The sequence below is a fragment of the Phyllostomus hastatus genome, unplaced genomic scaffold (genome assembly GCF_019186645.2).
Source record: "Phyllostomus hastatus isolate PE091 unplaced genomic scaffold, TTU_PhHast_1.1 phas_contig_150, whole genome shotgun sequence".
Classification (NCBI taxonomy): Eukaryota; Metazoa; Chordata; class Mammalia; order Chiroptera; family Phyllostomidae; genus Phyllostomus; species Phyllostomus hastatus.
Genome location: NW_025333611.1, coordinates 25,867,221 through 26,010,968, shown reverse-complemented (window position 1 = coordinate 26,010,968; position 143,748 = coordinate 25,867,221). Strand labels below are relative to the sequence as shown.

Here is a 143,748-nt window from a genome sequence, read left to right as displayed (position 1 = left end):
ATCTAAGGTGATTTGAGCTCACATGTCCCCTCAGCCACAGGGACTGGTCCCAACACACACCATTGTCTTCTGCTTTTGTGTTTCTGGCACTTGGACACTAAAACCAACAAAGTTTCTAAAGGTAGACAAGAGGAATGCCTACCACTTCTTGACACTGGTTTTTATTATAGCAGAAGTTACACATGTAAAAAATTAAAATGGTGCAAAATTGTGTAAGGGAAAATGTGTCCTGTGTCCCTAGTCCCACTCCCTAAAAGTGACTACGTCAGAAGCGTTTGGGATATCCTTCTAGGATAGCACTTTTCCATGTGCACAGAGCCCTTCTTTTTTAAAAAAAGTATAAATGTGTAAATATATAACATAAATAGGAGCATTCTACGCACACTGTTATATGCTTTGTTTTTAAATGTGATAATAATTCTCAATATCTTTACAAACAGCATATACATGTTGACTTATACACAGTATCCCCTTGTACAGGTGATGTGCCAGAATTAATTTAACCAGTCTCCTATTAACAGACATTTGTTTCTAGAGTCCTGCTGTTGTAAATGTTGCTGCAACAGATTCACTTGCATGTGTACCTTTGTGCACATGTATCAATATATCTGTAGGAATAATTCATAGGATGGGAACTGCTAGGTGAAATGGTATGCTGAATATGTCCATAGTCATTGAGATTCCCACCAACAGTATCAAGGTTGCTTTTTTAAACTCAGGTTCCCATCAGGAGCCACAATTTGACATCCGCTTCATTTCCTATTCACTTATTACTTTGGTTATTTAGGTTTCTGTCCAGAGAAAGCACAGCATCTGACTCTTTCAAAAGCAAATGAGAAGCAGGGGAGTGAGTGGTCTGTTTCACTATGATACTGTGTATTGTTTAAACTGCATTCTGAGCAAAGGTTCCATCTTATTGCTGAAAGGATGCCAGTGCTCACTCTTACTTGAGGTATGGGTGTACAGGCACTCAAGAACTGAAGGAGCAAGCTGGGGAGCCCTGGGGGGAAAGGATCAGGGATGCAGCTAGGAGTATAAGGGCCAGTCTTCTAGATCCCAACCTCCAGGGAAGTTATTCCATCACCAAGACCTTGAATGTCACTGGAAACAAACAGACACCTTGTGTAAGGGCTGGGAGAAGGTCCCAATTTCAGGCTTATTCAGCATCCTGTGATCTCTAACTCCCCATCCACCCCTACATTTGGCACTTCCCCTCTTCTCTCAGAATCTTCAAAAAACAATTTTAGAGTACACACCGGTAGTGGGGTGGTGATGGGTTTCTTTTTCACATTATCTCCCGTGCTCAGTGAGTTGGTTGCATAAATCCTTAGAACAAAAGAAGCTTTGCGTCTGTTCTGCTATGTTCATGCTTCCTAGTTTCCTGCCTGTTGTCTGTCAATTTAGGAGGATGGGGAGAGCTGGAATGTGCGCCCTGCACCGGTAAAAGGGCCGCTCAGGAGCTCACACCCCCTCACTCCAGGGACAGGCTCCTTGGCGAGGCTGTCTTGGAAGTAGGTAGCACCCTCTCCTGGGCTAAATCCAAATGTTTTCCATTTGTCCTGAAGTCATCCAGGATAATAACCAGCATTTCCCTTTCTCTGGCAAGCTCTGCCCCACCACTGCCCCCTCCTGGCCCCTTCTATTTTTTATCTGAATGCTACACTGACCCATCTGCCAATCCAAAGCAGTAAAATTGGAGATTTTAAGTAACATTGGTTGGGGAGCAAGAACTTACTCCAGTACTTACTATGTGCAGGACACTAGAACAGGGGGGCAAATGAAAAGAAATAAAGGCTTGTTGTCTAGGTAAAGAATATGGAGAATGAATAACTAAATGCACGTGAAATACTATCTTAAGCAATTACAAGACAACACAGTGCTGAAGGGACTCTAAATATGTCAGAGAATCTAGAGCAGTCAGGTGGTGTTTGTGACCTACTGGTCTCTTCAGGAAATGCAGATACTAAGACAGGAGTTGCCCTGAAGGACGGGGCCAGTCCCCTCCTCTAAGAAGCAGTCTCTGGAAATAGATGCCCTGGAAGGCTCTTTTATTGAACCAGTTAGCATAAAACTGCGAATCCTAAGCCTTTGGGACACTTCTACCACCAACGTCACCAAACAATTGCTTCTCAATGAAATTTCACTCAAGGAAATTTCTCAAGGAAATGAAGAGATGTCTACTCAGCGTTCTATTGCACTTTGTTTCATCCAAACAGTCATTCTCCCTGGCATACAAGTTCTGCTTTATTGAACCCCGTCCACATGATAAAGAGCCTGGGCATTGTTTACTCTTCTTATAAGTTAAAGATTATTTTATGTCTGTTTTGCTTTTCCAATTTCAGTTGCAACAATAACCAAAAAAGTAATGATACTAGTTATTACCCAGTCCTCACCTGAAACCAGGCACATAATAATTTTACACTCTTTCATCCGATGCTTGCTATTTCCTGATGGGATAAAAGCTATCGTTACTATCTCCATTTTTAAGTGAGGAAATAACAGTCCAAAGATGTTTAGTGATTTGCCAAGTGGCTGGCGTGGGACCTGAACCTGAATGACCAGCTCCGGAGACCTTGCTCGTGTCTACGTGCACGTTGTCGGCCTCAATGTTTGCAAGTGATTAATAAATGTGTCACTAAGGAAATAATCATGTTATCAAGCATAGTTTATTTAATAAAGATGGATGTCTTTTGGGCATCATGAAATGGAGCTAGGGAGGAAGCGAAGCATTCCTGGTGCCTTGGGAATGCTTTGTCGCTGGAGGAGGCTGTGAGCTCAGGCTCGGCCACTCCGGCAAAGCGCACAGCCCAGATCTGCAGGGTCAGGGCCAAGGCCTAATGAATGCTTACTGTGCTCAGGAAGTGCGCTCGCTCAAAATGTTCAGGAAGCACACTCGCTCAAAGTCAAACCTCATTGTTTCATTTAATCCCCACGGCAACCTCACCTTACTGATGAGCCTCAGAAAAGTGAAGCCACTTGCTCAGGGTCACACAGCTTGTGACGGGTGGAGTCCATGGGGCACTTGACTGCTGCTCCCCTGGACTCCTCTCAGGTGCCATGCGGAACCACCTGAGAGCCAAATTCTCTCAGGCCAAGAGGGAAGAGTCAGATTGTCCCATGGGCCTCTGACGTCCCAGCACCTCCAGGGGTTCCCCCCTGAATGGGGTGGGGGGCAACAGGAGGGCCAGAATCTTCCTGGGTTCTGCAAATGTGTGTGCTGGGGAAGGCTCTTCCTGTGCTGGAGGGTTTGAAAGTGTGTGTCTGTTCCTGGTGAACCCAGAATGGGCCTAGAAGAATCACACCAAGGCCCAAGAGAAGACTGCAAATATGTCTGTAAAATGTGACCTCTTGTCTTCAGAAGCAGGAATGGGTCTTGTAATTTCAACGTATCTAATTCTGCTGGTGGTGCCATCAGTACTTAATAGATACAAAGGGACAAAAGAACAGCTGAATGATGGACAAGGCAAAGGGAGCCCCTGTGTTTGGATAGAAGTCTGCTCAGAATCCCCTGTCTTCCAGATACATTTATCAAGTAATGGTTCTGGGTGCTCTCATGGAAAATCCCCATAAAATGTTAGCAACTGGATTTTTTGTTTGGGGCTCTGAAGAAAGAACATCTGGGTTCAAGTTCTAGCCACTCCTAGCTCTTTATCTGCACGAAGCCAGTGAACCTCTCCAGATCTCAGCGTCCACTGTAGGGTGCTGTGAGTCAGTGTGGACGGAGCCCTGGGCTGGAGTGAGCGTTTGGTCAACGCCAGGCACCGTAAGAGCAAAGCCAGCGTGCCAGGCCGCCTGGAACCAGGGCAGCCTCCAAGCTTCAGAGCACAACAGCAATCTGTGTCCCCCACACGGGAGTGCAATATTCTCAGTCCCAAACTGAACCCAAACATAGAGGGACAAACACCTGGCCCCAGATATAATTTCCTCTTGCAGCTCATTGCAGCCCTGAGGAAATCGCCAGGGGGCAGGGCCTGGGAGCCCCATAATTTCCAGAGCCCTTCTCCTAGACTGACACATAATTGTCAGATTGTTTTATGAGAGCAGCTTCCTGCCCCCTTCCTGCCTTGCTTCCAAATGTGCTCATTCCCGAGGAAGCCTCACTTCTCCCTCTCGCCCTTAATCGCTCCTTTCCTGCCCGCCCCAGCCCCGGGGCTGGGGCGATTTCCTAAATCACTCAGGATTGGCTTCCAGCACTGGCGCCCAGGGTGGGCTGGAGGAGAGGGCAGCGTTTGTTCTAAGTGGCTTGTGACCTGGAGGTCAGAGATGCTTCCATTCTGTTTGATGTCTTTCCCAGGGGGCCTTCGCTCACCCACCCCTTCTCCCTCCCTCCTGAGCTGGTTTTAATTCTAAAGTCAGGAAGAGATTAGGGAATTGAGTCCTGCTGCTTTTCCTATCCAGTGCGGCGCTGAAGGCCCGAGGTGGCCAGCAGGAGTCCTGCCGCGGTTCCGCAGCCCTTTGGCCCCTTCCACACCAAACGCGGAGACTTTCGCAATATTCCATTTCGAACAGAGCTCTGTCAGATTCACACAAGATTCCTCTCCTTATGGCATTTCCCCTTGTCTCCAAAAGCTCTTAAGAGGAAGTGAGAAGTCCTAACATTTTTAGCTTATTTTCCCCATTTGAGGAATTTCAGAGGAAGCAGCATGGGGCTTTTTGTATTTTAACTGTTTTTTTTTTATTACTAAAGCAATACACAATCACGGTAAAAATTTCAAACAGAATCATTTCCAGACATAACCACAGTTAACAGAATTTTGTATATCCTTTCAGAAATGTTCTGGGCACACACAAGCACACAAATGTATATATATTTTTAATATATATTTTTTTTTACACAAGTAGCATATTGGACATCTTGTTCTACAATTTGTATTTTCACTTAGTACATTTTGGATGTTTTCCATTTCAATAAATCTAGATTTACTCATTAAAAAAATTGCAATTCTGGGAATGTACTTATGTATTTCACCAGCCTGCTATTAATGAATATTTAGGTTGTTTTGCTTTATTGCAAACAATGCTACAACAAATATCCTAAACCTACATCTGTAACTTATATTTTTTAAATTACTTCCACTTAGAGGGGTATTTGGGGGGGGACGTTTCGACAGATGTCAGATTGTCCTTCCAAAAGACGCCGTTTTAAGCACCGGAAGGAAGGTATGAGGGTGCCTGGTTGTGCGACTGTCACTCATGCGTGTGCCATCAAGCCTTTAACTTTGCCACTCTTAAAAGTCAGTGCATTCTCTTATTATTTAAGTTAATATTTCCTGGAGACTGAGTTTCCAATCTTATTCCCAAATAATCACTATTTTTTTTTTCTGTGAACTTTCTGCTCATGTAAATGTAACCATTTCCCCATTGTATTTTTATTTAGGTCTTAATAGATTTGAGAATCTCTTTATACGTAAAGGAAAAGAACCCTTTCCTGTCGTAGGTGTTTTCAGTAGTTCCCCACGTTCTCACTCGTCATTTGGTTTTACGATATTTTTCCCATGTAATGTTTGAAATTTTATTTTAATGGCAAATTTATTCTTTCTTTCTTTGCTTCTGAACGTACTTACAATCTCTTCCATTAACTAAGGTTTTTTTTTTAATGACCCTTTTTTTTTTGCATTTAAATCCTTTCTCCAACAAAAATTTGGCAGAAAGGATCCATCATGTGATAGAGGTCAACTTTATTTCTCACTCCCAATCATTGTTCTTATGCTGTGTATTAACTAGTGCATCTTTTTCTTTTTTTTTTTTTTTTGGCACTTTGAAAAATGAAACTTCTTAATATAAGAGAAGCACTTACTTCATGATGATGGTTTTCCCATTCTGTGAAGCTCTTTAGAGAAGAAAGTAATTTGATCCTCTGCTGACTTTGAAGATGCTGAGACCCATCTTCCAGAAAGAAGCACAAATTAATTGCTGGTCTTTGATAAGTCTTCAGGAAATGCATGAATCATAAGATGGGTTCCTGAGGCTGTGTTTTCCGTTCATTCGGGAAAGAAGCACTCGTGGTCTCTATGTGCAGTGGCCTGTGGGTTGTCAGAAATGCCTGAAAACAGTACTTGCCCTTTGGAAGTTTATAATCTAATAGGGAAGTGCCAGGTCTTCCATTTTGTGGAGGCATGTGTGCCTATGTGCCTGTGTGCCCATGGTATGTGCCCATGTGCCTGTGCACTCATACATGCACATGTGTGTGTGCCTGTGTACCCATGTGCCTGTGCCCATGTGCACGTGTGCTCATGCGTGCACATAGGCGTGTGTCTGTGCACACACATGTCTGTGCACATGTGCTCATGTGTGTACATATGTGTCCCTGTGTGCCCATGCACACACATGTGCATGTGCGCACATGCACACACATTTCATGTGCATGTGTGTCTGCCTATTTACAGCTCTTTAATGTGCCCTGGCTTCTGGGGCCTTGAAAATATGAGAAAGGGGGATTCAAATATATTGAATTGATTCTTTTGAGAAATAAGCTATTGAAAATGGAACAGAACGTCAGCAAATATTTTAAGGTACCTGCACCATAGGAAAGTGTACACCATGTGTATTTCTGTGTGTTTTTATTTGCCTTAGAAACAAAGTCTTTCTGAGGAGAGCACCCCCCTCATGTTCAGAACTTCAGAGTTGGGGGTAGGAAAGAGAAGAACTATTTGGTATTATCCCCATTTTACTGAACTAAAGCTTTGTGTCTTACCCATGCTCACTGCTAAGTAGCAGAGGGAGAATTGTAATCCAGCTCTTTCTACCCAAGAGTTGTGGTGGCTACTGTCAGGTGTCTACCCAGTACCTGCTCCCCCAACCCTTTATATGCTACGAACACTGGTTTTATATGGGGTGAGAATGCCCAGCCTAAGGCCAATGGCCCATCCCACTTCCTTTCCTAAGCCTCCTTTGTATAGACTCTTTTGCAGCTAGTTGACTGCATTAGCCTACTAGGGCTGCCATAACAAAGCCCCATAGAGTGAGTGGCTGAAAACACAGAAATTTATTTCTCACAGCCCAGAGGCAGGAAGTCCAAGATCAAGGTGTCAGCAAGATCATCTTCTCCTGAGGCCTCTCTTTTGGCTAGCAGATGGTCACCTTGCTGTGTCTTTACATGGTCTGTCCTCTGTGTGCATGTACCCCTGGTGTCTCTCTCTGTGTCCAGATTTCCTCATTTAAGGACACCAATCAGGGTGGTTCAGGGCACACCCTCATGGCCTCATTTTAGCTTAATCGCCTCTTTAAAGGCCATGTCTTGAAATGCACTGACATTGTGAGGTACTAGGGTTTAGGACTTCAATGTATGAATTTGGGGAGGGGCCGTGTACCACTCAGTTCATAGCAGAAACCAAACCTAGTTTGGCCACTAGACCTGAGAGCAATTTAAACTGGGTACTACTAGGATGGGTTTTCTTCCCACATCATCCTGCCCCTGTGAAGAGAAAGCTTTTATCCTTTCTTTATCCTCCTGCTTGCCTGTGCAGCTTAGGATGCTGATGCCTGGAGCTGTGGTGGCTAGCTTGTGATCATAAAGTGAAAAAAAATGCATAAAAAGCCTCTGTACTGGGTATGATTAAGCAGAAGGACAGAAAGACTTGCAACCTTCACGAAACTGCTGAGCTGCTGAATGAATCCTGAGATCATTCATTTCCAGACTTCTAGTTACATAAAGAAAAAAATGTCCTTATGGTAATTCTGCCATTGCTCATTAAGTTCTCTGTTATTTGCAGCTGAAAACATCCCTAGGTAATATGGAACTTCATTATTTCTCCACTGAACTATACTGAGTCCCAGGGAAAGCACGGCCAACCTGTCTCATGTTAACTTTAAAGCACTGGGATGCTGCTTAGTCCTCCCCAGCTCCCCTCAGCAGCCTGCTCGTGCTCATCAGCCAAGACTTCATCTTCCACCTCCCTGAGTGCTTTTACCTTTTCTGTGCACTCCAGCTCCCCTGAGAGAGAGTTTGAGGAGTCTGCTTCCTGCTAAATAGAGTATGGCTTTTGTTTATTTTTAAATTCATTCCTATAAAGTTCTAAGGGCTATCGAGGCTCTCACATTCAAGAATTTGATGAACAAATCTATATTCTCTCTGTACATGAACTCTGATTTTTATGGACCTTAATCATAGCCTACCTTACTCTGATCATTGGAATAAGAATTTGGGTGTTTAGGGAGGGTTTTTGATTTTCATTTTAGATCCTTCTTTACAGTTTTACCATGTTCAGTTGCCCCTTGTATTATTTAAAACATGAATGCACATTGTGATTACTGAAAGTGGGGAACATAGCCTTTTTTCTTTCTTTCCCCTTCCTTCCTTCTTTTTAGAGAGAAGGACAAGGAGGGAGAAAGAGAAGGAGAGAAATGTCACTGTGTGTGAGAGAGAAACATAGGTAGGTTGCCTCTCGCCCACCCCCAATGAGGGGGTGGCCAGCAACCCAGGCGTGTGCTCTGATAGGGAACCGAACCAGTGACCTTCCACTTTGCAGGATGACACTCAACCAACTGAGCCATGCCCATCAGGGCTCCATCTCCGTCTTTCTAAATGAGAGCCCTAATATTTTTACTCCTTTGGTAGATGCTCTTTTACCTCTTTGAGTTCAGGTGTTTCCCCATCGTGCAGAGAGAAGAAATGGTGGAACAGTTGGTGCTATAGAATGGCAAGTAAGAACCAATCTTTGCAGTTCTGCTGTCTAGGCCTGAATTCTACCTCTGCCCCTACCAGTTTTGTGACAGGGCTAGTTACCATGCTTCTCTAAGCTTCAGTTTCCTCATCTAAGAAATGGAGGTGAAATTAGGATTCATATCATAGAGCTATTGAGAGAATTTGATATCTACTGTCAGTCAGGTGTTTGGCTCAGTGTCTCACATATCATAAATGCTTGCTCAATGTCTGTTATTCCTGTTGCTAATAGGTTTTTATGCTGTGCCATGGATTTTTTTTTAAGACTTCCATTTTTAAAACATTTTATTTTGATATAATTTTAGGTTTAAAGAACAATTGCAAAAAAGTACAGGGAATTTCTGTATACCCGTTACCCTAGTTTCTTTCATTTTTAAATCTTACATTACCATGATACATTTGTCAAAACTAAGAGACACTGGCACCTTACTGTGAACTAAACTCTCGAGTCCAGTCTGGGCTCTCACATTGCATTCAGCTGTCATGTCTCCGCAGGATCCTCAGGTCTGAGAGTTGCTCAGCCTTTTTTTTCTTCCCATGACCTTAACCATTTTAAGGAGTGAGTCTATGCCACTTCTCCCTTTTCCAGAGTCTTATGAGCCCACAGACAAGAGTAGAGAACATTTGATTAAAGGAGGTGAACTGGGTCCTTCTGCTCTGAAGGTAGACATTTGCCTTTGGAGGAGCTCCTTCTAGAAATTCCCACTTGCAGATGGGCTCTGTATGTCGACGGAGTTCAGAATGAAGATATGTGGGCAACCCAGAGTGTCCTCAGGGGAAAACCTTGATGTATTTGTAGTAAGCTTGGTAACCGGCAAGTCTTTTTGTTTTGTTTTTAATCCTCACCCAAGAACATGCTTATTGATTTTAGATAGAGGGATGGGAAGGGAGAGAAATATCAATGGGTTGCCTTTCATATATCCCTGACTGGGGACCAAACCTGCAACCTAAGAATGTGCCCTGACAGGGAATCGAACCAGCAACCTTTCAGTTTACAGGATGATGCTCCAACCAACTGAACCACATTGGCCAGGGGAGTAACTGGTAGCTCTTGCTTCTTACTTCTATTATGTTCTGGGCAACATCAGAAACTCTGTCAACCATCATGCTGAACCCTCCCTCTTTGCCCCTGTTGGATAGCCCTACAGCTATTCCCTGCAAGTTGTAGATGTTCAGGGGACAGAATTCATGTCAAAAGGAAGGAAAAGGTCTCCAGTTGAGCAGATCACAGCCATGAACACTGCTACCTTCTGGGGCTTAGTATTTTTCCATCCGTGGTCATGTTCAGACAGCCCTGAAGGACATCTGAGGCCCATTAAGTCCAGATTTACATTCTTCTCCAACAAATGGCAGTGATTCAGAAAGTTTGTTTATTTAACATAGAGTGAAGTTTAAAAAAGGGTTAGCCCCTAGGGTACAGGAGTTTATGTGACTTCATGCCCCTCTTTCTGGGGCAGAATAAACAAAACAGGGAAATGGCGAAGTCTAGAGGGTTTTTCCTCCTCCTTTGTGCATGGCTAGTCTTCTTTTGTTTATAATACTTGGGGCAAAACTCCCATGTAGAAAGGAAAAAGAGAGATTGTTTTCTCTGGAGCAGAGTTGTTTGTGCTCATATTTATGGAAGCTGATTAGTTTTGGAAACCCTAATTCCTTCCTTATCACTTTTCAGTTAACTGTATTGTTTCTACTTCAAGTTGGGCAATTTTATTGCCTGTGTTTATGTAAAGTCTTGGGATGAATCTTAGAATTGGTGGAACTGAGCATTTAAAACTGCTCCTTGAGCACTCACACACACGACCGAAGTGTTCTCCGCCTTAGGTTCCAGCAGAGCCTGCAGGGTTGGCCGGTTCCAGTGGAGCCTCTCCGTTCACCAAGCCCAGAGTGAGGAAGTTCCCCCGGAGTTGGGCAGTCCTTCCCAAAGTGAATTGCAGAGATTAAAAAATTGTATTAACAGCTTTAATGAGGAATAATTTATATGCCATAAATTCCCTTTGTAAAGTTGACATATAACATATTAGTGTACCACATAATGATTCCATATTTGTGTCTATTGTGAGGTGATCACCACAATAAATCTAGCTAACATCCATCACCCATATACCTTCTAAGAGTCTTTGAAGCCCTGGCTGGCGTAGCTCAGTGGATTGAGCGTGGGCTTCGAACCAAAGTGTCGCAGATTCGATTCCCAGTCAGGGTACATGCCTGGGTTGCAGGCCGTGACCCCCAGCAACCACACAATGATGTTTCTCTCTCTCTCTCTCTCTCTTTCTCCCTCCTTTCCCTCTCTAACAATAAATAAATAAAATCTTAAAAAAAAAGACTCTTTGAGCCCAGAGATGCTATGTGGGGGTGGTTCCAGTACTGAGATTGAAGGCTGGGAAGATCAGAGTAGGAGGAATGGAGACAGGACATGTGAATAACAAATGATCGTAGTGGTGTTTACCAGAGAAGTAGGTCTTCATAGTGAATGTCTCAAAGTGCTATTCAATTGTCAGCCATCAATGGGAATAATGTGTAAAAAAGTTATTCAATATTTGGCTAGAGAGTTTTTTCCCTCAGTATTAGTAGGTCTAACTTAACGTTTAAATGCTGCAAGGGATTATCAGACTCTTGGGTGGTACTGGAGTTACGTGGTAGTAAATATGGCTAGAAATGAGTGGGTCCTGGTAGGAGTTTGGGATGATTTTTGCTGTGGTGGTTATTACTGCAACGAGATTTGGTCTACGTGGAACCAAAACTTCCTGCCAACACAGCTTTGTTAAAATTCACACATCTGTCACAGTTATTTTTTGGACTAATATGAAGAACTGTCCAGTTCTCATTTCAAAGATACGGTACACAGATTGAGAGGGTTGGCATGAAGTCATGTAGCAAATTGTTGACAGGCACAGTTCCTGGCCACAGTGTCCGTAACAGGCCTCAGAGGAGCAGTGTTCTGAGCTTCTTCCCTGCTCTGGAGCCTGCTGTGCCTCATAAGTAGCAGGAGGAGTGACACTGAGGACCTAAGGGTCCCGAAGGGTGAGCTACGATTGCTCTCGGAATAAACAGTCGGGGGCAGGTGAGGTACGCAGAGGTAAGGCCAGGTCCTAGCATAAAAGCCGCCAGCCAGGAGCCGGGGCCTCACAGCCCCACCCTAAGGTTCCAGGCAAGTGTGTGGAAGAGCCTCCACCCTTTAACTTCCTTCCTGCTGAGATGCAGTCTTGTTTCCACGCTACTTTCTTTCCTGTCTTTCATCGTGATTCTAGTACCATCATGGCAATGCGTTATCTTTGAGAGTCATCAGAAAGGCACCACTTCGGGAGAAGGTTCCACCGGAGCACAAGGGCGGCTCCTTATGCCACCCGGGTCCCAGTGGCTCCTTTCCCTCAATGAGTCTGTTTAATGAGTCAAGAATATTCCATTAACCAAATGGGTGCGGCTGCCAACAGGAATGTTCCAAAGAAAATAAATGAAAACTTGTCTACTTTGTACTGTTTTGATGGGCAGTCCCTTTTTAAAATCATGGTGCCTGAGCTGTTTCTTTTTGGGTTGAAGCATATTAGAACCAACTTACGCCGAAAAGGCTGTCTTGATGCAGTGACAGTTCACAGTTCAAAATTCACAAAGCTTTACTCTCCTCTTTCCTTCATGCCTAGGACTCTGCCCGCTGAGAAACAGAACCTTGAAGGAGGCGCATTAAGTCTTTGGAGCCATTGGCTTGAAAATCTAAACACTGAGTGCAGTTATAACAACAACAACAACAACAACAACAACAACAAAGCACTAACAACAATTATTATTTTAAAATGTAACCTATTGATCAGAACATATATAAATGCTTTCATAGCTCTTCAAATGACAACTCTTCTTTTTAAGTTTCTTCAAGTCTTTTTTTAAAAGATTTTATTTATTTATTTTTAGAGAGAGGGGGAGGGAGAAAGAGAGAGAGAGAAACATCAGTGTGTGGTTGCCTCTCACGTGGCCCCCACTGGGGACATGGCCTGCAACCCAGGCATGTGCCCTGACTGGGAATCGAACCTGCGATGCTTTGGTTCGCAGCCCATGCTCAATCCAATGAGCCACGCCAGCCAGGTAAATGACAACTCTTTACATGTCAAGTAAGTTTGAAGGAGTGGCGAATACTCCATCAAATGACCAATGGCTTCACTCTCTCCACTTTAAAAATATGGAATTCTCTCAGTAGGAACTGATGACTCTGAAGCTGTAATGTTGAAGAGGCTAATGCACCTCTTCAAGCTTGAAGCTCTCCTGCTCAGTATTATCCCTACTTATCAGATGAGGCAGCTGCTTATCTTTAGGTAACGTAACTAGTCAGGAGAGCCCACTAGTCAAGAAGTGAGTAAGAGTCTGAACTTGGTCTCAGGCAGAGCTGAGTTCAAGCCCCAGCTCTGCCACTCACATCTTGTGTGATCTTGAGCAAGTTATTTAACCTCTGAGCATGCCTTTCTCTCCATTCCATGGACTGGTTGGGTAGTTCCTCTGCTGGTTCACTCATGTGGCTGCTTAGTTACTAGCATCTAGGCTGGAAGATACAGGACGGCTGTGCCCACACGTCTCAGGTGGTGAGGGTTCTCGGTTTGGGCATCTTCTTTGTCCTCCAGCAGACATCTCCTTATGCAGTAGCTGAGACTGGCTTCCTTAATAGCGGCCTTAGGGCAGCTTTCTAAGATGCAGCTTGTCTCATTAATGAACCATGATTGACAATTGTAATTAGATCTGGCAACTAACAAGAAGGAGAAAGCAAAACTAAAGACTTGGAAGTTCTACAGGTAATTATCTTATGAAAATCTAGCACAAGAATTCTTTTTAAAAACTTTGAAAGTCTGGGAGCTTTGCAAATAATCCTAGGTGCTGAGGAGTGGATGAAAATCTAGGACATATGAAATCCCTACTTTTGTATTGTGGCATTGTCATCTGAAACTAGGGAACTACAGCATCTTCCCAGCACCTCACTTTTTGGAAGTGATGTTCCTTCTCCTGCAGACTGACAGTGTAACCCTGGCCCGGGCGAGGCCCTGATGCAGTGGTCAGTGGGCATCCTGACACCACAGCCGTCATTTCTCAGAGTTGGATATAAAAGCAGAAGCAAAAACAAAAAACAAAAAAACCTTTTGGACCACTGTATTATAAAAATGGGTAATTCATTAAATTTTTGTTTATAACTCAAGTCGTTTTAAAGGTAACTTTTGGAGTGAGATAAACTCCATTGACTTCCAAAGAGCATCACCTCCCCCTGGGCATTATAACATCACACTTCTAAGCAAAATGTTTTATTCAAAACTTTTAAGGGGAAAAAGTATTGAACAAGTTGCTATCACGTAGTAAAGAGTCAAGGGACAATGTGTTACTGATTACTAAGAAACCATTTTGATAATACCAGGAAAATCCCATCTTTAAAAGTGAAAACTTAGTTTAACTTAAGGACTTTGTTGTATATTTATAAGGTTGTTGTACTGAAAGTCCTGTGTCTGGGTTTTAAGTACAAAATAGTTTTAAAATCAAAGTGAGTTCTGTATGTAGAATAAAATGTTAAGTACGCTTTCCTTCAGAAATCAAAGAAAGTCTGTTAACAAAGTTCAGTTCTACACTGTAATCAAGAAAACCTCAAATCTTTTGACTCAAACAGCAGATCTAATATAAAGATATTATCTTTTCCATGTGAAATTTCACTACTTGCGGTTATTCAGGTAAAACCATAGGGGAACGTTGGCTAGTATGGCTCAGTGGATTGAGCAATGGCCTGTGATCCAAAAGGTTGCCAGTTCAATTCCTGGCTAGGGCACATGCCTGGGTTGCGGGCCAGGTCCCCAGCTGGGGGCGTGTAAGAGGCAACCATTGATGTATCTCACACACATTGATGTTTCTATCCCTTTCTTTCTCCCTCCCTTGCCCTCTCTCTCTAAAAGTAAATAAATAAAATCTAAAAAAATAATAAAACCATAGGGGAAATTGAGAGTTTAATGTTAGTGACATGGACCAAGAGATACACATATTTTTAATTATTTTCATCATGAAATGTGAATGAAAAGAAAAAATAATGAGATTGATTCTTCTGGGTTATTTTTTAGTCTAATAAAGTCTATAGAGTTCCTATATATGGTTACTATTGTTATAACATGCATTACATTTTCTCTTGGTGCTGTAACAAATTACCATAAACTTAGAGGCTTAAAACAGTACAAATTTATTATCTCAGAGATTTTTAGGCCAGAAACCTGGGTGAGTTTAGTCTTCTGTTCTTGGTCTCACAGACCAAAAGCAATCCATGGCTAGGGCTGAGTTCCCTCCTGGAGGCTCAGGGGAGGAATGGAGTTCAAGCTCAGGTTGCTGTCAGGGTTTGGTTCCTTGTGGCTGCAGGACTGAGGCCCCATTTCCTTGCTGCCTGTTGTCTGGGCCCTTCCCTGAGCTCCTAGGGACCTCTCATGAGGAAGCCTTGTCAACAACAACAAAAAAAGGCTTTCAGGAGGACTTCCAGCCAAGATGGAGGCATAGGTAGACACACTGTGCCTCCTCGCACAACCAAAACAAGGACAACAATTTAGAAACAAAAAACAACCAGTACCGACAGAAAATTGAACTGTATGGAAGTCCGACAACCAAGGAGTTAAAGGGAGAAAGAAACAGCTAATCAGAAAAGAATGAAGAAACAAGAATTCAAAAAAATGAGGAGAGGCTTAGGAACCTCCAGGACATCTTTAAACATTCCAACATCCAAATTATAGGGGTACCAGAAGGAGAAGAAGAAGAGCAACAAGAAGAAAAGTTATTTGGACAAATAATAAAGGAGAACTTCCCCATTCTGGCAAAGGAAATAGACTTCCAGGAAGTCCAGGAAGCTCAGAGAGTCCCAAAGAAGTTGGACCCAAGAAGAAACACACCAAGGCACATCATAATTACATTAGCCAAGATGAAAGATAAGGAGAGAATCTTAAAAGCAGCAAGACAAAAGGAGAGAGTTACCTACAAAGGAGTTCCCATCAGACTGTCAGCTGATTTCTCAGAAGAGATCTTACAGGCAAGAAGGGGCTGAAAAGTATTCCAAGTCATGAAAGGCAAGGACCTACATCCAAGACTGCTCTATCCAGCAAAGCTTTCATTTAGAATGGAAGGGCAGATAAAGTGCTTCTCAGATAAGGTCAAGTTGAAGGAGTTCATCATCACCAAGTCCTTTTTATATGAAATGTTAAAGGGACTTACCTAAGAAAAAGAAGATAAAAAACATGTTCAGTAAAATGACAACAAACTCACAGATATTAACAACCACACCTAAAACAAAAACAAAAGCAAACTAAGCAAACAACTGGAACAGGGACAGAACCACAGACATGGAGATCACATGGAGGGTTATCAGCAGGGGAGTGGGAGGGGAAGAGAAGGGGGTAAAGGTACAGAGAATAAGTAGCATAGATGGTAGGTAGAAAGTAGACAGGGGGAGGGTAAGAAAAGTATGGGAAATGTAGAAGCCAAAGAGCTTATATGTGTGACACATGGACATGAACTTAAAGGGGGAGAATGTGGGTGGGAGAGGGTGTGCAGGGTGGAGGGGAGTGAAGGGGGAAAATGGGACAACTGTAATAGCATAATCAATAAAACATATTTTTTAAAAAAGGCTTTCAGGACTTGAAGGACAGGCCTTAACCCTTGTAAGCCTTGAGGTCTCAGGGACTGCCAAAGGACATTAAGCCCATGGCTTTAAAACATAATATCTCTTGTATTTAATGATTGAATGTTCAGGTGTCCTCAGCATTGGTGTTGGGTTTGATTACTGTGTGCTGTTCCCACCATCGCCACCTTTTCCGGGACCACCCCACCACCGCTTCCTTGGTGCTGTGAGTGAGTTTTCACGGTGATAATTATCTTTCTCATGGCCAATCCCACCAGTTCTTGTGGCCTTTAGAAGAATAGGGCCTCTCTTAGACACATTTGCTTTTGCAGATTTTTAAAAAATCAAATTTACTGAGTTACAGTTTACATATCATAAAAAGCACCTGTGTTAAGAGTACATATTGATGTTTTGCGAGAGTTCGACATCTGTGTGACCACCACCACAATTGAGATTTGCATTTCCATCACCCCAGAGTATCCGTGGGCCTCATGCCCATCAATCCTTACCCCTCATCTTCCCCACCCCAGGCAACCACTGGCCTGCTTTCTGTCACCATACAACTGATTTGTTTTTTCTAGGGTCACGCACACACACACACTTGTCTGGCTTCTTTAACTTTGTGTAATGTTTTTGAGATTCATCTATGTCGTCATGTATATCAGTAGTTTTTCCCTTTTTATTGCTGAGTAGATTTCTATTATGTGGATATACCAGAATTATCCTTTTTTTCCTGTATCACTAGATTTGTTAACATCTTCTTAAGCATTTTTATACTTAATGAGAGATGTCAGTTTTCTTAAAAGTCTTTGTCTGGTTTTGGCATCAGAGTAATACGGGCCTCATAAATTGAATTGGGAAGTATTTGGGACATTTATTGCCAGTTCCAGATGGCTTTTCTTGGCCATTTATTGGGCATTGCTTCCCCAAGAGGCCCAGAGTTGTCCTTCCATGAGCTTTTGCACAGAGGAGGGCTCTTGGGGTTTTGGGGCTTGGCAGCAATTCCTGTTCCTGTTTGGGGTATGGGTACATCAGTAGGTGCCCATACACCAACCATCCAAATCCCTGGCCTCCCAAAGAACTTCAGCCTCCCGCTTGAGTCTGGCTGTGCCTGCCTCTCTGGTGCAAGGCAGAGCCCTCCACCCTCCCTCTGCAATGATCTAGTACAACCCTCCTAAATCAAAACGGCAGTCCAGTTGTAAGTGGAAGCATAAGGGAAGGGGCTGGGAAAGGGCTGACGAGAGGGGTAGGAATGCTCATGCCTTTAAGGAACAGATTCAGGCCTCGCCTGAGGGCAGAATGGGGAAAGGAAACGCTCCATGTTCCATTGTAAGTGTCCAGAAGCAGAAATTCAAGAAAAAAGTTAGTCTTCCCCATAAACTTTCTCTATCAAACCAAGGAAAATTTAGAGCCATAGATAAACTTCCAGGAAAGGAATCTCACACATTATATTTCGTCCCTCCTCAGCCATGTATCCTTTGCAAACATGGAGGCTGTCCCTCATTTCCATCCCTCAGACATAGCCAAAGATATTTGAAAACTACTATTTTATGAAGTTTTGCCTGGGTGTCCCCAGGCAAATACAATTCCTGCTGAGCTAGGCTGATTCCTCAGATACCCCGCGTTGGCATGCAGATCAGGCTCAGAGTCCTGGCCGGCAAAGTTGGGACAAGGAACGCATTATGACGATTTCCAGCCCAGGATGGAGTTCACTGCATCATGCCATTAACAAACCATGATCCTCATGTGCCTTTGTTGCTGTTTTTGGCTAAATATTACAGCAAGGATCATCGTCCTCAGTGTATAGGTTCTAATTCTTATTGTGTGAGTTTGTGCATGTATAAACACACGTGTGTGTGCAGTTAATATAATCATCCTGTGAGTATGGCATTGGTATCTTCAGAATGTTGAGAGTGTGTTTCCCTGTATTGTTTGGGAGACTCACTGTAGACTCCTGCAGAGGCTGGAATGAGTTACCTGAACCATGGCCATTTGCAGAGACTCTAGGGTGTCAGTCCCCATCACCAGGTAGTGCCACTGCGAACCACGTATGTAGCTCAGATAGGAAACCAGACTTCATGGGAAGTTTATGGGAAACACTGACTAGTTTATTAGAGGAGGTGGAGTTAAACTGTGAGTATAGCAAGATATTTGGATAAACCAGTTCTCAGGAGCCAAGGAACCAAGATGGTGCTGGGAGGCCATGTAGCAGAAAGCCAGGAGGAGTGAAACTTGGGATGGAGTGAAGGAATCAAGGCCTTGTTTTTATGAGGAGCAGCTTGAGAGAATGAAAAGTACAGAAAGTAGGGAGGTAAGTCACCAAGTTCAGGTTCTGCCTTTGCCACACTACCGTCTTGTGGCCTTGGCCTTTCTTCCCTTACTCTCCCTGGGCCTTGGTTTCCTCATCTCTGAAAACAATGTTAAAGAGGTCAGTGATTAGATTATGTCTAGAGTTCAAGTCCTAAAGCTGTACGTGAGGACATGTGTTTTTTATTATTGTTTGCTTGTTGGTTTTATAATGTTCTTTGTAAAGTTGGTAGCTGGTCTGTGATGCTATCAGCAGGAACAAAGAAAGGAGAGTTTGTCTCTCCCTCCAGTAAAGTCAGGGGTCAGGCCCAGCAAAGGCACTCAAAGAGGGGCCAGGAGCCAGAGGCTGCTCAGCATTCATTCATTCTGGAAGATTTTTCTTCCTTTCTGTAAGAGATTTTGTACTTTATTTAAGTGTACAGCAACTTTGCTGAAGGAAGCTAGAAAAGCCCTAGTATCCTAAGAGTTCGGCAAATTCCACACAAATTTTGTAACTTTCCTTATAACCAATAAGGTAGGTCCCATGCACAATTATACTGAACATAAATATTGACAGCTCTTAGAGTTGTCAGCATACTGTTTTACCAAGCTCCCCAGCTTTCGAGGAACCACATCTGTCTCCTGGGAACCGCACCCCTCACCTGCCCACATCCTCCCACCTAGCCTCAGGGAGAGCACGCCTAGCAATGCAATGAGGTCACCCTCTCAACACCTCCTCCTTTCTGGAAATCTGTTTTGAAACTGAGAAAGCATCACAGGAATAATTTTGGAATAATTTTTGCTTCAGAGCTCAGAATTTTTATGAGAGAAAATAGGAGGAGGAATAGATTTGGGACTGAGGAACAGACATCTAATGACTTTCAGATCATTTGCCTTCATCCACCTGGCCATGTCCAGTGGGCACTTGAACTTACTGACTCACAGCCCCCAACAAAAATAGAGACACAGCTTGGGAGTCATCAAGAGCAGGCTCTCTTCTAAAGTGTGGAAACAGCTGTAGTCACCCAAGGAGAATGGAAGAAGCCAAGAGCAGACCCTTATGCAAGAGAAGAGGAGAAAAAGCCAGCCAAAAGAGATTGCAAAAGAGGGCCGGGGCTGTGGGCCAGGCCTGTGTCACTGTCCTTTACCCTCTGAGGAGTCAGCTTCTGGCTCACTTAGGTGCCCTCTGTCTGTTTTACAGTCACCAGTTTCTGATTTTTTGTGTCCAGTATGTTGGCGTTTCCAGGATATATTAATGTTCTGCTTGTCCAGCAATCTGTCCACATGCACCATTCACTGCTGACCAGGTGAGATAAATATCTGGCCTTGCTGTGTTGGCCACATTTAGCACCTCTTCCGTTCTGTGCAGATTGACAAAACTGCCCATTTGACCTTTTGGAAGAGATCCAGGGGGCTGGGCAGCAGTGCCACAGCCCTAGTAACTTGCTCTAGGCTGAAGAAAATAGAAGCATTAGAAGCTTTCTTTTGGACTCATGATTTCTTATTTTGATGGGGGAAAAATGGGCTCTGTAACTTTCTTCTTGTAGGGAACCAACAAAGGAAGGGACTCTGGTTCTTGTGAACATATGAGAATGCCAGAGATTCAGATACGACCTCAAGTTTTTGGATCCTGCCCTTGGCCTTTGTGTGACAACCCCTTGGGACCATGGCCTTAAGTCTCAGCAGATTCTGCCTGGTTCACCAGGAACAAGATGGAGCTGGATGCCTCGGTCCACTAGAGCCAAGTGTCTTGCCCCTATTTCCATGCTACCCGAGGCAGACTCACACACATAGAAATAGTGGTTTGGTTGGGTGAATATTTTTATGTTTCGGTTCAGCTGTCACAAAAAGTAAATGAACATGGTTTCAGTCTGAATTGTATTCCTATGGTTTATGTATGCATTTAAAACATAAGTTTAGTTTGCCATTGAGTAAAAAAATAAGAGGAATACTTGGACTCAGTTCAAAATTCACAAAATGTGCAGTTTTTGGTACACAGCATGGTTCAAATCCCTAGCTCTCTCCTTCAGAGAGACCTTGGGTAACACCTTCCCGTTTACCAGAAGGGCCTAGGGAAAATAGGTGACTTCTCATTCCCACCATATTCTCCTCTGGGTAGAGGTGAATATGAGTATTCCTCAATTTAGTTCGGGGAAGTAGACCTTCCTCTCCTTGTCATGCCCTTCCTGTTTTGTTCATGATCTAGCACACTCTTGTGGTCAGATGGGGGTTATTCCTCAGGCCAGATGTCGCTCTCTTTGCCGGAGGAGGGTTCGGGACAAAGCCTGTACAGTCATTCCTGAGCCTCCTGCCCTCGAGAGAAGAACAGTGACGAGGTTAATGAGGTGTCGGTGCGATGCTCTCCAACTTTTTAATTAGGAGTCCTGATGGATGGCTTGCTCATAAAACCCTCTTTCCCTGGGTGACACCCTGCCCAGCAAGGAGAGGTGAGGAAGTACATCATGAGATAAAGCAGGACCGTCCATCTCTGTCTGCTTTTTCCCAAGTTTGTCCAGCTCACATCCAGGGCCTGTCACTGCCATAAATAATGTCCCATGGGCTTCCAGAGGCTCTCAAAGGCCACAGCTGCCAGGGTGACATGAATTACCATGGAAACATGAGATAGCTGGGAGCTTATCATTTTTCTCCTGCAGACCATTGGTTTGGATCCAGAGTTTCCCACAGCGCTTTTCTGTGTTTATCAGATGAAGTCTTAGATTTGGACTCGTGTGGGACTGGCTACTTCCAGGTACTACTCATAGTCACGAAACCAGGAGGTTTTCTGGGGCCATTATTATTAAACAACCCAGACTTTCACTGGGAGAACACAAATTTTGCCAAGTTTATTGCTCAGAGGAAGTACTCTGATTGTTCCCTTAATTGTATCGTGATGGATGTGTGTTCCAATAATTCCCAGGACCCTGTGGACGTTATCCCTGGGACACAGCCACATTTCTGGTTCCCAAGTGAATCAAGTGTCCGCCAGGAAGGGCATCAGGGCTCGACAGACAAACAGCATGATTCTGTGTGGATGGATGAGGTGCAGGGAAAAACGTTCCTCCTAGGAATAGAAATATGGACCCTTTGTTATCATTTTACAAGACTGTTTCCCAGACTGTGATCTTTGGACACTTCAACAGCTACAATAATCCATGGGAAGCACAGGGGGCTTGAGAGGGGAAGCAGTGACCAGTGGTTACAGGAGCAGCGATGGCCCTCAGTGCCATTGCTCCTTCTACCCCACTTTTTACATTGAATTTACTGGGGCAACAGTGGTGAATGGTATCCCATGGGTTTTAGGTGTACATTTTTGTGATATGGGACCTGCATATTGCACTGTGTGCCCACCACCCAGAGTCAGATGATCTTCTGTCCCTGCCCCCTCCCCTCTGGTGACTGCTATATGCTGCTCTCTGTGCCCTGAGTTTCACCTTCATATCCCATGTATGAGTTCAATCATATGGTTCTTGGTTTTTCCGACTCACTTATTTTGCTAGGATACTACTGTCAAGGTCCATCCACATTATCTCAAATGGCAGTATTTCATCTCTCCTTATGGCTGAGTAGTATTCCATAGTATGTATGTACCGCATCTTCTTTATCCAGTCCTGTATTGAAAGACATGCTGGTTGTCTCCATGTCTTGGCTGCTGTGAATAATGCTGCAATGAACATAGGTATACCCCACTTTTTAAAAAATTGACTTTCAAATTTTTTTCTTTTTTTTAAGTATATGTTACTGATTATACTATTACAGTTGTCCCATTTTTTCCTCTCCTTTCTCCCCCCTCTGCCCTGCATCCTTCCACCCTCCAGCATTCTCTACCCCCTTAGTTTATGTCCATAGGTTGTACACATAAGTTCTTTGGCTTCTCTATTTCCTATATTATTTTTAACCTCCCCCTGTCTTATTTATGCCTACCTTTTATGCTTCTCATTCCCTCTACCTCTCCCCACTTTCAAAAATGTTGATGAGTAGTTCTGAATTTTAACATATGTGTAGATAAATGTATCCACCACCACAATCAGGGTACAGAGAAGTTCCAGCACCCCCTGCCACCTTCCCCTGTGCTGTCTCTGGACAAGTACACCTTTCCCTGAACCCCCAGCCCCTAGCAACCACTGCCTGTTCTCCATCCCTATAGTTTTGTCTTTTCAAAACTATATATAAATACAATCATACAGTGTGTCACCTTTGGAGCCTGGTTTCTTCCACTCAGCACAATGCCCTTGAGATTAATCTAAGTTGTTATATATATCAATAGTTCGTTCCATTTTATTACAGTGTTTGGATGTACTATTATTTGTTTATCTGGGCACCTGTTGTGGGATGTTTGGGTTATTTCCAGTGATTTCAGTACCTCATTTAAAAAATATTTAATTAATTTATTTTTAGAGAGGGGGAAGTGAGGGAGAAAGTAAGGGAGAAAAACATCAATGTGTATTTGCTTCTCGTGCATCTCCTACCAGGGATCTGGCCTGCAACCCAGGCATGTGCCCTGACTGGGAATCAAACTGGCAACTCTTTGGTTCACAGGCCAACACTTAATCCATGGAGCCACACCAGCCAGGGCTTTAGTACCTCATTTTTTTTCAGTACCTCATTTTTAAATATTGCTGTAAAATATGTATAAAATAAAATTTGCCACATTAACCATTTAAGTGTGTGGTTCTGTGGTATTGGTTACATTCACGATGCTGTGCAGCCCTCACTGTTTCCTGTCCCCAAACCTTCTGTCCCCCATGCAGACACCTCGTAGCCATGACATAGCAACGCTCCAGTCCCTCCGACCCTCAGAAACCTCTAATCTACTTTTTGTCTCTGTGAACTGGGCTATTCTAGAGATCTCCTGTGAATGGAATCATATGGTGTTTGTCTTTCTGAGTCTGGATCATCTTACTCAGAACAATGTTCTTGGGTTCATCTGTGTTGTAGCACTTTGTTCCTTTTTATGGCCGGGTAACAGGTGTCCCTGGTGTGTACATACTGCACTGTGTTTATCCCCTCACTTTGGTTTCTTCCACCTTTTTGCTAATGCAAATAGCACGACTGCGAACGTGGGTGTGCAAGTGTCTGAGTCCCTGCTTTTGATTCTTTTGTCACCTCTACTTTTTAGTTTAAATTGATGGGAGGGGGCATATGTGCCTGGAAACTCTATTTCCTAAGAATCTGGTATTTCATCTGAATCTTGTTATAGTTCTTTGTACTTGCTGCTCCTAAAGATTTGAGTAATTCTACCAATTTCTTTGTTTATCAGTCTCCTCCATGTCCCGGGAGAAGGAGGAAGGCAGTCACACTTGAAGTATGGGGACAGTGGAGCCAGCCTCTGTGTGTGCAGCATTTCCCGGTTTCAGGGTCATGGCTCATTGGGTTGAAGCGGTCTTTGGTAAACACTTCACGTGGTCTACTTTCTCTGGCCTTTGCTGCATTTTTGTTGTTGTTGTTGTTGTTGTTGTTGTTGTTGTTGTTGTTCAGGAGAGCGCATAAGGATAGGGGCAAAAAGTACCAAGTGAGAAGTAGGATCTGCTTCTCACTCTGCAGGATCTGCATCTGTTTGCAGACTATGCCTGAACCTACCTCAGGCAACCCACCTAATTCTTACCCCCAACATAGGGTAACTGAAAATGGGGCAAGTCTGAACTACAAGAAATGTGTGGGCTAGATTATGATTACCTTCAGGGATATACCCTTGGGACCAAGAACTTAATAGACTTTCCTTAATTAAGAGATACCTTTTGACTTCTGGCCAAGATGGAGGGGTAGGTAGACACACTGTGCCTCCTCACACAACCAAAAGAAGGACAACAATGATTTAAAAGCATAAAACAACCAGAACTGACAGATAACCTAATTGTATGGAAGTCTGACAACCAAGGAGTTAAAAGAAGAAACATCCATCCAGACTGGTAGGAGGGGCGAAGACTGGCAGCCAGGCAGAGAGGACTCACGGCAAGGCGGTGACTGGCAGACCCAGTGAGGTGGAAGATTGTGGAGCAGGGTGTGCAAAGCTTCAGCTGGCCAGCAAGGCAGCAGCAGGCAGACTGGCGAGGCGGCAGATTGCGGACTGGGCAGTTCAGGTGGTTATCCCACATTCACATGTAGATAAACTGGGAGTAACAACTGGGGAGCAAGACAGACCACACAACCTGGGGTCCCGGCATGGGGAACTAAAGCCTCAAACCACTGATTGAAAACACCTGTGGGGGTTCAGGTGCAGGGAGAAACTCCCAGCCTCACAGGAGAGTTCGTTGGAGAGACCCACAGGGTCCTAGAACATACACAAACCCATCCTCCTGGGAATCAGTACCAGAAGGGCCCAATTTGCTTGTGGGAAGTGGGGGAAGTGACTAAAAGCTGGCAGAGAGCAGAACAAGCGCCATCGTCCCCTCTCTATCCCTCCCCCACATACAGCGTCACAATGCAGCTACATGGGTTATTCCACCCTGGTGAACACCTAAGACTCCGCCCCTCACTTGGCGAGTCAAGACCAAAAAAAAAAAAATGGCCCAAATGAAGGAACACATCAAAACTCCAGAAAAAATACAACTAAGAGAGAAAGAGATAGCCAACCTATCAGACACACAGTTCAAAACACTGGTAATCAGGATGCTTACAGAATTGGTTGAATTTGGTCACCAATTAGATGAAAAATGAAGGCTACACTAAGTGAAATAAAGGAAAATGTACAGGGAACCAAGAGTGATAGGAAAGAAACTGGGACTCTAATCAATAGTGTGGAGCAGAAGGAAGAAAGAAACATCTAATCAGAAAAGAATGAAGAAACAAGAATTCCAAAAAAAATGAGGAAAGGCTTAGGAGCCTCCAGGACATTTTTAAACATTCCAACATCTGAATCATAGAAGGAGAAGGAGAAGAAGAAGAGCAACAAGTGGAAAAACTATTTGAACAAATGATAAAGGAGAACTTCCCCATTCTGGCAAAGGAAATAGACTTCCAGGAAGTCCAGGAAGCTCAGAGAGTCCCAAAGAAGTTGGACCTAAGGAGGAACACACCAAGGCACATCATAATTACATTATCCAAGATGAAAGAAAAGGAGAGAATCTTAAAAGCAGCAAGACAAAAGGAGACAGTTACCTACAAAGGAGTTCCCATCAGACTGTCAGCTGATTTCTCAGAAGAGACCTTATAGGCAAGAAGGGGCTGAAAAGAAGTATTCCAAGTCATGAAAGGCAAGGACCTACATCCAAGATTGCTCTACCCAGCAAAGCTTTCATTTAGAACAGAAGGGCAGATAAAGTGCTTCTCAGATAAGGTCAAGTTGAAGGAGTTAATCATCACCAAGTCCTTTTTATATGAAATGTTAAAGGAATTTACCTAAGAAAAAGAAGATAAAAAATATGAACAGTAAAAAGACAGCAAACTCACAATTATTAACCACTACACCCAAAACAAAAACAAAAGCAAACTAAGCAAACAGCTAGAACAGGAACAGAACCACAGAAATGGAGATCACATGGAGGGTTATCAACAGGGGAGTGGGAGGAGGAGAGAGGGGGAAAAGGTACAGAGAATAAGTAGCATAAATGGTACCTAGAAAATAGAAAGGGGAGGGTAAGAATAGTATAGGAAATGGAGAAGCCAAAGAACTTATAAGTATGACCCATGGACATGAACTAAAGTGGGGGAATGTGGGTAAGAAGGGGTGTACAGGGCAGGGAGGAGTGAAGGCAGAAAATGGGACAACTGTAGTAGCATAATCAATAAAATATATTTTTAAAAAGAGATACCTTTGATTTATTTTTAAGTGGCTGCATTTGTATACAGTGGCGGCTAAAGCTATTTAACAAGAGAACAATAGTTGTATTTTTAAGCAGTGAAACTTTTTTCTTCAGTGTTGTTAGTTTATGAAATTTCTCTAGATCAATATTGTAGAGATTGTTCAGCCCAGACTTTCTTACCATAAATTTGCCATCCCATAAAAATGAAACTTAAAAGGTTTTATTCTGTATAGACCTGCTTGTCCTCTTAGTAGATAGACTATACAGTGGATTTTTAAAAAATTGTTATAAGCATTCTTTTGCCTCTAAAGGATGACAAACCTCACCCTTCACCAACCTCCTTCCATAGCCTGCCACTACCAAGTCCAGTTCTAACTGCTGGAGTGACCCTGTGGCCTAAAACCCTGTATTTCCAGGAAGGTGTTAAATCTAAGAGTGGTGCACACATGTGTGCATGGGTGTGTATGCATTTGTGTGTTTCTTCTGGAGAAGGACCTTTAAGAGTGACTCAGCCTGGCCACTCTTTTGGTTCCCAGGTTCTCAGGGGAGTCATGGTCAGTCTGGGGCCAGAGAGAGGCCAGCGACATCCCACTCAGGCAGCTTGGAGAGAGCGCATTGTGTGCACGTGGAGTCACCGGGCACTCACACTAACAGAGGCAATCCAAGGCCACAAGCCCAGTGTGGTTGCTGCCTTTTTCTTTGCACTCCAAGGTGCAGCAGAGAGTTAGCTTTATAGCCCCCAAGTTCATTAGGATTTTTTCCTGTAATGGAAATTGTGTGGTATTATATTTGGGGGTACCTCATCAAATTGATTAGCATTTCCAAATAATGGAATAGAAGTTAAGTAGTTTTATTGATCAAAAGGGACAAATTATAACAACAACAATAATAACACATAAAGCTCTTTTTATGTGCTCAAGCACTGGGCTAAGTACTTTCCCTGAATTGTTGCCATTAATCCACACAACCTCCCTGTGCGTAGGTGCTCACTATCTTCATTTAACAGAGGAGAACGGAGACTTAAAAAGGTAAGTCGCTTGCCCAGATCACACAGTGAGATTTCAGCCCTGGGAGTCTGATTCCAGACACACCTGTCTGAGCCTACCTCTGTGAAACAGAAGACACACAGCTACATCCTTCTGCTATTAAACACCATTTCAGTTGTTTAATCTCAGCAAAATAGCATCATCTGTCACATTTATATCAAAATTTTGTATTTTATCGGCACTGTAATTTTGGCTTAATTTCTTATAAATAAATCATTCAAAAATTTGGTTTAATAGTTGTATAATAGCTGTATAAGAACTATAAGCATAGGAGTTTGTACTTAGTTTTACGTATTTGTGCATATTTACATAATATTATAATAAAAATGGCTAGGTCAACACTGGCAGTCCACAGTATTAGGTCATTAACACCTTCAACACATTAACACTGTTTACTTTAAGTAAAATTCCTTAATAGTTTAAGAGTCTGGACATATTTTGATAGACTGGGAATGGCGAGGTGATGTGAAGGCTCAAAACAGAAGGTGCTATTCAGGAGCAGCTCTGCAGCTGGCGGCGAGGTGCCACGGGGGAGGGACTGACATGGATTTTCTGTCACCGCTGGGAAGACCAGATTCTCTCTCGGCCACTATTGTTGAGCTGAAAAGTCTGCTGCCGGAGCCAATGCCACTTTGTCGGTACTTGCTCTTTCCTTCTATTTTATTCCTATCTCCCACTCCACTCCCAGTTGGCAACCATCTTGTTTTCTGTGTCTGTGGGCCTGTTTCTGTTGTGTCTTGTTTTGGTTTTTGCATCCCACATGCGAGTGAAAGCACATGGCATGTGTCTTTTCTGACTTACTTCACTTAGCACAATGCTCTCTAGGTCCATCCATGTTGTCACAAGCAGCAAGATTTCATTCTATTGTATTGCTGAATAATATTTTATTGTATTATATATACCACATCTTCTTTATCCATTCATCTATTGATGGACAACCAGGTTGCTTTTATACCTATATTACTATTACTAGTGATGCTACAATGTATATAGGGGTGTGTATATATTTTTGAATTAATGTTTCGTTGTCTTCTCTTCAGCTGTTTTTAAGACATTCACTATGCCATTCTCCATTCTCACAACTGTATGTCTAGATGTGGATACAGAGTAATTCATACTACATACTACATACATGTGCTTCACAGGCTTTAGGATTCATGTCTTTCATCAAAACTGAAACATTCTCAGTGAAAACCTCTCTCTGCCCCATTGGTCCACATTTACCCTCTTCTCTTATATTACAACTCCTCCTCTCATTCTATTATGTTTATGTGTGCTTCTTGACCTCTCATGGATCTTACCATGTTGCATTCTGGTTCATTCTTTCGGGTAATTTTTCTGTTCACCCATGTTCTCACTTCAGACATGTCCAATACAATATTTAAGCCATCTATTAGGATTTTTTAAGGTAAGGGAAGGGTGTATCTCCTATTTTCCATTTTAATCAACTATGTTGAGCTATAATTGGTGTACCATGAAGCACACCTGATTAAGTCGAGCAATTAGATGAGTTTTGATGAATGTATACCTGCTTGAAACCATCACCACAGTTCAAATACAGAACATTCCCACCGCCACTAAGAGTTTTCTTGTGCCCCTTTAGGAAGTTTTCAGTAATTATTTCTCCAAATATTTTTTCCTGGTCCTTTCTCTTTCTCCTTTGCCTGTGGAATTCCAATTATTGAACATAATTGTATGTTCAAATGTATGTATTGAACATTTGGATTTGTTCCCTCATGTTTCTGAGGTTCTCCTCATTTCCCCCTCAATCTTTATCCTTCCTGTTGTTTGGATTGGACACTTCTATCTTCAGGTTCACTGATTCTTTCTTCTGCCACATACAATATGTAATTAACCCACCTAGGGAACTTTTAAAATTTCAGTTTTTGTACTTCACAGCTCTGGAATTTCCACTTTCAGTTTATTTAGTTTCCATTTAACTACTGGAAGTTCCTGGTTATTCATTCAACATGATATCATATTTTCCCGTACTTCTCTGAATAAATGTATAGTAACTGCTTTAGTGTCTTTAGTCAATCCAACATGTAGAGCCACTCAGAGTCAGTTTTTCCTGGTGGCCCTTTCCCAAGTAGAGAGTGCACTTTAATGTTTCTTTACAGGTCTGGTAATTTCTGGTTGAAAATTGGGCCGTGTGGATAATACCTATGGCAACTCTAGAGTCTGTGATATTCTTGTGAGGTTTATTGTTTTTTTTTTTCTTCTAATAGGCAATTAACTTACCTGGACTCTAATGCAGACTTTATCACCCTTCTGATATGCAGCAGCTCACATCTCTGTCCTATGGTTTCCTATCGCTACTTTTTCTTGCCTGGCCCTCTGGGAGTTTTCCGTGTTTCTGTGTAATTGGGTGGTTACTGAAGGATTTCCACAGAGATGAAAGTCACTGTCTTTTTATTTTCTTGTTTCTAGAGATTCCCTCTCCCCAGTCTCTAGCTGTTTCATTAAGTTTGTGTTCTGCCTCTGACATTTTAAGCTGGTGAGATTCAACTTTCTGGCACCTGACTTGTGCATGGTTGGGAAGTTCATTTAGTTAAAAAAATATAAAAAGGCAGTGAATTTATAGATAGGGCCATGCCTAGCTCTGTTATTCAAAAGCAGATTTCTTCCTGGTTTCTGCCCATTTTTTTCACCGAGCCATTTAAGGCCTCCTCCCACACATGCATAGTTTAGCTCTTGGCCAAGGATTTGGATAGAATTCATACTCAGAGTTTAATACTCCTTCTGTGGCTTTTCTGCTGCCAGTACTTTTCCTGTAGATTTCTAGATACATTTTCAGCCTTAAGCCCTGATAGCTTTACTTCAGCTGGTAAGGCTGTGGTTTTCCACTGCTATTTTTTATAGCTATAGCTATAAGAGTTGGGCATCACCCTCAAGCCAGGAAGACATAAACTCTCAATTCTTACCCCTTCCTGTGGCAGACTTTTGAAATTAAACTTCCCTTCTACTTCTGTCTGATTTTGGAACTTCTCCAGGGTCTTTAAATAGTTACTCTTTTTTTTTTTTAAAGACTTTTTAAATCTTGTTTTTGCCATTGTTTTCTCTGGGAGTGTTTCATGACCACTTCACTCCTCTGACATTTTTGGAAGTAGTCCACCCATTAAATTTTCAATGTAAGTATCTCTATTTTTCTTTTGAACTTCTGTTTGATCGCTTTCTGAGTTAAATGTGCCTTGTGCTCATGATAATCTTTTTATTTCTCAAAGTATAAGTTGCTTTTGAAACACGTGTTTGATTACTTTAAGTATACTTATTTTTTATGGTCTATATCCAGTTGACATCCAGTCATCCCAGTATCTGAAGTTCTCAGGTGTTCAGTGTCGTCATTTGTTGTACCTGCTGACTCTTCTCATTAAACTTTTTATAGGTAATTTTTGGATTATGAGCAGTGATTGGCAATGCATTAAATATGGAAAAACGATACTTCCTAATTTTGGTTTTTGAATCTGCAGAGAGGTTTTTGTTTGCTTTTACCTGGTGTCCAAAGAATATCACAGACCACTGTCTTTTATTAATTTTTAAGGCAAGGGGTTCCTAGGCCAGGAAGATAGTATAAATTTATAGCCCAATTCTACTTGAGGACAGATCCACGATTATAAATTCTTAGAGGGAAACCTTTCCTCTTCATGATACAGAGCTGAGGACAGTCACATCCTAGGCCAATGGTAGACTTTCCCTCTGCTCCATTCCTTTACTGACAGTATAACTCTTTGAAAATCCTGGTTAGTAGGGTTCACGGGAACAAACTTAAAGGACACATGGACAAAAACTAGGGGGAGTGTGGTAATGGGAGGGAAGTGGGGAGGGGTGGGAGGGGGGCTGGATTGGGAATAAAAGGGAGAAAACTGTATTTGAACAATAATTAAAATAAAATTTTTTTTAAAAAGAAAGAAAATCCTGGTTAGTAGTAGTCTCAATTATAGTTCTCCAACTTAAGACTTAGTCTCCTCTGCCACCCACTCCCTTCAGGATCTTTTAAAACCTCATTTACATGGTTAACATGAAAAATGAGATGAACCCCAAATATGCCAGTTCCCACATACTGCTTTGGTTTTTCATTTTCTCATTTAATTCAAATTTTTATTCTGGGAAATTTTGAACATAAAAGTAAAAAGAAGCTACGATGCACACTCATACACCCATAATCTGCATTTACTAGTGCTAACATTTTGCCATATTTGCTTTATCTGAGTGTGTGTGTGTTTGCTGAAGCATTGTACAGCAAATTATATACATCATGACATTTTACCCCTATGTACTTTAACACACATTGTAAAAAAAATGAGGCTTTTCTTTACAAAGCCATTATTATTTTCATACTTAACAAATTGTATTAATCAAGGATCTCCAAAGCAATAGAACCAATAGAATGTGTATCTCCCTCCCTCTCTCTCTCACTCTGTATTGTGTGTGTGTGTGTGTGTGTGTGTGTGTGTGTGTGTGTGTAGGAAATAGGAGAGAAAATGAAATAAGTAAATGGAAAGGAAAGAATTACCTGAGAAATTTTACCAGAAAATTCCCTGGAACCAAAGGTCATACATTTCTAGATTGAAAGAGCCCACCGCAAATCTAAAACAAAGCACATTATTATAATATTTCAAACACTGGAGCCAAAGAAGATATTGAAAACATCCAGCGAGGAGAAGAGGTAACATTCAATTGATCAGGAATCCGAATGGTGTCACATTTCCTCACATCAGTACTGTCAGCTCAGGGGACAAAAGAGCAATGCCTTTGTGCTTCAGAGGAAGAGTGATTTCCTGAGACTTCCACATCCAGCTAGACTGTCAAACAAGTGTAAGGTTAGAATGAAGACATTTTCAGGAATAAAGGCCATATAGAAAGTAAGTTCCCATTGATAAGTGGGGGCAGGGGTTAAATAAAAAAAGAGGATCACATGGGACCCTGGAACAGCACGTTTGAAATGCACATCTGTCCCTGGGACAGAGGGACAAGGCGTCTGAAGAAACCGGTGGTGGGAAGCTCTGTAGGAGGCCATGAGAACAGCCTCACAGAGGGGATGGGTCCAGGAGAGCCATCTAAGTGAGGAACTGAACTGATGAATGATGTGGCTGATTGTATTTAGAGGTTTTTTTAGAGTTTCTCAGAAAGTTTGGAGCTGAATTAGCAATGAATAAGTTGAAAATGGAGGAAACCAAACACAAAAAACTTGTAGAAGAAAAGACGTGCAATCACCCATGTGGCTTATATCTAACTAACTACTAGTTATGTAATTTTACCCTCGTAAACACTGAATCCTGAACTAACCAGTGATGTACTTTATGGCGGTGGGGGAGGGCCCGGGGATGAGCTGGAGGCTATGTACATGCTTGTGTACAGCCGTTAGTGAAGAGGGTAGAAGGCTACATCCCTGTCTTCCATAAATGAAGCCAATAAATATTGTTTAAAAGTGAAGAAAAATCAAGAAATGAAACATCGACACATTGTTGAGAAACACAAAGCGAACTGTCAGGAGAAAGGAGGGCAGTGGCCTCGGTGAGCAGCGCAGGCGTGCGGGCGGGAAGGGGACTGCTGTCTCCTGCGGCACGACCTGCAGTGCTCCGTGCCTCTCCGAGCTCTCTGTCTGCACTCCCTTGATAAAAAGGTTTTACATGTAAAATTAAAAATTCATTCACTTCATCACTTTAGTATCCTTCCTACTTAGTTGACTGAGACACACATCACGATGCTTCAGAAAGTCACTTTGTTGGTCAAGTTCTCAGTCATCCTCACCTTCTGCGAGGGCCACCTATTCCACCTCATACAGGCGCGCTGTCCGGTGCAGTGGTCACGGGCCACATGTGGATCTTTACATTAATTAAAGTGAAATAAAATTCAAACTTTGATTCTTCAGTTGCATTAGTCACATTTCCAAGTGCTCAAGAGCCACGTGGGGCTCGTGGCCACCACACTGGCCAGCAGAGGTGTCATTTCTATTGTTACGGGAAATCCTGTTGGACTGCATTGTCCTGAATCATTCTTAGATCCGCACTGCCTTCCCAGCTCACTGCCGTTCTCTCAGAGGCAGCACGGAGTAGTGATGGAAGGTGTGGGCTCAAGGGTGGGCTTCACCCCTCACCACCTGTGTGACTTCGGACACATCACATAATCTCTCATTGCTTTGGTTTCTCCATCTATAAAGTGGGGGTACTAACAGCACCATCACCTCCTAGGGGTTTAAGAAAAGACTGATAATATATTTAAATGAAATGCCTAGCACCATACTTGGCACATGGTAAGCACTCAGTAAAAGTTACCTACTGCAACTAGAATTGTCGTCATCATCATCATTGTCATCGTGCTGTGCCTTATATCCCTCCAGCCACTTCTGAGCTCACGTGCAGCCCTGATAGACAGTCCCCATACAAACTGACTGCATCCACCTCAGGGGCCTGCCTATTTCTTTTTCTCTGCCCAAGAACTTCCATGGGTGTTGTGGCGGGTTGCTTGGTCTGGAGGCAGAGCAGCCCAGAAGTGCCTCCAGTGGAAGCCCTCCCCTAGAGAAGGATGGCACTAGTGGATGAGAACCCCACTTACCTTGTTGGGGAAATCCTGGGGTGTGTCCTCCACAGCCTGTCAGAGCCCATTTGTCCACAGCAGTAGTCTGCTCAGTGATGTACCCTTTCATTGGCCCTTCTTCTGTCTTACATTTCTCATGTGTGCTTCTTAGCATCGCCCCCCCATCCACACCCATGCCATTGTCTCAGGGTCTGTTTTGGGAGCTAAGAAAATCATCACTATTACCCTCACCACCACCATCATCATCACCATCATCATCATCACCACCACCACTGATTCTGGTTCTTATTATCTCAAAACCAAGCCTTCTGACTGGTTTTCCCATCTTCTTTTCCACTGCAGCCAGAGCTACCTCTGTGCAAGGTAAATGTGGAGTTATGACTTACCTGGATAAAGTCTCCATTGGTTTCTTCTTGCCTGAAGGCAGAGAATTTAAGCTTAGTTCTGCAATCAAGAACTCTCACAGCTTCTCCAGAGCTTACCTTACCAGCCTTGCCCTTGTCTAGTTACACTGCTCACTCTTCTCTCAACTTCTGCTCATTCTTCTCTGCAAGCCGGTGTCCTGACACATGCTCTCTCCTCTGGTTGGGGTTATGCTCAATACCCCTCCCACCTGGGTCTTGTGGGAATTTCTCTTAGCGCTCTCCTGTGTTGCATCCTAATGATCGGTTCATATACCCTGGTCTCCTGCTATTTTGTGGACTCCTCAGTAGGGCCCTTTTCTTTCCTCCTTCCTGGGAGTCGGGTCACACTCCCTCCTCCAAAGCGGGGATTCAGGAGGTTTCTTCTTTTGGGGGGTTGTCAGGAAGGCAGGTGGGTCTCTGGACCTTCTAGAAAAGGGAATGAGATCAATTCAGAGTGGTTGACAGATCGCATCTGTCATGTTTCTTACAGAAACCAGAATGCTAAAAATAATCTATTTCTATCCACTTTCTGTCTCTTTGGTGTCTTTGTTCTTTATAGGAGATCACTTTTTTTGGTTTTTAAATCCTCATCCAAGGGTTTATGGATTTTAGAAAGAGAGAGAAAGAGGAGAGAAAAAAACCATCAATGTGAGTGAGAAACTTGATCACATGCCTCTCGTATGCACCCTGACCAGGAATCAAATCTACAGTTTAGGTATGTGACCTGACAGGGATGGAACCTGCAATGTGTGTGTGTGTGTGTGTGCACGCGCACGTGCATGTGTGCGTGTGCACGCATGCAGGATGATGCTCCCACCACCTGAGCCACATGTCCAGGACTATAGGAGGTCACTTTTTGACCATAGGACTTTAAGAAGCTGGTAATGAGAGGTAATGTGGGCTACTGAGTTTTTTCTCTTAGATTTGTATAAACATGTTTATATTATCTATTTTATGCCCAGATTAAGACATCTCCAGCCAGCCAAATCCCTCCCAAAGCCCTGAGACTGGCACCATCTCTGAAGAATTTCCAAGTTTCCTTTCTGTTTTTCTATCTTGTGAAGGATGTGGTTTTTGGTTGTGTGATTTTTTTTAAGCCGCTTCATTTATTTTTGGACTGATTAATAGCATAGCTAACCAAACTTGGACAGAAATGTCAAAATTCAGAATTTCTGGAAGCATGGAAATAAGAAGCTAATGAGTTCATGTTTTCCATGCGAATGAGACTCCAATACACAATCAGTGCCTCCTTGTTGTATCTCTCACCCTTGGCTATGCTGGCAAGCCTTGCTTTTCTTTTTGGATGTGAAGAATTTGTTGGGAAGAGAAAGCACTTTCCCTTACTCCACCTGCTGGATGGAATGAATGAAAGCCTCAGGGAAAGATGTAAATATTCAGCAAATAGAACCTCAGCCCCAAAGTTCCAAGTCTGGAATACATTTCACAGTCTCAGAACTGAACCCAAGCCAGAAACATGCATGTTGATACTGATTATTTGTGTCCTTTGGCAGAGGGTTTAGAAAAGTTTTATAATTCAGTTGCGTGGGGAGAGAGAGTGATTATGTATATATAGCTTCCACCTGGCTATCTGCAGCTGTTGGAGAGTGGAGTCCGCCTGGATTTCCTTGCCTGTCCCTGGCCTCAGCTCACACCTCGCCCCCTGCCCCTTGATCTCCATTCGTGGGTCTCGCTGGCATTGTGTTTCCTCCGGCTACAGGGCCTTAGCACAAGCTGCTCCCTCTGTCCACAATGCTCTTCACAACCCACGCTCTCCCGCTACACCCAGTCCAGGCTTCCTGTTCTGTGAGAGGCCAGCTCATTTCCTCACAGAAGCCCCTGAGTAAGTCCAGTGTCCCTGTCACACATTCTGAGGACACTGGCCACTTCTCCTCTGTAGAGGCTTGTCACGCCTGTGCCTCCACCCTTCTCTATGGGACCCTCTGCGCAGTTGCTGCCTAAAGGGTAGTGTATGCATGTGACACAAATAGTGTGCGGGCGTTCACTTTTTAACTTTAGAGTCATACATTTATTTTAATATGTACTAGAAAAGAAATATCTGTATAGTTAGTAGCCTGTCCTTTCGTGAGTATTTTTGCTTACAGTCGGCCTAAAGTAGATAAAACTGTGAATCCGCCTTCCATAGCCGTGTGAGTTACAGGCGGCGGGCATACAGGCACAATTTTCAAAGCAGTATGCAAATGACTAAAATTTGGGAGATATGTTCATATAGTTCCCCTCCCTAGATTGTAAGCTCCAGGAAAGAGCTTTTTTTGTGTGCGCCATTCTACCTACTAGCAGTGGTACATATTTAGGCCTCAATAAATATTCGTTGAAAGACTGGACAAGTGACTGAATGAACAGTGTCATGACTCAACAAGGGCCCCTCCCAAGTGACATCAGGCCAGTCACAGATCAGATAACGAGAAAGAAGGGTGAGGTTCCTTTTGAGGCTCATCCGTACGGATGCACGCAGTAGAGACAGGTTGGAACCCTGTAGAGGTAGAACATTCTGGCTCCAAAGCTATCTTCCTCTGTACACGTGCATCATGTTGCTTCGGGTGGATCTGGATTAGGGAATGACGTAACAACATATACTTGAACACACATGGTCCTCTTCAGAGTGCTTAGAAAGATAGTAGCTTTTAAAAAAGGAAAAGCCAGAAAACATTGGTCCCGAATTTCACGTAGAGGCTTTCTTCACAGTGATCATAAGCTTTTCAGTGGAAAGGACCACAGTTACCCATCTGTTAACACTGTGTCAGGCCCAGGGTCTCAGCCATGGTCTGGCCAGTCGTCAGTGTGTCGCCTCTGCTCCAAGTCCACCTCCTCTGTCACATTTGTGACACTGGAGCTGGCCCCTGGAAGCATTTCTCCTTTGCCAGCTGATGCAACTTCAGGTTTGTCAGCAGAGGGCACTGGAGAGACACTGCGAGAGGAAGGGGCTTCTCTTTGGGGTTCATGTGCTTCAATTCTTGCTCCTGTGACAGACACAGCGGCCGGGTGGGCAGCTTCCTGAGGGAGACCCGGTGGTCGGAGACCCCAGCACACTGCTTTCTGAGAGTTCCGCTGGGACCCCAGTGGGAAGCTCCTTGAAGCGCCGCAGCGAGATCCTCCACCGTCCTGGGGGCCACAACCGTCCCTTGTCCCTTGAAGCCTGCACCTCATCCTGGAGAGGAGACCAGCTTTTATGTTTGCCTCTTCCCTCAGTGCTTCCTCAGCCTTGAGGATGACACCTGCTTCCCTACACCTACCGTTCCAATGTCCTTTAGCGATCCCTTTACCCTCTTAGCAGTTAATAATGCTTTCCATGAAAGTTTCCCCGCTCAAATTTCTGGTGTGGTTTCTATCTCCTGATTGGACCCTTACTGACACAATGGTGGACACTCAATAAATGACTGATGAACCGATGAGTCAGTGAGGGAATTGAGAAAAGTGACTTCATTTTCACCTTATTGCTGCTATTAATTCTTTTTTTTAAGATTCTAATACAGATGTTCTATTTTGAGAATGCCATAGATTTTACCATTCATTCTACACAAAACTGCTAGATTCTTAACAGTTAGTTGACATTCCCAGGCTATAAACACTCCTGCTTTTACAATCTGTATGAAACAGGTTAGTGTATAACAATATTCCTACAACTTTTTTTTGAGAAAAAGTTTTGGGCTAAGGCACAACAGTAAAATAGTCTAACATCTTGCTTGCATGTATCTCTTGGTCAAACTAAAATAATTTTTTTTCCTAAGGCAGGAAAACAACACGAGATACGAACACCATAAAGAAGCGTGTTTCTGTGATGATTCGCACACACTGCCTGCCTGCGTCCGCATCCCCACACACAGCGGCCACGGGAGCCAAGCCTGACAGTGAAGACAGCTCCAAACAGGGAAGCCCAACCCCTCATTAAGGCTGATAGAAAAGCACATCAAGGACATGGTGAGGTTTTGCTTGTTTATGTAATAAAATCGACACCCATGTTTAGCTGCAAAGGTGTAAATTTAGCGTGTGTAATGGTGGGAAGCTGAGGGAGAAGGAAGCAATTTGGCAAATGCCTCCTCCCCACATCACAGGCATTCTCAGAGCCATCAGAAGACCCCAAAACTGGGTCCTACAATATGTGCATTTTGTAAAGCACCCCCTTCCCCTCAGCTTCAGGCCTCGGGTGACCTGGTTTCTCTTTTTAATTGTATAACTGGGGCGGAAAGCCCACAGTGTAGCATGTCACGGTCAATACGTCAACCACAAAGCGGGTGCGATGCTACAGAGAGATCCCAATAGTCCTTCAGTAAGTGTCCCTGGTGACTGGAGAGAGTGTCAGTGAATCCCCGGGACAGAGTGCCCGATGTCAGACCCCACGTCTCAGGCTCCAAGGTACCTGGATGTTAGAGTGAATCGTACCTACAGCGGCAAAAGTTTCTTTCTGGGGGTGGAGAACAGGTTTAGGGAGCAGAGTAGGGAGGGGAGATGCTACATTTTATGAGCCATTGTTTCCATGTTAATGGTTGTCAAATCCCTAGTAGTTTTGAAATGGAGAACATGCAAGTCCCACTGCTTGGTTGGGCTTAAGCATTCCCACATTGCACTACTAGTCCCGAAAGTAGTTTTTATTACTTTGTGAAAGTGCAGTTGAAGGCACATCTTTGACCGGTCATCTCTACCACACAAGTTAATATAGCAACCCCAAAGTGCTATGGGTTTAGGGTTCCCCTCCCCCACCCACCCCACGGTGGATAGGACATCCCTCAGATACATGTGAAAAGTGGTGACTCTACTCACATTGTTCTCTTTGCGGTCCAACTCACCCATCAGAGGCCAATTCTCAGCTACCCTAAGCCCCTCAAACACTTAGAACATAGAGCTACTTTTCTTAGTTGACTCCATAAAGATGAGACTTTTTAAATCCCTGTGTAAGATGCGTACCAGTGACAATAGCGTTTATCTTATGTCAGTCATTTTGGGTAGAGACGAGGGTAGAGAATACGGTGATTTCTAGAAAGTGTTGGGGGCTGGGTTTCTAGCTTTTTCCTGGCTCAATCTCCTTGTCATGTCTTGTTTAGAAATGGTTACGAAGTAGGAATTTGGGTGGGGGAGGGGGGCAGAAGAGAGGAATGGAGTGAAGACTGTGGGAGTTGGGAGGGAGCGGCCCACAGCGCTGAGAATCCCAAGGACGGAGGGGGTCCGAGTCCCTGGGGCTCTGGGAGCAGGAATCTGCCAGGACCAGCACTGGAGGGTGGCCCTGGAATCTGCAGCATTTCATTCATTTCACACGATTAGCTGCAAACCAGCTGAAAGAATTCACCAAGCCCTTAGAAATGGTGGTTTCTGGGTAGCAGGACATCCCCTGGTCTTGTTTGTTCAAAAACAAACGTAGGATTGTAACTGAGTCTTGTTTTGGGGAAGGAGAATGTTTACACCATTTTTAAAACTTTGGGTGTGACCCATTAATGTTGTGGCCCAGTAGAAAAATCTGAGTGCATCTCATATACATAGTTTTGTGCCTTTTTTTGTTTCAATTGTATGTGTATGTACAAGAGTATGTATTTGCTGGGTTGATGGAAAATGTCATTCACAGTGTGAACCAGGCTCCAAAAAGTAGAAAAATATTGTTTCAGGCAACTTTAAAAGGAAACAGAGGAATTGGTTTTGGTGTGCAGTTGGCAGAGTGAGCAAACACTGCCCAACTTCTTTTTGAATTGGTGCACATGCATGTGTGAGTATGAGTGTGCACAGGGGTAAGTGTGTGTGTGCATGTGAGTGTGCATGTGTGTGATCTGATTCTGCTGTGATGTGTAGGCAAAGGGTACTTTCACCTGAGAGTAAGAAGTTGTAAGATTCAGAAGTTTAAGGAGATGTTGCTTAGTGTGATAATGTCAGAAAATCTCCTGGAGGAACTATAGTCCCACATTAAAGCTCTTAGAGGTAAGAGATATGCCTTTTATCATAGAGTTATAATCGTAAATCAGTCCTTGAGTTCTTTTTTTTTTTTTTAGATCACATACCTTTGCCTCAGAACAGGCTGGTCAACTCCACAATAGTAGCATAATTTTGTATGATTTATACTATGAACATAAATTGTGGACTGAGTTAGTTATGGTGCTTGGCTCTTGAGGGGGCAAATTTCCTGAAAATGTTTTCCTAGTGGATCCCTAGGAAAGCATCAATATTGCCTTAGGTTTCCAAACAAAACGAAGAGTGTTGCTACCTTACCTTTTCCTATTGGCCTCTAAGGTTTCGAATCTGGCGACAAGCTAAGTGCAGCAAACAAAGCAGCCACCCTCAGGGTGCTGGGGGAAGCCCTTCCACGGGAAGAGGACATACCGTGATGCAAAGAAACTCAGGACATTATATTATGATCTGCTGGAACATTTATTAATATTTGTAAGGTGCAAACAAAGAGAGAGAGAGACAGTGATGTGAAATGACAGGCATCTTCATCAGAGTTCTGCTCTGCAGCCCAGGAGCTTGGCTGGTCTAGGCATCACGTCTATGAGGCTGAGGTCTTGGGGCTCCGTCGCCTCTGACGCAAAGCAAGGACCTGACCTTCAGTGCCACGTGATGCCCCCGCAGTTTCTGTTAAGTACACGCTGTTGGCCACAGGAGGCTTCATCCCCCCTTCGGAGGAAACAAGTCGTCACCGCCTCCACCAGCACACTGAAAACAGTCGAAAGCAAACACACTCCTGATGTTTCCTGCAGAACGTCAGGCAACTTGTACCAGTCGGCCTGAAAATGACCCCCCACGAGAGGCCTGGGACAGGCAGATGGCTGCACGATTGAGTCAAGGAAGAGAGAGAGCCACAGGGATGCTCCACGTTCAAGGAACTGGAGCATGTTCCAAACGGTGCGAGGGGCCGCTGACCGCCCCTTCCTCCCAGACTTGACCGGCTCTCTTCCTGACCGGAAAGTGAGCTGACACAGTTCTGCAGTTGACAAGGCTGGGCTCACCTTGCCGTGTCCTCTGACACCTGGAGAGGGGTTTTTGTTTTATGCCAGGAGTTGCTAATTCTTCCCACACCTGGGTTTCTGGGACCTACTGTTTATTCAGCAGGAGCCTGCAAAAGTCTGTGTTTACTTGACTGAAAGAAATGAATCCACAGCATCTTTCTTCACACGTCGAATGCCCTGGGAGCGAATACAGCAGCAAACCAGACAGACGAGGTTCCCAGGGGCCCCCGTGCCCAGGACAGTGCCGGACACACAGTGGGCACTTCATAAACACTCGGGGGCGCGTCCACGAGTGGGGGCTGGCCCAAGGGTGCTGAGGTCACAACAGTGTTTCTTCCACGAGGCTTGGGGCCTCTGAGCCCACGGGCTCCCGTCTCGTCTGTTAGCATTGGCATTTACGTTTGCTTGGCCAGTGTTATACTTGAATTTGATCCGTGCACTAAAAATTATGGACTATTGTAAATATCTTGGATTTCCTCTCTGGGTACCTTTTTCTGGCCAAATCTTTGTAGTAAAGAGATGTCAAGCCACACTGTACTATCCCTAACTTGCCTGCAAAGATTTATGAATATAAAGTAGAACTGTCTTACCCAAGTTACAAAAAGAAGTTATGACATCATTTGCTGTAGAAACAAATGCAAGATGGTATTATTCACGGTCGTGTTAACTTGGTTCAGTTCCTCAGTCTCGCCACTGCTTCAAACTTTCACCAGTTGTCATTTTTCTCCCGTTCTCAATATGACAGCTCAACTAGGAATTGTTTTTTCAGTGAATAATAACTTCATTTCCTTATAAAACATGAGCTAACACTCGCATCAGTTTTTATCCACAATTATCACATCATTACTTAAGAATCTCCATTTTCAAAGAAAAATTTTCTAACAGCACAGTGGGAAACAAAGGAAAATCTCATTTTACAGGTAACTGTAGTACAGGTCGTAGATAACTGAGTAGCTTCTACATTGTACCCTAGTATCACTCAGTGGCTACATGCTAGTCAGTTTAACTGCCTTTGAGCTATATATTTTTAAATGTGATTCAAACATACAGCCTCACAGTAAATTTAAATGGCTTATTAAACACCTTCATAGGGCAACAGTATCGTATGTCAAAGATGAATGGTGCTTCTAATTTGCTAGCCACTTGGGTCAAGTTTACTTTAAGCAGGAAGCGTATTTATACAAGTGATCGTAACACAAATGGTCTCTTAGGAAAAGCTGTTGGTGAGAGTTTAACATTTTTGAAGTATGCTCTTGTTTATCTTCTCAAGGGGCATTTTATAGGCAATGGGCCGAAGCACCTCAGCACAAGCGTCACGCCGCCGATGCCGCCTGAGTGCTCGTGTTCTTAGGGGTGAGGGAGAGGGGGCCGGTGGGAGGGCTGAGCCACCTTCACCTGGCTACCACCTGTCAGACCTCCACAGAAAGAATGGTGGGGGACGGCAGCAGCATCTGCAGCGCCTGGGAGCTAGAGATGTCACCGCTGCACCCCAGACCCACTGGGCCAGAATCGACATCCAAACTCGCTCCCCCGTGCGGCCTGTCAGCACCGTCCCGGGACCCAGAAGCCTTCGTGTCCTGGTGGCCAGGCTCAGCTTGGGGTATCCCTCTCTCTCTCGTCCTCACCTCTAGACCCATCCTGTGGAGAAGATAACGGTCCCTCAGCCCGCGTTTCCCTTCCTTTCTCATCACTTCCATGGCCACGTCCTGGACCCAGATGAGTTCACCAACATCCAATGTCCTTGATCAAAAACCCACTTTTCCTGCTGTCCCCCTGACATCATCCAGGGGCTTCCTGTTGCCCGATAACTTTCGAAAGGTCAAGGCCTCATAAGGACTTCCATTGCTTGACATTTATTCTGCCTTCTTGTGCCTGAGCCTCCTGTTCCCTCATTGATGCCGCACTGAGATCCCATCCTTCTAAGCCACCCACCGAAGTCTCCCTGTGCCGTTTTAATCCCTTCCGTTCTTGAGGAAGGATTTCTTAGTCCCTGTTTCTACTGTGGAACGCTGCCTTCCACTGACCTAGCCACAAGCTTCTCTGCTAATGTTTGTGGGGCACCTATAGGGCAAAAGGGAGTCACACTGGATATTTGGGAGAATTGTGGGCAGGGTTTACTCAGTAGAGGGAATCGATTGCTGTTACTAATGACCTACTGGGCAGCCAATGAACACACCTCTTTTGGTCCCACCTGTGCGTTGAGAGGCTCAGCCTGCAGCAGATGCCCAGAGGCAACTGCACCTCCAAAGCAGACCCTGACCAACCAGCCAACTGGCCCCTCAAAGCAATTTGGTCCCCTCTGTTCCTAACTGTGCTGGGGTAAAGAGCTCTGCAAGAAAATGAACTGGGTGTTTTAGAAGTGCATTGCATACAAATTCAGGCTCTGTGGGCCAGGGGTTAGCGCAGCCAATGGTCAAGGGAACAACCTGGGGTCAGCTGGTGAGGACCCCTCTGGAGTGGTTGGTGCCCAGAGCAGACTTCTCTAATCAGAGTTGACTGGCAGGGGGAGAAACAAGATTGCTTTCTGGCCGTAGTGAGTCCGGGGGCCACGCTTGCAGCTTCCGTTCTTCTTCAGCCCCACGAACCAATTCTTTTCTGCATGCTTCTTGGACGTGTAGGTGTTGTAATGGTTTTCCTCCAGCCTTTCCAGGAACAAACATTCCTCATTTGGTGTTTGCTGCAAAGTAAAACCAGAAGACAGTGGAACTATCAGTGAGTGGTTTTAAGCCGGGTTCCTCTGCTTAAAGCTATGTGACCCTGGGCAAATGACTGAGGCTTTCTGTGCCTCAGTTCCCTCTTCAGTAACAGTGGGATGCTGACGGAGCCTGGCTCTGGGCCTGGGAACGAGACTTGGAACAGGACCCAGCGTCTAACCAGCCTTCAATATACATTTGCTGTTACTGTAAGCTCCCCTTCCATCGTTGTCCTCAAGACCCTGTAGTGTGCCAATGGGGAGATCCTGAGTGACTCTGAGTACCCTAAGAGCGGGGGGCTTCTGTCACTGTAGAGGCCTGGCATGCCGGCATGACCGTGAAAAACGTTCAGAACAGATAAAAGCAGACTGGTGCAGTGGAAGCTTTTAAGTTTGGACTTGAAGAATGAATGAAAACCTGCTACTATTACTTTCCATTCTGGTGATTTTTACTAACAAGAGCAGGATTTTTACCCTAGCATTGTTAAGCACATACATGCTTGCACAAAATGTGTCCTGAGTTCAAATCATATCCTGGAACTTAAAGTTAAACAAGTAGCTTTCTCTTTTAATATTTATGAAAAAATTGTGCTTTTCAAAAATGACAATTTTACTTTGAAAAAAGAAAGAAAAAAAGTAAAACCACCTGAAGCCCGCCTGCCCAGATCTAGGCAGCTGTGCCCAGGTGGTGAACACCTTCCTTGTGTCCGTGTGCACGCACACACAGAGAAGCAGATAAGACCAGATGGGTATAGACTTATGATGCTATCAAAATGGCATGCTGTGTCTGTTGTTTTAAAAACGGGCAGTAAGCCTATGAAAACATTCAATCTCACTAGCAAGAAAATGCAAATTAAAAAATGACATAACATATGTTGGCAGTGATATCTGCAAAGCAAAAAAAAGATTTGCAAGTTATTATTGGTGAGCGTGTGGGAAACAGGCACTCTCGCGCACTGTTGGTGAGATGCATTGGGGGAAACTTTCTGAGGGTAGTTGGTGAAATGCATCGAAGTTTTAACTATGCACTGCTTGTGACCCAGCAATTTCACTTCTAGGAGTGGACCCTTAGGAGACAGTGGAGCAAGTATAAAACTGTATTTTCAAGGGTAATCTTTAGATATAATGGTAAGAAATTGGGAGCAACCTAAATATCCATGGAAAGGTGATTGGTTAAGTAGATAGTGATACATACATATAGTGGAATCCAATTCAGTTATAAATTTATTAAGCTGGAAAGATAGCTATAACATATTTAATAGGGCAGTTACTTTAAAAAAGTCTACCAAAAATTTTTTTATTTTACTTGGTATGCATTTGTTAGAGAGTAGGAGGAACCCGGGTTAAGTGAACTTCATGTTTGTCAGGATTTTAGAATACATTTATTATATTTGAATATAAACCAGTTAGATGTGTTAAAATACTTATGTTGTATATTGACTTGGCTCCAATTCCAAATCATGTGGTCTCTATAGTATCACTTTACTGACAGTAGTTGGTGAGTCCCTTTCTGGCGGTTTCCAGTCCTGTTAGTCGGTTCTCCTATTGGGAGGTTCTCCTGCAGTAGGATTCTCTATTTGTGGGCACATCTGTCTGTTAGACGGTAAGCCCTCCTGAGGGAAGAGGTGGGGTCCTGTCAGCCTTCTGTCTACCCCAGACATAGAGCCCTGCAAATAACAGGTGCTTGCCAACGAGGCAGTGAACTTGACTGTGGAGCTGGTGTAAAGCCCTCAGTGAAGTCATCCCTGACTGGTGAGGAACTCAGTGTGCTGCTGCTTATTCATTCCCAGTCAAGTGCAGTGACAGCTGGGTGAGACACTGTATCATTTTCAAACGAGGTGGGACACTGCTGTGCTATTTAATTGGGTGACTCTGCTGCCTCTAAAGGAGCTTATCCAGACATCGGTGTTGGAGGCTCCTTGTTGGGGTGAGAGGAGGCTGGCAGCCTTGGACCTGTGGGGGTTGCCCACTCCCCTGTAGGGGGGGCTCGCCCCGTGAGGCCTCTTAGTGGGCCCTGGGACTGTTTACAGTGATGAAGCTGAGGAGGGCCACACCCCCTTCTGACGTCTCTACTACACGACGGCAGCAGACACACAGACACCGACTGACTCAGAGGCTGAGTCAACAGGCCAGATCCGAGGTGCTGCATCCGCCCCCCCCGCCCCCCGCCAGGGTTTGTCAGCCCCTCTTACGCATTTGGAGCAATGCCAAGGGCCTGGGCAGTAACAGCTGATGCACGGCAATTGTTTTCATTTTTATATTTAGCATGCTCTCCCCCTCCCCCGCCCAGTACATAGGTGACATATACCTACTGTAGAAAATTTGGAAAATACAGGAAGGCATTCACATATGATAAAATCAGCCACTGACCACTCACAGAGATAAATTAATGTTTTGGTCTATGGCCTTTCAAACTTATTTAAAAAAATAAATATGCCCTTTCCACACACACACACATACAAGTTCGTATCAGGAGGGACTGATACTTAAAATCGGTTAAGAGTACAAGGCAGAGCTCTGAGATATGTTAGGGCTTGTCTTTATCAATGGGGAAGTATAAAAATTATGAGGCATAGTATATTAAGATCATCTGAAAATTTCAGGTGAGTTTCAGTGACAGCCAGGACTATGGAGGGAGAAGGGGGTGTTTGGAGCCTAGGGGAAAAGTCGGGTTTGGGAGGTTCTCCTCCAGTACTTTTATACAAGTAAAAGAAGCTTATAACAAACATCAAAACTGATTTAAAGGAGGAAAACCCATAAAACTGTATATATAACCTAAGAAATAATGAAGGCAAGGGATGTGTAAGCGGATTGTTTCACAGCTGCTGGTGACAGAGCGCCCCGCCCCCACCGGCTGCAGGTCCTGTTCACTGTCCCTCTGACTCCTCCCAGCCTGCGTGCTGGCTGTGACCGTGCCTTAGCTGCCTCGGTTCAGACGAGGCTCAGAGTAGGGAAGGCACTTGCCCAGGTGGCAGAGGCGTGAGATTGAATTACGAGCCTGAGATTGAATGATTGATCGGTCAATTGATTTTATTGCCAATTAGAAGAACCACCCTAAAAAAAGAACCCACTGCCTATGGAGCTGGGCTCCAAACCCTTTGAAGTTGTCCCACTTGGTCCGTGTTCAGCAAACAGCCTACTAGAAGCTGCAGTACCTACGACTCCAGTGATCCCATCTCCTGACCCCTCGTGGGCAGCATGAGAAGAAACCGAACTGTGTTCACCTCCCAAATCCTGGCCAAGATGAGTATCAAGAAGGGTTTCCTGTGTCCGCTGCCTCCTGACAATTTGGTACAAGTTAAAGGGAGCCCCAGATCAAAATCCCCTCCCGGTCGCCTCTCCGTAGACATCGTAATACAGGGAAGAAAGGCGCTGGGCTTGGGCTATGCCTTACGGCTGAAACCTCATCATCAGTTGTTGGGGTGCAGAGAAAGGTCATTCAAAACCCGGGGCCACTGGCTTCAGCGCTGTCCCCAGTCAAACCTTTTACCAGAGACGCCAGTGAGGGGAGAATCATGTTCTTCCCTGTATTTGTGTTCTTTTCTCACACAGACCAGCATATACACAGTCAAACCTGCGTGAAACACTAACTGTAAGAGGGATGGAGGGGGCAATGCAGAGGATGTTAGCCTGTGGACAAATTCTTTGTGCTTCTCAAGGGCAGGGATGTGGTTCACTCATCTTTACACCCTTGTCGGGGCCTGACTGCACTAAGACACGGGAGGCATTGGGTAAATCTCTGTGGAATTGAGTTATTCAACTTTTTGTTTAGGAGAGCCTTGCACGATAAAAAGGCCATTTTCAAAGTTTTGTGTGTGGCATGCAAACTACCAGAAAAAGCACAGGGGACACACCTGTGACAAGGTGCTGGGTATTCAAGAAGCTTGTTTGGAAGGAATGAATGCAGTGGAACTAGGTATTCTGAAGTGGGTGATGGATGACTTACTGAAATTCCAATCAATGTCCCCTCTGTGTCTGTGGGATAATACGTTTTGAGTATTTTGAGAGAATACCACAAGAAACTTTTTATGTTTGTGCCTAAAATAAGGCAGGGTAGAGGGTGGGAACCCGACTGGAAAAAATAACAAACAGAGACTAATTGTTGCTTTATCGTGTGTATCACCCGACGTAACAAGATTTCTGGAGACCACAGGCCTTGGCCGAGCCTGGAAGCGTGTCAGCCTCATACTTACCGAGCCGTACAAAAGCCCGTCGGAGTCCATGGCCAAGTACTGGCCACTCCCGGTGCTCTTTATGTACACCTCCCCCACGCTTTCCGCACTGAGCTGCAGCTGAACTGAAATAAAAATAACACGAGAAAAAGTAAATAAACACTAGGCCTTTGCCAACAGGGCCCGGCGGCCAGGACAGTTGGCCATGGAAAATTCTGCTCATTCATTTCAGGGCCCTCAAGGATGAGCCTCAGATGAATCAACACAGAGAAATACAGTTCCTTTTTCTTTGCCCTCCCAAGAAAGCTGTCCCTTGGGAACTATGTTTTTCAGAGAAGGAGAGGTGAAGCAGGGGTGCCCACCTCTTCCCCCCACACACACACACCTCCCCCAGCCCACGCTGTTTCCCTGTGCCGCCCTCCTTTCCCCTTGTCCCTGGAGGGAAATAACCAGGGGAGGAAGCTGCATTCACTTCCCCGGACTCCTGTGCCCAGCGATGCTGGGGTGCTGTGGAGTGCGCCCCCGGGCAGCCCAAGTGTGTTCTGCCTCAGTTAGCAACCTGCCTTGAGGTGTGTCTTTGCACAGCCCCAGCCTTCTAGGCGTGGGAGCTTCTCGTGGACAGATCGCATCAACTCCCCACCCTCCGTGGCAGCCCAGCTGGGTAGAGGCAGAGGGGAACCGTGGCTTCTGATTGGGAGAATGATGCATTTACCTGGAATTGCAGGAATATGAAACTGTGGTTCTCACCTGGGGGCGAGTTTGTTATTCAGGGGACACTTGGCCATGTCTGGGGACTTGTTTTGGTTGTCCCACCTGGAGTGGGGTGGTGCTATTAGCATCTAGTAGGCAGAGGTCAGGGATGCTGCTGAACACCCTACAGTGCACAAGGCAGCCCTTCACAATGCGGAGTGGTGAGCCCAGAGAGTCCCCAGCGTGGAGGCCGAGAAGCCTCAAGGTGGAGGGCAAGGCCGTGAGTTCCCCGAGCTATGCTCTCCCAGTTCGCACTGACTGCTGTGCCCGCTGCTGGGTACCACCCAGACTCCAATGCCCATTTGGTAATTATTCATTTGCTTTCTCTTCCCAGGGAGGCTCTAGAGGAAGGTGATTTTTTTCTTTTTTTTAAATCCTCACCAAGGATGTGTTAATCTTTTAGAGAGAGAGGAAGAGAGAGAAAGAGAAACATCGATGTGAGAGAAGCATCCATTGATTGCTTCCCGTACATGCTTCGACCAGGGATTGAACCCACAACCTAGGCATGTGCCCTGACCGGGGATCGAACCCACAACCTTTTGGCGTAGGGGCCAATGTTCCAACCTACCGAGCCACCCAGCCAGGGTATGGAGGGGGGCATTTTGATGGTTTATATTTGGGAATAAAATGAATTTTGGACTCTTCTGGTCCATGTCTTTGGTCACTGACCATCACGGCCATCGTTATGACTAGGAGTGGGATCTGGACTCAGTGTTTCCACAGAAGGCGTGTGGCCCACTCCAAGGGTCCGCTTTGTCTGACGCCGAGGGCCAGGGGGAGCTGGAGAGAACACCGAGCTTTGGTTGGCGCATCGAGACCCCTCATTGCTTTTTCTTCATTTTTCTTTCTTATTTAATGTCTTTGAATAAATTATACCACGTTTCAAATTCAGAAACAATATAAGAGGAGACAGTAAAAATGTCCCCCTACCCCTTTTAGCCTCCCATTTGCAACCAGTGGGGATACAGCAGTAAACAGGACAGATGAGACCCTTGTCCTCCTCCCAGGACACCTTGTCCGGGGGAAGCTCAGACAGACAAGTAAACCCCTCCTAGGTGTGTCTTAGATGGATCTTGCTGGAAAAATTTTATGCCCATATGAGCAAATACATGTTTTCCCTCCTGCCTTTTCATATGCAAGTGGTAAGATCCTTTACGCACAATTCTGCACGCTGGGTTTTGTTTGTTGGGCTTATCAGGTAATTGGAGATCTTTTCATTTCATTACTGAAGAGGGTTGCCTCCCCCTTTTTTTTTTTTTTACCAGCTGAATTGTATTCCATTATGTGGCTACACCATAATCATTTAACCATAATCACTACTTCCCTATGAATATATCTGTATTTTATTTCCTTATCTCCTGTTTTCCTTATCTCCTGATTCATTCCTAGGGGGATACATAGTTACATCACCCCATTGAAGCTGCAGTGTCCTTGTTCTTGGAAGTCTTTGCTGAAGAGACTTGGGGCCTCCTCTAGCTTCCTGCGGGAAGTGGAGTTTATCTAACTCATGGAGAAGGGAAGGGAAGCCACTGACCTCCTCTCCCAGGGGGCTCCTAACTTCGGCTAGCTCTGAGAGAACAGGCTAAAGGTCCTCCACGGTGATTGGGCCCTCCCCGTTCTAGCCTCAGAGCACACCTCTTGCTCAGTCAGTCAGTGCTTTGCCCATCCGACTCCTTCAACACACCAAGCTCTTTGCTACCTCAGGACCTTTGCACATGCTCAACCCTGTGTCTGGCACCTTCTTTGTCCTGATACTCACAAAGCTGATCCTTTTCCTCCTGCAGGCCCCAGCCTAACACCCCCTCCTCAGAGAGGCCTTTCCCACCCCAGCACCCTGTGACAATCTGTATGGTGGGCCCTGTCACCCTTCCCATCGCACCCCCACCTCACTGCTCCGCCACCTTGGTCCCCAGATTGTCATCCTTCTCGCCCCTTGTTTGTTTCCTTCACGGCAATTTATACGAAGTACAATTGTTTTTTATCTCTTAGGGGTTTGCTCATTTATTTCTGCCTCCCCAGGAGAATGCACACTGGGACGAAGGGCAGGGATCTTGTCTGGCCTGCTCCTGATTAGGTCTCCAGCACCTCACGCCATGCCCTGCCCTCTGGGGACAGCTAATTGTTGAATGAATAATGTTTTGCAGATATTTGCAGAGATGACTCTGCTCATCCATTCATCAATAAGCTGTGAGCTTTCAATTATGTTTCCAATATCACCTTGTGAAGTGAAGATGGGACCAAGTTGAGAGTTGTAAGGCTCAAGGCTGGGCTCTGCCACCAGCCCTCTATGAGACCGCCTCGGCCAGCTGAACCTCCGGCCACAGTCTCCTGTCGGTACAACGAGAGGCACCTGGGTTCAGCCTCCCAGGGTTTCTCCAGCTGTAACAGTCTATGAAGCGAGTGAATACAGTTGACAACAATACCAGATACAGTCGCACATATTGTATAAAAAGGAACAAAGGAAATAAAAAGGTGGACGAATTTTGAAAACATGCTAAGTGAAATAAGCCAGTTGCAACAGACCACGTATTTTGTGATTCCACTTAAACGCAGTGTCCAGAGTAAGCAAACCGGCAGAGACAGGAAGGAGAGGAGTGGTGGCCAGGGGCTGAGGAGGGGCCCGGGAGAGAGAAGGGAGGGTTATGGTTAGGGGGTGTGGGGTTTTTTGGGAGGTGACGAAAATGTTCTAAAGTTGATTGTAGAGATGGTCGCCTAACTCTGAATGTAAGAAAAACCACTGAATTGTTCACTTTACATGGGTGAATCTATCTCAGTAAAGCATATTTAAAAATTCTCTGTGTTTTCACGTGTGGTTTTCAGAGAACTTTCACACACATTTCTTCTATCAGTTTCTCAGTGTAGCCCTGTGTGTCTACGAGAGACCGAAGGGGGGCAGCCATTTACTGCACCGGCAGCGAGCCAGGCAGAGGGCACGCTGGTCTCCGCCTTGGCACGCACGGTGCAAACTTGGAGCGCAGGCTCCACATCCGCCTGCACGCGTGCAAGTTCTGCTTGGCCGTGTGTCAGCGGTGCGGCCGTCGGGTGAGTCGTCCCCTGCCTCCTCATCTCTCGTGGTGGTGCCTGCTTCATGCAGCAGTTGTGAGGGGTAAGTCTGGGCACAGCGCCTGGCAAGTGCCCGGTACTGTCACTTCCCGGTGCTGAGGTGACTTCACCGCCCCTCAGAGCATTCCCCGGAGGGCGGTGGCACGGGCTCTGTCCTGCAGGTGAGAAGACTGGAGCTCGGTGAGAGGGTGGTTTACCCCCTGTCGCCGTCAGGGGGGAAACCGTGACCGGAACCCGGGTTTAAGCATTCCAAGTATCCCGCTTTTCCCTCTTTTGTAAAACGCCTTGAGCTCCAATTATGGAAACATCGGGCCAGATCAAGCCATACTCACTCCCCTTCTTGGACTCCCTCATGTTCAAGGTCTGACCGGAGCAAGACGCAGATGGGCATCCAGAATCCCTTCTGTAGCCATAGCATGCAGGGTGATGTTAGCTCCCTGGGATGTTTTTCCAGCTCCTATATTTACTCGTTTATTTATTTTTATTTTTTAATTATATTTTATTGACAATGCTATTACAGTTGTCCTGATTTTTCCTGCTTTGCCCCCCTCTACCCAGCAACCCCCACTCCCTCAGGCAATATGCCCACTCTTGTTCATGTCTATGGGTCAGGGTCCTGTGTGCAAGTTCTTTGGCTGCTCCCTTTCCCATACTGTACTTCACATCCCCATGGCTATTCTGTAACTACCTATTCATAGCTCTTAATCCCCTTACCTCTCACCCGTTCTCCCACACCCCTCCCTTCTCTTTATCTTTAACCTTTGGCATTTTAATTATGGTGTGTCTTGGGGTGCCACCCCTATATTTAGGTATTTGGTCAAACACATCATAGGTGCCACAGAAATCCCAAGGGGCAAACCCTTTCAGGTAATCAAAGAAGTTGCTTCCTTAAAAGTGCCTGTTTTCAGAGCAGCTCCAGGCTCACAGCAAAAGTGGGGGAGGCACAGAGAGTTCCCATGCGCCCCGCCCCCAAACACACAGTCTGCCCATTCTGGGCGCCCCCCACCAGACCTGCCGGCACCTCTGTTGTAACTGATGCACTTGTGGTGACATGTCATCACAGAATACTTTATAGTATTTCCTAGTTCAGTTCTGTTCTTTGCCTTAAACAGTCCCCATTCATGTTGCCGTGGGGGAGAGCGGAGCTGCTTCGCTAGCTGCCGAGCCCCCTTTGGGCTGTGCGAGGCCTCGCGGAGCGCGAGCCAGCGCCGCCCGGCACATGAGTCAGTTCTCGGCCAGAGCCCCAGCACCGGGTTGTTACACTGGTGAGAGTTCGTCTCAAGAGTTTCCTCTGTAAATATTATTTCTCCAGGATGTCCAAGTTTCATAGCTCATTTTCACTGGATTTCCTTCTGGCTAAGTTCCCTAAACATATATCCTTCTGCAAGCAGGGCTGGCAGGAAGGAGTAACACCCAGCCCGAGCAGCCCGTGTAACCGACTAGGTGTCCAACTCCCTAGTGTGACTTCATTCCAGTTTTCCAAGCCCACATCCTCCCGAGCTGCTGCCGAGCGAGAGTGGAAAGGGGAGAGCGAGAGCAAGGGGCTCAGAAAGAGAGGGAGGAGCTGGCCACACAGCCTGGCCGCAGCCCCAGCTCCTCCCTCTGGGAGCCAAGGGCAAAGCCATTCAGTCAACACATACTCATGAACCCCCTTATTGTGTGCTGGGAACTGAGCTCAGGGCCTCACAGGGGCCCTGCCCTCAGGGGCTTACACTCAGTTAGGGCTACAGACGACCTCATGAATGCTAAAGCAACAAACAGAAAAAACTAGCTTGTTTTTGAGCTAAAAGCAAACAAAAGTGCAACAACTACAACAAAAACACTCTCCCTCCTCCCCCCCATATGTGTGTATGTGTGTGTGTGTGTGTGTGTGTATACACACACAGAGAATATATACATATTCTTCCAAGGAGAAGCAGAAAATAATGCATAGTGAAAAGAGCAAATTTCAAAAGAATACAGTAAAATCTTGATGAAAATGTTGCTGAAACAACAACAACACTGCATCGCTCACGAGTCTATAGGGAGTAAAACAGAAAAACGGACCCTCTCCAAGCCATGCAGCTGCTGCTCTGGGGAGGATGGAAAGAAGGACTAAGACGGGGGAGGGGACTCAGGAGAACTTCTCCTCACCCTAACTCTTCATTTCTTTGAAGACACAATTCTGAGCAAGAACTGCCAGCTGGTAACACTGGGCAACTCAGGGCGATGGGGCTGGCGTTGCTGGTAGAATTCTCCTCTGCACTTTTTGGGGGATGGTTGACATATAAAGCCCAGCTCTTGGTCAGTGGGCACATGTTCAGAGCTGACTTGCATCTCTTGCTCCTGATACCCCCTGTGGTGCCCCATGACCCAGCACGGGCTTGACCCCCGGGGACCATGTCGTTCTGGACATGGGCGTCCGTAAAGGAGAACGTTCTCCGAGCCAGGCAGGGGCCCAGGGAAGCTGGTGAGGCGGTCCCAGGGTGGGGGCCACTAAAGCCACAACTTTCTGTTCAGTTTCCTTGTTCAGCACCTTCCACCAGGTTAGTACCAGGCAGGGGGGAGCACCTCCCCTTTATCCTATGGGAGGGCAAGTACTTGCTACGTGTGAGCAGGAAGGTCAGTGGCTCTAAAACACCCAAGCCTGAAGGGGGGAGCGCTTTTTGAAAAATGAGGTAAGTTGCTGATCCATAGCACTCTTTTTGTCCCCCAGTTCTGAACTGTGGACAGCAACTTTTGACCTAGCAGAAGAAACAGAAAGCAGTATTTTTAAAAGTACTTCAGTGTTAGACATAAAGTTCTTAGAGGAATCAGATTTACAAAGCACTATGGAAATGTGCTATGAGAAGGTTGGACATGTTTGCTTGGTGGATTCCTGGGCCCCTGTGCCAGGAATGCATTAGGGCAAGGGTCTCCAACCTCCGGCCACAGACGGATCTGGGCCTGTTAGGAACTGGGCCTCACAGTGTGAGGTGAGCTTGAATGTCACGTGCTGGAGTCATCCGGAAACCACTCCCCCACCTTGGTCCATGGAAAAATTGGCTTCCACGAAAATGGGCCCTGGTGCCCGAAAGGTTGGGGACTGCTGCATTAGGTTGTGCTGATTTGAGAATGGCCTCTTGGTCAAAAAGAAATGTCCAGCTACTGAAAGGTACAAGATCACCTTGCAGATTATGCCCCATCCCTCATCCCCTGCTCTTCCTTTGGACCCCTTCACGGATCTTAGAGGAACCTGCGTAAAGGTGAACCCAGCGCTTTTGAGCGGATATGCCGGCCCCCCCAGCTAGGTGTTCGACCTTTTTTCTGAGCGACGGTAAGTCTGTATCTCTGGTTTTCTCTTCTGCTCCTCAGAGCCTGCTGAGGACTCTCAGCAGCAGTTCATTGGCAGTGAGATGCGTGATTCCTACTTTCCAGGGGTAGAAGGGTGAGGTGTCCCAGTCCCAGATCATCCTCATTCCCATCTTCCTGTCCCGCTCTAGGAGTTTTTAAAAATATGGTTACAACTGGTCGTTTAGGGAGACGCATGTGCAGAGGGAACTTGTGCTTCTGCAGCATCCGTGGCCGTTAAGTGTGAGTTCCACCTCTGCCCTCCAACGAGAGGCCAGAAGAGATTACGTGCCCGGTTTATTCTGGGTCGAGACTTCCCGTCCTTTGCCGTGTTTACCCAGAGTGAGGTCAGCCTCATTCAGAGCTCTATGAGGTTGTTTTATGTCAGTGGCATTTATAATTAAAATGTCGCCGCAAACCGGGCTCCATAAAACATTAGAGAAAGACGGTGAGGAAAAAAAAATTGAGTTTATGGAAAAAAAATTCCAGTGGTTTGGAATACATATATATCTGAAAAAGACTTTTCTTAGAATGTGTAAAGGCGTCTGCTTCCCCTTTCAAGTCTGAAAAAGGTGCCTGGAAAATTTTGTTACAGTCCATAGCCTGTGTGATGTATATATTTTTTCAAGTTTAACTAGAAAAATCCCGTTTGTATAACCAGATAAGGGGTGTGTGGGGAGGAGGGGTGGGGAGCCTTCTGGCATCACCACCGACCAAGGCGAGGACACCCCGCTGGGGGGGCGGGGTGGGGTGGGGGGAGCCTTCCTGCCTGCAGACCTGCTCTGCTCTCGGCCTCTGGCAGGAGGGTCCCGCTTTGCCCACACTGGTCTTGTGAAAAGCTGTTTTGACTTTTGGCCCAAGCTAATGGGAGCAGAGCACCTTTGCCATCAGGCTCCACGTCACGGCAGGCCGGAGAACGGAAGCCTGGATGCCTGGAAACCAGGGGCGGGTGAGGTTTCACTGGGGAGAAGGAGCCTACCCTTTAGGAAGGGCTGCAAAGTAGCGTGCTTTTGACCAGCCAACTCCCCTGGTGCCTTTAGGATGTGGTTTGATTTATAAATATTTGATTGGCACACACTTTGCTCAGAACATTTCCATCTGTGTGGCGAGTGGTGCCAGGAATCCTGCTGCGCATGCAGCCTCTTACGTGCTCGGGGAGGCCAGGGGTGCAGACTGCAGGAGGGGCTGCAGACTGCAGGAGGGGCTGCAGACTGCAGGAGGGGCTGCAGGTGGGGGACTCTCGTGAGCTTATTTTTATTCTCCAGCTACTGTTCCCATTATGAGTCCCATCGAGGAATGAGTTGTGGGCCCCATCGCCAGAAGGGAAGCTCCAGCAGAAGGAGAGGAATCTGACAAGGAGCCTTTCTGTGCTTTACTGGAGACAACAGGTGGGGCAGGCCTGGCCGGGTCCGTGCCTGGGCACACTCGACCTACAGGCCCGGCCTTGAAAATGACAAACCCAGACGGTCCCAGAGACACTGAGGTGTGGAGTCACCCCCAGTTTGGTGAGCAAGGGTTGCAGTTATTTCACTTAACTGACTCTGAAGATCAGATGGCTAGAGGAGGAAGGCCAAGGAAGCTCAGGGATGATGATGAGGATGATGAAACCACTTTCGAGCACTTACTGTGTGCTCAGTAGTGTGTTAACCACTTTTACAAACATCATCACACTTAAAATTCGTACTTTCCTATGAAACAGGTACCCTTGTCATCCTTGTTTTTTATTTAATCCAGATTTGCTTATTTAAGTATAGCTGGTATAATTATTATATTAGTTATATAATTTTCAGGTGTACAATATAGCAATCCAACATTTTTATACCTTGCAATGTGATCATCCCACTAACTCTAGTCATCACCTGTCCCCGTGTGAACTTACCATAGTATCATGATTACATTCCCCTTTACCTCTTCACCCATCCCCCATCCTCCACTCTTCTGCTAACCATCCCTTTGGTCTCTGTTTCAAGGAGTCTGTTTTGTTTGGTTTTGTTTTGTTTTGGTTCCTTTGTTTTCTTTTTAGGTTCCACACATAATGGAAACCATATAGTATTTGCCTTTCTCTATCTGATTTATTTCATTTAGCTCAATACTTTCTAGATCCATCTATGTTGTCACAAATGGCAATATTTCATTCCTTTTTATTGCTGCGTAATATTCTATAGGATATAAGTGCCACATCTTTATCCATTCATCTACCGATGGACACCTGGGTTGCCTTTGCTATTGTAAACAATGCTGTGATGAACAGAGGGGTGCACATATTGTTTTGAAGTAGAGCTTTTTTCCCCCTTTGGATAAGTATCTGGAGGTGGAATTGCTGGTATATCTATTTTTAGTTTTTTGAGGAGTCTCAATACTGTTTCCACAGTGGCTGCACCAATTTGAAGTCCCCCCGACAGCACACAAGGGTTCGTTTTTCTCCACATCCTAATCAACATGTGGTATCTGTTAATTTTTTCATAATAGCCATTCTGGTTGATATGAGATGGTATCTCAGTGTGGTTTTAATTTGCATTTCTCTGATGATTAGTGATGTCGAGCATCTTTCCATATGTCTATTGGCCATCTGTATGTCCTCTTTGGAGAAGTGTCTTTTCATGTCCTCTGCCCATTCTTTTAATCAAATTATTTATTTGTTTGTTTTGGTTCTTGAAGTATATGAGTTTCTTGTATATTTTGGATCTCTACCCTTTATCAGATATATCATTGGTGAATATATTCTCCCATTCAGTGGGTTGTCTTTTTGTTTTGTTGATGGTTTCGTCATCCTTACTTTTAAAACAAGGAAGCTGAGGCACATGGAGGGGAGGTAACTTCCCCACGGTGACTTGGAACAAGTAAGTGGTGATGGGACCTGTGCCCTTGTCCATCTGACCCCCACGACAGGCTCCGTGAACCAGTGTGTTTATTTAATCCCCTTGTGGGGCAAAACCACAGCCACGGTGCTGCTGTCGGGGGCAGTGGTGGGATATGGAGAGAGCTCTGGTCTTGGAAGAAGCAGCCGGGGATTCTGTGCAGGGATTTCCCAGTCACTTGCCGGTCACATGCCCTGTTAGCTCAGTGTTCACAGAGTGACGATCATTTGTAACCGCACGGGGCTGTAGCTAGGCAGAAATGTAAGTGTCCAGTCAGAGCCTGGAGCATCCAGGTGCTCCACTGGTATCTACTTACTATACTGTTGAAGTTGGATTTACCTGCCAGCAATATGATTCATTCACTCATCAAATTAATGTTCATCAGACAGCATACCAACTGCCGGGCACAGTGTTAGCCGCAGCAGTTACAGTGCTGGGCTCTGGGTCCCCATCCACAGGGAGCTCGTGGTGGGAGATAGGCATTAAAGAATCACACAAACAAATGTGGGAGTCCAACTCCAAGGAGAGCCGCCTGGCACACTCCTCAAATGGCCATCTTTCCTGCAGCTGTTCCTCTTCCAGAGTCCTCCCTCTCCCTGTGACATCTCGTTTACCCTTCGCCCAGAGGAAAGGCCCTGGGAGTCGACAGGGATCTTCTCACAACAGGCCCCCAAGCCCCTTCTCACAGCCTGCAGCTCCTGCTCTCTGCCTTGGCCTGGCCTTTTCGAGGCGGCACGGAACAAGCTCCCGGCTGGCAGTGCCGCTGCAGTGGGAGGAGCTGCGAAGGGCAGGAAGTCCCATCAGTGCACACATCTTACTCAGAGCCACACTACAAAGCCTGTGCGCAAGCAGCCCTTGCAGGTGTGCGCCACTCCCCAGAGGCCTCCTGTTAGGTGCTTGGGAACTTGTCCTGGAGGGAGGAGACCAATTTTGAAAACTTCCCAGTTTTGCCCAGGGGACAAAGATAAGCTGTGAAAGAAGTTTTTTGTTTTGTTTTATTTTGTTTTGTTTTGTTTTGTTTGCATTGCAGAGCTGGCAGTCATACAGTTCCATCTTGAATGATTTATGTAGATTTCTGTAAATATTAGATTGGCTTTTAGAAATAATTCTTCCTGAAGGACGTCTTAAGAGTATGGCTCTGTACCTGATCATGCTCAAACCAGTGATCAGGGAATCAGTCAGTCAGGGATCGTCCACTCCATGCCTGTCCAGGTTGATTATGTTTCTGAATCATCCTTGAAATTGAGAAGGGTTGTGGCAGTACCGTCACTGAGCAGAAGAGGGCAACAGAACCACATTCAGTGGGTGCATCCAAGCCAAGGAGTCCCCTTGGCTGCGGGATCTCATGGGTTTTCAGTGTTGTCCAGTACACATGGCAGTGTTCTGACTGCCATTCCACAGGTGGGGTAACTGAGTCTCAATATTTTCCATAAGGACAGACAGTTGGGAGCACTGGAGACACCCACAGTTCCAGATAGGAGAGGATGATCGGAAGGTCACGGGGCTGGAGGCTTGAGGCTGCTTCTGCAGAGCACTTCATGCAAAACGGAGAGGATGGTAACGGTCGGTTGTAGCTCCAGTTAGAAAGCGGCAGCACAGGAATGTGAACTCAGGCTTTCCGACCCCTCATCTCTGGCCCCCGACTCCAGAGGGCGTGGGGCTTATGTAGTCCTCCTGGCACTGGCAGGCACAGGGATGGACTTCTGCTCACTCATTGCACTTACTCTGATTTCTCCCTCCCGGACCCTTGTTTTCAGCCGGTTCTAGAATAAGTACAGAGGCCAACACACTAACTCTGAATGTTGCCCAAGAAGCATTGAATCAAAAGCTGAAGCTAGGCGCCCTGGCCTTCCTGGAAGGCAGTTATCAAAGAGAAAAAACTAGGGAAGGTCCTAAGCACTAACTCTATTCTGTGTGCTGGGTGGAATATGCATTCATCTTTGTGGTGATGACAGTGACAACAGCGATGTCAACAATAGCAATGTTAACCAACATGTGCTTACTCTGGGCCAAGGGACAGTGCCCAGATTTTTCTCTACATTATCTCACTTAGTCTTCTCAAGAAACCTGTGAGGCAGGTAATATTATTGTATAAGTGAGAAGAGTGAGACCAGAAAGTTTCCGTAGCTCTCCCAAGTTCACTTGGCAAATCATTCATCCAGCATCACTTGCACGCAGACCTCCTCGCCCACCCCCCTAAGGCTGCCTGCATTCCAAGGGTCCCTGATATCTTCGGTGAGGCGGCCAAGTCCTCAGCACTACTCAGAAGTCCCAGTATTACCTACCTACCCAGACCACGATTTATATGTTGATGATGGAATGATGACAATGAAGACACATGCCATTTGCACAGAAATTCCATTACTTGGACATTGTCATTGTTACCTCTTGTTACCCCAGAATTCCAAGTTTCCCGAGAGAGCTAGCTTAGCCCCGAGGAGCACATCCCCAAGACTGTCTTTCCCCTGAGATTCCGAGGACCAGAGAGCATTCCTGTCAGTTCAGAAAACTGATGGAACTTATTAGAGATGTTTCAAACCTTGGAGAAATTAAAGCTTGTTCCCTGTGTGGAGTGGGACAGATCACACAAATTGCGTGGCTTGCCTCACACAACAGACTACGATCTAAGGTGATTTATTTGCAGTAAACATTGCTTATGTACAGTTGACGTGCTAAATAGATTATTTTTTGCCTCGCTCTGGTGCCTATTTTTCACAGAGTACCAGGCATTCAGAAGGTCCATTTGAAGACAAGCCATCAAAACGAGGCCCAACACATCTAACCCTGCAGCTGTAAGCCTCACCCTCAGCCCTCCGCAGGAGCCCTGACTGGAGATGAGAGCCACAGCCTTGTGTCTCCTCATTTCATTCCCACTTTCCTTCTCCCCGCTCGTGACAGGCTTGGGTCTTTCATCCTCCTAGCACGGATCAGATATGACTTTTGGCTTCTCTACAACAGCTGACGCTTCAGGGCAACTCAGGGAGCTCCAGACAGCATGGCAGTGGGACCTGGCACCTAACCTCGGCACACACCAACCCCAGAGCACTGAAGCAGAAGGAAGACATTTTTATTCTTTGATAGTCAAGTAGATTCTTTTCTCTGAAGTTTTAACTGAGTCTGCCAACACCGCCATCTGAGAGCTGGGCTGGCAGGAGAGCCCAGAAGTGATATTCAGCTTTCGGCTGGAGTTGCCCCTGCTCTCCAGTTTCTATAAGGTCTAGAGGACCTCACCCCTCACGGCTACCACAGCCACGTCTGCAGGACGTGCGGAGTGGAAGCTACATGAGTTATGACCTGTAAGACTCCAATCTGAACTAGGATGTCACAAATCAAGCCCAGTGGAAAGGTAACCTGGAGAGTCAGGAAACTTGAACCTGAGCCCGCGTATCGGTAGAAGTTTTGTCGCCCCTGTCCCACACAGCTCTGCCCCTCATCGAGCAAACGGGACCCTGACTAGCCTCAGGGGCCAGACCACTCACGTGCAACAGAAATCTGAACAATTAAACACTGGCTGCCACCTCTGGTCTCAAAGCAGTTGTGTAAGTCAACAGAATCCCCTTTAGGTCAGCAGTGGCTCTCACAAGTCTCTTTTCCACACCCAGACCCTTCCCACATTTATAACACCCCACCTCCCAGAGTGTCATGCCTGAATAGGACCCTGGAGAAGAGGGCACCAGGATTCAGACACCCTCCCTTCCCCCACCCTTGACTAAGGAAGGTGCCAAAAAGGTGAGGGGCTCCAAGGAGATGGGTGCTTACTGTGCTGGTCGCTCTTGTCCCTTGTTCCATCCACTGTACCATCTGGAAGGATCCTCAGAAAGTGGCCCCCATTGCTGCAGTAGAGAAGTTTGGGCTTCTTGTAATTCTCCAGAGGCAGATTAAACTTCTCGGTCAGGGCTGTGAACGTGGTGACTTCCCCTTCAGCCATGGCTCAGCGGCTGCTGGTTAGGGTGTTTTCACGGCTGTAAGAAATCAAACAAACCTGTAGAATGTTCTTCTAGCAAAGGTTCAAGGCACGCTTTCAAGAAGGGAAAGAGAGCCTCGGGGTGCAGGGCTCTGGTTGGCCTGGAACCACCGACTGGCCAGGGGATGCCCACAGTGCGGGCCCTGCGTGGTGGCCGGCGGTTAAGGGAGGATGGCCCGGCATGGGAGGGATTGTCGGGCATTTCTCATTTCCCAATTGGACACAGCTTTGGATCAAGCTGTGCGTTTTTTAGAACTTTAAATTTAATCATTTGGCCAAGGGAAAAAAAATAATGTGTTGGTCCCTCCTTCTGATCCACACACATCCTCAAATTAAATACCGAAGTTGCCCTAAAATAACACCCAGGGTCCGGCTGAAACCCACAAAAGGCGAGAGGCCGGCACTGAGGTTTTGCCCTCCCCCCTCCCACTGTTTGGACTGGGCGCTGCCAGGCCCAGGTGCAGAGGCAGCGCAGAGGACCCGGGCCCTCGAGACCTGGCAGACTCGCACGGGGCCCCCCTGGGCCCCCACGACAAGGATAGCTGTGGGCTCGCCTCTGGAGGAAAATTCTGGGTTTGCTGGTGGGAATGCAGCCGGCACTGGGAAACGGCACACGGGGGTGTTCGGCGGGGTTTTTAAAGGGCAGGCACAGAACCACGGGAAGTTTTCTGAGACACCTTGTGAAGGCTGTGTCAGTCATTGCCTGCTTCCACAGCTCACATATCCCATGTCACAGAGAAGGTGTCTCTTGTCCCAAGGCCATCTTCAGCCTAATTATTGTCTAATGAGACATACTTATTATGACTCAGAAACCACTATATTGCATATTATAATCCTCTAATGTTGTTTCTGCCCACTGCATGCAAATTTACAATGTACTAGAGCAAAAAAGTATCGATTATACCTCCAAGCATTAAAAAGCATCTGCATGTCCCCACCGTTTAGGAGAATGATGTGCTGGGTGACCACAACAGTAAGGCAGAGGTCAAGAGACCAGGCCACCAACACGGGACCTTCACAAGGGTGAGTAGATACTGATTGTCGCATTGGTTATCAAGTGGCCTTATACTAATAATGACCATCATCATTAATGTATTCTGGGCTACAAGTTAATTCATGTAATCTTCACTGTACCCCTTTGAGACAGGCATTAATAGTATCCCTGTTTTGTTTTGTTTTTTAATAAAATGAAGCCAAAACTTAGAGATGCGCAGTGGTGTCGAAGGTCAACAGCTAGTAAGTGATGGAGCTGAGCCTCCAGACGCGTCTGTTGAAACAAAGCCCTAACTTGCCCTCAATCACCAGGAAAAGTGCAGCGACCTCACTGATACTGTGGTGTTGCAGCAGTTCTCCACCCCTCCAGCCACGGTTTCCCTTTCTGTGATTTCAGTTACCATGGTCAACCGTGGTCTGAAAATACCAAAAGAAAAATTCCAGAACAACCCCCAAGTTTTAAACTGTGCAGTGCTCTGAGCAGCCCGACAGAACCTCCCAGCGTCCTGCTCCTTCCCGCCTGGGACACGAATGTCCCCTCATCCAGCACATTCACACTGTTTCACCTGTTTGCACTGAGCCGTCTCGGTTATCAGATTGTTGCAGAATCACGGTGCTTGTGTTCAAGGAACCCTTATTTTACTTCATGATGGCCCCAAAGACATTTACCTAACTCTTATTACAGTATATTGTTATACTTGTTCTGTTTTATTATTAGTTATTGTTGTTAATCTCCTACTGTGCCTCATTTATAAATTAAAGTTTATCATAGGTATGTACGTATAGGAAAATGTGGTATGTAGGGTTTGGTACTACCTGTGGTTTCAGCCACAAATTAAGTTATTTATTTGTGACCCAGATGTTGGTAATTACCACCACCAACAACGCTGGCCTTGGCCCACATGCCAGCCTCAGGGTGGGACCCAGCATCTCCTCCTCCCCAGGAGAACCCAGGCCACTAGGCGTTAATGAGCCCTGTGAATGTCATGGAAGGCTAGCCAGCCTGCTGCTTTCTGCACACTCACCATCCACCTGACCCTCCATCCCCAGAACAGCCTCTGGAGCTACTCCACAGAAATTAATTCTGCTCTAAATGAAGGCAACAATTTGCATAATTTGTCCTGGTGACTTTGGAATTAGGATTTGTGTTGTTTCCTCTGCTCCAGGCATGTTAATGTCTCTGGTACATCTCTCCCCTCTGGCAGTCACACAGGCCAGTCACACGGGCCAGTCACACCATCCCCAGTTCCGACTGTCATCTGAGACCCCTCCAAGGACATCCAAAGAGAATTCTGCTTGTGCCATACAAACTATATGTAAAGTCCAACCACCCCAAATGCCCTCTCTCCACATGGCAAACTCTGTCCCACTCTTTTCACACACACACCGACAGGTAGGAACTGTGTTTGCACCCACTTCACACAGCAGACGACAGCATTTGCCTTGCTCAGCACACTGCATTTTCTTCCCAAACCCTTATGCTTTCTTCCAAACCCTCCTCTTTCATCCATAAGCCCCCAAGTCTGTGTGTCCACCTCTCTCTTCCCCTCCCTCTCTCTCTGTCTCTCTCATTTGGTCTCTACTTAGCCCTTTTCCCACCCAGCCTCCCAATCTCCCTCTCACTCCCCTTCTTCAGGATCCCTTCTGATGTAAAGCAATTCAGTTCTTCCAAACATGGATCTCTTCACCCATCACCTCTCCATTAACGTACAAGATCGTCCTTCCTTAAAATACAACTAAAAGATAATCAGTGTCTTTTGTTTGATCAATTTTCTCCAACCACTTATTAAACTACATCCTTAATTTTGTGCAGGAAGTAATAATTATGTACTAGTGGCTGCCATTTAACCGTACAAATAACCGTTCGTAGTGTCAGTCTTCAGTGGGTAGAAATTTGTTTCTTCTTGTCCCTGGGTTTTCTCCAGTGGAGGTCCCATGTGCCCCCGATTGTGCACGTCAGGGACAGCCTCCTTTCTGGATCCAGCATCGGTGGGGAGTCTCCATTAAGACATTTCTAAGTGTCGGGCATGAATTTGGTTCTGTCTGTTGGCATTCTGGCTCCCATCTGTTGGTGTGGAGGGGAACCAATGCACAGGTAGGCTGGATGAGGTTGGAGGCACCAGCTCTGGCCAGGATTGTCCTGATGCTCCCGTTCCTGGACATTGTCCCTGCAGGCTCTCCCCATTTAAACCGCCTTCGCCAGAGGCCACCTGCAGTTACACAAGGCCACGACTCTGCTCTCTGCCTGCTCCCCGCAGTAAAATGGTCAGGGATGGGGTGGTTGTGCTGGCGTCAGATTGCCTCCGTCACCCTCCCGTGCAGACCCATACCGGGACACCTAAAGGGGATGGGTCGACTCCTGAAAATAAGCCTTGAGTCAATGTGAAAGTGGTAGACTGTGGAAGCAGCATTTATGCATCACGTGAGACTTTAAAACTTTCCTTTTGTTGTCAAAGGAAAACCCAGAGGCACGAAAAGCCATTATTATTATTATTATTATTCTTTATTACACAGTTCCTTGCAAATGCCATGTTTATTAGAGGATGGGAATGAAGGAAGTCCGTGACATGATGAACCTATTAGGCAGCAGTCTTAGCAGGCCCTTGGGGATTTACACAAATTGCTCTAATAAATGAATCCATTAACTACATGAAATCAAGCACTAAGCATAGTAGAAATTTATAAGCTGTGCTTCTTGTGATTATTATCTTTTTGTTGGCTGTCAGGGGAGGGGGTTCTCTCTTCCCACTCCCGTGTGTGTGTGTGTGTGTGTGTGTGTGTGTGTGTGTCCAAGCGCACGCGCGCACGCTGGGAGATGGAAGAGATCCAGCCCAGTGACCTTTATGTCATCGTTGAGTACTAAGCCCAACCCTCTGAAATCTTGGGAAAACCTGAAGACTTTCTCGTCTTATCAGTGACACCAAAGTGAGGAGAACACCAAGCCTGTTGGGACACCCGTGTTAAGGCTGACATAGTTTGTCTGCTGCAGCTTGTGGAAGAGAAGGTGAACTCTGACACATGAGCAGGATGTTAAGTGTACACTCTTGTCCAGGATCACAGTCGTCATGGTTCAGTGTGGTGCAGTGGGCGGCGCTGCGCAGCCCCTTGCCCGCACTGACTGGCTCTGAGGCCCTGCGAGTGTCACTCGCTCCTTTGCCACCTGCCTGCCTCAGAGTTGTCTGAAGGGCTAAGCGGGCTCAACAGTCATCACAGCACTTGGAGAGAATAAAAATGGACTTGACCTGGAGGAGACAGGAGTACCTGGTTATATTGAGCTAGTCAAGCCTGATGTGGTCTAGGTCAACTGTGATTGAAGGCTTAATTTAAGATAATTTTTCAATTGGTATGAAAATAGAACTTTTTATTTCCTTTCACATTTGGCAGAAATTAGCTAAGCCTCCCCCTAGCCCCATCATTCAAGCCACCAAGACAGCAGAGAAAAGAAGAAGGCAAAGGTCACCATTTGAGGCTCAGTGCTCAGCTTATTCACAGTTATGAAGTGACATTTGTGAAGCCAGTTATATGTAGGAGACCTCTGTGCTCATTTTGGCCTGGTGATGAGGCCAGAAGGGAAGACTTACAGTTCTAAGAATCAAGGGAAGGCAAACACTGATGTTAATTTTTCTGTTTTGCTTTTAACCTCTGTCACTGCAATACAGAATACTCATGGAAGGAGATATTTTGCAAAGTGTGTAAGGCCACTGAAGGTAGATGTATAGGTATCTGTTAAGGTGAGCATTAGATATGTGTCCTCAAATCCAGCATATGTAAAATAGGCTTCAACTTTGGTTCCAAATATGCTGTAAGTCCTTGCCCCCTGTCTCTTTGAATGCCATCACCTCAAAGCTTAAGTATTCCTTACAGATGTTAATTAACCTAGATCTTGTTAAGTCAGAATGCATGTTAAATATTAAGGGTAAATACTAAAAGCAAACATATAGAATTTTTTAATTCCAACCAGCAACTGGTAGAGATAAGGGAAATGAGACAAAATAAACAAAACTGTATTTACAAGAATCTAGAAAAAGAGAAAAAAAGTTTAAAAATTGTTCAAAATTAGGTGGTAGAAATAAATCCAAAATATTTATAATTACAATAAATGTAAATGGGCTATATTTACTAGCTACTGGGTTTTAAAATTTTCATCTCTACTCTGATTATAAGAGACACGTTTAAAATGCAAGGATGCAGAGGTTAAAAGCAAAAGGGTGAGAAATAGATACCAAATGTTAACAACAAACTAAAAGTTAATGTGGCCATATTAACATCATATAAAGTAGGTCTAAGGCAGAAAGATTGATCAAGGGTAAGAGATCCCTGCATAGTGATAAGTGGAACCATATAAAGATATAACATGTCAAAGCTTATGTAACAATGACATGGCCTCAAAATGCATAAAACAAAAATTGACAAATCCACAATGATAAAGATTTTAATACATTTCTGCCATAAATAGCAGAGCAAACAGACAAAAACATGACAATAGAAGACTGAAATACACATTAACAAGCTCGATGAATGAGCATAGGAGAACTCGGCACCCAACAGTCAACCAGCCCCATTCTTCTCAAGGACACCTGGAGATCCAGAGCACATGAAAAGATGCTCAATATTGCTAGCTATCAGAGAGATGCAAATTAAAACCATAATGAGATACCATTTCACACCAGTCAGAATGGCTATCATAAACAAAGCAACAAACAACAAGTGCTGGAGAGGTTGTGGAGAAAAAGGAACTCTAGTGCACTGTTGGTGGGATTGCAGAATGGTACAACCACTATAGGAAACAGTATGGAATTTCCTCAGAAAACTAAAAATGGATCTGCCTTTTGACCCAGCAATTCCACTGCTGGGATTATATCCTAAGAATCCTGAAACACCAATCCAAAAGAACCTATGCACCCCAATGTCCATAGCAGCACAATTTACAATAGCCAAGTGCTGGAAGCAACCTAGGTGCCCATCAGTAAATGAATGGATCAAAAAACTATGGTATATTTACACAATGGAATTCTATGCAGCAGAAAGAAAGAAGGAGCTCCTACCCTTTGTGACAGCTTGGACGGAACTGGAAAGCATTATGCTAAGCGAAATAAGCCAGGTGGTGAAAGACAAATACCATATGATCTTACCTTTAGCAGGAACCTAAACAATAAGCAAAATAAAGCCAAAGACACTGAAATAGAGAACAGGCTGACAATGACCAGAGGGGAGAGGGGAGAGGGGAGGGAATTTCAGGGGAAAAGGGGAAGGGTTTACAGGAACAAGTATAAAGGCACATGGACAAAAACTAGCGTCGGGGGGGGGGGGATGGGAGGGAGGTGGGGAGGGGTGGGTGGGTGGGCTGGAATGAGAATAAAAGACAGAAAACTGTACTTGAACAATGATTAAAATAAAATTAAAAAAAATTGACCACGTATCAGGTCAAAAGGCAAGACAACACAAATGAAGAATCCATTTTGTTCAGGCTGTTCTTTGGTAGCATAGAAATCACTCCCAGCCATCCCACTGGTGACAAAACCCTTTCGATTGTACCTTTTTAATGCCTCCAGAAATAGTCTTCTGCATTCCTATTGTGGCTGCTCTGGTGCAGGCACAACACCTCTCTCCGGGGCAGCTGCTGCGGCAGCAGTGGTCTCTCTCCTCCAGTGGGGCTCCCTCTTAATCCCCTTTTGACCCTGCCGTGTGTGACCTTTGTAGCTCATGAATTGGATCATCACTCTCTTGCCAAAGCTCTCTGACTGTGTCACTGGGTTTCCTTCTGCCCTCAGGACAAATGGAATCCAGACTCCACAGGGAGCTGGGAGGCCTGGCCCTGCTGCCTTTTCCCTTCCTGACCGGTTTTTCTTGTAGTCCCCCACAGCCTCACACCCAGCAGCATTCTTTCTCTCTCTTTCCCTCCACCCTTCTACCCCAGGCTGGCTAAATCATACTCACCCCTCAAAAATTTATCTCAGGTATTTTCTCCTCCAGAAAGCCTGTTTGGACACATCCCCCAGGCCTCTCCTCCCTCTCTTCTTCCACACCACACATGCTGGCTTAGATGAGTTGATTCCCTAATGCTTCCATGGCCACCCTGTGTCTAGTGCAGCACTGGGAGTCAGCCTGCACAGTCCCTGCTGAAGCCCTCCAAGGTTTCTCGTTGCTCTGGGATGGGACCAAGGCCCTGACAACTGCAGGGCCCTGTGAGGTCCAGCCCTGGCTCCCGATCTGCCTCATCTCCCGCCACACTCTCTCTCCAAACTAGCCTTCCATTTCCTGGAAGCCACTGCCTCTGTCCACCACCCCCCCCACCCCCTCCCCGGACCTTTACCCACACCATTCCCTCTCTCTAGAGTGCTGTTCCTCTTCACCTTCTCCCTACCCACTCACCCAGTTCTTTCTTGCTCTTTCTGCCAGTCTTAGTTCACTTGCCAAATCCTCAAGGAAGCCTTTCCTGACTTCCTCAATTGTGTCAGGTTCCTCCAGTCCTCAAAGGACCATTTAACATTTCCTCAGAGTTCTTACTTCAGTTTTTAATCACACATTCGTTCTTTGGATTATTTAATTAATGTCTCTCTTCATGACTGTGCTATCAGCTTTGTGATGGTATAAATCAATGTCTTGCTCACCATGGTGTCCTGGTGTCTGGAAAAATGCCTGTTACCTAATAGGCACTTGATAAATATTTGTTGAATGAGTGAATGGATATAATTTAACTACGCTTACATAGGTATCTCCTCCATTGGTCTCTGAGACTCTGGGTTATGCCTTTTTCCCCACCTAGGAAACTCTGGACCCAGGACTAGGCAAATTCCTGTACATAATATGTCCTGTTGGTATTCATCGACTGAGTACCAGACTAGTTCTTTCTCAGGATCCCTAGTGGAAACTCTGTCAGGAGACTTAATTCTCGGGTATTAATAGAGAAACTAAGCCATGAGCCTAAATCTATTTTAACTGTGTTAAAATTAGGCTAGAATATTCTACCTTTGGTTAAAAGTAGGTTCAAACCTGGTTTTTATCTTGTAGAAGATGCTTACTTCCTTACTTCTTTGAAAGAAATATTATGGAAATCAAAAATCTAAAGGAAGGTGTCAGATCCTTTGGTCTCAAGTCTAACACCTTCTTATCTGACCAAGACAAAGTTTGTGTGGTCTGGAAAAAATAGTCCAGATTTTGTGATTTCTGCCCAGAGTGTCAGGTTGGGGAGGCCTTCCCCTCTGGGGAAGGAACGCTTGCCTGAAGAAAGGGAGGCAGTGTGTCCTCTCTCTCCCTTCCCTCTGCTCTGCCCTCGGTGATGGGAAACAGATCTGAGGCAGGAATGTAGCCACGGCTGACTGGCCGAGGATGGCATCTTGGCAGGCTGTTCCCCAGCCAGCCCTGTTCCAGCAGCTGAAATCTCACCTCCTAAAGTTGGCAGTAAACTGTGGGTGTGGCCGTGGGGTGCACTTGATAATGATGTGCACAGGAGATGGCCCCTACAGTTTGGGAAAGCCAGTTATGTAAACATGCTGGACTTTTAGGAGCCTGCTCGAGATCAGCCCTAGTGAGACTATTGAACACCACAGAAATTGACAAATAGTATAAATCAGGGCTTTTCCCCCTCTATTTCTACTTTTCCTTTCCCTTTCCCTCCCACCTTCCCCCAACCCTTTTCTTTTCTTTTTTTTCTCTGATAGCTGGTTTACCAACGCACTACTAATCTCAGCTTTGAGCCCCGGCCAGACACTTGCTAGCAAGTTAGTCTTAGAGTCTCAGTTCCCTCATCTGCAGAGGGGGTTCCAGAGCAGTAGCTGCTGTGCAGAATCGCTTTAAGTGTTAAATGACAATATGTATAAAGTGATGACTGAGCCCAGTGCTTGATAACTTAATAAGCATTCAATAGATGTTAGTTTGGTTAACATCCTCTATGTAGCATACTGTTTAGTTTTATCCACCTGTGCTATCAGTTTTGGATTGAGGAAACTTGATTTTAAACATTTAGTAATATGTTGGCAATATTGGAAAAATACCATTTTCTATATGTAGGTTAGAAACGTTCTTTATCACTTATGTGTAATGATGTTCTCGTCTCGTTTGCTTGGGTGCTGACTTTGTTCATTAGTGACCAGTGCTCAGTATACGTCATCGGTTTTCGTGTGTTACTGTCCAGGATGATAGAGAACCTAGGGTTCAATAGTCTTTGTCACCTCTTCTTTCATTCTGAAGCTTTCTAATTCTAAACAATTCCCCAAGTCACTGATAATAAACTGTCCCCTGGCTTCCAGAATCAAATATTATTTGCAGGAGATCAATATGTCATACCCTAGAATACCAACCACCTCTACTCAGTATCTGCAGATGCCCTAGAAATTTAAAAAAGAAAAGGAAAAGGGAAAAGGAAGGCCTGAAATCTCTAACCCACAATTATAAAACACCAAAGGCTTCAAACAGTGGAACTCTCTCATAATTCAAACGGTGGCGAAACCTGACCCAAACTGCCCTGCGACTAAAATCTTGACTTATTCCACTTAGTGTGAACATTTATATAATCTAGTGCAGAATTAGTAATGGGTTCGATTAGAGGATACTACCCCAGACCCCACTGGAGACGTTCCATAACGTACACTATATGTACCATACCGCCTTTCTAAAATCCCCCAAATTCTGGATTCCAGAATACATGGCTCCCCAAGGCTCTTCAGAAAAGGGAATCTGGATCTGTGGCAGAAACCAGTGTCTGCCTTTGAGGAGTTAGCACTCCAGCCACAGCTGGCTCATCGAGCCATGCTTTCTGCTTCCAAAAAGAGGAGCCTAGAAGCCTGGAGCCAGCGCAGCTGGCCGGAAGTGGTCACCCAGAAGCTCCATCCCAGCCTTAGCTGTCATTCTCCTTAACGAAGAGTAGAAAATGTGAGCAGATGACCCTCCTGCCCCTCACTAAGGAGCTCCTCCGGTACCCTTTATTTCTTCCCTTGATTCTGAATCTTTAATTCTCTGCAGTCTGGCTTTTCTACCCTCAGAACACTTCCTCTCATTGAGCATTATTCAATTGGAGGTCAGGAATTCTTTCCCCTCGGGGAAATAATTTCTTGGGGAAATAATTTTCTCCAAGTGTTTAGAGAAAAGAGCCTCCAGTCCTAAAGGAAAAACAGTGTGCTCCCTGGTGCAGTGGCGTGCTCTCTTCTGCCTGAACTTTAATGCTACATCCGGGTCCAGAGCATCCTGCAGGCTCCCAGGCATCCTGAAGCCCTGAGTGCATCTTAGACAGAAATGCCCTTCCTGCAGGCTGATGCTTCAAAGCCCCAGGGCTTCGAGCCAAATGCCAAAGGGATTCTGCAGAGGCTCCAGCAGCACTCACCCTGCCTTCTAACCTTCTCTTACTGATGTGTTGTCTCCACAACCTTTCAACTGTCGTACAGGTTACAGCCTCTAGAACCAGCCCGGCAGGGACTTTTCCTTCTCGGAGTCTGCACACTGTCCGGTTCATAGGGAAGATGGTGTGTTTACTGGGTCTTCCCCCTGCCCCCCTTATTTCCTGATGCAGAAAATTAGGCTTCTTCAAAGTCAGTCTCTTTGGCAAGAGAAGGGCTTGTTCTACTTTCTATTTTGCAATAGCCTACTTTGGGCATACCCATAAATAATAAAATCAGTCCATAAATAATAAAATAGTAACCTTTTCCCAAGCATTTACTATGTACCAGGTATAGTCCTACGTGTTTTCATACATTACTTTACTTAATCCTCAAAGAAATTCTGTTAGGTAGGCATACTTTTCTTTTCTTTGTTTTTAGCCTGGGAGGTAAATGAATAGAATAAAATTTTCTAGTCAATCATTTGCCCTAGCTGGTTTAATGTCCCAAAGTTTAATGGGAGGAATAGGGACACTGTCTTGAACTGAACTTAAGGCATTTGCTTTTTTATTCCCCATTTTCCATCTAAGGACCGGAGGAGGCTCAGGGGAATAATTTCTCTAAGGTCACACAGCTACGGTATTTTTCGGGCTATAAGATGGACCCCTGCCCCCCGCCCCACCGCCGCCAAATTTGGGAGGAAAATGCAGCAGCAACTCTGCTCCTGCTTCCTGTGACCCCACTCCACCACTGCCCCCACAACCCCAGTAAGCCAGGCAAGCTACATTTGGACTATAAGATGCACCCCCCTCCCCTCCCAAATTTTGGGGGAAAGGCGCATCTTTCCAAAAATAGTCCAAAAGTAGGTAAATGAATGTTAGAGCCGAGATCTGAAGAGAGGGTTGTCTGATTCTAGAGTTCATTATTTTAATTGCCCAGAAACATGGGAAAGAGAAGAAAAATCCCACTGGACTGAGTAACCCTTAGATTCTCTGTTCCCTTGGCCCCACCAGCCTCCATACCTTGTGAAGCCCTGCAGACAGTGTTCTGAAGGAGATGCTTGCTTTTGTTGAATAGAGTCTTTGCTGGGTCCTACCTGGGCACAGACCTGTTCTCGTTCACAGCTGTCCAGTGGCTGCTTGATTGCCACTCTGCCGCTTCCCCCGGGACCCAGCCTCGTGTTGTGAGTCCATCCTAACCTTTGTCACAGGTGAGTCACTTGCCATTGCTGGTGAAGGGGCTGGGTCCGGGCCAGAGACCACTGCCCGGGGACTGAGCGAATGGTCCTGCTAGGTTGGAAGCCCCAGGAAAAGGCAAGTTCTCACAGCCTGAGTGTCCTAGCTTCTGCTGGTTCATTAACTACTTATGTGACCAGGCGAATCACTTACTGTTTCCAATCCTCAGCTGCCCCATCTGTAAAATGAAGCTGTTACGGGAACAGATCTGGTCACCGTGTCGTGAGGAAAGAATAGACCAAGGCCTGGAAGGGCCTTGTGCACAGTGAGTGTTTAGGAAACAGAAGGTATTGTTGTTAATAAGAGCCTGTGTTTTAGTGTGTTGGTTGTTTACATTTTTATAGCAATTGGGCCTTTACAAAGCATTTTATGAGTAAACAAGCATCTCCGAGTGCCGTTTGGGTAGACACTACATTAACTACTTCATAATCATTTTTTTATCTGCTCTTCCTTCTGTTATGTGGGTAGATGCACACTTTCCCTTTTTCTCTAGCCCAGAGAACTGTGATGCAGAGGCTGGACAGCTTATCAAAGCAAATCTGTGGTTTAGCCAAGAGTAAAATCCTCAGTCCTGAGACGTCAGTTTATCATGTCATCCCTCTGTAGGGCAGCCTCATGTTTCAAGGGTCCCAGGCTCACTCAAAACATTACATAATAAAAAGGACAAAACTCACATTTCTTCCAGACAGATGCTATCCAGCCGTCTCTGGAAGAATGGTTAGTAGTCCCAGCATGCAGTTTGTGTTTGAGGTGCTTGGATACAAAAGAGGAATGTAAACTCCATGGAGCTCATTCCACAAGTCAGGTCTATTCTGGTCCTTGAAAGTGGGCCACCGAGGCCCCAGCTCTGCCCGGGAGCTACATTCCTGCAGAGATGTCCAGCAGGCGGCGGGAGTCCTGCGTGGGGCAGGGCCTGGGGTTTGCAAAGGGACCCAGTGAAAATCACAGCCAAAGGGCAGGAAGAAAACGGTCACCTGCTCCAGAGCCAGCCTCCCAGTGACTAGTTTTTGCAGAGCCTACTTCAGGATAGTATAAAGCTCGTTTCCTTTTACATTCTTCTTTTTAAGGACTTGGGCTATTTTTGGAGCTTTGTTTTACTTGCCAACTGTCTTCGACCTGATGTGAAAAGTCCAAAAGGGACTGTGCTCCCATTCACACTGTTTGCCCTGTGTCAGCACGCCTGATGGCTCACGCAGCCCTGTGACCCGCTCCTTGGTAGTCCGCATACACGTCTGCACACAGCCCAGCTGTTGGCGCGAGCCAGGTGTGTTTTATGGGAAGGAGATGGAGCAAGAGAACATGACCATGGGGTCTGAGAAAGGACTGCTGTTTGACAAGGGATGAAAGAGCTTGGAAGTGAGTTGAAAGCTTGTGTCCAAGAAGCTAAACTAAGAAATATCTGCCGTGGGTGTCTAGCATGTCCAGGAAGGTGCCCATTGAAGAAAAGAAGGCATTTATCAGAACAGTCACAAGAGTAGGTAGGTACCGATACCTGTGACAGTGCACTCATCCGTCAGCCGTGGCCTCTCTCAGCCATTTTCTTTAACCTTGGCAGGTAGCTCAAAGCTTGGTTTCAACTCCACATGCTTTTCCTCCAACTGACCTTTCAAAGCCATTAACATCCCCCACTGTCCAGTACTCCTCTCTCATGTTTCCCAGATCAAAGCACCCTCGACTGGGTGGGGTGGTTTGAAAAATGGAGAATTCCTTCACTATTGGCTCTTGAAAGCAGATTAGGCAACAAAAGGATGGAGAAATGTTAGAGTGACTTCTAACTTCTCTGGCTGCCATGTTTTTGCACATAATTCCTCTCGTCTTCTAAAGGTCCTGCATTCCTTGGCTCCTCCTTGGGGTTGTCAGGTTCAAGGGGCCCCTCTGGAATTTGATAAATCTGGACGTCTAGATGGGCCCGGGGGCTGGGCAGACAGAACATTTCCCAATGTTTCCAGGATGTATTCTCGAACCCTCGATGGCAAAGAACTTTTCTATAGGTCCGTTCATGTAAAAATAAATGAACAAATTAAATGGGTGCTGCTTTTCAAAAGTGCTCCTCAAAAGGAGTTATAAAATTTCACACACTGTAGGGAGTTTGCTTTGATTTTCAAAGATTTTTAGCACAGCATTTTTTCTTTTGTTTTTATTTTGCATTTTGGAGAGAGGAAGGGAGGGAGAAAAACAGGGAGAGAAACAGACCAGGTGAACCCATAACTGAGGCATGTGCCCTGACTGGGAATTGAACTGGCAACCATTTGGTTTGTGGATGACACCCAACCAACTGCACCACACTGGCAGGGGCTGGCATAGCAGTTTCAGCAGCATGACTATTATGGGCTTCCCTGGGTCTAATCATGTCGGACCCACTGCATCTGGGGTAGTTCTCATCACTTCTCTGTCCTCTATCACAGACCAAAATGTGTTTCTTGTGTAATATTTATGAGAAATGATGATTTCATTTATGGTAATTTGTGACTTCATTTGTGTGTTTGTTTGCTTATTATTGTCAGTCTCACTCCAATACACCACACACACACACACACACACACACACACACACACACACACAGGTTTGTTCTGCTCCTGTCACGGGTCAGCCCCTGGGTCGCCATCTGGCACATAGTAACTGCTCAGCCTGTGTTTGGGGATGAGCAAGCTCGAGAACTGTGCTTAGAAAAGCTGTTGGGTTAAAAAAATAACCAAAAATAATCCTCACAGAAACAGGTGATATTTAAGGTTATTTTCCATCTTCACCAGATCCTTTTGAGTTTGGTGAATGGTGCTTGTTGGAGAACTGCGTTTCCAAAGAAAGGGGCTGGGATGACTGGCTATCCCCATAATGCGGGGCCTGCCACTTTTTTTCTCTTGGTTTCCCTCCTCTTGACCCATCCTCTCTTTCTTCCTTTATTTACTAAATGCTAACTGAGTACATACCAGGCATAGTGAAACAGGGGTAACAGAACACCCACCGCACAGGATTGTTGTAAGGCTCAAATGAGATCATTGTATTTAATAGCTCTTGGCAAAGTACCTGACACAGTAAGAGCCTGATAAATTCTAGCCATTAACATTATCATCAGAAATATTTATGGAGCAACTGTTCTGCAACTTCTGTTTCAGAGTCTCCAGAATAAGGAGAAAAGATTTGTGATAATTTATGTCATCGGCTTCCTTTCCATAGTATCTGCTTTCAGAGCAGAGGGTTACATGGTTGCCTCTGTTTTCTAGGTGGGGAAGGTCAGCTAGCCAGGGCAAGAGTGAGGAAAGGAACGAAATATAAAATTTCTGAATACTGCTTATTTTTTCCTTGTGCTTCAGGCTCCTTATGTGGCTTGGCCCAGCACTGTTACTGATTCTGTCTTTAAAAAAAATTGATATTTTGCTCTGGCTGTTGTGGCTTAGTGGATTGAGTGCCAGCCTGTGAACCAGAGGGTCGCTGGTTCAATTCCCAGTCAGGGCACATGCCTGGGTTGCAGGCAGGTCCCCAGTAGGGGGCATGCAAGAGGCAACCATACATTGATGTTTCTCTCCCTCTCTTCCTCCCTTCCCCTCTCTCTAAAAATAAATACATAAAATCTTTTAAAAATTGATATTTTGTTCTTCACAGATTTTTCTTGCATGAAATTTGACTTTAAAAAAATACTACATTGAAATATTATTCATCCTGATTTCTGAGTAAATTTTGCATCCAAAGCAAGTGCCTCCCTCGTCTCAGCCTGGTCCCAGTGTTTTTAACTCATCCAAGTTTCTCTAACTTCCCAAAACTGAGCCCTTGGACTCTGGTTCCGGGTTTTCAGATTTATGTACTCATCACCCACTGTCAACATCAGTGCAGCCCCCCATCAGTTCCTGGCTTAAATTCTGAACTAGTCCCTCTTTTTATTCTTCCCCCCACCCCCGACTTGGCCACTCATTGCTATACGCAAAGCCAGAGCGATGTTTAAAAACCTTCATCAGATTGGTCACTCCGTTTTTTAAAACCTGTGGCTTTCCATTTCCCATAAACCCTGACCATGGCCTACAAGGCCCCGTGTGGTGTGGTCTGGCCTTACCTCCCCCCACTCCCTCCTGTTGCCCACTGCATTCCAGCCACGCCTGTCTCCTCTCGGATTCGGATCCGGATCCGGATCCGGATCCTCTGTGATCCACACGGCTGCCTCCCTACCAGTTGTCACCGTCCCATCATTGGAAAAGAATTAAAGATCCGCCCCTGTGTGAAGGTGACGTCTGTCTCCCTCACTAGACTGGAAGCGCCTGGAGGGCAGACAGTGTTTAGCCACCATGGGCTCCCCAGCCCCTAAACTGTGCCTGGCACCGGGAATCGATCCGCCCTCTGCTGAGGGTATGAGGGAGGGAAGGGCCGAGGGAATAAATCCGCCTTCAGCTCGTACAATTGCGACCGAGGAGCTCGGCGCACACTGGGAGACTTACTTTCCTGTCCCGTTCTGCTCTCTGTCATCATGACCTTTGCTCTTCTAAAGGACGTGTTTTCCCCTTAGATTATATTTATAGAAAAAAGTAAAGCAAATATAGAGATAATTATTGATTCTCACTCATGAAGTCCCTGTTCCCTATCACCAACATCCTCCTGAGAGCCTGCTGCAGGATTCCTGGGAACCACAGGAAATAAGTCCACTAACCACTTGAAATGCTGTTGCAAAAATAGACCAGACTTGCCTTTCTTCCTGCGGAAGGGCCTCTTTCCACAGGGCGAGCGTCACAACGGAATTTTATCTGCTCGTAGGCGCCTGCGTCTTCAGTCATCCTCGCTCGCAGCAGCATTTGTCTGCACATGCTCAGAATCCTGCTCTGAGATTGTCCCCACTGCTAGGTCAGCCTGAGCAAATGGCTCATTTTACGACATATATTATATACGGCTCAACAGTCTGGTCATTTGTAACCGGACTTTGTTCAATACATTAGGATTTTTTCCTCATTAACAAACATAGGTCTACACCCCCACTTGTAGTGCTGCGTAGGGTTACACTGCATGGACACACAACACTGGGTTGCCTAGCTCCCCCCAACCCCATCATCGCATGTCTAGGTTTGCAGAGTCGTCAGTGCTGTAAACATGGGGTCTGGGTGGGGGCTGCCACCTGCGGCCTCGGGAGGCTCCCTAGGGGACCCTGAGGCACGCCAGAGTGCAAGGGCGCCTGGTCCGGGGTAGCCTTTTCTTTCTATGTCAAGAGAGAGGAGAGGAATTCAGCCTGGAAGGGAAGGGCCAGCTTGATTATTTTTCTCCTTTTAGCAGGGTCGCTGAAATCTCTCCAAATCTACTCTCCTTGTTTTCTTTAAAAGCAGTGGCCCAGGGGACACTGCCCATTTTGATATGTTTATTTTTTTCTCTTTCTTTCCATTACTCATATTTCCTTTACTGAAATATTGTTTGTCCCTGGGGCGGGGGTGGGGGGAGAAAATAAAACAGGTTGAGGCGCAACGGATGAAGGCTCCAGGCCCCTCTCGCCCAGCAAGCGGCTGGGCGGGGGGGGGGCTTCCCGTCTCTGCAGAGAAACACGGGCCTCGGGCAGGCGGGCCGGCAGCGCGCCTTGACTTAATTTGGATGGCTCTGAGGCTCTGGTTTGCGCTTTATGGTGGCGCCTGAGAGAAAGGCCCAGATTTCTCTAAACTAAGCTAGAAAGTAGTTCTGAAGAGTTAACTGGCGCCTAACCACCATATATGAGCCCGTAAGATGAAATCAGGCCTCCAGGGTGAGGAAGGGCATATGGCTCAGAATTTCAGTGAGGTTTGAAATCACTGAATTCAGTGAATAGAAACTGTTATGTTTCTATTTTTCTCTGCCTCTTGTTTTATTGGTAAAGTTGTTCCAAGCTGTTCAGGATCTGAGTACTTATTCGTTCACTGGACACATATTTAATGACCACCTACTATATGCAGACATGAGAAATGTAGTGGAGAACAGGACACACTCGATGAGGCCTCTTTAGTTCACATTCTAGTGGGGAAGACACACCATTGAGTGGATTCCCAGTGAGCTGCATGTTACAGGACCGAAGTCCAAGGCACCATGGGAGCCAGATAACAGCCGGCCTACAGAGTCTGGAAGATGGGAAGACTTCCTGGAGGAAGGGACATTTATACCCCTAAGTGAAGAAGGAGAAGAAGTTATCAGGAAGAGCATGTGCTAAGGTCCTGGGCCCAGGAAGCACATATTTCATTTGAGGAACTGGAAACAACCCACCAGGGACGAGGAGAGAGAGCTACAGTTGGAGATGCCGGAGGGCCGTTCCGTGCAGAGCCCTGCAGGCCCTCATCTACAGGACTGTGGGGAACCACTGAACTGTGTGGGCTGGGGAAAGATGCAATCAGATTTGCATTTTTAAAATGTCCCTCTGGCTGCTGGGTGAAGGGACGAGAGGCAGAAACAGGGAAACGAGATGCACTGGGCCCAGGAAGAGGTAACGGGACCTTATTTAGGATAGTAAACGTGTGTGCAGGCCAAATGTGGTGTCCACTCTTGACAGCATCCTGCCAGGGTATCTCGGACATACTGGCCCATTAGCCTTCCCTGGGAGAGACAGCAGCATCTAGCCAGTGCACGGTACCAGGAGAAGAGCTAGACTTGGATTTAAAAGTCCCGCCCCAAATATGCCAGGAAATAGAACTTCCAGGTGAGACAGTGCTGCTTATTAATCTTCAATAGCAGGTTTGGCAGTGAGGCACCAGGTGATGTAATAGATGACCAGTAATGCTGTGGAGCCAGAGTTACTCTCTGCTGGCCTGCCAGGCTGGGCATTAGGACTCTGGTCCCTGCTCTTGTCCATCCTGTCCTGACTCGCCAGATGGCTGGACAGATCATCCGTCCCTCAGCTGCATGCCTCTGACCTTAAGAACTGAATTTCCGAGTCATGCTACTATACTCTCTGAAACCTACAAGACATGTCCTCTGTGGGAGGCTGGAGGGCAGGCCAGACACCCTGGAGGGTGGGGGGGGTGGGGGCAGAGGCCTCCCTGCTGCCTGCTGGTCTGTGATTGGGTGGGGCTTGGTGACGCCAGAGGAGATGGCTGAGGTCATCTTTGGGGCGCTCCATTCATTCACTCAACAAGTAGTTATTAAGAATCTGTGTTCTGTCCCGGGTCTCCGACTGCGAACAAAGTCTGTAGAGTCTTACTGCGCTGGAGCTGATATCCCAGCCATTTCCTGAAGCGCAACCAGTGCCCTCCCTACCCGCCAGCTCTCCTGGTCTCAGTGTTGAGTTAGAAGCCCCAGTAGTTCCCTGGTGTGGAATCCATCGGTGGCCTCTAGCAAAACTGAACTTCTGGTTTGCAAATGCACCAGGTTTGCTCTCACCTCCTGGCCTTTGCACTTGCTTTTCCCTCGGCCTGGACCTCTCTTTGCCAACATTGCCACCAATCCCCTCTCAACCCCCAGGGTACTCCTATTTCCCCTTCAGACTCCACCTCAGATTTGCTCAGGCAAAACTGCCTTGCCCACTGGCCCCAGGCCCGGCCCAGCACCTCAGGCCGGTGCTCCTTGCCTGTCTGTGTTGTGCTGGAGGTAGCACTGAACTGTTTCTCCCCCTGACTTTGCTCCATAAGGGCAGAGCCCTTGTCCATTTCTTCCTCCAGTGTCCTGCACAGGCCTGGTACATAATATGTGCTTAATAAATATAAGCGGAGGGAAAGAGGGTGGGCAGGGGGAGTGCCTATCTGTGCCAGGCTGTGCGATTTACTGGTTTTGCTGGAAAGACACACTCTACACTTAGAAGTCTCCCCAGGAGCCAAGGTGGGAAAAACTATACAAATTTGCCAGTTGTCATACTGAACCCAAGTATAAGTATTTTTGATCGATTGAATCAACCTGAAATTAATTCTATTTCTAAAGCCATTTATCCCTCCCCACAAAGCCAACAAGTGGACCAGAGATGAAGAAACAGGGGAAGAGATGAGGTTGCATCAGTGTATTATTATTCATTAATTCTTTCAGCAAATAGTTATCAAATACCATTATTTATCAGGCACTGAGGCTACAGAGGCAAACAAAGAAAGCAAAGCCCCTGCTTTCATGGTCGATTTTTAAGTTGTAAGAAAGTGAACACACAGCCGAGTAAGAAAACCTGGAACAGCCAAGCCCTGCATCTCTCTGTTGAAATCAGGTTGTGGTGGCGGGAGGGGAGGGCACCCCAGACCGTGGGGAGCGGTCAGGGGATGTCTCTGAGGAAGTGACACTGAGCTTGGGGAAGGGCAGGAATCCAGCAGGTGGGCTCACGGGTGTGTGCAGGGCCACACACGCCCCCGAGCCCATCTCACCGGTGGGAGGAGGCGGCGGGTCCTCCCCAACAAGGAGCCGGCGTGTTCCAGGGAAAAAAATGTCAGGCCATCAAACCTCCTTCTCATTGTTGGCCCAGAACCAGGCAGGGGACTCGAAATAACCCACCATTTCAGGGCCCACAAAAGTTAATATAATTTATTCAAAGGACAAAAGCTTCTCAGAGAGCCAGTGTTGCGTCCATTGCAAGCCTGTCCCGACCTTTCCAAGCCGAACTCTGTTGTTCCCTCCTGAGATTTCAGACATTGCCCCCTCCGGGTGGCCTCCCCAGCGAATTTTCAGCTCCGCCAGGGCAGGGGCTGGATCTCACGCACGCCCTTCCCCATCCACACACACCCTCACCTGGCACTTAGTAGATGCTCAGGGAGTATTCGTTGACCTTTCTTAAGTTGAATAAGATCCCTGGCTAATACTTTGAAAACATACCTACTTTGAAAATAGTTTGGTCTGGGGGACGGGAACGATAACTTCGGAGCATAGAACTCTTGCAGGAGACCCGTGCACGGCCAGTTCTCCTGGAGCACATTGAATGCCGCAAGGCTTTCCCGTGGTGGGGGCGGGGGTGGTGGGGGCCGGATAAGAGAAGGAAGCTGTGGGGTTCAAAACGGAGGCCAGGCAGTGAGGACTAAGTGGACATCTGGCTATTTGGGTCAGTGGTAGTAAAAGCCATTGAAAATCACCTGCGTGCTCCGCCCAAAACTGTGCCACAGAAGTTCATGTTTGCTCTGAGATTTCTCCTGTCTGTCTGGTTGGTTAGTTTCTTGATTTGGGATTTGGTTGGGATTTCTTGTTTCCTGTTATTTTCTTTGTTTGAGGGGGTTTATTTTCTATAAATACAGAATGTTTCGTCCCAAGTAATCTAGATGTATGCAGCTACAATGTCTTTTTTGTTACTGCTTAATTAGTATTTTAAAATCGAATCAGTATTCAATCCAGAATTCGCAGCAAATGGAAACTAAGTATCACCACTGAGACTATAACACCAGTATCGTTTGCCACAAAGGTAATTGTAGAAAGAAATAGGACTAAATAAACCATATTATGAAATTTTAAAAATAACAAGTCTATAACTAATTAAACCTAATTTATCTGTATGTCTTACTAAGCACTTCTTAGACATCAGCCCCTGATTTCATGCAGCAACACTTCAGCATAAACACTGTTATTCTCATGTTCACAGATGGGAAAAGTGTGAGGCACTGTTATCATCTGAACGATCATTTGCTTTTGTTGTTTGTAAATGGACTATTGGAGCTTAAAAGTAGAATTGAAAGTGAGACTAGAGATCATTAATTTTTAAAATAGGCACAAATGTATTGTTTAACTGTTTACTTTTGTAAGTAAAGATAAACTCTAAAGAAGCAGGAGAAAAACAAAGCGGAAAAGTGAGGGTAGGAAGGAGCCCTGCACTGGGGGAGTTAGGTCCAGCTTCCGCTGTTGCCCCTCGGCTCCCTGGGTCACCAGGTGGACACACTGGGCAGTGACAAACATCTGTTTAGGACGAAGAGTGGCCCAGTAAGAAAAAGGTTCTGTGGAAACACGGAGAGAAAGGAACCAGGTACTTTGCTTTCCTCTTGGCTGTAACTTACTAACTGAATTCAGGTTCATTTCTCTTGTCCCCTTGGGCTGGGAGTAAAGTCCTGCCAGAAGCCTGAGTATAGTTCTTAGGGGCCTTTTCAGGGTCAGGAAACTCACATGCGAGCAACTTTGTTTCGTCAGCAAATCCAGCTGCATTGTGCAAGCACTTGACCGGCCCCTGACTCCCAACGCGAAACAGATGTCTGGGCAGCAGAGAGAGAATACACAGGGCTCCTGAACTGGTAGGAATCTGTTTGGATGAGGCGGGAAAACGACCGGAGATGGGGGTGGCACTGGATGTGCCAAGAGGTGACGGCAGCAGTGACTACAGAGACCTAGCGTTGTGCTGGCCCGAGCCCCATGGGCTCGGGAGGAGATGCTCCGAGGGGACTGTAAAGGCCAGGCCACATTCTCCCTGCAGAAAGCCGCGTCGCTATGCGTGTTGGACTGTGGGGTTTCGCACTGCCTTTGACCGGGCTGTGCAATGAGATGGGGTCCCCCGGGCCAGAGAAGGGGAAGTGGGATCGGAACCAAGACTCCACTTGATGCTCACTCCCAGAAACGGCTCTTCTACTTTTTGCCTGCGTAACGTTGCCGAGTGTCATCTATGTGATAGATTGTGGGGTAAACGCCTCCCAATACATAAACGGTTGCCCAATTAGGTTAATCATTATGTTAAATATGTTTCAGGTAATGTTTACCAGCTAGAAGTATTGATAAATAATGAGAAAGCAAGTCCTCCTTAAAGAACCAGGTGCATGCACCGTATCTAGAGCACACCAGGGGTTGGCACGTCGGCCGCCGTCTTGTTCGGACGCCCTGTCCGGTGCTACCTCACTGATACTCTTTCAGTAAGTTCATGAAATTGGATACTGTGATAGAATTCTCCCTGGAGGCAAGTTAATTCTCCCTTGATGATATTAAGACAACAACTATTTAAGATATTAAAAACCATGATTTTAAAAGATGATACCTACACATATGCATTGAAAAAAATGCTACAGAATACAACTCCTCCCTCAAATGTGGCAACAGCCATCACTGGGAGGTCAGGTTACAAGGGTGTTTTGTTTTCTTCTTTTTTTCCCCACATTTCCCTAATTTTTTATAAGTAGCATGTATTATTTGAATAGTCAGAAATTCTTATTTTAAAAGTCCATTAAAAATACTATGTATACCTCTTGCTACAGTCTAAGGGTCTATACCTTGAATTAATACCTTAACTTTGGCATAATTTCTACAGCTGTTGGTCCCCGAAACCCACTGAGCCTCCATGGCATATCATTAGTTACACTGGTTATAACACTTTATTACGATTGTCCACTTCTCCTCCCCTACACTGTTAGCCCCCTAAAGCTGTCTAGATCACTGCATTACATCCAACACGGAGCAGAGTGCCTGGCACATAGTAGGCCCCCTGCAAATGTTAGATGAATGAATGAACAACCACAGTAGTTCCGCTCGGAGAACCAGTTAACTCGTCAGCTTTTTGATGACAGTTTCTCATGTAAGTTCCCACTAGGGGGATGGGGCTTCTTCCCCTGGGATAAAACTGGGAAGTTTCTGAGTAGGGAGCAACAGCTGACCGTGAGATTCAAAATGGTACCCATGAGGGAGGCGATGGCCAAGGGATTAGACTCCCAATCCTCATTTTGTACGTAGCATAGAAAGAAAAAATTTTCTCTCCTGTGATGACCGTTCTTCTTATCCACTCCTCCCGTTCCTGTCTTCCATCCCCAGACTCTCAGTTACAACGAAGCAGTCTGCATTCGCGTCCAGCTCCACAACTCGCTAACTGACCACGGGCCCTTGGCCAAGTCCTTGCTAACCTTTGTGCCTCCATCTGCTCAACTGCAAACTAGCAGACTTATCATGAGGACTGCATGAGCGAATGCACGCGAGCACAGCAGTAAAGGCTGGCCATCACCACCATCCCACTGACTCTCCCGGCCACCTTTCCCAGCCATCAGGCAGAGAACGCTGCTTCTGACCTGGAGGTTGCTCTGTAATCTCAAGACATATACTGAAAACAATGGCCTTGCAGAAAGGCCTCAGGAACACCTGAATGAAAGGAAAGGCTTCCTCCTTACCTGCTGGCACACAGCGTCTCCTGCACCGAGGCCTGGGTGTCTCTGCTCGAGCAGTGAGCCACACTCACCGAGGACACTCCCGAGAGCCTGGCTGCTGGGCCTAGGGATGCCGGCCTCAGGAAGGCAGGCTCCCTTTAAGCTGTTCCTCCTGGGTTCTCTGACTCAGATCATCTTAGGTCATTCTGAGACAGCCTTCTCCTTCCCACCTTCCCTGCTGCTACCTGGACATTTGTCATCCTTCTGACTGTCCAACATCTGAAGCCCCCCCCCCCCACTTTTGAGGGCTACTCACCCCTGCAACACACACACACACACACACACACACACTCACACTCACACACACACACACAGCTCCGTCTGGCTGGATCGCCCCTGTGGTGTGCTGCTGGGCCACCACACCCTCCCAGTGATTCTGGGGGTGACCCCAGGCTCTCCAAATTCTCTTTCTGCCTGTGTCAGTCAAAGTCAGTTTTGGTTGTTCATCATTACAAAACCTAGCCCGTTCCTCCTTGTCCTTCATACAGACTTTGGCATAATTCCTACAGCTGTTGGTTCCCCAAACCCGCCGAGACTCCATGGTGTATCATTAGTTACACTGGTTATAACATTTTATTACAATTGTCTGCTTCTCCTCCCTAGACTGTTAGCCCCCTAAAGCCGTCTAGATCACTGCATTACATCCATCATGGAGCAGAGTGCCTGGCACATAGTAGGCCCCATGCAAATGTTAGATGAATGAATGAACAACCACAGTAGTTCTGCTCGGAGAACCAGTTAACTCGCCAGCTTTTTGATAACCTGGCACCATTCCTAGTCTGGTTCCAGGGAAAACCAGATTTCCTTTATTCTTTGGCAAGGAATGAGATATTCCAGCAGCGTCTTGCGTGGGAGGGTGTGAGGCTGGCCACGTCTTGAAGTGGGTGAGTAATCCCCCAGGCAGCACTTAGCTTTAACCCCTGGCTTACAGCGTGGTCATCTCCTGGAGCTCCCAGCTTAAAATGGAAAGTGGCATTACTCATGGAGAAAGGCAGACAATAAAACAACATTTAGGTGGGGCCCGACACAATGGAGTGAGTATTTGAGGGCGGTGACGAGAGCATCTCCAGAGAGTGCTCACAGCCGTGCAGACAGCTCATCACCCAGCACCGCACTCTTCGAGGGTGTTGAAAGACATTGTGTTTCTCACCCTACAGCAGGCACGGGGGTAGGAAATGTCCCTGTGTCGCTGTCAGAAGGTGGCATAAAGTGGTGGTGATGGACATACACTTTGGCATCCAATAGCCCTGGGTCTGAATCTTGGCTCTCCTATTTACGAGCTCTGTCACCCTGAGTAAGTTACTTAACCTCTCTGATCCACAAGTTTCTCCTAGGCAACATGGGGTAAATAATAGTACCTACTATTATTTAGGGTAAGTAATAGTACCTACAAGGTTATGGGGAAAGTTAATCACAGTCTTCCTGTGGATAGAGCAACAGGAAGCCGCTAGAAGGGTTTAAGCAAACCAGGGGTGTAATCTGACTTAAGCACTCCGCTGTAGGGGGGCAAAAGGTAACACACGGAGGCAGGTAAGAAATGCTGGTGGTTTGGAACAGAGCGGCGATAACAGAGAAGATAGATTTTGGAAACAGAACAAATAGAACTTGTTGATGAACTGAATGGGTAGTGAAGGAGAGAGAAAGAATGACTTCTCTGTTTGGGGGCTGAGGCACTGGGGACATTTACTAAGTTCTGAAATATTTGAGAAAGAAAAGCTGAGGAATTGCATAGCAGGAACCAACAGTTCTGTCCGGGCCACAGGGGGATGCTGAGCAGGAAGTGTGTTAGGAGATCTGGCCACAGGTTACCGTTCCAGCCTCACGCCCCCTTCCATGGACTCATTATCTGCAAGTCATCCTTAATTCAAAGCGTACTGTTTCCAGTTTTCTCCTTGCGTTTTCCCCGCTCTGTTCCTTGCCCAGGAAGTGTCCTCTGTCCAGTGTAAGTGCTAATCTTGGCCTTTTGAGACCCTAATCATGTCTACAAACCATCTCAAGTAATCCTTCCCTTCCCAATGTCTCCATCTTCAATGGTTTGTGCCTCCTGGGAACCCCCAGTAAAATATGATGCCTTATTTGTAACATTCTTCACACCCCCCTCATCCCTGTGTCCTACCAGCTCGGGCTCCGGCCTCTCCACGGCCTCGCCCCACACCTCTCCCCTTGCACTTTGTGCTCTACGCGCACCGTTGCCTTTCCTTCTCTTCCTTGAACTCGCCACGCACGGGCCTGCGCAGCGTCCACGCATGTGCTGCTCCCCCTGCCTGAAACACCGTCGCCTGGGCCTGAAACGCTTCTCTTCCCTTAGGCTTTTGTGTGTCCACCTCCTCATGGCCCATCTCTCAGCTCAGACGTCACCTCTGTAGAGGGACCTTTCCTGCCCATCCAGACAAAAGTTGCCCCTTCTCAGTTTTTCTCTGTCTCAGGACTCAACATTTTCCTTTGTAGCACTTGCCTGAGGTGCTCTCCCGTATTTGTTTACTTTTCTGTGTTATCACCACCACTTCCAGTAGTATGCAGGCTCCACAAGGGCTTTGTCTTACTTACTGCCATCTCCTCAGCCTTTAGCACCGTCCTAGCCCAGTGGGAACTCAGCAGTTATTTATGGAATGCAGGTGCCCGAGCCACACACCCAGAAATTCTGATTCGTTTATCTGCGTTGGGCCAGGCAAAAAAAGAAGGGAATTTATTTGATTTTTTTTTACCATATGCACATTTTTTTTTTGGTTTGGTCTCCCCCGCCCCAATGCCTGCCAATATTCTATGTTGAATTATGCCAAAAAACACTTTACAGAAAGTCAAAACTATGATCAGTTTATGATCAGTTTAAAAATATGAAGATAACTTTGCTGTATCTGCTGCGAGGATGAAGACCTCTCCACACCAGACTGTCGACATCCCAGAAAATGCCAGCGTCGCTCTGAGGGGACGCACAGGTCTGTGAAGGGTCCCAGAGGCACCCTGCAGAGGGGCCACAAGCACATCACTGCGGAACTCAGACTCCTTGGAGGGAAAAAAAAGAGGCTCCGGCTGACAGATGGTGGGCAAGTAGGAAGGAGCTGGCCACCGCTCTCACCATCTGCAGCCGTGTACGGAACATGCCCGAGGGTGGGACACTGGGCTTCTGTGACCAGATGAGGTCTCTGTGCACTCGCTGCCCCATCAACGTCCTTATTCAGGAGACCCATCCTCTGGTTGAAATCGGAAACTTCTCGGGGTAAAAATACATCCGTAGGGTTCAGACGAGGTCAGGCTTGCTTGTTCAGTAACTCAAGCCCAGAAAGATGAGTTAATTCTTAAAGGAAAGGACATTAAGTTTGTTGTATCAAATTGAGCTGCTTTAATTGAGCGAGCCACAACAGTGAAAAACAAGGCTGTCAGAACATTTTTGGACGGCGTCTATGTTTCTGGAAAAGGGCCAGTCCGGCAGGCTGGAGAATGAGGTCTAAGTCGCAAGGAAACGGCAGGACGCCGGACGACTCCTCAGATTTACCTGTGGTGTCTAATCGTATTGTTTTAGTAAATGCATTGGGTGACCTTGGTTAATAAGATCATTGGTTTCAAGTGTGCTTTTCTGTGACACGCGGTCTGTGTACTGCATTGTGTTCCCACCACCCAAAGTCAGAGATCATCTTCTGTCACCGTGTATTTGGCCTCCTTTGACCTTTCCTAGCCCCACCCCCTTCCCTGGGGTGACCCCACACTGCTGTGTCCATCATGAGTTTCAGTTCTATATGCCACACATGACTGAAGTCATGTGGTTCTTAGCTTTTTCTGACTAATTTATTTTGCTTAGCACAATATTCTCAAGGTTCGTCCATATTGTTGCAAGTAACAGTGTTTCACCTTCTCATACGGCTGAGTAATGTTCCATAGTGTATATATATATCACATCGTCTTTATCTAACCCTCTATTGAAGGACAGTGTGGTTGTCTCCATGTCTTGGCCACCGTGAATAATGCCGCAGTGAACACAGGGGATGCGTATATCTTCGCAAATAAATGTTTGAATTTTTCGTGTAGATACCAAGAAGAGTTGCTGGGTCACATGGTGACTCTATTTTTACTATTTTGAGGAGCCGCCATACTGTTTTTCATAGCCATATGCACATTTTTAAAATCGTGTTATAACTAGTATAGTCCCCAGGTGGTTCCGATTTGTAGACAGAGTTAAGATCCCTTGACCTTGAGAACGGAAATCTCTCTGACATGTTGCTACCCAACGTGGGGCCCTTGCACCAGCAGCACAGACATCGCCCAGGTACTTGTTAGAAATGCAGAATCTCAGGCCCCTCCTCAGACTTACAGAACCTGAACCTGCACTTTAACAAGATGCCCCAAGTGATTCGCATGCGCGTTAGATTTGAGAAGCACTGATGCAGCAGAAACACAGAATTCCTGAAGAATTTGGCAGGTTGAGGTTGCTGTATTGGCAGGACACTGAGGACACGTCCCTCAGACAGTTGGAAATGTGGTTCTGAAGCCACAGAAAGAGAAGCTCAAGAGGAGATGAGCATCTTCACCAAAATGCTCATGAGGTTGGACCAGGGGCTGGTGAGGTCATCTATGGGGGTGTTGGGGAGCCCCATCACGGGTGTGAGAGAAGGGATGCTGAGTTGAAGAAGAAAAGGAGGTTGCCTTGGCTGTTGTGGCTCAGTGGACTGAGTGCCGGCCTGCAAACCAGGGGGTTGCCGGTTCAATTCCCAGTCAGGTCACATGCCTAGGTTGCAGGCCAGGTCCCCAGTAGCAGGCACGCGCAAGACAACCACAAGTTGATGTTTCTCTCCCTTTCTTTCTCCCTCCTTTCCCTTCTAGAAATGAATAAATCAAATCTTTTCTTTTTTAAGAAAAGAAAAGGAGACTGATAAAGAATACTTACAAAAATCAGAACAGGACACAGGGTCTAGAAAGGGGTGACCATGAGTATTAGATTCTGGGGAAAAGTCAAAAAGCCTAAAGATCAAGCCTAATGATGTTTGAGTTCTGCCCCCATAGGTGGGTGGATGGGGAAGCCAGGAGAGAGGACAGACTTGAGTCGGTGACGAAGAATTGAAGGCAGCGACCCACACCACCCTCCCAGGAAGGGCTGGGTCATACCAAGAGAACAATCATGTCTTGAGGAATTAAGAATGGAGAGAATTGGAGAATGGAGGATCGTCTTGAATGAGAGACCTGAGGATGTTTGCACAGGGAAAAGGACTGGCTAGACTGAAGATCGGGAGACAATTTAATTGATAAGAGGCTGTACACGTTCGTTAATGTGGAGACTGACCCAGACGGCACGAGCACAAGGGAAGTGGCAGCCGCCTGCTTTCGGGGAGGGGACTGGGTGACAGGGACGGCAGGGTTGGCGTCCTTATTTGAGAGAAACAGAAGTAGCAGGGCACATCCGTGTGCACTCTACCCCGATTTAACAAGTGTTCACGTTTTCTCAGATTCCGTTCAGACTTTTTTTTGTAGAAAAGAAATAAAACAGTAGAGAGAAAGTTGAAGTCCCCCTTTTTCATAACGTTTCTATCTCCTCTTCCAAGGCAACGGAATACTGTCCTGGATTGTGCGTGTGTCAATACTGTCCTGGATTGTGCGTGTGTGTGCGTGCATGCGTGTGCCGAACAGACATAAACAGTGTACTTTGCATGATAGTTCAGCACTTTGCCTTTAGTCACTCAGCGTCATGTCTGAGATCTGTTCATTTTGATCCATCATCTGCAATGTTGTAAGTAAATTCTGTAAGTAAGCTCTGACTCGACCCGTTGCCTGCATTGCATCTGCCTCTGTTCTCTGGGGACGGGCATTTGTGTTACCATTTGCCTTTCACTATCATGTAGCCAGCCGCCCCGAACACACCCCAGTGCACGGACAGGGGTGCTTTCACTGCCTATGCTTCTGAACTTTGTGCTTTTCTTTACCACATGCATTTTTAACAGGCGTTTTACATAAGAAAAATAGATTTTCTTAAAAAAAAAAACCCACTGATTAGTGTTTCTCAAAGTATGATCCAAGGAACACCAAAATCAGAACTACATGGGACATCTGTTACAAAATGCACGTCGCTGGGCTGTGCCTCAGCCCTGCTGAGTCTACACTGTAGTGACCCTTCCCAGGTGAGTCTAGGCACAGGCGTCCTGCAGGCTGGGAAGCACCAGGCAGACAGATGCTTCCTCTGAGAAGGGCTGAGCAGGGGAGCAGATAGGTGGCAGGGGGAGGGATGGAGAGTGCCACTGATTGACAGCTCCCCTCTGCCACGTACTGTGCTAGGCGTTACATCTAGAGTAGATGGAGAGGGAATCCATGGCATTCATCAAGACAAGGCGTGCAAAGGGTCAGCAAAGTGAGCAGGGCAATTGAAATAGTGTGTGGAATCTACTATCAGTGGCTGTGTGCCCTTGGGAAGTCACGCAACCTCTCTGAGCTTCAGTTTCCTCATCTACAAAATGATGATATAATAGGAGCCCCCTCAGAAAAATTCTGTGAGGATCAAATTCCTCAAGGCAGGTAAACTGCAAAATGTGAAACTCATTACGTGGCCAGTAAATGAAGACGATAGTGGTGAGAATGAGCTTATAGTTGTTACTGTTCAACCCCTTTGTAATCAACACATAAACATGTTATAGTTTGGCTCATAGCCTCGGTATCCGAAACTACGTCAGAGTTTACAGGAACTGGATTTTGCTTTAATATCACATTATTGATAAAGATCTCAACTACGTAGCCTTCAGTCACTCTATTTATTCTTCTCATGGGAAAACACAATCAGCTACAAGACGCAGATTGTGAAATTAATTAAAGGGGAAAATGGGGATTTCCTATGCTGTTGGGGGTGGGCGGGCTGAGTCAGAAGGAGCAACATTTTAAAGTGTAAATATATGTTATAGCTGAACACACACACTCATTCCTAGTGGGCACCTGGCCCAGGTTGTCCCTGCCGGGGAGCGGAGTGTGTGTGAATGGAGGGGCCGTGGTGCATCCCCTCCGCACCTCCTTCCCGAAGACACCTTTAGTCTGGGCAGGGCCAAGCACTCAGGGAGGCCTGGGTGGGGGCGGGGGGGGGGGGGGGGGGGAAGCCCTGATGCAGAAGGGAAGCTGCTGCTAGGGCTGGGCTGCCTGTAGACAGTGAACACGTCGAGATAACCCAGAGGTGCCCAGGGACTTTCCTTCCTGCATCCCTGCGGCCGAGGGGAGCGGGCAAGACCCCTGGCTCTGAGCTCGTACACAGCAAGCTCTGAGTCTCAGCCCTGCCTCTCCGCAGCTGTGTCACTTAACCTTTCAAAAAATTAATAGACTTTTTTTTAGAGCAGTTCTAGGTTCACAGCAAAATGAAGGGGAAGGTACAGAGAGTTCCCATACGCCTCCTGCCCCGCACGTGAACAGCCTCCCCCCATTATCAACACCCCGCCAGGCTGGTACATTTGTTACAATCGATGAACCCACACTGGCACGTCGTCATCAGCCCCCGTCCATACTTCACACCAGGGTTCACTGCTGGCGTCGTTCGTGCAAGGGTTTGGACAAATGCAGGGTGGTGTGCATCTACCGTTGCCTTGTACACTGAGCGTCTTCACTGCCCTGAATGCCTCTGTGCTGCGCCTGGTCACCCACCTCCCCACCCACCCTGCCCCTGGGGAGCCCCGATCTGCTGCTGCCATCATCGTTTCGTCTTTTCCAGAATGTCACACAGGTGGAATCACACAGCGTGTAGCCTTCTCAGATTTTCTTCTTCCACTGAGGCATGTGCATTTTCGTGTCCTCCACGTCTTTTCACGGCTTGAGAGCTCATTGTTCTTTGTCACTGAATGATACTACATTGCTTGGATGTATAGCCTTCCCTTGGCCGCAGCCTCCTGGGCTGTGATGCGGGGGTCCCGGGGAGCATGGACTGGGAGAATTCGTAGTACTGTTCACCATGAAGCTTTAGTAAGTACTCGGGACCAGGCGCTGCACTGAATGCCTCTTTCTGAACCGCCCCATCTGGTTCTCCCTGAACCCTGTGATGGAGGCACTGTGCCCATCCCCATTGTACAGATGAAGGGACCGACGCCCAGGGAGGTTAAGTAATCACTCAAGGGCTCAGATTCAGGAAGGGATCGGTCTGGGATTCGAACCGGACATTCGGACTCCGGGCCTGAGGACTGGTACTGTAACTTCCTGGGAAGGTTCTTAGCCGGGTTTGGCACATAGCAAAAACCTGTCGCCAAACGTTACCCCTTACTATTGTTAATAGTTTTGAAGGAGAGCCATTTAAATGGCAAGGTCACCGTTCTTTTCGAATGAGAAATGTTAGGCACTGAGGTGGGTTGCAGAGCTGGAACCAAAGGCCAAGGGTGATGGCGCCTCAGAGCCTCTCAGAGGAAGGTACTGGCTGCTTGTTTTAAGCTCACATTTACTGAGTGCTTACTAGACGGGGTGTTTCATTCAGTGCTACGACAGCTCATTTGAGGAAACAGAGCTGCCCGGGAATGCCAGCCCCGCTCTCCAGGCCCCCCGGCAGCTCCTCCCACACTGCCTTTTCCCACCCTGCTCCCCACTCCCCATCTCAGCCACGGCAGACATTCGACTCCTGGGCACGTTTCACGGCCCAGCAGCAGCCTGGGAGCGGGAGCGCCTGGGTCTGTTCAGTGTCTGGCCCGAGGTGGGTGCCCGGGCAGCTGGCTGCAGTCCTTCCTCATGCTCCGGGGGGCAGTGCACCCCAGTCCCCAGGTAGGTGGCCTCGGCCTGGGCACACCTGCTCACTCCCTGTCCCTTCCACTTCCTCCTGCCCTGGATTTCCAGACAGAGTCAAAAATGGGTCCACATCAAGTAAGACTGGTTTTCTCCCAGGGTAATTTTCCATTTATAGACAGCCTGCCCTCGGGAGGCCCTGTCCTCCTCCCTCTGTCTCGGTTTTTTCTGGGTACATGGGGATAAACTATTGGTGGTGGTTTCTGAGACTTGTGGTCAGCAGCCCAGCTGGTCATTCATTCAGAATGTCTCCCGAAAGCCAGTGCTTACTCTGACAGGAGTTTATGCTCATTTCTGTGGCTTCTGAGACCTCTGCGGAGCTGTGTCCACATGGCCAGTGGGAAGCGTAGAAGAAATGTCTGGCCTGGGCCCACAGGGTCCTCATTCACAGACTCATCCTGGGGAGATGATGAGGATGATAATTACAGCAGTAATAGCAGCCGATACAGCTCACTCCTCTCAGGGCTAAAGGGATCCACTCACTCCTACAAGGTAGACGACGCTCTGATCCCCTTGACACAGACAGGAAATGAGCACACAGACGTGAAGGCCATGGCTGACTAGGCCTGACGTGGGATGTGGCCCTGCTGACCTCTAAGGCCCAGCCACCCCACTCTCCCGCTCCAGTCCCAGCTCCGGCCCAGCTCTGCTTTGGACCCGTGAAATCCACTCTGTGCTCTCCTGCCAGTTCCTTTGCACATGCCCTCCCCACTGCCTGGACCACTGATCCCGCCACCCTTCAGCTAATGCGCCCTGGCGCATCTTTCAGACCACAGCTGCAGCTTCCTCAAGGATGCCCTGCTGGACCCCTGGCCAGATGCCCCATCCAAGCTCAGGTGGTGCCCTTGCCTCTCCTCCATGGAACTGGTCAGAGCTTAAACTCTACTTTTATTTGTGCAGTTTTCCGATTAATGTCTGGTCCTTTTTCCAGACCATGACTCCATGAGAGCAAAGGCTAGAAAGTGGTGCTTTGTACACCATTCCGTCATTGCACTCACCACACTGGCCTGAAATGATTTATTTATTCACCTGTCTCATCCCTTGGTCTGTGAATTTCCTGAGGACAGTGCCCAGGTCTTTTTCTAACTCGGTGCTCAGCTCAGTAAATATTTGCTGAGTTGAATCCAATGAACTGGATTTAATTGAACAGTGTATCTGGGTAAAGAGAACCTGGAAGTTTAGAGCTTTTGATGGAGTGAGCCCATAAAATACACTTGTTCTGAACCATCCCTTTGGAAATCAGGAGTGATTTCAGAGAAAAGATCAGCTTTTTTTAAAAGCCGAGCTCACATATCCTTTGGATAGCAGACTGGAAGGATGCATGACTTCCCCGAAGAAGCATCATATGACAGTTGTAAATCCAAGAGAAGTGAGGAAGAAAGTCCATCTCCCTCTCCAAGGGTCATCTGAAGTTTAGTAAAAGTCAGAGTGAGCGTAAAGAACCAGTGGATCTCCCTGGAAGCTGTGTTGGGACTTGGCTCCTCACAGCCCTTGGCCTTGCGTCATCCCCGCGTCTGTCTCGGAGGGCCTTGCCCGGCCCACTCCCCGGGGCTGTTGGTTCTGCTGGGGCCCCACAGATGTTCTGCTCCTGCTGCAGGAAGCGCCACCTCTTTGGGGTTGGCCCTTTACAGGACCCGATGCCCCTCCGTCTGGAAAAAAGCTCCCACACTTGAATGAGCGAGAGAGAGAAGGGGCTTCTCTTGTGTCTGGAGGACGAGCAGGGTGAGGCGTGAGCTGCGGGCCCCAGGCTCGCTCACTCAGCGGGTACCGTGAAGCCGGGGCCAGGTAACCGCAGGCTGCCCTATCCAGACAGGCCCGGCCTTGGCTCTGCCCACCCTGGCTCCAAGCAAAACAGGCAGTTATTTGGAAAAGCTGTTTCCTTTCGTCCTGCCTGCTCCTGCCCATCCTAACAGACTGTGAACATGTTTCTTGGAGGATTGAATAGCCCCTTTTAAGAAGCCAGAGAGAAGCCATTTCTGAGTTGAGAGGATTAACCTAGTTAAATGTAATGGTAGCAGGACATGATACATTAACAGGTAATTTGAAAGCACATTATTGAGGCTCCGGTAACCCATGATGATGCTCTTAGACTTCCAGGCATTTTGCGATAAAAGCACCACCTAGTTATCACACACGATGCATTCAAGTGACACTATCCTCATCTTGTTTCTTACTGTGAACCTGCTCCTAGCACCCTCCCCAGCACATGATTGGTACTTAGCAAATATTTGTTAAATGAATGGAGGAAATATCAGGCTGACTTAAGGTCCTGACAACTTTGTAGGGTGAAGCAGAACCTTTCAATCGGAAACATACTTTGCTCAAATGCATTGGGTAAGGACACCTAGAACTGTTTGCCCTTCCCCTTTGGCTTCTAGACCTAGTTCCCACTTCTCCAAAATCACGAATGCATTCCCGACAGTTACCAAACTTAATTGGAATCCAGTGACTTAACTCAGATTGAAGGAGGGCATTTTTTTAAAATAGTAACCAAAGGAATCATTTTTTAAGAGGAGAGAGAGTTCTGTGTAACCCGAAAGTATACACAAACACTGAAAAAGACCATCCTAGGGTTTCAATGACTAAGGCAGAAGAAACTCAAAGACAGACGTGTTGACGTTAGAATTGGAGCAGCTGTCTGCGCACTGAGAATCCGACTTGTCCTGCGCTTGGTGGGCGGGACGGGGCTGGTGCAGCGGAGCGCGGGTCCAGAAGAGGGCGCCCTGAGCTAAGTGTGCGGCCGCGGTGGAACCGGCGCAGCAGAGCATGTTTACACCTCTCTGTTTCTGCCACTTGTTTGGCGTGTTTTCACGTTCTCTGTAAGAACAAGAAGGGTCCCCCGCGTCCCCCTCCCCGGGCTGTGTGGCAAGGAATGATCTTCTGACAACATAATTAAACTGGTGATTTCACAGATTAAATGGCAAATCCCAGGAGTATAATCTTGTTTAAAAATATTTTTGTTGTTTACAGGAACAAGTATAAAGGACACACGGACAAAAACTAGGCGGGGGCATGGAAATGGGAGAGAGGGAGGGAGGGCTGGGGGGTGGGCTGGGATGGGAGTAAAAGACAGAAAACTGTACTTGAACAACAATTAAAATAAAAAATATTTTGTTGTTGAACTTCAACCTTTGGTCTCCCTGAAATCTGTGAACAAATTTCCCACACCGTGACTCTTTGTACACTTCCCCGGGCCCTTGGGAATCTGATTCTTCTCCAGACACTGACAGTAGACCTAGGAGATGGATGCCCAAAGAAGGGTGAGGTGGAACTTTTCTCTAGTTATTTGTGTTTCTCCCGTATTTTATCAGGCTAATGAGTAAGAGTTACCTATTAATAAATACGGTCCTACCCACAACGTCTTGATTAAAAAGCAAGCTGTACAGGGTGGGGCAAAAGCTGGTGTACAGTTGTGAGTACACAGAACACAGAGTTCATTATTTACTAATTTTTGTATTATTTTCCAGAAAAACAACTGTAAACCTACTTTTGCCTCACCCTGTATTTTATAAGCAGAACATGTAGTCAGATCAGTACCTAAAATGTTTTAATTTAATGTGTGTGGTTTTAAAAGTGTCACATGAATCTAAGACAACATTTGGCATCCAGTTCCCCGCTCTACCACAGGGCTGAGGCAGGCAGGAGTGGTTAACGGGAGGCCAGCGTCCTTACAGGAGTAGCTGGGGAACGACCCCCAGGTTCAGTTCAGACACAGAGTAAGTAGTTCTGCAGTTTTGCTGCCCACGGACAGCTGCGGTCTGAAAACACAGGGTGGGGCAAAAGCAGGTTTACAGTTGTTCGTATGAAAAATAATGCACTAATTGAGAAATAAGAATATAAGAGTAAACTGTGTTTCGTGTACTCACGGCTGTGACCCTCCTGTGCCCCGCCCTGTATACCTGTCAGGCGGAGAAACTTTAAAGCCTTGTTTTCAGTTTACGAGCTTCCTTGGACATGTGTCTTCCCTGCACTTTCATTCCCGGGCTCCAGGGGAGAGCAGGCAAATTCTACGAGTCCTTAGAGAAAGCAGCACGCTTGACTGGCGGGTCCAGGGCTAAGAATTTGTCCTAAGGAAGCGCTCACGCCGGTGCCCAGAGATTAATGTGTGAGGTTCCCAGCGGCACTGTCTGCAGTAACAGGAATTTGGAAGCTGTGTTGCATCAACAATGGAATGCGACAATAAATTATACAGCCCAGCGAATACCAGGCAGCCAAAAAGAGCTAGATGTTATGTGCATAGACGAGTGGGGGAAAATCCTCTGTAACAATATGGATGGGATTATCCCGTAACTGATTTTAAAAAATTATATATGTGGACATGTAGATAGAGACCTGAAAAAATGATTACCTCTGGAGAGGGGGATGGAGTGGGTGAAAATACATTACAGCCATATTTCTAATTTCAAGGAAAAAACAGGAACACCTTGAAAGTCCTCTGAATGTACTCAGTCTTTCCCGTCAGCCCCCAGACTTGCTAAATCCCTTCACCTGCAGCATCAACCCCCTCCTTGTTCCTGCCCCACTCTCAGCTGGGCTTGGTCCAGCATCCGAAAGGAAGTCGGCGTCTCCAGTCCCCAGCCCCCTGCCCTCCTCCTTCCACCAAACTGCCCTTGGGAAAGCTGGCCCATGGTCTCTGTCAAACCCAGGGTTGTAAAGTTGGGACGCATGAGCCAGATGTGGCCGGAGGTGGTTTGCTGGAACCACTGTCGGTTGTGGTTGTTCTGAATGGGTTTGACATTTTCCATTCGGGAGATTTCACCTAGAACTCCTGCTGTCTGGCTTCTCTTTAACCACCAGAATATCAGGCCCTTGGCACCCACCTTCCCTCCTGGCTGGAGATGAGAGGCGGCCTGACCCAGGGTCTCCATAGCCCTCTCTTGTGGGCTTTTCTGCTTTTCATCCCATTCTAGACTGTTCTCCTCTATCTGGTTTCAACAATAGCCCTGACTTCCGGGTCGCCTTCTTTCTTTTTAACTGCCCCTGCGTGGCATCCTATCCTGGCTTCTTTTCCTTTAGCCACCTCAGAAGTCCAGCGGCGCTCAGGGACCTGGCCTAGCTGTTTGCACAGCGATGCTTGTGCTCTCCTTGTCTCCCTGGGTGCCCTTGTCTGCCTCAGGTTCTGCCCAGGCCTCCCAAGTCCCAGAATGCCTCTGCCTTCATTAACGACAGGACAGTGGTTCCCAAGTCACCCAACTGCAGACCTTAGTCATATCCCCTTTCCCTCACCACCCACAGGCATCTCCTGATGACTCGGCCTAAATATTCCTTACATTTTTTATTCCTTTCTTTCTCTACCATCAATGTCTTCAGTCCAGCCAACAAAATCTTGATCCCTATCCAAGGCAATTGCTTCTAATTTTACTCTCTGTAGCGTATTCCTCTCACCTCATGCACAACATCTCCAGCCTTGTCCTCCCAAACCACAAATCTGATCGCGTCTCCTTCTTGCTCAAGCATCCTTCGTGATTCTTCACTGCCTGCTTGCCACAGTACGAGCCTTCATTCATCCAGGTGACAGACAGAGTGCCCACCCACCTCCAGCCTTGGAGACACTTTTGTGAAAAGCATCGTGGTCATTGTCCTAATGGGACCCCATGGCACCTGGGACTTTACAGGCCACACACACAAATTAAAGGACAAAGAAAGTTCAGCATCAAGAAACCAAGACAGAGAATACAGAGTAAAGCCAACTTTAGAGCAGTTGTCAGGCAAGTTGCCTTGAGGAGATGACACTTGAGTTGAGACCTGAAGGAAGAGAAGCTGCAGAGATCTGGGGCAGCTCATTCCAGGCAAACTCTCTCCTCGCGCCGAGCTCTCTTCGCTCCCTTTCCCTCCCTGCTCTCACTGCACGCATGCTGAACCACTGCCTAGGACCCGCATATGTTGTTCTCTGGGGGTGCTGCTGCCCCGACTGCGAACTTCTCAAAGGAAGGAACTGGCTTGTTTATTTGGGTCCCTGGTGCCTGGCATGTGATAGGCTCAGTAACTGTGAGATGAAAAACTGGATGGATGGATGGATGAGTGGATAGGTGGATGGGAGGGTGGGTGAGTGGGTGGATGAGTAGGCAGGTAGGTTGGCCAGTGGGTGGGTGGGTGGGTGGAAGTTCACATGCTTTGGGCTGACCTGGGTGTAATGTCCATAGGGGACAATCACAGAACCCACAAGGCTGAGGCCTTGAGTGTGCTGGGGTTGGCTTGTGCTGGGGGAAGACTGGCTGCAAAGAGTCCTCACTCAGGCTTCCTACCACGTCGGTTACATGTCATTTTTCTGTTTAACCATCCTTATTGTGAAATGGCAGCATTCTTTTTACAAACATAGAACAGTAATATTTAAAAATTTTGCTTCTATAAACAGCTCTTAGCCAGATCTTGCTTCAAGTCTAAGGGGACGTCTGAGGCAGGAAAGGTGTGAGGCAGAGCACACAGAGCCTGAGTGCCCAGGCGGCTCTGACCGCTCACCCACAGAGGGTCCTGGGGAGCCTCAGCGAGCCCTCGATTTGTCTGTGAAATGTGACGAGCAGCAGAGGGTTTGGGGAGGGTTCAATGACACGTGTAAGTGTGAGCACAGCACCTGAAGCAAACTAAGGGCTTGGACGCCAGCGGGTGCCCCTGTGGGGGGCGGGGTAGTGATGTTTCTTTAGCCTGGCCCAGCCAAATACCTCCACACACTCCTTTAAAAAGTCACAGCCAAAGATGACAGAGGGCGCTCACTTTGAGCTGTTTTTCTGGCTAAAGAGGAGAAATTCTCTTACCCAGATACCCCTTGACTCCAGAGCGGGCCCAGGAGGTGGATGCCGACACAGCAATGCTGTCGGGCTCAGGGCAGGGTCCAACCTCCCCCGGCCCCCCCACGCTGCCCCGCGCTGGGCCAGGTCACTGCTAGGCTGGCCTGCCGTGAACAGGCCCTGGGGCAGGGGCGCCTGTTTCTCGCCCAATGGGCTATAGTTTCTCTCCACTTGGCTGTAACCTGGGCTTCCTGGCAAGACCTCACCTCTCAGGTAGCTGAGAAACAGCTTCAGTCTCATCTAGAGCAAGAGTTAAAGTCCGTTCAGTTCTTCTCTGCCCCTGAGGTCCTTCCATCTCCACCGCCCTCCCTGCTCCCCTTGCCACTCTCATCTCCACTCTCTTCTCACTGTGAGGAGAGTGGGGTGACTCAGCCTCCTGCTGGAGGAGCCAGGACCGTCACTCAGCGGCCTCTGGAGCCCTTTGCCTGCCCTGTGACTGCCCACTCATGGCCTTTATGGCTCAAGTTGAGGTCCCAGTGTTTTGTAGCTTGGTCAGGGCCCAGGGCGGCTCTTGGCTGACCAGCATTTGCTGACGGAGGGCCGCTCTGGGTCTCTGCCTGCCCACCCAGGTCTGCCCCTGGCCCGCTGCAGGGTCACCCACCATGACTTCTGGCTCTTGTTTCAGCCTCAGCACTGGCATCACCCAGGGAGGGCAGGAACTCCAGCGGACAGACGCATCCACTTGCCCTCAGATCTCATCCATCCTTGCTCTCTGTCTTCTGGGACTCCCCGAGTTGCAGGGCCAGCCGCCCTGCCCTCAAATGCCCCTGCACAGTGGTAGAAACGCACGGTCTGTCTGCCGACCAGCCCTCAGTATGTTAAAGGGAGGCAATTTCGCAAACCTTCTCTCCACAAATCTTGGTGGTTGCGCCAACTAACTTCTCCCTTTATTCTGTGCTCCCTTTCCTTCGTCGGCTCCAGGCGACCGGCCTCCCGACCCAGCCTCTAGGAAGGGCAGCTCCAAGTGGAACATGGTTTAAAGGCAGCAGGATGGGGTGGAAGGGATCAAAAGACATTGCTTCACATTTGCAAAATACTCTCCTTCATACAACCATTCCCTCACCGGGCCTGTCATAGCTAATGGAACCAACATTCTTCAAGGAGCTTCCAGTCTTTGCTTCCTTCTGAGTTATGTTCACTCAACACCATTACTGAGCACCTGAGACACGTGGGCGCTGTGCTGGGGACCAGGTCTAGAGCTGCCTCACAAGCACAACGCAGATGTTGTCATTGGCACCTGAAGAGATGATCAGCATCACCAGCCATCAGGATAATGCAGATCAAACCCACAGTGAGATGCCACTGCCCATCCACTAGGGTGGCTGTGATCAGAAGACAGGTCACAGCCACTGTCAGCAAGGACGTGGGGAGCTCGGTGCCCTTGGATTGCTGGCGGCAACGTAAAAGTGGTGCACCACTCAGATAATAGTTCAGGAGGTTCTCACACGGTGAGCCATAGAGTTACCATATGACCCGACAATCCCACTCTGAAGGATATACCCAAGAGAAAGGAAAACATTATACAAAACACGTGCACTAATATTCCTAGCAATAGCATTCATAACAGCCAAAAGGTAGAAACAGCCCAAATGCCCATCGACGCACACACAAAACGTGGTATATGCACGCCGTGGGGCGCTGCTCAGTGGCGGGAAGGAGTGGCGTACTGATAACACGCTGCAGCCTGGCCGGCCCTTGAAAACGTCATGCTAAGAGAAAGAAGCTGGTCACATAATACTATACATTGTATGAGTCCTTTACATGAGATGTCCAGAACAGGCAAGTCCATGGAGATAACAAGTGAATTGGCAGTTGCCAGGTGCTGGGAGAGGAGGGAATGAGGTGTTACCGCTTAATGGGTGTGGGGTTTTTTTAGCATGATGAAAATGTCCTAAAAATAGTTAGCGGCAAGAATTGTTGCCCTGGCCGGTGAGGCTCAGGCGATGGGTGTCGTCCCACAAAGTGAAAGGTCGCCTGTTAGATTCCCAGTCAGGGCACACGCCTGGGTTTGCATGTTTAGTCCCTGGCTGGTCAGGGCGTGCGAGAGGCAACCAACGAAGTTTCTCTCCTTCTTTCTCCTTCTTTTCTCCTTTCTCTAAAAATTTTAAAAGTTAAGAAAAAGAGCTGTACAACTCTGTGAATATAGTAAAGGCCATTGAATTGTGTACTTTAAATGGGTAGATTTTATGATACACAAATTATATCTCAGTAAAGCTGTTAAAAATGTCTCATCTTATCCTCTGAATCTCTCCTTCCCAGTTTCTTAGCACTTCTAGGACAAAGATGAATTTAGCTTTTAGTCACTTTGGGATTTTCCCCAACACACTTAACTAGAATCCAGGGCTGGGTGGCTACTCACCAATTCAGTGATTTTTTTAAAGGTAATTTTCCATTAGAAGGTAAACCCCGAGAGAGCTGGGATTTTTGTTGTGTTCCTTGTTCTATCCATCCCACTTAACACAGGGGCTGGCACACAGTAGGGTCTCAGTAAGTGTTTGTTGAGCCGGTGGCTTCGTGGGGCTCCCACCCCCTAAAGGACACAAAGGCCCAGCAATGCCGGCGGGTGGCGGGAATGAGTGAAGCAGACATGTCTGCCCGAGTGGAACTTAGAGCAAAGGAAACCTGGACTCAGCAGGGCCAGCACTTTGATCAAACAATGAAAACAAATGTTCAGTAAAGCTTCACATAGGCTGAAAGTGGGAATTTTGTTAAAATGCCCTTTAGTGGGGCTTTGTGGGAAGTTAGGCTGAGTTGAGACACTCACGCGAAGAAAAAAAGACATTGTGAAGGATATAGAAGATGAGGCAGAAGAAGGGTCATCGGGAAAAAAAAGAAAAGAAAAGAAAATGGGCACGTTCCCACAGAGTGGTTTTCCCAGCTAGGAGGCACTTCCAAGCTGTGATTTTAATTTCTCGAAGTGGGGAGTGATATTGGGAAAGGGGAATGTGCCAAGTACCATCTTTCATCTCAAGTGTTGGGAAGGCTTTGAGGGGAGATGTGAAGGGAAAGAGTGACTCAGTGGCTGGAAGGGGTGGGGGCAGGGTGTTTCCAAGAGATGAGGAAGATCCTATTACAGCGCAACTGCCTTCTGCAGGACGGAAAACCATGGGAGGGAGAGCCAGGAGGTCAAGACAGAGGGCGAGAGGATGGGATGATGACGTAAGTTGGAAACCAAGAGGCTGGCTTGCAGATACAGAGCCCATGGTGGGTGACAAGACCTTCAGATTAAAAATTAAAGCAAGAAAACTCGTCCAGTTGACTTCTCCCACACATACAACCTCCTCGCTCCACCTCGTTTGCCCCATATTTTCATTCTAACACTCAAGGGTTCCAGAAAGTCTTTGACGAGGAAGAGGGGTGAGATGGGGCTAAGAAGCGGCTCATGCACAAAGGAGGCTCTTGAACAAGGTAGGGTGAGGCCAAGAGTTAAGCCTTGGGAGGAGGCAAGGAAGATGTGGGAAGACTCAAGTCCAGGGTCAAGGGTGATGTTGCAAAACCTGGCACAAATCACCAAGTAGAGTTTGGAAAAGGGGAGAAGTGGGTCAGAGAAAGACCCCTGAGTGAGGAGGCTCATGAACCAGTAAATGCAGGGGCAGGGCTGAAGGGGTCATCCTGAACTCGTGACCAGAGGACACATACCCAGAGCCTCAGGGGGAGCTTGGGACTCAGAGCCCAGTCACAGGCCAGGCTGTGAAGAGGAACAAGGCAAGGTTTTGTTTTTTCCTGGAAGTCAAGTGCCTCCATTGTGTTCCTGCTTTGCCCAGCTGGCTGCCCGCTGAAAGGAACAAATGACAAAGGCACCCCATCTCCTTCAATGGCAGCATGGTTAAGGACAGGCATCTTGCCACAGGACCGACCCAGGCCCTAGGCTGTCTCGGTCCGTGTCACTGACCACGAGCGCAGGCTGCTGCCCTGGGCCCTGCGTCCTCATCTGCATCGTGGGGGCGAGAAGAAAGGGCTGTTGTCGGGAGGGTGTGAGATAGCAGAGGCAAACCTCCTGGCACGGTCGGACACTGCAACCATGTCACCACGCCTCAGGGGCAGTTTCCTTTTGGTATTTTAACCTCTCTGACACCAGGGCGTGCTCCATGTTTTTCTTAGTGGTGCATGAAACGATGCTGTATCTTACAGTGGGTGGTGTCTCGGATTTGGTAACATGGATGCAGACATCCTGTAAGGGGCAGTGGGGGTGTCATGTGGGGTTCATTTTCTGTGCTAGACGCATGGCTCAGTCCATGTCTAGGGTTTCCTTCTGCTCTTTAGGCCTTTTCTGTGGGGGACAGGAGCCGGGCCCTGGAGTCGCCCCACTGAGGGCAAGTCTACCGCTCACCACGAGACCTGCGGTGGGCAGCGCCACCTTTTTGAGTCTTGTTTTCCTCTCCTCCGCAAGGGGGTCAGCAATACAGCCTACACACACAGGGGTATTGTGAGGCTAAATGAGATAAAGTTTACCAATTGCTTGGTTAGTATGACGCTGCATTGTATAAACATTACATGATGATGATACAAATCATTAAGTAATAAGATTACTTTATGTAGCAAGATTACATTTTCTAGAAAGTATGATTGTTGTTACTCCTGCAACACCTCAGGAGCCCCACTAGAAAACATCCACCTGGGACCCTTGGTGGGAAGGGGACTCAGAATCCGAAGCGGCTCTCCTGCTGTGTCTCGGGGTCTAGGCTGCAGCCTCCCGCTGCCGCACCCTGAACCCCTCCCGACCTCCGCCCACCATCCTCCTTTCCGAGCTAGCTTCCCACCTGCCCAGCACGTTCCTCCTTGGGACTCGGGACCCCTCACTTCAGGACCTGTTTACCTCGGACAGAGGACTGGCTCACTTCCCCTGGAAAAGGCAACGACAAACACTGGCTGGGGTTTTCTCAAGCAATTAACCACCCAAGACCTCCCCCAACGAGGCTTTTCTCTGTCCCTTCATCCTCCTGTCTCCTCTTGTGCCCTTGATCCCTTCATGCTGCCTCTGTCCTTGCTGGAGTCCCAGGTCCACACAAGTGACCTAAATGCAGATGGCATGCTGTTCTCAAAGCCTCTTACCTCTTCCTAATAAGGCTGTGAATCGAAATCGATCAAGATTGTGTTTATAACATCAACAACTCGCACACCCACAGCCTGGCCACGTCTTCAGGTTTTGCTCAGTCTTTCCCTTCCAAAGCTCTCTGTGGTCCTGGCGGCCACGCCCAGCCTTCTGCAGGCCCAGGAGACAGACCTGTCCTCTGGGGAGGCTGCAGAGGCTCACGGGTAATGGGCTTGGCCAAGTTCATCCTCGAGTGCTAATCATTCTCCTCATTTTGTGAGCACCGAAGATGGAGCTCACGACTTCCTGCAGGACTGGCAAACCTTTTTCTTTTCAGGTGAGGCCTCCTTTTGCCATCTGCCTCTGTGTGCCTTTTGTAACTGTCCTCCTTGCCACATCCAGCCCAGGGTCAGCAAAGCCCAGACTTGCATCTGTAACGTTGCTGGCTCACCCTCAAGGTCTGGCCTCGAGGGATCGGACCAGGAGCAGCATGTGGGTCCTGCCGCTCGGGGGAGCTGTGGCATCTGGACCGGTCGCTGGGTTTGTAGCACAGTGGAATGACCCTCACGGTCTAAAGCATGTCGAAAAATCTCAGTTTCCCCAAACTCGTTTCTGCTCAGCTAAGCAGCTTAAGGACAGGAGGCAATGTGCTGGACGGGGTGAGTGCAAGCCTTCAGGACGGGCAGCAGCAGCTGGCACCGTTAACGTCGAAGGTAGGGATCACGGTGTGTCAGGCAGCATCCCCCACGCTGACTTAATTATCGGCCTGTCCATCTGCCTCTCTGAATATCCGTGACATACTCAGAGAATAACGTGTGGCATTTAAGCCAGGGTGTGGGGGACACGGTGGCATATAAAGATATCTGCATGACAGCAAGACGGGCCAAACTCCAGCCCAGTAAAGGAACCAAGAGAGGACAGCCACCCCTTGTCGTTCCTCCCAGGCCACTGGGGACAGGCAGTCGGTGGGCAGGAGGGGGCGTCCTCCCCCTGCCAAACCCTCCACACTACAGACGTTTTCTGTGGGGGGGGCTCTATCAGGATGCTGTCAGGCTTTGGAACATGGGGCGCCACTCCTGCGGGCTCTCTGGGCGCAGCCCCTGCCTCGTCGTACCCAGAAAGGAATGGAGGAAGCACCCTGGCTGGCCTGTGGTGGCTGCCTGGGTACAGCCCCCTGGGCAACCAGCCCTTTCCCTCTGCCAGCCTTCCCGTCCCAGCTTTCCCCTGTGGCCCCTCTCCCACCTCCCTGGGGTGCCGCGGAGGGCCTGCCCCCCTGAGCTCACAAAGGCAGGTCTGTCTGGAGCGGAGCCGGGCAGGCCCACGGGGAGGGCCTGGGTCCCGCACCTCTCTCCTTCCTGCAGCAAAGGGACAGGTCCCTCCAGGGAGGGGGGGAGGGTGTTCCCCTCCTTAAACGGCTCCTCGTTCAGGCAGAGGCAGCGGCTGCAAGGGAGCAGAAAGTTTTCTGCGTCGGGCACCTGGTGAACGAGGTATGCCACCACCCGGGCCAAACCAGATGAAATCGGTATGGTTCAACCGGCCTCCATCTCCTCCTTCGCCGCGGACTCAGTCTAAAGGTTCAGCTTGCCTTCAGAAACTGCCCCGCTTCCTAGTTCCTACGTGTAAGGAAACAAGCAGCCACCAAACACCCATCCGTCAGTAGTCTGACTTGCAGTATGGCCCTGGGGAGGCTGCGAGGGACCGGCAAGACACAGTGCGGGAGTGGGGCATTGCAGTCGAAGGCTTGGGCTCTGAGGTCAGGCGTCATGGACTTAAGTCCAGAAAGTCGGTTCACCCGTCTGAGCTTGAGAGACTTCACCTGTGAAACGAGGTCAGAGGTAGTGACCCCGCCCCCCCGGCCAGGTGTTCGTCATAAGGATGCAATGAAGCAACTCCAGGAAAGCACGCAGCGTGGCACCTGGCTTGCATACAGCGTCGGAGAGTTTCAGCTCTTATTTTTGTTGTTATGCTCATTCAGGACAAACAAGAAAGGCTCCCTGTCCTTGAGGAAGTGTGACCAGCAAAATGTAAATGAGACAGACTGTCATAGGTACTCTGGTAAGTGGAGGTGACAAAGGCGGGGGAGGAAGGGGTCCAGCAGGGTTCGGTGGACGCCATGGCAGCTCAGCCACAGGACACACAGGCTGTACGCTTGTGGACATGGAGTAAAGGGAGGCTTGAGCCAAGGCCCGGGCGTGGGCAGGTGCGGTCTTCACCCAGCATTCGTGGCTGGTGCTGCTGGGCAGGGGCCGTGTGCGTGCTGCTTTGGAGTCTGACCACGAAGGGCCTGGAAAGGTGCCTTTTACCTGCAAGCAGTGGGGACTCAGTGAAGATTTTTTTTCTCAGTGAGAAAGGAATTTGGAAGCAGCTGCTGGTGATGTAGGGAAATCGTGGTTTGGGGTGGGGCGAGGGGGAGGACACAGGAGCAGAGGCCGAGGGGCACAGTGCTCTGCGTCTCTGTCTCTGAAAAAGTCGCTCAGCTTCAAGTCCTGGCCTAATGTCATCTTTACTGGCTGGCAGGCTGGCCTGGGCCAGGGGCCACTGCCTCCTTCACACCGTTGTATCCCGGCACTGTCCCTGGTGCTCAGTGAGGAGCTGTCAAACTGAAATTGACACAGGATCCTAACCCGGAGAAGGAGAGTAGAAGAGGGGGGATGGGGCGAAATCCCCTGGGGAGGAGAGCGAAGAGGGCTTGGCAAATGGTGTGGGTGTGCTCTGTGAAAGAGTAACCAGAGGAAACTTGGGGCGTGCTTGGGGAAGACAGAGGGGTGGACGGAGAGGCCATTCACTGAGAGAACAGGCATAACCAGGAGAAGCCCATTCAGCAGAGCACAGGCTGAGCTCACGAGGGAGCACGCTGCGTCTCAGGTGAGGGTCACCGGCCGACACACAGCTGAGGGCCGGGCAGGCAGCAAAACAGGGCTTTGGAGAGCCGCCAGAGTTGGGGGCTGATGCAGGAGAGTCAGGCCGGATGTGGGAGAGTCAGAGCAGTGAGAAGAGGTGAGGTCCTCAAGGGAGAACATCTGGGAGCCTGGAGAGCAAGGCGAACAGAGGCAGTCACCCTGGGGGACACCCCCATTCCCAGAGGTCCCCAGTGCAGCCAGTTGTCTCAGAGGAGAAGCGGCAGGAAACTCGGGTCCCAAAGGTGCAGGACTGGCATTCATGGGGAAGATCTGCACCAACACTTATCAGTTATCAGAGAACTCGCTTGCTTCCTGCTGGGATCCTGGATGTTAAGGCCCAAGCTCTCAGCAGAGCACCTCAGTGACCCCAAATCTGGTCTGAAGAGCCTGGCCTTCCCCTCTCGGCCCCCCGGAGCACTCCCTCTCCCTGGTGCACCCCCAGTACTTCCAGGCCTTCGAGAGCGGGCTCAGGCCGTCCCCTCAGCCTGGAACACCCTCCCTTCCAATTTCTGCTAATGAAACTCCTCTTATCCTTCAAGGCCTGTACCAAATGCTACCTCCACTGGAAAGCCTTCCCTGATCTCTCCAGTGAGAAGGGTCCTTCCTTCCTTTGAGCACTCACAGTGCAGTGCTTTACCTAGCAATCATTTCATTCCTCCTAAGGTTCCACTGAGCTGTGGGCTTGTCTCTCCCCTCCACAGCTTGTGACAACACGAGAGCAGAGCACACGTTTTATCTTTGAATCCCCCTGGCTTGATCTCTTACACACAGAAGGCACTACTCAACACGAGCAAAGCATATGAAGAAAGAAATGCCTAAAAGCAGTAGATGTGGGCGGTTCTATCACTTCCAGTGATTTCTTTGGAAGTTCTGGGGAGGCCTTACGGTTCTATGACTTCAGGGTTTTCCCCTGTAATTAATATCTTGGCCCAGCATTGGGCTGCCTTACAACCAGATGTGTTATCTGTGATTTCTAGAGCCATGTTGACACACTATCACACGGGTACTGAGATTTTTCTGAACATTTTCCGTAGTTGGACAGAATGGGACAACCTGCCCGGGCCGTGGGAAGTGCTTCATCACGTGGGCTCCCCATGATGGCGGCTCAGAGAAACCCCCACACTCTTCCACTAGGGTCGTAAACATAGTTCAAGAGCCATGAATTAAGAGGAAAAAGTTTGCCAACACTCAACTTACAAACTCAAAAAGCATCTGTTCACTGAATCACCAACATCTTTTCCTGACCCTCTGAACAGGCTCTGACAGTATTTAGATTAAATAAGTATCCTGATTTATTTCTCAATACTTGCTGTTTGTAAGGAAAACATGTATGCAAGAAAGGTAGTCAACATGGTTCAAACGGCACCTACTATGTGCTAGTAGTGAATCTGTGTTAACGCACAGGGTATGATGCACAAGTCAGATTGGTTCCTTTTGTGGTGTCTGCTTCTGGGACTCCGTATTTCCTATTTTGTTATAATAAGCTGAGAGCAGTTTAGAACCAATATAGACAGTCCTTTTTTTTTTTTTTTTGCCTGCCTTGTTTTTATTTTAAGATAGACAGTTATACAACACAGCTGGCTACATGGAAAGAAAGGCTACATTTCTTGTGCAGCTGTGAACAACAGAATTTAAATATAGCATCTCTACTCTAACCAACCTGGCTCTTGGCAGGAAAGAAAGACTTAATTGTTTTTTAACACTTTAGACTTCAACACACTTGCACAAAGGAGATACAGCCAGAGGGTCTGTTGAGTGATTTTTTAACTCATTTTCCTTGGGTCCCACAGTGTAGGTCAGGAGGGAGTTTTTTCCCAAAGCCCTGAACCTGTGTGGAGAGTCTTCCCTCACCTTCATAATAATAGTAGCCACCGAGCATTTGCCAAGTGTTTGCTCCGTGCTGGGCAGATGGTGGCAGAGCCGTACCTCTGAGGTGCATGCCCTTCACACGAGGGGAGACTGAGGCTCAGAAAAGTGAACTCGCCTGCGGTCACGCAGCTGCTAGGGGCAAGACCGTTGTGTAACTTCGGGACTCATATTTCAGCCACAACCGGGATCTTTCTTAACTTCCTTCCACTGTGGCGGAATTGCACCAAAAATACACTTGAAAGGTAAGAAATGGCAAGTTTGGGGGGAAATGGGAAGGATTCTAAATGACATCTCCTGAGCTTGAAGTGATTCTAAAGGACAGATGCAAGAAACATGCTGATTGGCCTACCCAGAAGGGCCCTAAAAATAAGTGTTTTTCTGCTCTCCGCATTTCAGTATTCAGTATAACGCTCTTTGCCCCTGGCGGCGGTGCAGCTCTGCAGAAATGATTCGTGGAAGGGTGTTCAGTGCAGCATTACTAATAACAGTGACCACACACCAAATTTCCAACAACAGAGGACATTTTAAATACATCATAGCGGAATGTGCTGCCACCATTAAAACTCCTGTTTTAGAATAATGGAGACTGCCCATGATATACTGCTAAGCGAGAAAGTGAGTTCAAGTCTATAAATACAGTGCAACCCCTTTTTTTAAATATACAGACATATGTGTAGACAGGTGGACAGATAGACAGATGTAAACACAAGAAAAAAGACTGGAAAGGCATCAATATTATCAACATTTGCACAATGATTATTTCTGGACAATGGATAAGTTTTTATCTTCTTAAAATGTCTTAAGTTTTATTTTCGGTTGTTACATTCCCTATAATGAAATACTGCTTAATTATATAAAAACAATTTTTAAGTGATGCATGCTCATTCACTCAACAATGTCATTAAACAAGTAGTTTTGGAGTCTCCACTATAAGTATGGCGTATTCAAAACATTAAAAAACTAAAACCAAAAAAGAAAACAAATGTACTCAAGTCCCTGCACTGCTAACATTTTGGACGAGTTCCTTCTGGTCTTTCTCTGCGCGGTTTTAAACACACAGCCGTGATGCGGGCAGATGGTGGAGCCCCCCAGCCTCGCAGCCCCGGCGCTGCCACTGTCACCCCCTCTCAGCCTCAGCTCCATCACCCACAGAAAGGGTTTGGAGTGGCACCTACCCATCAGCTCTTTGGAGGATGAAATGGGTTACTTGAAGTAAGGAGCCTCAGAGCATGCAACAAATAATGGCTATTATTGGTATTACTCTGTGTAGAATGGCTACATGGCTGTACTACTTCGTTTTCTATCTCTTTTCCCCCAAAGAGTAATAACACAATTGTATTTCTCGTGGAGAGCAGGGGCCACGCATGGTTCAGGTCATCCAGGCACATAAAGTCACCTTTGGGTTTGCATGTAGCGAGAACACTCAGTTACAGCCATTGGGCCCCAGGTCCCCACCGGGTAGGAAAGGACAGAGAGCGCTGCCACGGTTCGAAGAGAGACTGGAATATTTATACACCTTTCAGAAAATCTTAGGAGCCATTTTTGGACAAAATCTTACTTAATTGTGTTTGGAAACCTAATAAGCATGGCTAGTTACAGGCAATGGCATATCCGAACTCTACGGCTCATAGGGGTTCTGCCCTGTCCACACGCATGGGAGAGAGTCTGTGAGCTCCAGGAGCGGGCGAAGTCCTGCACGAGCCAGCGCCTTTCTGGCTGTGGCACTGATGCTCTCCCGCCTCAGCCCCTCCTCCCCCCTCCCCCCTCCAGGGCCTCCTCACTGGCGTCTCTGCCTTCCTCCTGCCCCGATTAGAGTCAGTTCTCCACTCGAGGCCAAAGGAAGGTCTTCAAATGTCAGTCACTGCACGTCTCCTCCGGATTCTAGTCCCCCTGTGGCTTTTCACTGCACTCAGAATAAAGCCCACACTCTGCAAGATTCCAGGGCTCTGCATGGCCTGCTCTTTGCACTTTTCCACCCTCATCTTGACCCTTCCTCCCTTGTTCATGCTGCTCAAGGTATCCTTCTGTCGGACTCCAGCGTGTACAAGCTCTTGTCCACTTCTGGACCTTATCACACATTCTTCCCTCCACAGAGACAGTTTTCACCCCACTTCTTCACGCGCAGGGTGCTCCCCATTCTCCTGGTCTGCACTTCTGTGTCCTCGTAGAGAAGCTTTCTCTCCCTACCTCATTTCTAACAGCTTCTCTAGTTCCGGTGCCTTGTCTGTTTCCTTTATAGAATAGATCTTGTCACAATTTCTACTGATTTTTTTTCTTTCTTCGTTGGCTTACTTTGTGTGGGCGTGTGTGTGTGTGTGTGTGTGCGCGCGAGAGAGAGAGTTTTGTCTGTCCCCACTCCACTGTCCCCATTAGAATATAAGCTCCTCAAGGGCAGGGGCCATATCCATCCCTTTGCTTTTGTATTCTCAGGGCAGGACCCCTCAAGGAGAAGGTGCCTGATAAATGTGGAAGGAAGGAAATCTCTGAAAAAGGGGGCTACTTTTCCAGGCAGCCCCGTTTCCCGTGAATGTGGGCAGTGTCCTGCTCAGCCCTAGCATTACCATGCAAGTTTAAAAATAACCCCCTGGCTGGAGCGAGAAGCCTTTGAAGAGGATGGGGGAGAGATAATGAGAAACATGAGTGGCCAGCGCAGGCCCAGCAGGATGTGGGACTGGCCAGGAAGGGCAGGGAACCTGACTCGGGGAAAACACTGACTTTGGAGCTACAATAGTCTGACGAGTGTCGGATGTGTTTAGGGTTTTTTTTAAATGAGATGTTCTTTGCAATTCCTAAAACAGGGGCCCCCCCACCCACATCTGACGATCACGCCATCGGAAGAAGAGGGGAAATGTCGGGAGGTAACATAGAGGCGATGAGGCTGCTTTGGCTCAGCCTGCCCCTGACCTTCCCCAGAGCCCACCCCAGCGTGGGATCCAAACCTCCCACTTCAGTAGGAGCCCAGCCAGACATCCCAAGGTGCAGCCGCCCTCCAAAGTTGGCTCGATGCTAGGGCAGTGCAAGGCGGGGAGGGTCAGGTCAATGGATCACTAGAAACAACTCGGACATTGTCTTGGAAACGCTCTCTCCCCACTTGCACGGTCTGCACTTGGACCCACCCAGAACCAGCTGCATATTCAACCCTCAGGCCTCAGTGGGAAGTGGGGAGGTGTCTGGGGAGGGTCAGAGTAGGTCAGGAAGGGGTCCACCTGCTTGATGGGAGACCATCAATCTTCGGACCTTAGTAAGAGGTCTGATGACCTAGGAGAGCCTCAGGCTGACAATCCATTTTCTGAACCTGGCCCTGGTGGTGCACGGGGGGAGGGGGGTACGTGGAGCTGAGTGTGGGGCTGCCAGCATCCCCTCCTCCAGCTTGCGACCTGGATCCCGTCCCACGCAGCTCTCCCTGCTGCTCCAGAAGCCCGGGGATGTGCTCATGGTCACCTGGTGCAAGGGAAGAGTCACAAACCTCTGGAGCAGCGGTCACCACGGGGTGTTTCCCATATCCACAGCTGTGGGATGGGCAGGAGGGCCCCAAGGAAGGGGAGGAAATATGAAGTATCAGGAGAGAGACCGCAGAAGTCTTCACAGCAGCCTTAATGAAACTCCAATGCCACCCTCCGGAGAGGAGCTCCCACGGAGGAGGAGACCAAAGCAGGGGAGGCCCCGGTCCTTACCCAAGGTCACCCAAGCAAAGAGGGCAGATCGCTGGTCGCCTGAAGGCCAACCGGCCTGCGGTTTACAGCCAGCCGGCTGCAGGCCATCCCTGTCCTCCCTGCAGTCCGCTTTCAAAGGATTGAAACTCAAAGCCCAGGGCCAGGGGCCCTGGGGCAGAATTTTCAGGAAGCCCTTGCCCTGAAGAGCTGCACCCACTGAGGGGTGGGAATCCCCAGGCGCTTTGTGAACCCAGCAAAGGAGCCTGAACTTCACTGTTCACTCGCTGGTTGGAAACGCCCGCAGTTTAAAGCCGCTGCGCCGGGGGCTCGCATCTGCTCAGCGCCAGAACCCTTTTAGGGGCTTTTGAGTCCTCGGTTAGTTCTAGGTTCCTGACGAGAGGGTTTTAAGCGCCGAAAAAGCACAGGCTGAAAACTGTCCCCCCAAATAAAAAACACTGACGGGAACCACAGGGCAGCCGGTGACCTTCCTGTCACAGGACCCTATTTCTTTTTAGTTCAAATACATTCTTATGGAGGCTTCCAAAAAGACTGTAGCCAGACTTGTCAGTAGGAATCATGACTAATGCTTTATTGAGCCAATATTATGTGCTGTGCATTGTGCACTAAAAAATCTGGGAGCTTTACATGTCTCACCTCGCTAAATTCTTAACCCAACCCTATGGGACAGCACTGTCTAATGCTGATGATATAGCATAATATGACACTTACATGCATTATAGACTTCGCCTGTATAAACTCACACGTTCCTGTCAGCAGCCCGAAGGACACAGGGGCCGCATCGACCCTGTTTCACGGAAGCAGGGGGATCGTGCAGCAAGCCCGGGGCTGTGGAGCTGCCGGGCGTCAGAGCAAGAATTCAAACCCAGTCTGACCCCAGAGTCCGTGCGCCCCGCCATGGCTGCCTGGCCGCCGCACACCACACGCTGTCACTCTGAAACAGTGACAGGGTAAGGAGAGACGGGTCAGGAGCGGAACTGTCAGGAGAATTCTCAGTCTCCCCTATCAGCTGTCTTTCCAAGGAACTTAGGCTGCTGCTTCCAGAGCCCCGGGCAAAGACATCCAGGACCGACCTGGCAACCGAGTGGAGGTTTACTCCTTGGGAAGAAACTATTCTGCAGCACACCTGCATCTCCATTATCACTTCAAATATCCCATTATCACCTCAAACACCCCCCACAAGATGGAGGCTTTAAAGAGGAAGGTTTGGTTCCTCGACACACCACCCTACCACTAGGGGCCAGGAGACCTGGGCGACTCCATCAGGGGCATGCTGTCTGGGGGCTGCGGACTTGCTGTGTGAACTCCAGGGAGTGGTTCTGGAACATTTGTTCTCAGCTTTCCCCCAGTTGCCATCTCTCAGTTCTAAGGAAGGTTCTGAGGAAGGACTGGAAGAGCCTCGTTTTCTAGAAGCTCTGTGTCCTCAGAGGTGCCAGCACAGCACGTTGCACGCAGTGGTTGACCAATGCCGGCCTCCTCTGCCATCCCGCCAACTGATGGTGGGGTGGGGGGCCAAGGGCACAGGCCTCCCTCTGGCGGCGAGGGCCCTGCTGGGTGCCTCACCTTGCTTGTTTGCCTTTGATGCCCATCAGCCACACTTTGGAGAAGAGAGGTGACTTTCAGGAAGCAAGTTGCTCATCTCAGCACGAATAAAGACTTTCCCAGGCTCCCCAAGGGAGTTCTCTGAAGAGATGAGAGCAGCAGACATGTAGCGGGGTCCTAGGGACTGTGAGGGGCCTGCCCACTGGAGTCAGGGCCAGAGGCCCTTGAAGGAAACTTGTCAGCACGGCTTTCAGATGTCACGGGCCTCTTTCTGGAGCTCTGAGGAGCAGCAGAGGGTGGGAGGTCCCACCACTGTCCTTGGCCTTGGCTTTGCCCCTCCTGAGACTGGATGATCCACTCATGCACTCTGTGCACCAGTATTTCTGGAGCACCTGCCCCGTGGCCCCGCTCTGTCCTAGGCACTGGGAACACAGTAGGGCACAGGGCAGACAGGGCCTTGCCCTCATGAGGCTCACATCCAAGTGGAGAGAAGGGTGATGGCAGGTTTTTAAAGCACTGACAAGAGAACTGCAGTCGGGACGGATGCCAGAAACACAGGTGAGCTCGGAAGTAACCAGAAGGAAAGAAAAGCCTCCCTGAGGAGCTGAGAGAGACTCGGCCTGAAGAATGAAAGAGCTGGGGGAAAGCGACCAGCCGATGGAACAGGCATGGCAAAGTCCGAGGGCAGGAAAGGGTGTGGGCAGCAGAGGAGCAGAGAAGAGGTGGGGTGGCTGGAGTGAGTGGGGAGGTGTGACGCGGCCGGGGTCAGGACCGCTTCCCAGCAGGCCTTGGGCGGCTGCGCTGCTGCCCTCCTGCAAGTCTTTTCTCCGGAGTGTGCTCCACTTGCCCCAAGAACTCGTTCACCCTTGCTTAGCCCAATCCAGTCCCTCTGCTCAGAGAAACAGGAAGGGGATTCCTTTCGTGGAAGTCAGGGCACATTTGCAAAGGCATTCTGTTTTCCCCGGGACTCACCCGTGGGTCTCCCCGGCATCGAAGGGAAGTCTCCTGGGGTGGACATGGTGTGTGTGCCTGGCAGTGGAGGCACCAGGGAGAGCCGTGGACCCCAGGGTAGAGCCCCCCTCCCCCGCCCCACAGCCGGCACCCAGCCTCAGGCCTCCTTGCTGAATCTTGTGTATAATTATGAATAAATTAAAATTTCCTCTCCCCCTTTCAGCACTGTTGGCCCCCTTTCCCACCTGTCTCCACCCACGTTCACCCCTGGTGTCCTCGAGGGGTCCGCCTGGGCCTCCTGCCCTCACCTTGTTCTCCTCGACAACTTGACTCTGTTACTCCTGACATCCCTGCCGAGTAATTAGCCTCCCGCATGCACACACCCGCTCCTGCAGCTTCAGCCAAAGTACCTCAGGCAGAGGGGAGGTTCTGTTCACAGGGCCTCTCCCAAAGGAGGGGCTGCGGGGTCAACACCAGTCTGAGCCTGGCCTGGTGCCACGCTTGCTGATTGGCCTCGCTGACAGGAGAGAACTGGCCCTCTTCTTAGACCCTTCCCCATGTGGCCACGACAAACACTTAGAGCATGCTTGATGGAGGGGAGACCATGGCCAGAACACTACTGGGGAAGTGGCCTAGCGCTTCACTCCCAGAAACCAGTGCAGCCCACCGCAGGGCTGTGAGCTCAGGAAGCCTGGTGTCTTGCTTCAGGACTGGCCCGTTGCTGGCTGGCATCTCTATGCCAACATAACCTTTGCTGAAGTGTGAGTTTGCCCTGTGTCGCTTGGCTTCCTTCTCTGGCTTTGTATGGCTCTGAGCTTAAGAACCTAAATAATCAACATAGCTGCCATGGTCTGGCCCTCCCCTGCCCCTAGGGCTCTGACTACCCCCCGCCCCCTGCCCCCCACCCATACACACATGCCTGTCTTCCTTGGTGGTGCCACACTTCCTCACACCATGTGGCCTTTGCACACGCTCTTTCCTCCATGAAACACTCTGCCTTCACCCTGACACCTTCCAGATCTCAACCCAAGCGGCCGCTCCTCACCAGAGCTTTGCCAGGGCCCCTGTCTGGGTCCAGCACTCCACACGTGCTTTTATGGCACCGCTCAGGAGAGTTACTGCATGACTGGTGTGGGCATCCCTGTTGAGACTCTAATTTTTGTGACGGTCAAGGCTAACAGCTCCAGGCTCTGTTGCAGCCCAGAGTTCAGCACACTCCCTGGTACACTGGAGGTGCCCCGCAATAGAGCAGAATGAGCCCAAAGTGGTCACGAATGGCCCACAAGTGTCCCAGACCCGACTCTCTCTCCTTTGCCTCCTCCTGCCTCCCTTTTCCTTTACTTGCCTTTCCCTCCTCCTTCTTCATCCTTCTATTTATTCCTTCTCTCTTCCTAGGCCTTGGGTCTGCCTGTGGCTCCCAAGAACACTGTTTAAGCCAAAGGAAAAGTACTCAGAGTTAAAAAAAAAGTTGTCACAACTTGGCATAATGCATTGGCTCCCAACTTGATCACCCCAAAGTCAGGGCCTAGAGGAGGAACCCAGGAACCTGGTTTCTGCTGCAGTACTTTGCCAGGGCTGCCATAACGTGGGCCCTGACTGGTGGCTCCAACAGCAGAAATTTGTTGCCTCACAGTGTGGAGGCCAGAAGTCCAACATCAGGTATCGGCAGGGCTGGTTCCTTCTGAGGACCATGAGGGGAGGACCTGTTCCAGACCTGAGCCTGGGCCTGTGGACCTATCACATCCTCTTCCCTCTGTCTCTGTCTCTGTGTGTCCCGATTTCCCCTTTTCATAAGGACACACGTCACCCTGGAGTAGGGCCCGCCCCAATGACCGCATTTAAACCTGATCACCTCTGTAAAGCGCTAACTCCGAATAAAATCACATTCTGAAGTACCAGGGCATAGGGCTGCAGCATATGAATTGCAGGGGGACACCATTCAGCCCGTGACACCCACCTTCCACCTGCCCGTTGCCCCGACCGTTTTAGCCTTCTTGAGAGAAGAGCAGGGAGGCACTGGGCACATCCTCTCCTGGTTGGGCAAGTCAGGACTGTGAGCTAGAGAAACACCCAAGAGTGAAAAGAAGGGTCGAATGGACAAAGAGCTAAAACCCCTGTCATGGACCGGTCTAGAGGTCACGTGTCTGCACTGTGTGATCTGCCAGTGAGTCCTGAGTTCACGACCCAGCCCCACCACTTACTAGCAGTGGGGCCTTTTTCCTTGCATGTAAAATGCGGACGACAACAGCACCCGAGTCACAGGACAGCAGTGACGACTGAATGAGAGAACAGTGTGAGCGAAGGGCTCAGTGCAGTGCCAGGAGCGTAGTCCCTCAGCACACAGTGGGTGTGCTGGCACTGTTATTATCACAGGTAGAGGTCTCGTCCCAGAAAAACAGTAGTTCAGGGTAAAGGTGATGACAAAGAAGAGGCTAACTGCTGTTGATTCAGGCCACATGACTCCGTGTTCCCATTAACAGGAACAACGACAAGGGAATGGAGTAAATGTCAGACCTGGGTGTCTGCAATGGTGGCCCGTGGACCAAAGCATCAGAATCACTTGGGCCCTGCTCAGGAAAAGCAGGACCCTGGGTCCCTCAGGAGCCCGGCTAAATCAGGACTTCTGTGAGTAGGACTCAGACACCTAATTTTTTAACAAGCTCCCATGTGATTCTTATGCACATTAAAGTTTGAAAACCCCCAGACCAGACCAGATCTCTGGAGGGGCAGAGAGGACTCTTATTCATTAGTAGCCCCCACACCCCCACAGCCCTGGTGCAAGGTGGGCACACCTTCCTTGGGTGAAGTCAGAGAGGTGGTCTTGAGCAACGATGCATAAAACAAATTTCCGCACATCGCATTTTAAATGCTCTATTTCAGGGATCACGCTGACAAGTCGAGTCACACGTCACTGCAAACGTCAGCGTGGCCGGACACTACCTTCTGGGTTGTCCGTTTCTCCTCTCTCCACAACTGCAGTCACCCAGTCTTGGCCTCAGGCTTAGCTCCAGATGCCCTCTGACCTTGGGCCGGAGGGGCGTAAGGAGCCCTGGTCCAGCACCGTCTGTGCCTCTGTCTCTCTGTCTCTGCTGTCAGGCACTATCACTGCCTGGCTCGGGAAGACCTGAGGCTTACCTTGTCCCCATGCCTGCCTTCATGTCTTGTTCCTGGTCCTCCAGGTAGAGATTCTGCCCATGAGCCAAGCTAGGGTCTCATAGCAGAGCTTTAAAATCCTGGCCTACTTTCTAGATCTTCAAATACCACCTTTTGTGGAATTCCTGTGACCAAACTCCACCTCCTGTCAAGATACCTCCAGTGATCCCCCCAAAACACCGATGGCGTACTGATTGGGAACACAGCCTGGTGTGGAGCTTGGCTCTGACACTTGGTGACTGTGTGGCCTCAGGCAAATGGTCCAGCCCCCAAATCTCAAGTCCTACAGCTATAACACCCCCCATTTCCCAGGGCTGTTGAGAGAATTTGGCGAGGTCATACATGTCAAGCCGAGCCTGGGGCTCAAAAACACTAGTGACCAGCATGGAAACTCTTCTGTTTCTGGATGTTTGGAAACACAAGCAAAACTCCACACAAAGCAAAGGCACCTCCACGCTGCCCAAAATGTGGCACTAGTGGTCCCTCAGTAGTGTTACTTTGGACTTCGCAACATGCCGACTTCTGGGCAGCTTTTTCAGAACTTGCCTTTCAACAATGATAGTAGTAAATAATATTAGCAAATACTCACATAGAATTCCCTATAAACCAGGCACTGCGCTAAGAGTATTACACATTTGATACTCTCAACAACACGGTTGGTACTTTATTAGCCCATTTTACGGATAAGGAAACTGAGGCACAAGGTACCAGAACTAGTAAGTGGCAGAGTCTGATTTTGACCTCTGGGAGCCTGGCTGCAGAATCTATGCTCTCAGCCACTATGTTATGTTGCCTTTCTTAAATACTGAAATTTAGGAATCAAAATGATTACTATTCCTGCTCCCCCCCTTCTCTCCCTGCAGGCCATCGGGCCAGTGCTTGTCCTTGCTCCTGTGTCTTGGATGCCTTTACTTCCCACCTGAGTTGGACATTCTGCCAGTCCAGGCTTATTCTCTGTTACCTGGCTCCCTAGGTAAGTCCCTTCCCTTCTCTATGGTTGAGTGGCTGGATCCTGCCACATCTTAAAATGGGATGCCATGTCAGAACTCAGTAAACATTTGTTGATTGGCAGATACTTCCTTAAGGAAAAATACTTATTCACATACAATTTGTGCATCATGGATATGCATTGGATTTACCTAAACCAGGGCATGTCTGTGGCACAAATGACTGCATATTATTTTTCTAGCGTCTCACACCAAGGAGAATCGCATTAGCCAGTCAGGTCTATTAGATGAGGTGGAAGGGGTGTGCCCTCCACTCTGCAGGATCCCTTGTCCTGGAAGCTGGCAAATGATCCAGCCCCCGACACCTCCGTGATCCCTAATAGTTTATTCAGGGTCCACAGAATGCATGTCAGCAACACGGACATGCACACACTCTGTCCTGGGGTCAGGCGTCTGCCCCCTTGTCAGGTGTGGAAGGAGCACATGGATGTCTATCCCCCGCTGTCACTGAAAATAGGGTCACCGTGGCTGGTGTTACTGAAAAGTCAAACTGCTTAGTCCACTAAATTCTGCTTCCTTTCTGTGAGCCAGGCAAACCACATAGGTGTAAGTGCACGTCACATTTGGGAGGGAGTTTGCAAGAAACTCGGTGTTTTCTCCCTTCATTTTTTGTGTTTTAACTTTGCCTCTGACTAAGTACTTCACTTGCAAACCCAGGTAACCCAGGTACTCCTGCTAAGAAGGGCAGGCTCCATGGAAGAAGGTCACCCTGCGTCCACCAGCTGCCCCCAGCGGCACATTTGGTGATCAGGCCTTCAGATACACAGTCTCAAAAGGGGACTTTCCTCTGAAGCCCTCAACGACCAACACAAAGAAAACCAAGGAAAAGGGAATTCGTGACTGTGAATCACAGTCTGAGCCAAAATCCATGCTCATTGGCACAGATGGCCCCAGTAAACAGCTGGCTGGCCCTTTGCTAGACACCACTCTGCAGAGCCTGGCCCACACCTTCAAGCCTTTGCCAGCCTTGGGCTGGCTCATCCCCACGCAGAGCCCGGCCTGAGCGCTGCCTGGGTGCTCGCATCCTCCCACTGGTGTTTGCAAAGCTAAATCATAAACAATCGAATCCCTGCAGCGAAGGGAGGGAAAGTGCCAGTTACTGAAGCAGAAAGCAGAGCAGAGGGATGGGGGTGGGGGTGGGTTTAAGCGGCTAGAGAAATCACGGTGTTTGCATTGTGCCGAGGCAGAGAGGGAGCTCATGGACTTGAGAGGTGAGATAAGGTGGGTGCCTGCCCTCTTGGGTCTCTGAAAAATGGGTACCTGATTAAATGCCTGGAATTCCCACCCCAGCACCCAGAGTTCTGAATTTTCCAAGCGCTCCTGTCTGGAAGCCTTGCATACTTTTGTCATATAATAGAGAGGTGGGCGTGGCCTGGCCCAAGGGCCAGAGAATGCGCCCACTGGCGTGGCTGCTCCTGCTCCTTCGCTGCCCGTGTCTATCTGGAAGGGCAACCAAACAGGGACGTGTTTTTCAAAGAAGGTCAGAAGGTCAGGTAAGAAGTAATCCAGGTGACCACGGGGTGACCAGAATGCCACCCCATCAAAACACATGCAGATAAGCCTGCCTTGCAGGCCAACTTTTTAATATCAAATGTTGGTTAAAATCTAAGGCGCCCACCCAGTGGACCAGCTCTCCAACGCAGCTGAATTTCCAGGTTCCCCAGGAGGGTGAGTGTGACCCAGCAGGAGAATGCCGGCTACTCACTAAAGCCACAGCCTTCAGCTTCTGCCAACCGCAGGGGCCGTGTCCAGCACTTAAAGTAAATGAGAACATTCTGCCCCCTCCAGGCCCCATCAGCCTGGTGTGAGCGGGAAGGGGGGGGGGGGGTTGGCGGGGGGAGTGAAGACAATGGGGCAGCCTGGTGCAGGCTCATTTTTTACAGCCCCTGAACTCCAAGTGCTGCGTCTACGTGCCTGTGCCACCCGCGGGCCCTCCCCCAGAGCCGCCTGCCCCACGGTTCTGACCCGGCCGGAGGTGAGCTTCTGGGTGCTCTCTTGCAGGAATGCCCTTTGCAGGGGAATCTGCTTGAAACATCTTACTGCCTTAACTGTTTCCTTTTTTCTTCCCTCTCCACGGAGCCTTATACTTGCACTTGGACAGACTTGCGCGCGCAAACACACACACACACACACACACACACACACACACACCCTCAGATCTGGATACAACCTGCTCTTGTTCCCCAGAACAGAAACCTGATTCTTACCTTAGAGCTTGCAGGCTGAGGGCCGTGCCTGTCTCCCTCGGAGGGGAAGGGAATGCGCTTGGCGTCCTCTGCTGTGTTTGTCACTGTCACCGCGCTGCAGTGCTTCCCTGGCAGCCCCGAGCCAGCTCCCGCCCTCTCTGTCAGTGACTGACGCTCTGTGTGGGGAGAGGGAACGGGCCGTGGCATGCACACCAGGTTGCTGGTCTGTCTCAAGCCTGCCAGTCCACTGAGCTGTGTGGGAGGTAGGGAGGCAGCCGGGGGGCCTGAGGACGTCAGCCTCTAGGTCTCTCCCTGGCCTGTTTGTCAGCACAGGGGACCTGCCTCTAGACAACCACCCACAGAAGCGTGCACAGAGCCCTAGGTGCCCCCACTCTGGACAGCTGGCAGCAGCGGGCCAGGGACACAGAGCTGTCGGCCAGCCGGGAAGGGAGGCTGAGACAGCAGACAGCGGCAGCAGCTATCCCGGGTGTTATTTTAGCGTGGTTTGTCTCAGGGCAAACGGCTGAACCGAATGGACTACTGGCCCGTCTGAGCAGAATCCTGTTTATTTTGAGGCCTCAGTTGCCAGGGAAACAGCAGGTCATGGCTCAGAGTCGCTTCTCTGGAATCAGAAAACTGCTGCATTAAAAGGAGTCCTTTTCTGTTCTGTCGTCTGGCATCCCTGCTCAGGGTGTCGGTGTCCGTGTGTGGCAGTGTGAGTGTGTTTGTCTGTCTGTGCCAATCACAGAGCCAAACCTCACAGATGGTGTTTTGCAAAGCCACTGGAGGCCATGCCATCGGGTTAGGACTAGGAGGGGCTGTGGAGAGACAGTTCCTCCCCAGGGGTCAGGCCTGTCCCTGCTGCACTAGGCGGATCCTCAGGTGAGCCCAGCTTCCGGGGTGGGGCTTCTTCAGAGGACCACACTCGTCTTCTTTAAGCCACTGGCCAGGAACAGGGCAAGAAAGGTTGGAAACTACCTGTGCAAATCAATCTTTGGCTAGTAGGCGGGGGGTGCAGACGGACTGAAAGGATACAGATCAGGAGGTGTCTTTGGAGAGACCAAATGGAAACATGATTAATAGTTTCGATGAAGAGCCCCCTCCTTGTTCATTATGCAGGCATTTGAGCCTGGGCGGTGTGAGTGTGAGAGTGTGTGTGTGCACGCACGCAGGCCTGCCCACTTGGTGAATCAGGTAGAGAGGCACAGGCCGACCTGTCGGAACTAGAAATGTGCTCTCTGGTCTCTCCCTCCTCTGGGAAGCTGGAGGTAGAAGTCTGTCCTGCACACTCAGCAGGGAGCCCTGCAGGTGCCTCTGTGGGATGAGCCTCAGAGAAGCTGTCTCCTGTCTCGGAGACCTCCCACCCTGAAGTCCAAGACTGGGGAAGCAGCAGCTCTCCTAAAAGGGACTTGAAGGTCCAGAAAAAGTTTGTTTCTCCAAATTTCATTAACTGGAACCTCCATGAACGGCCCCTCCCACATAGTCAGGTACTGACCATTTGCTGTAAAAAATAATAAGCTTCCTGAGTGTCTACACAATTCCCAAGGGCCTTCTGAATGATATGAAGATGACAGTATTTCAACAGTGGTCTTCTCGACATAGGAGTGTTATTATGCTGCACTGGTGTGCACGTTAACTCTTCAACTGTGTGGAATGACAGATCTTAAAGTTAGGGAGCACCCTAAAGGTCTGAGGACAGAGATGCGGTTCAGTCTCACCCAGGTGCACCCCTAGTTAAAGTCTTTGCTGCGATGGAAACTGTGTCTCCCTGCCTCAGGGTGACACTCTCGAACATGCCCACTCACATCGGTGGCCATTTCTGGGCAGCTCAGCTCTCAGGACTTCCAGTGTGCCCCCTCCTCACGGAGGTGGAGGCGCTCTGACCGCATCACCCCTGCAGGCTGGCAGGCTGGCAGTGACAATCAAGTGTGCGACAGCGCGTGAGGTTGCCTTGGAAACAGGCAATGCAAGTGTTGGTCCCTGTCATAGTTTTATTTCTGTTACATCCAGTTGTGAAATGCTGTTAAAAGCAAACTCTGCAGCTTCTAGGCAAATTGTAACCCCCAGCTACTGATAGAAGTGAATTTCTTTACGGCACAGTAGGTGTTCGGAAATGTTACTGTCCAAATGCTGGGAAATAACGACTCCTCAGTTCCTGAAAGGACTGCAAGATAATCCCCCTCCGTGTTGAGATTTCTTAAAAGTTCGCTCTAATATCCCTCAGGTTCCATATTTATTTCAGCTTCTATGTCATGTATCTAGATTTATCTGTGAAGTAATATACATTCAGATGTTTTCAGTCATGAAGTATGTTAATGCTTTTTGGCATCGCTGTTACTGAGTGCGGGAAGGGCCTTGGAGGTTACCTAGTTGAAAAGTCTGGCCTCAGAATAGCTCCAGCTCCAGGCCAGGAAACTGCGCTGAAATAATGGCTGTGGAAGCCACATATTCAGCGTCCACAGTACGCTCCATCCTATGCAGAGTAAGTCACAGAAACTCTATCTCCTCTCAAAGTTCCTAGACCACTTTTAATGACATTTCTGCCGTGATTAAAACCTTGAATGTGAGCCAACTAGCACTGCAGGGAGTGGGTCTGAGAAAGGAAGAAAATGACAGATTCCAGGGGACCAAAGGGTCCTGTTAGCAGCCCCGTGGGCTTATCCTCAGAGGTGTGGCCTTGGCCCGAGTCACCACCTCTAAAATTCGGTGCTGCTGCCAGAGATGAGATGTTTCCTCCCGGGCCCTGAGAGACTGACTCACTCCCAAGCACCTCCACCGTTGCTACCACAAAAAGTGGCTCTACTCCTCTTACAAGAGCTTTCAAAGGCAGTAAAGGTAGAAGGTGGCATTTCCATGATTTTACTTATCTGTGCTCGGTGCCTTGAAAATCAAGACAGAAGTCTATCCCTTTTTAACTGCACCAACAAGAAAAGAGTCCGAACATGATAGAATCAGCAGGGCTCAAAGTGTCCCCAGTAAATACATTCTCTTTCTCCCCGGGTATAACATATAAGCCCTGGCTTCTCGTCCTTGAATCTTAAGACTGACATTCAGTATTTGCTTTAAAAATTTCCCTTTGCTCATCCTGTTTACATAAATGATACAGTTATGTATAATGCACACCAGACACACTGAATTTTTTTTTATCCTAATCTCATTTGACCTTGATCGGACACAACAAATCCTGATCAGCTGACAGGAGAAACCAGATGCTGTATGCCAGCTCTCTCCCTCCAGCAAAGGATTTCCTTCTGTTTATGCCCAATCATGCAATTAGACGAAGAGCAGGCTGGGCTCATGGTGCGCCAGCGGCCACGATGATGAAGGGGAGCGATTTGACAAACAGGGCGAAGGGAAATGCAGCAGACATCCACGGGAAATTGTATTAGTTGCCTGAGGAGACCTCAGAGCCACAAATACCACCAGTGTGCGGGACAGAAACGGGGGCCAGCAGTTTTCCAGTGAGAAGGTGCCTCACCCTGTCCCCTCTATCACCCGAGAGCAGGAGCTCGCCCCGCTCTGTCAGCCTGGCTCTTCATGGACTTCAGGGGAGGGCACTGGGAAAGGGTCGGACCTGTGGGTGGGGAGCTTCCCCTCTCTGATACTGGTCATTTGTCACTTATCCTGTCACTTCTTCTCTCTCAATTTTTCAATTTTCTAAAACATGTTTTATCTTTAAATAAAGGTAATGCTGTGTGCACATCATAAAAATGTGCAATTCATGGAAAGGTACAAAATGACCCTCACTAACTCCCTCTTCCCCAAAGATAACCACTATTAATTTTTTTCCTGGATCTTTCAGGGGGAAAAAAGCCTTTATACTCCTGAATGGGTGTGTGCTTCAAAACAATGTATTATGCACAATGGCCCGCATTGCTGTGTGCTTTTCACTTGATAATAGATCTTTGTACATTGTTCCAGTCCATCCAAGCACCAATATCCCTTGCTTGTATTATTGCAGTATCCCCCTGGCTGCCCTCCATGCTTCTGCCTTTACCCCCCACCGTTCACTCCAGAGGGATCCTGCTAAAAGGTAAACAGATCACATCCCAATTTGCTCAAAACTGCCCAGTGCCTTTCCCTTGCACTAGGAACAGAAGCTAAGCTCGCTACCACCACCTGCCTCTCCAAGCCCATCGCCTACTCACCCCTTGCTCACTGTGCTCCTCGTACAAGCCAAGCATGGTCCTACCTCGGGGCCTTTGTACTTGCTCTTCCCTCTGTCTACAGTGCATGCACTTATTTTCTGCCCTTTAATTCTTTGCATGGCTGGCTCTTGCTACCATTCTGGTCTCATTTAGACCATCTCCTCCCTGACAACCTGTTCTAAATCAGCCCCTCATCACTATCCTGCACACAGATCTTTTTCTTTGTAGATCCTAATACTATCTGAAAATCACTGTAATCAATGACATGTTTTCTGCCTCCCCCGACCACACACACTGGAATGTCAACTCCATGAAGAGACAGGGATTTTATCCGTCTTTTCGCCATTGTGTTAATATTTCTAGTACCCACACCAGCGCTTCTCAAACGTGAATGTGCATCAGAACCACCTGGATGGTTCATCAAACCATAATTTAAGTGTGGCTGCTGCACCCCCACCATAGAGTATCTCATTTGGTAGGCGGGGCTGCAGGTGAGTGTGCCAGCAGGTCCCCGGTGCAGCCAGGGCTCGGGCCCAGGGGCCATGCTTTCGAAGCCGCCGGTCTGGACCCTGCCTGGCCCACGCTGCGTGCTGCACAGGCACATTGTCACACGACTGCGTGAGTCTGCACACAGGACCTGCCTCCCTCTTTGTGGTAGCAGTTTTGTTTCCATTTTTGTACTTATTTTTGCTTACAGCACTGAGCCTCCTCAATTCTTTGTGGTAGGAGAACCCCGTTTTTATAGCTCCATCGATTTATCAGCAGATGATAAAAACCCCACAGTTTTACAGGTCCATAGGGAGCCAGTGAGAGTCAGTAAAATGTCAAAGTGAAGGGTGGTATGACCCTCACTTGACCTATGACAGAGAGAGTTCCCCAGAGGTCATCACTCAGGCCTCCCCTGCAACCGTGTGACAAGGGTCCCGCAGGTACGGATTCTATGTCAGTGCATCAGAATGTACACAGCATGTCTACCTGGACCCCAGGTTATGAAATGTGGAGAGCCCAGTGGCTTTCTGTGAGTCACAGAAAACCCCTTGAGAATCTGACAAGATTTATAACCCTATTCCCTGTGTATAAGTGCACTCTCTCTCTCTCTCTCTCTCTCTCTCTCTCTCACACACACACACACACAAATGCATACACATTTTTTATATTTAACTTCAGGACGTTATAAGATATCCCCAAGTCCATTTTAATCCCAAATTAAAAAATCGTGATCTAATCAATGGCAAAATAAAAACAAAAACCCCAACCCCCAGTTTGTTGCTTAAAGTCCAGAGAAATTGGAGTTTCAAATACAGTAAGGCAAACCTTAGAGGAAAACATTGCAGAAAAGCGTTAGAGGAAATCATTTGTTAATCAGACTTATATAATCTTAGAATGGGGAACGCCTTTGGAAGCGTGATTGGAAACCCAGAAATGAAAATAGAATCATGAGATTGATCCCATAAAAGTTTAAATGATCTGTACAAAGAAGATGGAAAAAACTCCTCCCAGTTGACACTATGGAGAAATCTATGGGCCCTATCTTGTCCATCCATATTTTTTCCACGTGAAGTGTCTGCATGGTGCGCAGCCAACTCACTGAGTCAAGATATAAGCTCATCACAGCATACAGGGTGAGACCACACCTTTCCTCAAAGCCCTGTCACTGGGTTAATTCTTTCATTAGCCATGGTTTGGGTTTGCTAACAATTTTATTGAAATATAATCCCTATACCATGCAGTTCACCCATTAAAACTATACAACTGAGTGGTTTTAGCATATCCACGAAGTGGTACAACCCTTACCATTATCTAACTTCAGAAGATTTTTGTCGTCCCCCAAAGAAACCACACACACATTAGCAGTCGCTCCTCATTCCTCCCCTGCAGCCAGACCCAGGCAACCGTTAATCCACTTGCTGTCTCTACGATGTGTCTGTTCTGGCCACTTCGTGTGAATGGGATCGCACGGTATGGGCCTCTTTCCCTCAAAAGCACAATGTCTTTGAGTTGCATGTCTGTTGCATCAGGTGTCAGAATTTCGTTCCTTTTTGTCACTGAGTAATATTTTGTTGCAGGATATGCCACATTTTATTCATCTACTCGTTGGTTTACGGACATCTGGCACGTGTCCTCTGGTGGCTATCAAGGACAATGCTGCTGTGGACATTCGGGTACGTGTGTTCGTGTGGACATGCCTTCCTTTCTTGTGGGTCTAGCAGTGGTTTTCCTCTTAAAGATTTACCCAAGGAATTTTACTTAGCCCAATTCTTTTGGTTTTAGTTCTTTGAATGTATAACCTCATGGAGAAGCAAGAAGCTTGGATCCTAAAGACCTCGGAGCTCCTCCATCCCTGGGGGAGGGGGATGGCGGGGGTGGGGGGACCTTCTCTGCTCCTGTGTGGTCTGGGGTGTGACTCAGGCTCTCGGAGCCTCAGTGGCAAGAACACCAGTGCTCACTCACTGGGGTATTGGGAGGATTCCTGATGCAAATCAGGTAGAATCTGTGCTGGAGAAGATGCTCACGCAAATGAATAGTTTCCTTGTGTCACAGAAACCAGACACCCTCAGGCCAAGGGCTCCCCCACCACTCTCCCCTCATTTAATCAGAAAGAACCCCGCTCTCTACAGAGCCCCCAAGGCACCTCCTGTTGTACAGTCACTGTGCTCCTGACCTTCTCATTGGCTCTGGGGTAGGGGCGTGACCCCTCACCATTGGGTACAGTCCAGTAAGGACCCCCTTGTAGAGACTGTGGGAGCACAGTTGGCAGAAGAGGGGTCCAACATATCTGAGCTTCCTCCTGTTTCCTGACCAGATCACCTGTGCCTCTGGCTCTTTACAATCGGGCCGCAGGAAGGTGCACTGAGAAGCAGGTAGATGATGAATTTCACAGGAAATGAGATGGCAGGCAGTCTTAGGCTCTAACTCCCGCATCATCACTTACTAGCTGTGTGGTCTAGGACAAGTCAGTTCTCTCAGACTCAGTTTTCCCATCCATTAAATGGGAGTAATAGCAGTAATTGCCCCATAGGGTCATTGTTAGGATTATCTGACACAGTGCCTTTAGGGGCTCCAGCATACATTCAGAGTTCAATCAGTGTTTGCTATAGTTATTATATTACTTTTTAAATCAAAATTAAGGACCTCGAGGAATCTAGCCATCCTCTCTAAGCTGTTTACTGAGGCTCTTTTTTTTTATTGCTCAATTAATTGGAAGCACTTAGTTGGGCACCCACTATGTGTTTCATAGCATAGAGATGGCTGGGGATGAAATTTAATTTCCCCCCAGAAATGTACAATTCAGACCAGGAGAGGAACTAAGATACGTGAAGTTCTTCACTCACATGTACACGGATATACTGAGAGTCAGTGCCACCCCGGGATCAGGGTGGGAGACAGCAGTAAGGGCTGGACAGGCCAGATGAGGCCTCAGAGGGGCGGCAGCACCAAGGCTCGCCCTCAAAAGGCAAGAGGGGGTCACATCAGCAGAGCCGAGGGCTACAGCAGTGGGGGAGGGGAGACCTGTGTGAGCACAGGGTGTCACGTGGGTCTGGACACAGTGGTGAGTCTGGGGACTGAGCCAGAGTCCATCCTTCTGGTGTCTCTCCCTTGTCAAGGCTCTCTGGAAATGACACGCCACGGGTCTTTGAGCCGCCTGTTCTAATAATCATCCTCACTATGCAACCTCTGTCACTGACAAATCTGTGTGGACTGCGAGAGGGAAAGGAGGAGGGGTTCTGTGGGAGTAGCTGTCACTTGCTCTAGACCATCGTGCACAGCAGCCCAGAGTGGCAGCATTGGCCACCCCGCACCCAGACCCCTTCTCCTGGGCCTGGCACCTTGATCATCTTTGGGGACCAGCCCTTCATTGCCTTCAGTCCTTGAGGTTTTCTGATGGTGATGACCACAGCCCCAGGGAGGGATGGGCACAGTACCCACACTGATTCCATGAAATGTGGCCTGAGGCTGCAGCTGGAACTGTTGCAGGGTGGCTGTGCCAGTAGATGTCAGCCTGGACTCGGCTGCCAGCCACCTGCCACCACGATAGATAAGTCTTCCTGGGGGTAGAACACAGGGCAGTGAGGCAAAGAAATGGGGAAAGACAAAGCGTCAAGATGCCGTTGTCTGTGCAGCTGGACCTGACCATATCAAAGCCCTGGATGTTCTAGCTCCATGAGGGAGAAGGTTTCCTTCTTGTTTTGCCTGTGTCCCTACAAACTGGGTTTCAGTCCATTGTTACTAAAAGAATCCTGATTTATTCAAGTAGTTGCCTTGTTCCCACCAGCATTTTGTTGGCTTATCCTTAGCATAGATATCTGTAGCCCACAGCCGAGGGGCGGTGTGTGTCAAGGAATACTAGCATGCGTGTGCAAGCAATGGAGACCTCAGTGCACATCCCTAAACAGGCACAGGTGAGTGTGTGTCTGAGAGTGCAGAGATGTTAGGAGGGGAAACCAAGACTCTGAAAAAGATGTTTCTCTTCTTTGTGCCTTGACTCTACTTGCAGAGCAATTCTCCCCTGACCCTTCCTTGATTTTGTTCCTCATGTTCTCAGCCAAAGCAAGGGGTTCTCAATCTGTTAAGTACATTCTGCAGGGCTCTAAGAAGCCAGGAAGAGATAGGGAAGGGGCTGAGAGGACAGGAAGCTGTGTATATCCCGTTTCTGTTTTCTCCCTTTTGCCCAATTACCAAGAATCAGCTGGCATCCTTTTATTTCCTACTTCATGCAGGGCTTTTAAAAACTGAGCATTAACTCTACTGTAATGGGATTTGTCTAACGATTTCCTGTGAAACCTCTTCTTGGATCTCAGCAGAGATAATTCACTTGATAGGAATCGCTTCCTGCCTCCCTGCTAAGAACTAGACCTACTCCATTCTTTCTGGGAGCAAATGGGCCTCCGAACGAGAGAAGGGAGGACAGGAAAATTCACACTAGCATCCATCACACAGACTCAGGCCTGCTGCAGAGTCTCAGATCAAGGAGAAGAGGGGGAGGAAGGGGGCCAGGAGAGCATTCACCCTGCACGCAAGCCTGAAGCCAGGCAGAGGTCCACAGCAGTCTGAGCCCCTTGGAGAAGCGGTTGTACTCACCTCGCTGCTTTGGCTCTGTGGCTCTTTCTTTCTGGGGCCACAGCAGCTGCAACAGTCTGCAGCGTCCACGCTGCCCTACCAGGACCACTGCAGGCAGGCAGCCACGGGAGGAAGGGAGTTCCCCTTCTCCATCAGAAGGCGTGTCCTTCAACAAAGGGAAAATTCCCCCCCACACACACACACACCCCGGAGTCGAGGCTGTTAGATCCTCTGGTCCTCCCCCTCCCTCATGTGAATGAAGCTCAAAGGAGCCCCAAGAGAAGGGCTGAGTGCCAACCACACGCCCCACCCACCTGATACAGGTTGTTTCCCTCGCCTTGGAGCCTGGGGAGGAGGCAGCAGAGGGGTCGTGAGGCCAGCCTCTTGCGGCGCCTCTCCACCCGGCTGATGCTGCTGTACCCACGGGAAGCCCAAGGAAAAGCACTTGGTGTTTATTTCTCCCCCTCCCATGTGATCTTATTTTTGGACCGGACACGAAAGCTATTCACAGGGCTGGACAGCTGCCAGGTGAAAGGACAGTTCTCTCTCCAAGTTGTCCCCACGCCTCCTGAACTAGTCCCTGTTACCTTTCCGCATGCGAGGCGGAAGGGCAGAGGTCTTGCTCCGAGCCTTACTTTTCATGTATCCAAGCAATTAGTCCAAATTACTAACTTCATTTCATCTTTAGTTCATGCCCATGTTTTGAGGTGTCTCAGAGGATAAATGGAATGAACAAAGTCATTGCTCTGATGTCCGAGGCTGGTGGGCACATTGTGTCGACCGCCTACCCATGGCCGTCACATATGCACTATTTTAGGCACGCAGGCCCTCTTGTGGGCCGGGGGAGGGGGGCGGCCCTGGGAGGCACAACGTCAGGCAGCTAGCACTGACTCTCACTGGTTCTACCTTCCTCTGGCTGTGTCTGCTTCCAACTCACAGGCTTGCCAAGCTTACAACATTTGTTAAATAGCTTGGTTTTTTCACCTCCGGTTCTTCCTCCTCGGACTTGAATGGTAAGTTTGGAGGCATTCCTGCCTGACAAAATGCCAGTTCAGTATCACCATCGTCAACACTGGTGCTGTTATGGATGGGGACCTCTGTGCCTGCATTGTCTCGCCTGTCCTCCCCGCAGCCCCGCGAGGAATGCGATGTGATTCTGGTTGACATCCAGGAAGACTGAGCCGGCTTCGGAGGTGAGCTTGCGGAGGGCACACTTCCCAGCCACCACCTGTCTGCCGCCAGAGTGGGAGCTTTCAGCTACTTTGCTCACTGTCTCCTGCAACAATAAGTTATTGAGGTGTCACTGTTATTTTCATTTCATAAGAGGAAAAACAAAAACCACAGGGTAGAGTCAGCCCCATGACTTCAGTTCTCAGGTGGGCGTTTTTCCCCAGACTCAGTTCTCAAACGGGAGAATGAATGCATGGGTTTTCATCTGTTTACAGTCCCAGGCCGTGATTCTCGGTACAGGATTAGAGTCTCTGCGTCCGTTCTGCCTGCAGCCGGTTTCCTGTGAATAATCCACGGCGTACACAGGAGGGGACCCACTGGGCCGCCCTGGCTGTGCTCCCTAGTGCACTCCAACTGAGTCACCCTTTCTTCCCTAACCTGAGGGAGGAACTGCACGTGGAGCTCAACGGCTTGTCCAACACTGCCCTCTGCAGGCCACTGGCCTTCATTACCTCCAGGATGGTGGTTTTGAATACCTTTCAAGGGGCACACACCTAGGATTAGTTCTAGAGAATGTTTCCAGGAACTCATTTTCTATAGGCACTCTTCCCTCAAACCGATTTGCCCAAGAATGTGTCTGGGTTCGTAATAACCCTTCCCTTACTGGAAGGCATACCCCTGACTTCACGAATCTTACGAAGGTGCCGTTGAGCCAAATGTAAAGATCTCCAGGTCCCCCAACTGGGAGCTTCCTTTAATAACTTAATTCAGCTTCCCTTAATAATGAACTAAGGAAATTTTTATTTAATACCTTTGTTTCTTCCATCCCTTGAATTTGAAGAACAGTACTTGTTAGAAACGCGCAAGACCTAGAGACGGGAGGAGCCGGATGATCTGATCCCCACGCCTTCTTTTGGAGCGGCACCTGGGCGGCTGCCGCAGCAAGGGATTCAGGAATGGGTTTTTACAAGAGAAAGCGGGTGGGGGTGGGGGTGCAGATAGGGAGGAGTTGGCCTCTTGTTCTTCTGTTGCCTCAGGGTTTTAGGTCGTGAGTCCGGACTATGGGTTAGGTAAAGGATGGGGCGGTTCTCAGGTGCAGGAAGGTCAGTCTGACCGCGGGCGTTTGAGGCTGGCGACAGATGTCTATTGTGCAAGATGGGAGAGAATTTCCATTAAGCCTCGAGCTATGAAGCCAGTCGAGATAACTGAATCCAGAGTAGTCAGGCAGGTCGGAAAGCTGGCCTGACCCTCAGTGCTGTGAAAGCCAATTGTAAAGGATATTGACACAGCTAAATTTTTAAATTCCAGAATTTACAACATGTTGGAAGTTATCTTGAGTTCATGTGGACTTAATGATGAACATTTAACATACCAACTTTTAAATGTGGGTGTAGGTAACACTGTTTTTCAAAATTATTTTAAAAGGCACAAGAACAAAAATGGGTGAAGACTGCTGTTCCCTAGGGCTGGGTACTGCTAATAACAGGGGGCTGTCCGTCCATCCATCCATCCAACACCCACTGAGCACCCAGTACCTGTCAGACATTGTTTTGGGCACTAGATATACAAATGGTGAACCAGACCTTTTATGTTATGTACCGAATTCTTACTCGTGGAAGGTGAGAGACACAGATTAGTTTCCTAATTACTCTAATAAGTGTAAGAATTCAACTTTGATAAGTACTTCCAAGGCGGGGTAGTTGGTAATGAGAGAATGTATACTGAGGATTGACCTCAATCAGGGGGAAGGTGTCAGGTGGCCCTAGAGAAATGAAACCTGGACCAGGGTATCCCGGAGACTCTGAAAGGTCTGTGGAAACCCGGGGAGAAAGGCCTCTTGAACATGGGAGGATGGAGTAGAAATATTGTGACAGGACATAACTGAGCGGTAGCCGTTCTTAGATGGCAGTTATCTCAAGGTCGCGCTCTAACCTCCGCATTCTGCTTCTGTAAGCCCACTTCCCGCCAGAGACTGCGCTCCTCCCTTCTCCTGCTTCTGCCTTTGCAGCGAGAATATAAGCAAGCCCCAGGCTGACCTCGGGGCCCAGAATTTGGAGATTGCCTCCTCTGGGTCCACATGTGTGAATAAAACTCCACTTCTTAAACCCCGAAGCCGTCTGAGTCACCTTTTCTGTAACAATATGACCAAACTTTGTGGTTGGTTGTCTTCCAAAGGGGGCTTTGCCCTTATACAGATACAACCTGTATTATAAATCAATGGTTTTCAACCAGGAGCGAGGTTTCCTCAGGGGACGCTTGGCAATTTCTGGAGACAGTTTTATTGCTGCAACTGGGATTGTACCAGTGGCATCAAGAGGGTCAAGGCCAGGATGTTGCTAAACATTCTACAACATTCAGGGAAGCCCCACACAAAGCAGTGTCCAGCCCTGGAAGTCAGTTGTACTCAGATTGAGAAATCCTGTGAGAAATGAGGGCATGGCAGGCCCAACAGGTGTCTACAGTACATGTGGATTCATTTGTTCATTCATTCATTCATTCAATGCATCCCTATTCGGTGCCCAGTATGGTTAAGACACTATTCTGGGCATAATCCAGCCATAGCAGACAGCCCCTAACCAAAATTGTCACCTCAAATAGCCTGCCTGGTTGTATTTCCATTAATAACCTAAAATTTCCACCATTCAAATGGTGGCAAAACTGGTCTTAGTGTCTGTTGAAAGAAGACATTAAAATGTATGAATATTATTTGCAAGGTGGTCACTGAAGCATTGCTTGTGATAGTGAAAACAACCTAAATGTTCACAGGGGAGTGGTTACTTCATTATGGCACGGCTATACAATAACATAGTAAGCAGCAAATAAAAAGAGGCAAATCTCTTTGAGACGACACTGAAAATAACCATGAAGATATTATTAACTAGAAAAAATGTCAGAAGAGCAGATAAAATATAATTAATCTCATTTGCATTTTTAAAATTGGTTTGTGACTGTGTTTGCATGTATATTCAATTGCTGGAAAAATTTCACCAAATTCTTATTAATAGCTACCTCTCGGGAGCAGAAGAAAACCTCTACCATCTTCATTGAGACTAGCTCTCTTCCTAATTTCCTCCTTTTACCTGATTAGATTCTCCCCAGTCCATCCTCTCATTACCACCAATATTCATCCAACACAGCTTCTATTGACCTTCTAGGACAATATCCATTTCTTATTAAGTCCAAGCCCCTTCTGAACTTGCCTCCCGCCAGTCTTCACAGGCTCTTCTTGGGAGCTGCGCTCCCTGCCCCCACCCTGCTTCACCTCACCTGCCTGGAGCTTAAGCCACAGTGAACTAACCAGGACTCATTGCTCCTTCAAAACAGCCTCACCTCTCTGGAAGAAAAAAATCCTTCCCTTTTTGTACTGGTATTAGTCAGGATAGACTGGGTTATACCATGGTTGTAAATAATCCCCAAATTACAGGGCCTTAAAATCACAAGGGCTGATTGCTCACTTGTTCCTCGTCGACATGTCTGTCGACAGGTTGACTGGCAAACTCACTTGAGAAGCGTTCTTATGCACAGTGTATAGATCCTTTTACCCAGTTCAACCCTTTTTGACTTTCCATTGAATATTTTGCTAATTTCCATTTAATGTAAAGGTAACCCTTTAATCACTAATGTGTTTGGACTTAAATTGACCACCTTATTAAACGTTTTCATTTATCCCACATGCTCTACGTTCTTTTTATTCTACTTTCCTGCCTGCTGTTGGAGTGATTGAATACTCCATTTTTCCTTCTATAATCTTAGAAGTTATATCCTTTAGTTGACTATTCCTTCAGAGGTTATCCTAGAGATCAAAATATGTGTCTTTGACTTACCAAAGTCTAGTGTTAACTGGTATTTTTATCTTCTTTTGTAATAATACAAGGACCTTAGGACTTTAGCCCTCTCCCCTGACTTATACATCCTTGTTGTATATTTTTATGTTTTTTTTAACCCCCAGTGGACATGGTTATGTTGTTTTTTACAGCCTAATGCTTTTGGATTTTCTTGAGTTCATCTTTGCATTGTTGTTTATTTCTTCCTGCATCCAAAACCTAGCATCTTAAATCATTTCCTTCTCCTGAAAGAACCCCCTGTAGTATTTATTTCAGGAAAGGAATTCTGAACATGTCTTAATTTCACCTTTATTATTGGAGGCCATTTTTACTGGACAAAGAATTCCAGGTGGGCAGTTATTTTCTTTCAGGCTTTAAAGACATTTAAATTCCACTAACTTCTGGGTTTCATTGTTTCTGTCAAGAAGTAAGCCAACAGTTTCTCACCTTTTTTCAAGTAATGGTAGCTGCTTTTAACATTTTCTTCTCTTTGTCTTTGGTTTTCATTTACTTTAATTATAATGCACCTAGAAGTGGATATTTATTTATCCTGCTTGGAGTTCCCAGGGCTTCTGGAATCTGTGGCTTGATGTTGTGGTCAATTTTGGTATTTTCTCAACGATTTCCTCTTCAAGTATTGTTGCTGCCCTATTCTCTCTCCCCTCCTTCTGGAGCTGGGGTCTTCTCCATCTCCCACATCTCTCACCCTCTCTGCAGTAGTTCCCAGCCTGTGTCCTTTCGTCCTGAGCTTTCTCCTCACCTGCCTCCCAGCTCACCGGTTCTCTCTCTAGCTCTGTCTGATCAGCCGTAGAACCCATCCACTGAGCTCTTCACCTTTGTTATATTTTTCGATTCTAAATCTCTATTTGGTTATTTTTTGAGTCTTCATTGGCCTTTTTCTTTTAAGTTTCCAGTTTTCTGCCAAATTTTCAAATCTTGTCTTTTATCTTCTTTGCACAGTACACATAGTTCCTTTAAAGTCTGTGTGTAGTAACTGCAGTCGCTGGAGTTCTCCGGGGTTGTTGCTCATGTAACTGTTCCAGCTGGATCTCATTCACTGTCTTATTTCCTCGCGTCTGGTTATTTTCACGTGTGCTGAACTTCTATGTGAAAAATCATTGGTAGAAGTAATGTGAGATGTTATGGTAACTTTTGCTTCTGCTAGGCACTTGAGGATGCTTGTAATTTGGGATCACATTATCCAATTTGAAGAATTTAGCCCATTGGAGGCTGACCTGAGATCCTGCAAAATCTAGTCTATCTCCAGTTCATCTGGTTGTAAGGTGTAGTTCTTTAGGGTCTTAGCCCAGAATGGGGGGTTACAGCCACCCCCTTTGTCCACTGATACACACAAAGCTATCTCGGTGCTATCTCTGTGCCTCTCAGCTTCTTAGTCGTCCTTCTGGAAGCAGCAAATGTCCCAAGGGAAACAAAGGCCCAGCTGTTGGCCTCACCACCCTGAACGCCCATTCCCCGCTCCCCCCCCCCCGCCCCACATCTTGGTTTGGCAACTTTTCATTATCTTTTTAACTTTTTGTTGCCTTCGGGCTGATTTTAATTTTCTGTCCCGCTCTTCTTATTGCCCTCAGCAGGAGTGCAAGCCCTAATTATCTTGTCTGCCGTTACCAGGTGGTAGGAAATGCACACTCAGGAATGGGCCAGGTGTGCATGCACCTGCACACCTTATGTGAGTGGTGAGTATGGGGTGAACTAGAGGGTATGAGCCTATTTTTGCCTTATGAGAATGACAGTCTCGTATTGCCAGATTTTCCAATTTTTTTTTTTAAGGAGAAGTAGGAAATGCAAGTTTTGAAATGAGAAATCCCAATTTTCAGTGGTGACTTTAAAAACATTTGTTCTCAGCAAACCAGAAGAGACACATCTGCAGCCTCAACCCAGCCCCTGGGAAGCCAGTCTGGGCTCCAGTCTGTGTTGACGGGAGAGGGGGGGTGAAGGTCAGTTCTCCTTCATCACAATCCTTAGCCTTCGGTAGTTCGGGCTGCTTTGAATAAACTCAGTCCCTCGTTCAAAAAATAGCATTGAAACCAATTTATGTCTTTACTGAAATCTCTTAAAAATGCCAAGGGGAAGGAAGGATCCCATTCATAACACCAGCAACATTTCTGAAAAATCTCCCCCATCATTGCTCCCAGATCTTCTTCGTGACAGCTCAGCAGCTACTCCATCCCCTTTCATTTGTCTCTCGAATTCCCCCAAGTTCAACCTAGGCCTGGCTCTCCTGCCTCTGACCTTCTGATCTATTCTGCCATAGTAGGTGGTGCCTACCTTTCCTTTGGTGGGCTCGCTCAGCCAAACCGCCCACCGCACTGCACAGTCCAGAACCCTTCCCACGCTTTTCTATATTCTGCATGGAAAGCCTTCAGAACTCGACTGGCCAAGACTAAATCCTCCTTCACAGGAAGTGGGGGTGGGGAAGAACAATGCCATAAATGCTCTGAAATCTGTATTTTTTCCTGTCCCATCAGCTCTGCCATCTGGGATGGGGTGAAGCCAGGACCAGACGTCATTTGCAAAGGAGGCAGAGCCCGTTGCCGGATGTTCTGGCACATAGGTGAGTTTTCAGATGGCTGTCGCTCACATTCCATTGAAAGGACAGGGCCTCTGGTGAAACCACCACCTCTCCCACAAATGGGGAGGGAGAAGCCAAAAGAAGAGGAATTAAATGGGGACTTCTCCTGATTTATCTAATAATAGAAAGTTGGCAAAGCATGTCACAGAATAGAAAGTATTTGATAAAAATAGCATCTGTTAAACTGGGGACTCAAGCTAGAGATTCAGAGAAATGAAATTTTGAAATGCATTTTTTCCGTGAGTATTTCCATACTAGTAGGACAGTTATGTCTTGTTCATGAGAGAGGTATAAAATGCTGCTTTTCTCTGACCAAAATGAGTTTTTTTCCTGAGCTCTGATAGTAGAGGCAGTGACCCCGCATGCCCTCAAACCCCTCCTGGTCGTGGGCGTGGGTGTGGCTTCACCATCCCCGAGCCAGTCCTGGACTTGGAGACCAGCTCTTGGGCCCCTCTTCCACCAGCCTGTGAGTGGACAGACCTGGGAGAAGGGTTTCTAAACAAGCCAGTGTCGCTGAGTCCTGGGGGCCTAATTAGTAATGTTGAGTGTGTGGTCTTCTTACTCCATGGAAGGGCCTCTGGTCCCACAACCTCAGTGAAAGGGTGAAGCAGACAGGGGCTGCCGTCACCCCTCTTCCCTCTGGCGGCTCCCAGAGCGTCCGGGAAGGATTTCCTTCCACACAGTCCCCTCCTGCTCCTGAGGCACCTGCAGGGTGTCCGTCCCCCTAGGTCAGGATGGGAACCTGGGATCTGGCCTTTCTCAAAGCACCTCCTAGAGCCTCGAGTTACTGTCCTGGTGACTGTCATCTCCGTCGCCCACTCTCCCAGGTCCCAGCTCCTGATGTTCTGCTCTTGCTTGAGCTTCCTTTACGGAAAAGCAAAGCTGAGCGAAACTAATAATCGTAGAGAAGAACAAGTGACCAAGTGGCCCCATTTGCACAGAATGACCTGGGTTGTTTTTTTAATTGTGGTAAGATACACGTAACACAAAATTTCCCATTGTAACCATTTTTAAATATGCAGGTCAGTGGCATTAAGGACATCCAGAACTCTTTCGTCTTGCAAAACTGAAACTCCATGCCCAGGATAGTAGACAACAACCCCCTCCCACACCATCCTACTTTCTGTCTGTGTGAATCTGGCTACTCCGAGTGCCTCCCGTGGGCGGAATCAGACAGCATTTCTGTGTTTGTGACTGGCTTGTTTAACCTAGCATGACGTCCTCCAGGTTCACCCATGTTGTAGCAGGTTTCAGAACTCCTTCTTAAGGCTGAGTAACACTCCATTGTTGGACCATGGGACCTTCTGTTCTCCATTCATCCTTCGGTGGACACCTGGGTTGCTCCCACCTTTGGGCCGTTGTGGACATGCTGCTGTGAGAATAGCTGCTCTTTTCCAGATGGACGAGGCCTGTTCGCACTTGAATGGGACACCACAGGAAGGGGGCCCACGTGGTGCCATACATATTTCAGGGGTCTGCTGAGGCAGGCTGGTGAGAGCTGTTTTAGGTGGACACAGACTTATGTCCCTTACATCAAACCCTGGGTTTTGCATTTCCTCAATGAAAAAGGATACAAAGCTATGCCTAGTGGGAAGGAAATGTTTCTGGCTCTAAACACTTAACTTCCCAAACCACTTGGCTGTGGGAACTTCGGTAGCAGTAGACTATTGGGCAGTGATGGCAGTGGGGGGCAGGGGGGGGGCAGTGAAGCAGGTAAAAGGCTTTGGCACCAAACCCAGCAAACATGTTCCCCCAACGAGGGCTTCAAATCCCTCCTTGTCCTGGCTCTTTGGGGCCTTTGCTGATTCACATCTACCCCTGCCCAAGCTCTCCCGTGTCTTTAACTGCCTTGACTTCCCCCCTTCGGCACTGCATGTCTTTAACGGAACAAAACTGCACAACAAGAGCACAGCCCCTCGCCGAGCCCTGGGTCCTTTCCACGGCCACCCGCTCCCCCTCTGCTCTCCCTCCCCACCCACCCCAGGTGCGGTGGGGGGCTTGTATTCACTCTCAGCCTCTACATCCCCATCCCATTCACTCCTACACCCACTGCGCTGGCTTCTGTCCCTCTGCTCGCCTGGCCCCGGGCTCTGATGTGTCCCTGCTGGCCTGCTGGTTGGAGACCCTGCCGAACCTGATCTCAACGCGCTGTTCAAGGCAAGGGCCAGGCGTCCTGAGAAGTTTAGAGAACTTGCTTCAGAGGCAGTCTCTAGAATACTAAGAATATATATGTATATTTCTTCCTTCTCAAAAGAAGGCATATGGGCCCTGGCCAGTGTGGCTCATTGGTTGGAACGACGTCCCATAGACTGGAATGTCTTGGGTTTGATTCCAGGTCAGGGCACATACCTAGGATGCAGGGTTCGATCCCTGCAGGGTGTGTATAGGAGGCAACCAACTGATGTTTCTCACATCAATGTTTATCTCTCTCTCTCTCTCTCTCTCTCTCTCTCTCTCTCTCTCTCTCTCTTTCTCTTTCTGGAAGTGGCAAAGGACTGTTCTTGGGTGAGGATTTAAAAAAGAAGGCACATTGTATCCTGGTGAAGGTGTACAATTTATGAAACTACATCCATACAAACATGTGCAAATTATCTTTCAGACAGTGCAGCATAGAAGTTAATAGATCAACTCTGTTATCAGACCTCGATACTGTTCCCAGCTCCACCAGTTGCTAGTTGGGAGACCTTGGGCAGCCTAGTTAAGCCCACGCTCTGCCTCACCTCACCTCGCTTCCACAAATGGCAATTATAACAGTACCGACCTCCTGGGGCTGTTAGGAGAAATGAAGAAGAGAGTGTGTGTCAAGTACCGAGCACAGAAAGCATTTTATAAGGAACAACTCTCACTTCTACTTTTTATTGGTATGAATAGACCTTAGTATTTGAGTCTTTCTTGATTTTCATACCTGTAAAACTTGAATGAACTAATATGGTAAGGAGAAGGAGTTCATTGCAAAATTCTCTAGAGAAAGACCACTTTCCTAGTCAGAAACCTGTCATGAGGACAACAGGAGGGGCTCCAGGCGGAACTACCCACCGGGGCCAACGACAGGGCAGAGTCCTCGTGGGAAACAAACTGGGAAAACTCTCAGAACTACAATGAGATGGTGCTCAACAGTCTGGCCACCAGATGACCTATCTACTGTTTGATGAATTTTATAAAACTGTAGACCTCTTTTTAAAATCAGCAGATGTATTCCAAGAACAGAGTGCAGAGGACACGAGCAGGCATGTGAGTCTGATAGAGTGGCTCGAACGCAGGCAGAACCGGGAGCACGTTGCAGTAGAGTTGGCACATGCTGTCCTGCCCGTAAACCATAAGGGCTGGAAGGCGCTGGGCAGGCGCCGGGTCTAGACCTGTGCTCACCAGAGGGGCGGCCCGAAGCTTGTCTGGCTCTTGAGCACCTGAAGCCTGGGCAGTGGGAGTTCCGAGAGGCTGTGAGGGCAAAATACACACAGGTCTCAAAGACTGAGTACAAAAAAACCCCATAAGTTATACCAGCAATTTTTAAAAACACTGATTATATGTTACAATGATAACAGTTTGGATATAAATATTGGGTTAAATATGAAATTAATCTAAAGTACTT

The 143,748-nt window shown here is 47.7% G+C and overlaps 1 protein-coding gene and 2 pseudogenes across 6 annotated transcripts; 1 reads left to right on the top strand and 2 right to left on the bottom strand.

Annotated features, from left to right (window-relative positions):
• Positions 1-40,637: 40,637 nt before the first annotated feature.
• FGF1 (fibroblast growth factor 1) lies at positions 40,638-133,020 on the bottom strand. 6 transcript variants are annotated; one of them, XM_045826740.1, is made up of 5 exons: positions 132,890-132,993; positions 123,391-123,545; positions 61,825-62,027; positions 48,107-48,210; positions 40,638-43,898 (listed from the first exon to the last, which is right to left on the bottom strand). In XM_045826740.1, the coding sequence occupies exons 3-5, from the start codon at positions 61,991-61,993 to the stop codon at positions 43,704-43,706; spliced, it is 468 nt and encodes a 155-aa protein (XP_045682696.1). In that variant the 5' UTR covers positions 61,994-62,027; positions 123,391-123,545; positions 132,890-132,993; the 3' UTR covers positions 40,638-43,703. The 6 variants fall into 6 exon arrangements, with proteins under 6 accessions (XP_045682696.1, XP_045682698.1, XP_045682700.1 ...); XM_045826742.1 differs by lacking the exon at positions 123,391-123,545 and having other exon boundaries at positions 132,890-133,020; XM_045826744.1 differs by lacking the exons at positions 123,391-123,545; positions 132,890-132,993 and adding an exon at positions 132,597-132,713.
• Positions 72,767-72,890, bottom strand: LOC123813315 (annotated as a pseudogene).
• LOC123810782 lies at positions 88,422-88,997 on the top strand (annotated as a pseudogene).
• Positions 133,021-143,748: the final 10,728 nt, after the last annotated feature.

Coding starts and splice junctions, on each gene's coding strand:
- FGF1 (XM_045826742.1), bottom strand. CDS start 61,993: ATGGCTGAAGGGGAAGTCACCACGTTCACAGCCCTGACCGAGAAGTTT. Junction 48,211..61,824: donor GGACAAGAGCGACCAGCACA/GTAAGCACCCAT, acceptor TTTTTATTTCAG/TTCAGCTGCAGCTCAGTGCG. Junction 43,899..48,106: donor ACGGGCTTTTGTACGGCTCG/GTAAGTATGAGG, acceptor TTTACTTTGCAG/CAAACACCAAATGAGGAATG.